The sequence below is a fragment of the Lontra canadensis genome, unplaced genomic scaffold (genome assembly GCF_010015895.1).
Source record: "Lontra canadensis isolate GAN:19392208 unplaced genomic scaffold, GSC_riverotter_1.0 scaffold66, whole genome shotgun sequence".
NCBI lineage: Eukaryota > Metazoa > Chordata > Mammalia > Carnivora > Mustelidae > Lontra > Lontra canadensis.
In genome coordinates this window covers 1,988,024-2,127,774 of record NW_022631060.1, presented here as the reverse complement: position 1 = coordinate 2,127,774, position 139,751 = coordinate 1,988,024, and the positions used below count along the sequence as shown (strand labels likewise).

At 56.5% G+C, this 139,751-nt stretch overlaps 2 protein-coding genes across 8 annotated transcripts; one reads left to right on the top strand and one right to left on the bottom strand.

Annotated features, from left to right (window-relative positions):
* Nucleotides 1-64,447: 64,447 nt before the first annotated feature.
* SYT7 (synaptotagmin 7) lies at nt 64,448-123,200 on the top strand. 7 transcript variants are annotated; one of them, XM_032879183.1, is made up of 13 exons: nt 64,448-64,697; nt 88,620-88,723; nt 93,092-93,171; nt 97,031-97,162; nt 98,054-98,278; nt 101,730-102,098; nt 106,032-106,154; nt 110,935-111,070; nt 115,228-115,498; nt 118,692-118,861; nt 119,350-119,464; nt 120,001-120,200; nt 122,514-123,200. In XM_032879183.1, exons 1-13 carry the CDS (start codon nt 64,667-64,669, stop codon nt 122,616-122,618), a joined length of 2,061 nt encoding a protein of 686 aa, XP_032735074.1. In that variant the 5' UTR covers nt 64,448-64,666; the 3' UTR covers nt 122,619-123,200. The 7 variants fall into 7 exon arrangements, with proteins under 7 accessions (XP_032735074.1, XP_032735075.1, XP_032735076.1 ...); XM_032879184.1 differs by lacking the exon at nt 97,031-97,162; XM_032879185.1 differs by lacking the exon at nt 98,054-98,278.
* Nucleotides 123,201-130,672: 7,472 nt separating this feature from the next.
* LRRC10B (leucine rich repeat containing 10B) lies at nt 130,673-131,801 on the bottom strand. The gene has a single exon (XM_032879182.1). The coding sequence runs from the start codon at nt 131,725-131,727 to the stop codon at nt 130,849-130,851; it is 879 nt and encodes a 292-aa protein (XP_032735073.1). The 5' UTR covers nt 131,728-131,801; the 3' UTR covers nt 130,673-130,848.
* Nucleotides 131,802-139,751: the final 7,950 nt, after the last annotated feature.

Genomic DNA, 139,751 nt, shown 5'->3' with positions numbered 1-139,751 from the left:
AGAAGGAGAAGGAGAAGGAGAAGGAGAAGGAGAAGGAGAAGGAGAAGGAGAAGAAAAAGAAAAAGAAGAAGAAGAAGAAGAAGCAGCAAGTTGTTCCCAAAGAGCGGAGCCTACAAGTCCATACCTTTTACCTGAGCAAGCACAGTTTGCAGTGTCAACAAACCCATACAGTCTGGGGGTAGTCATGGGGTAGAGATGCTGAAGGAGGCGATGGTGAAGGTGGTTTGGGCGAAGGTGATAGGGAGGAAAAGGAGGACTGATGGCTTCCAAGGGGAAGTACTAGGAGGATTTTCTATTCTTGCCTCATCCTCCATTCACGTGGGTATCACCAGCATTTTGACTGTAATTCCCGGAGGATTGGGGGATCCTTGCATCTCATTAAACCAGCCTGTTTGTAAGTGTCTGCTCCCTGATGGGTATTGTAGTAACTAGTTTTTCTCCTTGGGGCACTGGGGAACTACAGGAGTGTAAACAGATATCTCAGGGGAAAGATTGCGCGCTTACTGACTAGGGCAACTCATCTGCACTTTCTGGACACAAATAACAATAGAAGAGAATCTGTCCTCTTGAGGAAGTTCATCCATACACCCATTCACCCGGCGACTCATTCCCCCAACTGCCTCTTCACCCGTCCATCTTGCCGCTCACCTACTTGTCTACTCACCCACTCTTCCACCCAGTCTGTCCGTTACCACCTACCTACCCACCCATCCATCCACCCGTCCATCCATCCATCCAACCACCCGCTCCTCTATCCACCCACACAATCCATCTACTCATCTATCCTTCCACCCGTCCCCCCATCCACACATCTGTCCATCAGCTCTTTCCTACATCCTCCCATCCATTTATCCAACTATGTCCTAAATCAGGTCTTTTTGGTTCCTCCTTCTAACTGTTGGAAACCACCCACTTCTATCCATTTCTACCGGTACCACCCAACCTGGGACATGTTTGTCCCTCTTCAGGGCAGCTGCAACAGGTTCCTCTCTGCTCTGCCTGCTCATCTATTTTCTATCCAATAAATAGAGTGACCTTTTATAAATGGACATCAGACTATGTCAGGTCATTTCTTAAAATCTTGCTGTGGTTTCCGATTGCTCTTAAAACATATTACCCCCCCCCCTTTTTGGAGTTTACAGTAAAATGTATAGCTTGCGGAAGATGCAGAACATTTCCAATTCCTGGTGTGCTCAATACCCACCCACACCGCCCAGAAGTAATCACTATTCGGACCTCTATGTCATAGATTGATTTTGTCTGTTCCTGAATTCTTACAAATGGAATCATTTTTTAAAGGGACTTATTTATGGGGTGCCTGGGTGGCTCGGTCAATCAAGTAAGCAACTGCCTTTGGCTTGGGTCATGATCCCAGGGTCCTGGGATCAAGCCCCGCATCGGGCTCCCTGCTCAGCAGGGAGCTGGCTTCTCCCCCACCTGCCTGTCCCCCTGCTTATGCTTACTCTCTCCCTCTCTCTATCTCTCTCTCTGTCTGTGTCAAGTAAATAAAAAATAATCTTAAAAAAAAAAACCTCTTTATTTATTTGAGAGAGAGTGAAAGATTTCGTGGGGGAGGGCAGAGGGAGAGAGAATTTCAAGCAGACACCAAGCTGAGCCTAGAGCTGGATATGGAGCTTGGTCTCACTAACCTGAGATCCCAAGCCAAAAACAAGAGTCAGGTGCTCAACCAACTGCACCAGTCAGGCGCCCCCCCCTACAAATGGAATCATATACCGATGGTCCTCAGCTTACCATGGTTCAATTTAAGATTATTCAACTTTATGATAGTGCAAAAGCAATACACAGTCAGTAGAAACCATACTTCAAGTCTCCAATTTTGATATTTTCCTAAGCTACCGACACGCAGTGCGACACTCTCTTGTGATGCTGGGAACTATTCGATAAATTACATGAGGAAGGCAACAGTTTACTACAAAATAGGCTTTGCATGAGAGGATTTTGCCCAACTGGGAGCTAATGTAAGTGTTAATGATATTTTCAGTTTATATTGGGTTTATTGGGCATAACCCCGCCGTAAGTCAAGGAAGATTGGTAGTACATACTCCTTTCTGTCTGGCTTCTTCTGCTCAACATTAAGTCTGTGGGATTAATCCATGTTATTGTGAATCAGTAGCTCATTCTTTTTTTATTACTGTGTAATATTTCATTGGGTAACTATCCTATGATTTTTTTGTCTCTTCTTCAATTGATGGATATGTGGTCTCTTCCAGTTTGGGACTCTAAGGAATAAGGCTGCTAAGAATATTCTTGTACATGTTTTTTGGTGGATGTGATGCTTATTTCTCTTGGACAGTGTGATGGGTTGAATTATGGCCCTCCAGTGACATCACATCCTAATTCCCAGAGGCTGTGAATGAGTTAGATTACACGGCAAAGGGGGAATTAAGGCAGAGGATGGAATTAGGTTTGCTAATCAGCTGACCTTGAGATGGGAGATGATCCTGGATTATCTGGGTGGGTCTACTGTTAATTATAAGGGTGTCCTTGTAAGTAGAAAAGGAAAGTCCAATGAGTGAAGCAGAGAGATGGCAGCAAGACAAAGACTTGAAGAGCCATTACTGGCTTTGAAGATGAATCAAGGAATTCAGATGGCCTCTAAGAGCTGGGAAAGGCAAGGAAATGGATCTTCATCCCCCTGGAGCCTCCAGCCCGCTGGCACCTCGATTTTAGCCCAGTGAGGCCCATTTTGGACTTCTGACATTCAGAACTATAAGATAGTAGATTTGTTTTTGCTTTAACCCACCATATTTGTGGCAATGTGCTATCACAGCGATAGAAAATTCTTACAGGCGGTTGCGTAGGTGTGGAATTGCTAGGTTCTAGGATGGGCTAACGACTCAAATTCCTCTCACGGTCCCCACCACCCAGCACGTCTGGTCCTGCCAGCAGGTGCACGCCCGTCTCAAGCCACTCTCTGCTCTGTCCTCCACTCTCCGGGCCACATGAGCTACACCAGCCACGCTGCTCCCCAGAGGTCTCTCTGCAAGTGCCCGTCCCACTGCTGGGTGCACCCCTGGCCCTACTCCTTAGATGCCAGTGCCCAGAATACGTCCTCGAGGAGGGAGATCAGTTTCCTTAATTGATGTGTTCTTTTGCCATGGCACGTTCCTTTAAGAAATCAAGTCCTGCCACCTCCTCCCCCCAACCCAAACCTCGGTGTGGGCAGACTCTGGGTCACCGCGGTGTCCAGAGCACGTACCTGGTGCATAGTAGGCCCACAGCAACCACCTGCTGAGTGTTGGATGAACACTTTCTGTTTGAGAGGCAGGGAGAGTAGGTGCAGGGAGGAAGTCAGAGAGGAGGAGGAGGGGAGAGGCAAGAAGACAGAAGGAAAGAGAGCAGATGAGACAGAGAGAGAGACGCATACACCTCGGAGACCACCGGCCCATGTTCGGCCCTCTGCTATGGTCCGGTTGCCAGTAACCCCAGGGCAAGAAGACTCCTGAAACACTTTTCATGCGGATCAGACCCCCAGGAGGGAAATGATCAAATGATCTCTTTGTGAGAAAGGACCTGTATCCCTTTACAGACAAGACAGCTCGATGATGCCTTCCCAGGGACCTGTGACTCATGCTCACTGCCTTGGAAACAGTCGGCCTGGCCCCAGAGGCAGGAGGGATTTATAAGTAGGTGAGGTGACCAAGACTCAGAGAAGAAGAAGGATGGTGACTTGCCCAAGCCTCCCCTCCCCCACACGTTAGAATCAGAGCTGAGATCCAAAACGGGTTGGTGGTGGGGTGGGGTGGGGTGGCCAGATTTAGCAAATAGAAAAACCAGATACCCAATTACATTTGAATTTCAGGTGAGCAACAAATAATTTTTTTTTTAAGATAAGTATACCACAAATATCGCACGGACATATACAGAATTACTGCCTTTTATCTGAAATGCAAATTAACTAGGCATCCTGTATTTTATCTGGCAATCCTAGGTGGGGGTCAGGGTTAGGGCAGGGCTGAGGGTGAGGTGGGGATTAATCTCTTCTCCAACACCAAGCAGGCCTTTCCGGGCACCTGGGTCCCCATGCTGTTCAGAACACACAGCCTACTTGTCCCCTGGATACCCTCTGACCTCTTTGGCCTCCTTGAATCAGCTTCTGTGGCCTCTGAGTGGACTCCAGCCTTCTGACAGGTCACTGGTCCTTAGCTTGCCGCATCAGCCCAGGCTGCTGCCCAGTTACAGCACAATCTCTGTGGGGTGAGACTTGACATCAGGAGTTTTGAAAGCTCTCTGGTCAATCCCAGCCTGTAGCCGAATTTGAGAACCACAGTGTTAGTAGGACTCCCGTTTGTTCAGCCTGGGGTCTCCTGGAAGAGACCTGGGGACCTCTCAGGTCTCCACTGCTCCCTTTTGCAAGATGCTCTGTACCAGCCACTTCTGCCCTCCCTCCTCTCAGCCCTTCCTGGTCGATTGTGAAGAGTTTCGGTTTCTGAGAAAGAAGGTTTCTGTCTCTCCCCAGGCTCATCAGGAAAGCAGGGGTAGGAGCCCCCCTCCTGCCCCATTTGGGATCCCTGTTCCCCTGATGTGCTGCCCATAGGTGATGGGGTTTGGAGCACTCAGGGGGTGCCATTTGGGGTCCCAGGCTAAAGGTCAGGCAGAAAGCAGGGTGTCCTTTGAGCTGATTTTTTGTTCTTAGAGCCTGATCCTTGAGGTGGGGTTGGATCCATTGGCTCTTGGTCTCTGTACCCCCTACATGTCTCCCCCATGGCACACAGTGTGCTTGTGACTATCAGTGTCTACCCTTCCCACTAGACCCGACCCAAGGAGGGTAGAGGATCTGTCTGTCTTCTGTGTCCTCAGAGTTTGGCTGCTGGCCAGACCAGGGTCTCAATTCATATTGAGGTAGTTGGTAGATGAACCCTTAGCAATCATGAACTCCAACCCCCACCCTTGTATAGACAAAGAAACAAAGGCATGGAGAGGGTAGGGGACCTGCCCTAGTTGGGCTCTAATTTCCATTTCAGGGCCCCATCCACTTGGTACCACTAGGCTCCCCCAACCCCCATCCCTCCTGCCCCACCCCCCTCAGCCTGCTGTGGGAGACACCGGAAGTCCCTCTAGCCAGAAGCCACCTCTGTCAGACAGACTTCTGGACTAAGAAGCCGGGCAGGGTGAGCGGTGAACCGGGACTTCTATTTTGACAGGCCTGCCCGCATGGACTTTGCCCTCTCTCCTGCCTCCTCTGGGAAAGTACTGGTTGGCTAATAAGCTCCCTGCTTCTCCCAGGCCAGTCCTGAAGCCGGAAGGTCAGCAAGCAGGCTTTGGGGCCAAGAAAGCTGGCTCTAAAGTCCAACCCTGCTCCCGCTTTTCTGGCTGTTGAGTCCCTCTTTGAGACTCAAGTTTCCTAGTCAGGAAAATGGGTCTAATCGAACTGCCCTGGGGAGGCAGCTATAAGGATTCCAGGCCCGGTGTGCTCGGCACATAGTAGGTGCTCAACCAAGGGGCTTTCCCTTTGCACCAGGCTTTCTGGGACAAACGTGAACAGAGTTAGCAGAAACTGCGCACTGGCCCCGAGATCAGACAGACTGATGTCACGCATCCCCTCCTGAGGTGTGAGTCAGAAGGTGACCTCTTTGGTAAATTTATGTCTGACAGCGGCTTCCTAATGGGCTCCAAAGTCGCTTTCAGAGACTTCCCTGCCTTTTGAAGTCAGTGTCCAGAGGGTAGTCAAGCTTCTGCTCCGTAGGGCACTGGAGGCAGGTTTGCCATGGGTCTCCCTGGGAGAGAGACAGAACCAGCCAGGCTACAGCCTCTGGGGCCCATTGAGGAAACTGCTGGGTTGGCTTTGGATCGCAGACCCCCTCTCCTTCTTAGTTTTTAAAACTTTTTAAGGGCACCTGGGTGGCTCAGTCGGTTAAAGCATCCCACTCTCAATTTCAGCTCGGGTCATGATCTCAGGGTCGTGAGATTGAGCCCACCCTGGGACTGGGCGTGAAGTCCACTTCTTAAGATTCTCTTTCTCCCTCTTCCCCTGCCCTTCCCCGCCTTTCTTTCGGTTTTTCCCTCTCTCAAAAAACAAAAACAAAAAAACCCCCATTATTTGTGTATAGCCAACACACAACACAATGTTACATTAGTTTCAGGTATGCAACATAGTGATTTCACAAGTTTATACTTTACGCTGTGCTCACCCCAAGTGTAGCTGCCATCTGTCATCTGTCACCATCCAATGCTGTGACAATATCACTATGTTCCCTACGCTGTGCCTTCTAGTGCCATCACTTATTCAGTCCATAACTGCAAGCCTGTGTCTCCCCCTCCCTCTCACCCATTTTGCCCATCCCCTCCAGCCCTTCTGAGCCATTAAAAAAAATTGTGTGCGTGCATGCTAAAATGTACATAACATAAAATTGACGATTTTAACCATTTTAAGTGTACAGTTCCAGGGCATTGAGTGGATTCACACTGCCATGCAATCATTTCAAGAATTTTCTCGTCATCCCATCCTGAAAGGTTATAACCATTAAGCCCCAAGTCACCATTCAACCACCATTCTGCTTTCTGTCTCTATGAATTTAAGTGCTTTAGGGACCTCCTACCAGTAGACTCGTAAAATATTCATCTTTTTTGTGACTGGTTCATTTCACTTAGCATAATGTCTTCAAGGTCATACCTATTTTTTAAAGGTTTTTTTGTTTTGTTTTATTTTTGTTTTTTTTTAGCGAGTGGTGGACAGGGGCAGAGAGAAAGAGAAAAATCTTAACCAGAGTCCACAGCCAGTGAGAAGCCCGACACGGGGCTCGATCTCACAACCCTGAGATCATGACCTGAGCCAAAATCAAGAGCTTCACTGACTGGGCTACCCACGTGCCCCAAGGTCATCCTTATGTAGCAGGCGTCAGAACCACATCTCGGGGCACCTGGCTGGCTCAGTTGGTAGAGCACGCAGCTCTTGATCTAGGGGTCCTGAGTTTGACCCCCACATTGGGTGTAGAGATTGCTTAAATACATAAACTTTGAAAAGAAAAAGAACTGCATCTCTTTTTAAGGCTGAGTAATTTTCCATTGCCTTTATAAGCCACATTTCATCCGTCAGTGGGCATTAGGTTGTTTCTACATTTTGGCAATACTAACGAGAAGTATATAACATGGGTGTACCAATATTTAGTCAAGTCCCTGCTTACAGCTCTTTGGGGTATGTATTTATGGTAAAAGAGAAACCGAGGCATGTTAAAAATTTTAAGAGTTTGAGCAAAAATTGATTTGAATCAGGCAGCATCCAATCTAGCAGATAGAAAGGAGCCTGAGGAGCTGCCCAAAATGAAAGACTTCTGGGGGACCGGGATGACTTAGTGGGTTAAGCCTCTGCCTTCAGCTCAGGTCATGATCTCAGGGTCCTGGGATCGAGCCCCGCATCGGGCTTTCTGCTCAGTAGGGAGCCTGCTTCTCTCTCTGCCTCTGCCTGCCACTTTGCCTGTTTGTGCACTCTCTCTGTGTCAAATAAGTAAATAAGATCTTAAAAAATATATGAAAGATGTTTATAGGCAGAAGGGAGCGAACAAGGAAAAGTGGATTGGTTACTGCTAAGTTCCTTTCCTCTAGGGGATGGCAGGGGGCTATCAGGCAGATGCCTAACGAGGGCTGGCCAGGTGAGTCCTTTTTTTTCCCCTTAATTTAACTTAAGTTAGTGGACATCCAGTGCAGCCCTGGTCTCAGAAGCAGAATCCAGTGATTCATCACCCATCAGGTGATTCCTGATTTCCTGGCCTAAGATTTTATTTCTGGGAGAGCCAAAACCGTCAAGAAGCAAAGCCTCGGTTTGGTGGTTGGGGCTTAGCATAAGCTATTCCATTTGGGGCCTTTTGTCTTGTTTTTAATATTCAGAAGTGGCATTGCTGAATCCTGTGATAATTTTATGTGTAGTTTTTTAAAGGTTTTATTTATTTATTCGACAGAGAGAGAGAAGTAGAGAAAATAAGCAGGGGGAGCTGTGGAGGGAGAGGGAGAAGCAGGCTTTCCTTGGAGCAGAGAACCCAACGCAGGGCTCAATCCCAGGACCCTGGCTGGGCTCATGACCTGAGCCGAAGGTCAAGGAAACCACCATTATGCCCTTCTGTCACCACGGATAATGTAACCTGTTCTAGAACTTCGAAGAAATGAAACCACAGAGTATGTTTATTTTTGTGATTGGTTTCTTTCATTCATTGTTAGATCTGTGAGTTGCAGCCATAGCATTCCAGGAAGCAGTGGCTCACTCTTTTTCATTGCTGTGTAGTATTCCATGGCAGAAATATGCCAAATCTATGAGGCTCAGTCAAATGAAATTGCTAATCTCTAACGTTTCTAGCTAAGAAAAAGGCCATTTCACAAGGCTCAACCTAATATTTGTTCATTCTATGGTTGATGGATATTTGCTGCTGTGAACATTTGGGTATACGTCTTGGTGAGCCTACGCACACACCCATTGCCGTTGAGTGCATTCCTGGGGACAGATAGCTGGTTTATAGGATATGTTTTTTAGGTTTGGTCAGTTCTTCCTGTTTTGCAAATGATTTTGCCAATTTACACCCTCATTCACGGAGTGTGAGAGTTCCGGTTGCTCCACATCCTTGCCAGCATTTGGTATGGTCAACTCCTTTCAGTTTTAACTAATTTTCCAGCCCCTTTTTGAGGAATGGGTCTCTAATTTGTTCCCTTCCCCCAACCACTGCAGTGGCTCCCTTGGTCAGAGCCGATTGCTCTGGCCTGGCCTCCAGTCTGACGGGCAGCTGTGTATGGGCTGAACAGGTCAGCTCACCCCCTGGAGGGAGCTGGTCTAAGCTCCACCCCACTGAGCTGCTCCATAGTGAGTGTGTGGTGTTGGGAGTCCTGAGAAATAGATGTTCAGTCATCCAGATGACCAGAATATGTTTCTCATAGGTTTTTGTTCTTCATCCGCAGTTCCTGGCTCACAGCTCTCAAAACCTTTGGAATTTCCTGAGCAAAAGAGCCTTGGGAGCATCTTTTGTTGTAATATTTGGCCTCTTGTCCTTAGTTCCTGAAATCCCTTCAGAGACATAAAGGTGAAATGGATGTCTTGTTATTCGTAACAAGCCCATTTCAACCATACCTGTGTTTATGTTAATGAGATGACTTTCAGAAAGCACCTAAGGGCAACCATACCCACCCCCTAATTTCCAGGGAGAGGAGAGGGGCTGGAGGTCAAATCCATCACCAGTAACCATCAAGTTCATCAATCACGCCTACGTAAAGAAGCCTCCATAAAAACCCAAAATCAGAGTTTGAAGAGCTTCAAGGTTGGGGAACCAGAATGTTTCCAGGGTGCCATGACACTGGGCCCCAAATTCCACAAGGACAGAACTTGCCCTATGTGTCACTTCATCTGACTTCTGATTTGCATCTTTCATACCCTTTGTAATGAGTGGGTAATCTAGAGAGCATATGGGTTTCCTGAGTTCTGTGAGCCACTCTAGCAAACTCATGGAACCCAAGGAGGGGGGCGTTGTGGGAACCTCTGATACATAGCCCGTTGGTCAGAAGCACTGGTCTTCTGGGACTGAGCCCTTCCTCCATGGAATCTGATGCTCCCTCCAGGTCGACCGTGTTAGAACTGAGTGGAACTCTTGAACACCCCGCTGGTGTAGAATTGCTTGTTGATGTGGGGAATGCCCCTCGCCCTTCCCCCACACATTCAAATTGGGCCCAGGAACTCAAAGTTGTGTGGGGTCAAGATCACCTAGTCAAAGCCCGTCTTCCGGGCACCTACCAGCAGGGAGGAGGTGACATATCACATATGGGGACTGTTGCTGTGACCCAGAGCCTACCCAGGGGTGTGCTCCGGGGTCTGGGGGATTGAGTGGCTGACATAGTTCCCACCTGTGCACTTAGCCACCCTTGTCTGTAGGTTATCCAAGCACGGCAGCTGGAAAGCGTTTGGCTTCCACGTATGTAATGTTTTCCAAATGCATGTGGATGCCATCATGATTAATAACGTTCAAATTCACTAAAAGCTTTTCTGAATTCGCAGTGGTCTTTTGTGTTCTATTTTCTCAGCCAGTGGATACATAAGAATACAGTCATTAGCAAATGGGGCGGGAATAGGTAAAATGGCAGATGGGTTAGTGTGTAGAAAACAGAAATGTTCACATGGGCCCTGGTGTAATCTCATGCTGCCGTGTTTTGGGGCGTCTCAAATTGGGGTGGGGAGGGCATGGTGGAACGCTTGGCTCTTCCGTCTCCCTGGAGTCAGCCCTCCCTGAAAGACCCGTTGAATGGCTTGCGTTCCTCTTCTTTGTACCGGGGGAAATCCAGCATCCTTCTCTGTGTCTCCGAGCATCTCTGAGGGATGCCTGTGATCAGTCTCCTGTTACTGTTTCGTGGGGCTCTCTGCTCCCCTCCCCAGCTCCATCCCTGCTGATGCTGTTTGCCTCCATGGTGTCTCACCAGGACACAGCCCAGGCCCTTGTTGATGGGGCGATGGAGCAGGACCCCAAGAGCCAGACTGCCAGGGTTCAAGGTCCAGCTCTGCCACTGACAGGCTGGCTGACCTTGGGCGAGGTGTTCTCTCTCTCTGGCTTGGGCTTTCTTCCTATAAAACAGGGACAAGTGGGGCCTGTCCTCTCTGGGCTAACTGAAGATCCCAGGAGTTGATGCGGGTAAAGTCCCCAGGGCCTGGCAGTTAGGGTACATGAGCCCTCTTTTTTTTTTTTTTTTTTAAGATTTTATTGAATTACCTATCTATCTAAGAGAAAGAAGAGGAGAGGGAAAGATTCTCCAGCAGACTCTGCACTGAGTGCAAAGCCTGACATGAGGCTCACTCCATCCCACGACCCTGAGGTCACAGCCTGAGCTGAAACCAAGAAATGGATGCTCAACCCACTGAGCTACCCAGGCGCCCCAACCCTCATTTTTACTTATTCCCCCACCAAGCACTACTGTGTGCAACTGACTTTATGGAAGGTTTGGGAATGGAAAGGGTAAGGATTACAGCATCAGAACAACTCACAACTGAACCACAGATCTTGCCCCGTTCAGCATGGCCATCCCCATCACAGAGAAGGTTTCCCAGCCAGCCGTGTCCTCTGGCTTGGGGCTGATGCCATTTCTCGGGCCCTGCTCACCAGCCCCCTCTCTGCACCTTCCTCTGGCTTGGGGCTGATGCCATTTCTCAGGCCCTGCTCACCAGCCCCCTCTCTGGACCTTCCTCCCAGTTCCACAGCCCCCCCCGCCCTGCCTCTCAACCACCAGGAGGCAAAGTTGATTCTGCAGAGTGTTTACATTTTGGCCTCAATTACTGTCAATATTTAAGACAATGATGCTCAAGGAGGCCAAAACAGCCCCTTAGGAGGAGTTTGGGAAATCCTTAAGGGCATTTCCTTTGTCATAGTGTGTGTGTGTGTGTGTGTGTGTGTGTGTGTGTGTGTGTAACCTGCTTATATAAAAACACAAAATAATTTTTGCATGCTTTTAATACACACAGACTTTTCCAGGAATGCAACTATCATGTACATGGAGAGAGAAGATTTTCCTTTGTTTGTTCAGAATTTTGCCAAGACCTGTTGCCCATTTCACATTAGCAGCTACAACACAGCTCAAGGGGTCTGAGTCACCCCTGGAACCACCTGGGTCCGTCTGCCTCTGTGGCTGTGGTGTTCCCGGTGGCCCCACCTCTAGAAGCAAGCCTGGGGCCACGTCATCCCATCTCCCACTGTAGACGGCTTGTGCATTTTCATCCTGAAATTATTTTATTATAAATTACTCTCCTTTTATTTCTCCTTCATATTATGGTTAGAATATTACATTGATTTTTTTTTTAAAGCTTGTGTGATTATTTATGAATTTCATTTCAGCTTGGCGAAGGGCACATTACAAAATATTTTCATCCAAAGGGGGCTTGGAGCTGACTGGGTTGAGAACCATTACCCAAGCCCCCCCAACCCCGGGCCTAATTTAAGAAACCCACTTCGGAGCCCCTGCCAACCAGGAGTGATTTGTTCCTGAGACAAAGTTCTCCATTCCCCTGAATGTGGAGGCTGCTGTCGTTTGTGCTTTTAAATGACTCTTTTTCCTTTTCTCTATAAGTGTTCAGAGGTAACGATCCCGCTGCGGCTCTCCCTGCTCCTGGATCTGTCCCGAGAGAGCGGCCCTAAGAGATCTTCCAAATATACGAAGGTGACAGTGTTACATCTCAACTTAAAACCCTTCTGTGGCCCCGGGTGCCCCGTGGCTCAAGTCTGAGCCCCTCAGCCTGGCCCGCAGAGCCCCCTGCGAGCCATGCACAAGGCACAGTCTTATCCCAGCTCCTCATTCTATCCCATTGGGTCACCAGCCTCTGCCTTTGTCCCCCCAAGTCTCCTCTGCCTAGATGTGCTGTCCCTACTGTCCGTACCTCCACTTCTGGCTGTACCCAGGGACTTCCTATTCTTCTCCTCTTCAGTAGAGATTTAATTCTGAGGTTCCACCTCTAGACAATGTCTCTAAGGGATCGGCTTCCACCAGACCCTAGAGGTGAGCTGGGGGCTTGGGCGCCACAGCGGGAGAGCAACATGGTGGGTTTAAGAGAATCCCGGAAGAGGACAGTCCTCTTCTCCATTCAAGTCTGGAACCACCTGAGAGAGACAGACACACAACAGCCAGACAGATAAAGATCAAAATATTTCTCTATGGCTGTGACTTCAGATTTGTGGCCAAGGGGCTTCCTACCCTCTCAACTTTGAACGTGATATTCCCTCATGGAAACCACCGAGGGAGAGGGGCCTGAGGGTTCCTGTAATTCAGGGAACCCTCCTCCATAAGGACACATGGTGGGAGGGAGGGAAAGAGACTATGGCTCCAGACCACAGCGCTCAGTTCTTGGAATGGTGTCCCAGATGGGGCGGGAGCTGGGAGATGTGACTGAGGCCAGAGGAAACCGGCAGAGTAGGGACAGAGCAGAGCACATCTCTACCTTGAAATAACTTGAAAATCACTAAAGCTGTGTCGTATATTGTAGGAAGTTGGAGCGCACCGATGAGCAAACGTAAGAAAACACATCCCCTCTATTCCTACCATCTGGGCTGTACCAACGACCACCTTAGCCTCTGTCCTCCCAGATCTTTTTATGCATATATAACCTTTTTTTCTTATCAAAACGAGATCATAGTGTCTGTGTTGCATTGCAATCAGCTTTTTGGTTTTTATCTCGACCTCTCCCTGCCAAGACGTTTTTATTTGTCTGTGCACAGCTGTATTCAAATTCACTGTCCCCTGTGCACAGCTGTATTCAAATTCACTGTCCCCTAACTGTCCTTTAGGCTGACTCGTGGGAGCAAGGATGCAGTCAGGACCCTGTGGTCTGGAAGATCCCTTTCTTGCGACAATGACACGGGAAGACTGGACCTCTTGCTTTGCAAAATGGGCCACCTTCAGGATTTGTCTCCTTCTTGCCCCTCTTATCTTTTTTTTTTTTTTTAAGATTTTATTTATTTATTTGACAGAATGAGACACAGCAAGAGAGGGAACACAAGCTGGGGCAGAGAGAGAGGGAGAAGCAGGCTTCCCACTGAGCAGGAAGCCCCCAATCCCACGACACTGGGATCATGACCTGAGCCAAATGGAGATGCTCAACGACTGAGCCACCCAGGTGCCTCTCCGCTCTTGTCTTGTTAAGTGCATTCCTTCTTGTCCTCTATTTCCAGTAGAATTGCTGGACTCAGATGATGGGGCCCAGATCGTGGGTGATACTGGCCCTTCACGGTGCATCACACCGAAACCCCCTGACATGTGTGACGCTGAGTTGGGGTGACGATTTCTTACGGGGCTGGGCTCGAGTGCTTCCCTGCTTGAAGAATGCTTTGAGCTCCTTGTTCTCATTTCAAACGTGGAAACTGAGTCCTGGAGCACTAGCCCTGGCAGTGAGGGCTGAGGTGAGGCTCACTGTGGGGCTCTGTGGGCCAGGCTGAGGGGTTCAGACTTGAGCTACGGGGCACCCGGGGCCACAGAGGGGTTTTAAGTCGAGGTGTGACACTGTCACCTTCGCGTATCTGAAGCAGAGGGCTACTGGCTCCGGGGACCTCCCTTGGAGAGTCCGCATAGCTCTGAGATGTAGGAGTTACGATTCCATTTCAAAGAAACTAGGGTTTGTGGGGCTAAGCGGCCAGAGCGGGGACCTGATCCCTGCCTCTGGGTCCTTTCTCTTTCCCTAGGCTCTGCCTGCCCTTCTCCAACGGGAGAGGCCTGGGCATATCCGGCCCTGGAGCCCTCTGGGCCCAGCCTGTGGGTCAAGCCCAGGTCATGCTGCTGCCCCGAGGAGGCTTGGCCCCTGTCCTTGCCTTTTGGACGGACAGGCCTTCACTCTGGGCTGGGAGGCAGAGGGGACACAGAGATCTGGAGCCCAGAATGTGCCAGCTCAGCCAGGCTCAGATTTCCCTCTGGGAAGGAGGGAGTCTTTCTGCAGGTGGCAGAGGACAGAGGTGAGGCTCTGGGGCTCGGACGGCAGTCCTGGTTTTGCTGTCCTGCTGCTCCCTGGCCCTCCTTCCTGCTGGACCCTGCTTTGACTCGGGAGGAAACTGAGTCTCAGGTGTTTGGAAATTAGCTGGCCCTGGGACACACAGCCAGATGTGGCAGAGTCAAAACTTGAATGCAGGACCCTGCCTCCCAACCCAGCGAGGCTGCCATCACACCCCACTCCCCACAAACCACTCCAGTGTAGGTCCCCACTCACTGGCCAGTCCCCAGCCCAGTTAAAAGCCAGAGGAATTAAAGAGAGAACTGGATAAGGAGTCTTAATCACTGTCCAGCCTGCTTTCCACTGTGCTGTTCATTCATTTGCCGGCATTTATCATGGCCTGATGTGCACCAAGCTCGCACGAAATGCGGGAGATATGCAGACCAAAAAGTGTTTTGGAATCAGATGGAATTGCTTTCATACCTTGGCTCAGTGACTCACGCACTGTGTAATCTTGGACAAGTCAGCTGACGTCTCTTAACCTCAGTCCCTTAGCCACCAAACAACGATAAGGCTCTCTGGCTGCTTGTGCGAGAATGGAAAGCACAGAGAATACTTAATAATTAAAAACTCACCCTTACATTGTGTTTGCTACTATGTGTCAAGCACATGCTAACTTGCTTAATCTGTGTGACAGAGGTAGGTAGTATTGTTCTGACCCTCATTTTACAGATGGGGTACCCCAGACCCAGAGAAGTTTAGGGACTTGTTCAAGGTCACACAGCACATAAGTGGCGGAGCTGGGTTTCAAACCCAGTGGGCACTCTGACTCCAAATGAACCTATGATTGTAATCATTGTGCTTCAACTGAGGCTTGGCCCCAACCCTCATAAACCCTAGATGCTATCACTGGGTCCCAGGAGGGGAACATCCTTCGTTTAGACACTCCTGCCATTGTCCTGGGCCCCTAATGTCCTCTGGGGCCAAAGAGCTTGGGGCTGGTATGTGGGCCCACAGCACAGTCTGCAAAGTGTAGCAGGCAATACAGATGGCAATACTGTTGCACAACAAAACACCCCAGGACTCAGGGGTTTAAAAAGACAATCGCGCATTCTCCTGCTCATGGGTTGCAGCTTGGTTGGGTTTGGCTAAGTGGCGAGCCCAGATGCCTGGCTCATCCTGGGGCCCAGACTAAAGGGGCAGCAAGCATCTGGGACATGTTCTTCCAGTGCCTGTGGCAGACGTGCAAAGGGACAAGCTCAGCCATAAAAGCACGTTTCCAGCCTCTACTCAGCTCATAGCCCGCTGGCCAAAGCAGGTCACATGATCAAGCTCAACATCAAGAGCACTGAGTTCATCCAGCCACCACCAGGCCACGGTAACCGGCTAATGCATAATGCAACTACGGGACGATGAAGAGCTGGGGTCAAAAACACAACTTTCTGCACTGGGAAGGGTCCAGAATTGGGTAAGCTGGCCTGTGGCCAGACATCAGGCTGGGAATCTTGCAGAAGCGGAGAGGGGTCTGGGCCGATTCCGGTTTGGGAAGCTCCCAGCTTGAATAAAAAAACCAAAGACAGGCTAACAAGGCTTACAATAATCGTGGCATATTTTAGATGTTTACATTGAACAAATTAATGCTTTTAGCACACACACAAAGTGCCAAGCAATATAATTATGCTAGTCACAAGAAAATTATAGGACTTATTAAAATTATTAATTGCTGCTATACTGTGGGCAGCGGGCGGGGTCCAGCCACCCTGGTGCAGGTGGGAAATTTTCTGGTTCAGTCTGGCCAGCTCTCTGTCACTGGACAGATGATTTCCTTGGGAGACGATGCCAAAGCCTGACCTTGAGGTCCTTACCAGGCATTAGAAATACCCAAGAAGCTTTTGTAAAATGCTGATCCTTGGGTCCCACCCACAAAGTTTCTGACTTAACAGGACTGGGGTAGTGTCTGGGCACCAGATCATTTTTCTTTTTCGTTTCTTTCTTTTTTTTTTTTTTACTTATTTATTTGACAGTGAGATCCACAGCAAAAGAGGGAAAACAAGCAGGGGGAGTGGGAGAGGGAGAAGCATGCTTCCTGCCAAGCAGGAAGCCCGATGTGGGGTTCAATCCCAGGACTCTGGGATCATGACCTGAGCTGAAGGCAGACGCTTAACGACTGAAACACCCAGGCACCCCAGGTAATTTTTCGAAACCCTTCCCGTGTGATCATGCTGTGCAGCCCCAGTTTTGAGAACTGCCAGATTGTGGGATGGACAGGTGTAAGCCAATTTCTGCTAAGGAGATGGGAGGTAGGCTCGCTTGCTGCTTTTGGGCAAGACTCTTCTTTATTCTTTTTTTTTTTTTTAAGATTTTATTTATTTATTTGACAGAGATCACAAGTAGGCCGGGGCGGGGGTGGGGAGGAAGCAGGCTCCCTGCTGAGCAGAGAGCCCGATGTGGGGCTCGATCCCAGGACCCTGGAATCATGACCTGAGCCAGAGGCAGAGGCTTTAACCCACTGAGCCACCCAGGTGCCCCAGACTCTTCCTTATTCTTGAGACAGAGCCCCAGGAAGCTTAGTCTCTCTTCTGCTGGACACAGACAAGGAAACATACCGGCCCTACTGCTATGTGGCTATATCTCAGCCACGAGGGAACCCAGCATGAGCACAAAGAGGATACAGAGGAAGATGGAGAAATAGCCAGAGCCTAGATCACACCATACCTGAAGCCTTGCCAACCTTCAGTTGGTGCAGGCCAATAAAATCTCCTCTTGCTTCAGTGAGTTTGAGTTAGGTTCGTGTCCCTTGGGCCTACAGGCCTTGAATAATGAAAGCACTTTTCCATGCAAGAGAGATGCTGCATGCCAAAGAGGGCTCATCATAGAGATTTACATGTGTGCCTGCTTCATAAATGTTAGCAATGGCGAATCACCCCTGCAGAGGGGCTGCAGAGAATGGACTCCCCAGGAGAGGAAGTCTAACATGATGCCGCCTTGCTGCTTTGAGGCCTGGGGCCTGCGTATGGCAGGTATGGGATAAATGTCTACCCAGTGGGATGGAAACTTCAGGCTTTCCTTTCCCTTTCTGTAGTGCCCGGGGTCTCGGCCAGATGCAAGGGAAGGGAGTAATCTGATTATCTGATTAAAGTAATATGGCCTCACGAACCAGCAACTGAATGGCTTAAGCCTCTGGGGCAGATCTGGGTGAGTAAGAGGCTTACCACCCCAAGGGTGAGCTAATCAGGCTGGTGAGAGAGCAATTAATTAAGCAAATGCGTACCAAAGCATACCTACTATGTGCCAGCACTGTGCCAAGCCAAGGCAGCTGAGGAAGCCCCAGGCCTTTGGTGCCCAATAGAAAGCTTGAGGGGTCTTTGAGGAGGAGAAGAACACCCTCACCCTTACAATTTGTCCTCTTCTGCATACCTGAGCCAATACAACGAAGGTAATGCCCCCGAGAAGGTCTGAGGCTTTACCCCTGAGCTGAAGCACCAGACAGACAGACTGACAGTGCAGCCCCAAGGGGGTTGTCCCCAACACCTAGAGCTCGCCACAATACCACAAGCCCTCTCCTCCCCAAGCTGTCCCCGTGGCTCCCCCCCCAGAGGGGTGGGGTGGGATTTGGTAGAGGGAGCAGGGACTGGAAGCCACCACCTTGGATGTGGTCTCTTTAAAAACTATCCTTTTTTTTCACCAGGAAATATGATCCTATGGTTGAAAAATGAAAACAATCAAAAAAGGCAGAGGCTGGGAAGCCTCCTTCCCACCCCTGTCCTGTTCACCCTGTTTTCCTATCTCTGCAAGCAGCCCTTCTTCAGTTTCTTGGGTGTCTCAGCTGTAGCCTGTTCTATACTGGACTGGATGGAAGATATTTCGATTCTCGATTCTCGCCCTGCTGTCCAGCACCTCTTGGATAAAGTACAAGCAGATACAAAATACTCTTTCTCCCTTCCCTTCTTTCTGACACGGAAGTAACATTGTGAGAACACGGTTCTGAATCATGCCCTTTTTATTAAAAATATTTCAGTGCTCTTTCCCTAGTAGTCTAGGACGCTTCCTTGGTCTTTTTTTTTTTTAACAGTTGTATATTATTCCTTCCAGAGTTTATTCAACCAAAATCTCTTTAAAATGTGTGCTGAGGTGGTTTCCGCTCTTTTGTTGTCATCAACAATGCTGCAGTGAGTAACCTCATACAGCATCCAAGCACAGCTCGACCTGTAGGATGAAATGTGGACTCAAGATTGCTGAGTCAACAGGCAACGGCATCTGCAGCTTCAAGAAATCCTGCAAAATTGCCCTCAACTGGGGGTACCCCGGGTTGATCCCCGCCAGCAAAATATGCAAGCTGTTTATTTTTTTAAAGGGAGCCAAATAAAATACTCCTCTTCCTGAGAACAAAAACACGCTCCTTTGTAGAAAATTGGGAAAACAATCACAAAGCAGAAAGCAAAAATGATCCCCACTGCAAAGGGGTAGAGAGCTTCCTTCGCTATTTGCCATGGGGCGTATTTCCTTCGAGTCTTGATTCATACTTCACGTACTCTGCCCTAACCTGATTCCTTGGCCGAGCCAATATTCTGTGAATGGTTTCTCCCCTTGATAAACATTTTGCCCACCCTCAGAGAGGGGGTAGAACAGAGACGTTAAGCATGTGGATCGTGGTTCAAACCTCAGCGCCACCACCTTCTAGCTGCTGGACAGCGAACGAGCACCTTCCTTAGCCGTTCCCTGCTTCTGTGTCCTCCTTTAAAATGGAAATCCTAAGAGCATCTGCCTTACGGGATGGCTCTGAGGGTTGGGTGAGTCGGCACGGGTGACATGTGCATACGGTCTTGGCGTCATAAGGGTAATAGAAGTTGGCTGAGAATGCGTCATTTTTGACTCCATGGTATTCCCTTGGATTGCATGACAAATTATATTGTCAGACACTGCAGTGACCTCTGTTTTCCATTGTTCAGCCATGCCTTGACAATGTAGCTTTGCCTAGGTCCCTGATGATTTTCTCTGAAAGATGTGGAGGGACAGGGGTGCTCAGGGTTGCCCACTGTACCCCTGGGAGGTCTTTGGGGTTGATTTTCACAACCCTTCCCCGCTGGATTTTCCTTCATACAGGCTCCAGAGGCAGTGTCCTGACTCTGGAGGCCTCTCTTGGCCTCCCCGCCCACCTGGGTAAATCAAGTCACCTCTCTTGGCCAAGAGAATACGAGAGCCTTAAAATCATCCATTAAGTGACGAATGGATTTCCAAGTGTGGTACATCCAGACAAGAGAATATTATCTGTCCATAAAATGGAATAAAGTAGTGGGACATGGATGAACCTTGAAAATACAGTGTAGGGCGCCTGAGTGGCAGAAGCAGAAGAGCGTGTGACTCTTGATCTCGGGGTCATGAGTTTGAGCCCCATGTTGGGTGCAGAGATGACTTAAAAAAAAAAAAGAAAGGATGGTAAACAAAAGACGCTGGACACAAAAGGCCATATATGATTGTATGATTCCATTTATGTAAACTGTCCAGAATAGGGTCAGTCTGTAGGGTCGTAAAATAGATCAGTGATTGCGAGGGGTTGGATGGAGGGATAACGAGCCCAGCCTAGGGACTTTTTCGGGTGATTTCAATGTAGTAAGGGATGGTTGCACAACCATGTGAACATACTATAGCCCACTGAACCGTACACTTTAAAGTAGAAAATCTTATGTAATAAATAAGGAGTGAAAGGTAATTGAGAAGACCTGGGCCCAGGGGGAGGGCGGAAAGCTCCACAGGCTTCATACCTAGCAGAAGGAAGTGCAGTTGCTATACCTGGGTCTGGAAGGTCCTCCTCCACCCTCGATGACCATGAGAACGACCTGGGAAGTTTAAAAATTCCAGGGCCTGGGATGTACTCGGAGCAAGTGAACCCAGCACCCACGACCAACAAACACTGCAAAACATCTGGCCTGACCCAGGAGAGCTCTGGAGCCCAGAGAGGTGAGTAAATTTGCTTGGCAAGTCACGGGCAGCCTCTAGGCAGATAGACAGCCTTATTGCCCCAGAGCATGGGCTGTGGGACCAGATAGATTAGGTTCACATCCCCACTGTGCCTACTCACCTGAACCTCCCTGAGCATTGGCTTACCGTATCCACGGGCTGGAGATCAGTGAGATGCCGCCTGCAAAGGGCTTCCTCCAGTGCCCGGCACATCGCGAGCATGGTTTCAAGCAAGTATCTAGCAGTTTGCCACATGTTTCGAGGGGAACAAAGAGGTGTGACCCCTGGCTCAATTCATCTGTCCTTTTTTGTGCTTTTAGTATCATAATTATTTTATTTTATTTTATTTGACACAGAGAGAGGGAACACAAGCAGGAGAAGAGAGAGAGAGAGAGGGAGAAGCAGGCTTCCCGCCAAGCAGGGAGCCTGGTGTGGGGATCGATCCCAGGACCCAGGGATCATGACCTGAGCCAAAGGCAGATGCTTACTGACTGAGCCACCCAGGTGCCCCAGTATCATAATCATTTTTAAACTCTTGCTCATTCCAGGGGCTGTGTGGGACACCACTCCCACGAGGCAGATGTGGAGAGCAAGACACGGGAGATGCTGTGTCTTGCCAGAAGGCTCCGCACTGATTCCTGACTTCTTTGTGACTGTACGTGGGGGTAGGAGTGGGGTAGCCCAGCCTCAGGAGCTCTGGAGGAGGTGGGCTCCTCTGGGGTGAGAATTACGTCCTCTTTGCCACCGCAGCACCTAGCATGAGCCCTTAGCAGGGGCTCAAGAAACGTTTGCTGAGAGCGGTTGAGGGAAGACCCAGGTGGGGAGAGGCGCCCCCCTCCCGGTGGCAGGCTTCACACGGAGAGGTGCGATTCCCCCATGAGGCCACTAGGGGTCTCCACGCTCCGCCAAATGGCGGCTCCAGGGTCCTTCGAAGGGCTCCCGCGGGCCGTGGTGAACTTGGAGGAGGGAGAGGACCGAGAGGAAGAGGGCCTGGCTGGATGGTGACGGGCCAGAACGCCCTGGCCTCTCCTGCGGATGCCACCGGCTCCCCGCTGGGGTCAGGCCACACACCACAGTGAGGACCCGCTTCTGAAACTGTCAGGCACTATGTCAGTGTTGGGGGAAGGAGGGGGCGGTTTCGAGCGGCTGAACACCTACTATGCGCTCTTTGTGCAGGTTTCTTTTCTTTAATCCCCACCACTACAGGCTGTGAAGCAAACCTTGTTTCCTCTGGTTTATTACAGAAGAAACCAGCTCCAACAGGGAGACGCAGCAGGGCCATTGGCGGGGCTGGGGTTCCCACCTTGGGATGGCTTCACTCGCACACTCCCGCACAGTCACACCATACACACGCATTGGTGCGCACACGCGCACACACACGCACGCACGCCAGCCCCCAGCCGCAATCTCAGAGCCCCTCAGGGTTCGCCCTGAGGGCTGAGCCGCAGGACTTATCACAACCTTGGTTGTTCTAATCTCACCATCTCTGTATTCTTAATTGTCTTCCCTCTGAATACACTTTGTAGCAAAGCCTTGTCTTCTTGGGTCCTGTGAGAATGCTGCTTTTCCTCAAATGAAGGTTCAGTTATGATTTTTCCCCCCTGTTATTACAAAAGCAATTTGTACAAAAGCAATTGCAGAAAACACAGAGAAGCCAAGCGAATGGAAACTCCCTCATGCCCACCTCCGGGGACAGCGCAGGCTGACCTATGGGCCGATGTCCCCTCTTAGCCCACACTTCTCCCACCACAGAACATGCTGTGTCCCCTGCAGTCCCCTGCTGGGTACCGTGTACTGTGCTTCCTTGGGCAGAGCCTTCTCATCCCGGGGCGGGCGGGATGTGCATGGAAATGATTTCCAAAGACCCAGGCACGCAAGCACTCTGGGGGCTGTTGGGAAGGCTTCCAAGCCCAGGGTAGACTCAAGTGCTTCCGTCATGCAGGACAAGTGAATCTGGGGCTGGGCTACCGAGAGGGGGCTCTCAAGAGCTCACTCGCCTCAAGGAGGGGCTTCTTGGAATAATCTGGAGACCAGGGGAGGCAGGAGTGGAGAAACCACTGCCCAGCTCCAGCACTGAGCAGGTGGCTAGCCTTACCCAGGGCAGATGGCTGTGCAGCTATAAGGACCCCTGTGTCCTGGGCCCCAGTCAGGGCCAGCTCCCCAGTGCAACAGGGCTACATGCTTGGTTCGCTGCTCTGCTGTTGCTGTCTTGCAATTCTTAATAATTGCTTTAAAAGCACCCCCCCCCATTTTTATTTTGCACTGGGCCCTGCAAATTACGCAGCCAGCCCTGCTCCTGGTAATGATACCTATTAGTGACATGGAGCTTGCTGTATGTCAGGCCCTCCATGCTTTTCCTATTTATAATTTGTCTGTCCCCTCAGAGCAGCCAGGTGCAAATTGCCTCAGGCAGCCCCCGTGGTGATATGTACTGGGTCCTGGGCTCCAGATATACGCTCTTAAGGCTTTCTGCCTTCCAGAGATGCTGTTACCGTCCACAGTTCATAAATGAGGAGCTGAGGCCCAGAGAGGTCAAGCAACTCACCCAGCAAGGGGTCCGGCGGCTCTCCAAATCATGCTGTAGCTCCCACACACCCTGCCCTCTTATGGGGAGCCTGCTCAAAGCTGCTGTACCCTTCCTGCCTGGCCAGTCAGGGGGTGGCCCCAGGAGCTCCACAGCCCCGCCCCGGCCTCCATCCCAGCTGTGCTGGGTGCCCAGCGGTGGCTGTCAGTTTCCATCCCCGCCTCCACTGCCTCCTGATCCCCCAACAGTGGCTGTCTGCGGCCACCTCTGGAGCCCAGGTGTGCGATCTTCTCCCCCTCTGGGGTGCCCAGCCGTGGGGCTGGGAAGTGTCACTTTCCCTTCCATTCCTCCCCAAGGTGCTGAGATCCCCACACATTCTGGGCTGCAGCTGTGGCTCAGGGGTGCCCTGACTGTCAGTGTCATGACTGCTAAGATGACAGCCCAGATGGAGGGGCCCTATGCCAGGGATGAACACAGGCAGCAGGAAATGGCGTAGACAGACCAGTGCCCGGGAGAGTCACATGCCTCAGCTTAGGAGTCTCGGCTCCCACGTCTGTACGATGGGGTGAAGAAAGCAGGCTTGGGGCACCTGGGTGGCTCAGTCGCTTAGGCCATCTGCCTTCAGCTTGGGTCATGATCCCAGGGTCCTGGGATCGAGCACCATGTCGGGCCCCCTGCTCAGCGGGGGGTCTGCTCCTCTTTCTTTCTCCCCCTCTGCCACTCTCCCAGCTTGTGCTCTCTGGCTCTCTCTATCTTTCTGTCAAATAAATAAATAATAAATAAAAACAAAGAAAGAAATGGAGGGAGGGAGGGAGGAAGAAAGAGGACTCACCAGTTAAGAATTCAGGGCCTGGCAGACACAGTCTTGAGTTCCAGACTCTGGTCCAGCACTTAGCAGATAAGACCTCAGACAGGTTATAAAACTGAATTTCAGTGTCTCCCTCTGTAAAAGGACATCAAGGACAGAAGACATCTCTGTTAAGCACTCAGACCTGACAGGCTGATTTAAATTCAGATCCTGATGCCGGCACTTAGTAGTTATGGAGCAGTGCACAAATCAGTTCACCTTCCTGAGCCTCCATTACCCCACCTGCCGAATGTGAAACATCCCCGTGGCGTCCTCACCGCGTCCTGGGAGGACCTGGCCTCTCCCCAGTGCCTGCTGCTTCATAGGTACCCAGGGAGCCATCACGTAAGTGCGCCCTCTCTAGGTCATCGTGAGGACCAGATGGGGCATGTCGCAAAAGCGGGTACCCTGCTGGAAGGGTCTGGGTCAGGCCAAGTGCAGGGCCATTCTCCCTGAGCTAGGCTGCAAAGGACACAATGGTTTCCCCAGGCAGACGCCGAAGGCCTAGGAATGTGTGGCCAAGGCTGGGGAGAGCTGACCATGAGGCAGATGATCGAGGGCTGGGGCTAAGCCAGCGGGGGCTGCCCTGGGGCAGATGGCCTTTGACAGGCATGTAGGGACAGACAGCCTCATTCAAAGATCAGTGGCAGGGGATGGCAGGGAAAAAATCAAGCCTCCTTCAGTCTGGGTCACCTCCGTAGCCTGTCAACGACCCCTCTTTGGGTGGGTGGGGTGGGGGAGATTTCTGGGGTCAAGCCTCCTTCCCCCAGCTCCCAGCAGACCTCACTCCATAAACCTGAAACTGGGCTTCCCAAACTCACTGTACACACAGCCAGGAGGGGCCTGGGAGCCCAAATTTCTCACCAGCTCCCAAGGGTGTTGATGCTGCTGGTTTGGTACCAGACTGGAGTAGCCAAGATCCAAAACATTATATAAAATAGGGCATTGGGGCACCTGCGTGGCTCAGTGGGTTAAGCCTCTGCGTTTGGCTCAGGTCCTGATCTCAGGGTCCTGGGATCGAGCCCCGTATCGGGCTCTCTGCTCAGTGAGGAGCCTGCTTCCCCCCTCCCCTCTCTGCCTGCCTCTCTGCCTACTTGTGATCTCTCTCTGTGTCAAATAAATAAGTAAAATCTTTAAAAGAAAATAGGGCATGAAAAGTAATAATCATTTGGGAGTGTTGACTTATTAGCTGGTCTGACATCCATAGACGACAAGGGCCTGTATGGAAGAAAATTCTCCCCTGTGCGGTCACAGGGAACACGTACTCAAGGTCAGAGGTCCTAGGGTCTGGTTTTTGCTGCTAAGAGCAGCGTGAGAGAGTGGGCACCTTCCAGCTTGCATAACATGGACAATGGTTTCCAAACTCCAGACCTCACACCAGCTGTATCTGAACTGCTAGAGGAGCTTAGAAAATACAGATCCTGGAAAAAAAATATAGATTCTGAGTCACAAGAAGACAAATACCAGTTAATTCCACTTATATAATTTCACCCATCTAAAGAGGTGACATTCACAGGACCAGGAAGGAGAACGGAGGTTGCCAGGAGCTGGGGGGCCTGGAAGGGAGCTGCCTAACGGGTGTAAAGCTTCTGGAAAGAGTTCTGGATCTTGGCTTTGCAACGAGGTGAATGTGCTTAACACTACTGAACTGTTCGCTTAAAAATGGTCAAGACTTTTATGTTGTTTTTTACTACTTAAAAAAAATAGATTCTGGGCCTGACCCCTGAGACTCTATTTAGGTGTAACTGGGGTAGAGCTTAGGGATTTTTTTTTTTTTTTAATTTCCCCCAAGGGATCCAGTGCACAGCCAGGCTTGGGAAACACCAGCTGTGGGGAGGTTGTACCCCGAATATCTTGACTCTGCTTGCCTCCCACCTGCCCGCCCCCTCCACTCCCTCTCCCTGCCGCCTGCTCTCCCCCAAAGCCACCCCGGTGACCTTTCTCAATCTCAAATCCGATCCTTGCTCAGCTCGGTTAAAAGTGTTGCGAGGCTTCCTGGTGCCCTTGGTACACACCAGAAAAGACAAGCTTCTCAGCAGGGCCAGGAGTCAGGTGCATTCCCGGAACATTACATCAGGAAGCCTTCTGAGTGAAGGCAGAGGTCTGAGCAAGTGTCCCCCGGAGCACCAGGAGGCAGAGATTGACTTTGTCTCTGGGAGAGTGGGAGGAGCAGCAGGAAAGCTTCTCAGAGGAAGCACAAAGTTGGGCCTTGGGGGATGAGCTGGAGTTTGTCACGGACAGGGGTAAAGGCAAAGGGGGACACAGTGTTAGGGGGCAGGCCAGGGACAAGTGGCCAAAGCAAGGAGGGTATTGGCCCAGAGAGGGGAGGGGAGCAGTGGGGAAGGGTGGGAGATCAGAGCTGGCAGCCAGAGAGGTGGGTGAGGGGTTAGCAGGGAGAAAGTAAAGCCCCATAGAGCTGGGGTACCAGGAGAGGCAGGCGCAAGGGTCTCCTGGATGTGGCTGTCCAGGCTTCGGCTCAGGTTACCAGCTTCAGGACCACTGAGCTGGTTCGTGGTGGGGATTTGGACAAGGCAATCTGGCCATGAGCGGGCAGAGCTGCCTTTGCTTGAAACCCCTATGGCTTCCCCCACTCTCCACGGCTAGCTCTCAGCCCACTCCCCAAGGGCCTGCCTGCCCCTTAGACCCTCCCCTTTCCTTGTGCCTGAGTGTGTTTGTGGCTGCGTGTCTGTGCGAGTGTCTCCCGGGTCGTGTGGTCACGCAGTCCCTGTCTTTGCCTTGGGTCTGTGTATTCGAGGAAGTTTCTTAGAAGCTGGATGTGTCACTGCAGGTGTGGGTTGATGAGTGGGGCCCCGTCAGATTCCGGGGAGCCCTGGGGCCTTCCCAGGGACATAAGAGAGGATTCTGGGGCGGCACGGAATGGGACCCGGCACAAGGGAGCTGGGAGAGCTCCAGCCGCTCGGTCTGCGCACAGCTGCTGGGCCACCGCACCTGGCTGGCCTAATTCCCTGCCAGTCAGTCTCTCCATGCCCCAGATTAGCCCCCAACAACACCCAAAAGGAACTGGGATGCGGGAGTGGTTGTTCCCTAGGGCCCCCCTCCCTCCATGACAGATCAGATAGACCGGCCCTCTGAGGCTGGAGCTCTGGGCTCCCCTTTTACATCCCCCTTCTCCCCTCAGTGCCCCCCACAACACACACAAGTGCGCACGCGCACACGCACACACACAGTTCCCAACCTGGCGCTGCAACAAGATCCCAACACCAGGGCCGTGGGGGCTGGCCGAGCAGGTCGGCCTTGCTTCCTGGCAGAGGACCTGAGGGGCCCCCGCTGGAGGGACATCACATCCACCTCCAGGCTCACGCAAGACTTCTGTCTTTTGGAAAGAGATGGGAACAGAGATATCCCTGCAGGGGCCGGAAAAGACATCACTGTTGGCAGGCAGGTTAATTGGATGCGGTCATAAGCTAGCTAGTTCCTGGGACAGGTGTGTTAATAGCGCTAAAACATCAGAAACCGCCCAGAGCCACCAAGAGGAATTGATAGGCCCGGGGAGTCCAAGGTCACATTGGACAGCACCCAGGAGTGGAAGGATCTCTGGACCAGGAGGCTGAGCCCCTGGCTCCTCACCCTGGCTCAGCCACCAGCTCACTGCAGCGCTTAGAGCAAGAGCAGCCTCTCCAGACCTTGGAAAACATTAGAGGGTGCAAGGCGGCGTTGCCCCGCCACCTGACAGGAGCCTCGCTGTGGTCCTCTGCGGTGGTGGTGTGCTCATCGTCTGTTTTGTGGATGAGGAAACTGAGGTTCCCCGATGGGGGTGGCTTTTGCCACAGCCAGCAGTGATGGGTGGGTGCTGGGCCCCAACTCCAAACGGAGAGCTGTGCTTAAGGGGCTGGACCTGAAACCCTTAATTGCCCTCTGCCAGGGTGGACATTTTCTTGGTGTCCACTAGGAGGCGCCCTAGACTGTTTCTCCTCCTTTGCACCAAACACCTAGATCCCAGGCCAGCCAGGTAGTCACCCCCACCCCACTTGGTGGTTTCTAAGCTCCGTGGAGCTGGAGACCAGATCCTGGGGAAAGGTTGGAAGGCACACTCGTCCTCCCTCCCCCTTCTACCCCAGCCCCATGAAGGAAGGAGTCTCTTGCCCTGATCGTCCGAGGGTGAGGGAGGGAAGAGAGGGGTCTCAGGCCCCCAGGGAGGTGCGATCCCATTGGTCCCTTGGGAGCCCCCTGTGCCAGACCAGAACCAGAGTCTCAGAGAGGGTCAGTGGCTTGCCAGAGTTCAGACAGGACGCCTGTCGGATTCTAAATGCTGGATCCCGGTCCTGGTTCAGGTGAGGCTCAGGACAGGTTTGCTGGACTCAGCCTGCCACGTGGCCCGTCGCAAAGAGGAGGATCCTGACCCGCTGGGCTGTGAGCCTCCATGGTGACCACGAGGCTGAGTCTTCCACAGAGTGATTCTCCAGGCACTCAAGGGTCAAGGGCTCACTCCAGGAGGTCAGGGCCAGGTTTGGGGGCTCATGAAAGGGCAAGGGGGAGGCACTCGGCTGGCAGCTGGGACAGGTCCTTGGCATTGGCGTCACTGTCTTTATCTGAAAGTGGGTGTGTAGGTGGGGGCTGGGGCAGAAGGGGTCACTCTGACTCAGAACTCAGATTCGTCAGTATATTGGGGGTGGGGGGCGGAGCCACTGGGGAACCAGGGTGGGGAGAGGCCTTGAAGGATGAAGGTGGGAAGGAAGCCTGCGATCAGGGGATGGGGAGGGGCGATGGCCTGGACAGGCTGAAGGATCCAGTGTGAGCTGGTGTTGAGCTAAGAGGTACTGTGGAATCCAGGAGGGGCTGAGATGGCTGAGGGCAGGCGACAGGGGACAGTGACATGGAGCGTGGGGCTGCAGGGCCCTTCTCTCCCTGCTTGGCTTCCTGGAGGGTCGATGCCTCTCCACCATCCACGGCAGGTGGTCTGGACCTGCCAGGGAAGCAGGAGGGAAGCTGAACGTCCACGGAGAGCACCCCCTTGACTCCCCGAAGTTACAGCCAGCCCTGCCTCCTCACCCAGGTGGGCCCTTTCTGACTAGGACCCTCCCCAGCACAGAGACATTAACCCCACCGCCAGTTCTCAGGTCAGTACAGGTGATGGTGACAGAGGCGGGGTCGGGCCCAGGCCTGGGTTTAGGAGTCTTGGATGGGCACACCTAGGCCCCAGGGCACAGGACAACTGCCCCCCCAGTCAGCAGTGGTGAGGTTGCTTCATGAATGAAGGGAGAGGAGCTGTCCTGGAAAATCCCAGCCCTTCCCCCAGGCAGGTCACAGAACCTGCTCTCCAAGCCTAGGGCCCCTCCCTCCCTCCCAGCAATGTGTCCAGCGGCACCTGACTTGAACAGACTATAAATAGAGGGATGACTGAAGGCTCCGGAAGCCCAAGGGAGGGTTGGAGAAAGGGATTCTGGTTCCCCTGAGAAGGGCACTGTGAGGCTGCCATGAGAAAGCAACATTTCCGTGGTGACTCTTTGGGGTTGAACAGAAGTCCCCTGGCAGAGGAGGTCCAGAAGGGGGCATTCAGGCAAGAGGGCACGATCTGGGGAAGCGAGAAATTAAGGAGGCAGGTAAGAGTGGTTGGGCAAAGGCTGCATTCGTGGTAGATGAGGAAACCCAAGGGCCAAGGGCCTCGAATGCCAGAATAAGGGCTTGGTGTGTTGCTTTCAGAGTGGTTCTGGTTGTGTGACTGGGAGCTAGAGTAACAGTAACAAGGCAAGGACAGTCCCAGGTTACCTGAGGTGTAGGGACAGAAAGCACATGGCCATTCCTTCCCAGTGAGTTGCACCCTTTATGCCTCGTCTTCCTTTCTGCTGGCTGGAATAGGTATGTGATTGCTGGAGCTGGAGCAGCCATCTTGCATCATAAGGTACCAAGCAGCCAAGAAGTGATCTGGGTTCTGATACCTGTGGAGCTGCCACATCAGTCTTAGACTCGATTCAGCCAAATGTTGTTCACTTGGGAGAAAAAGATAACTTCTATATTATGTGATGGACTATTTCTTTGGACTTTTCTATCTCCTTCAACTGAATATAAGCCTAAACACCATTGCAGGTCAGCAGTGAACCTCAAAAGCGCTAACACCCCATTGTTCCGCCACTGACATCCATAAACGAAAATAAGAAAAGGAAAACCCCAGGGGTATTTACACCTCTTCAGCTGTAAAAACAGGCGTGCTACAATTCCACTGCAGGCATCTCCCCAGCTCACCGGACCCTTTCCAGAGTCTTCCTTCCCCGCAGTTTCAATAGGATGTTTAGAGATGCGCTGGAAGGAAAGAAGGAAAGAAGGAAGGAAGGAAGGAAGGAAGGAAGGAAGGAAGGAAGGAAGGAAGAAAAGGTGCTTTTGTTGCAGATAACACACAACACTGTGAGAGAGCTTGGCTCCCTCTAACAGGACCCCCATCCAGACATGCCCGGCATTCTGGATGCCATGACTCAGGCCCCTGTCTCCCGGCCTGAGACCCACGGGCTCACAAAGGAACAAGAGATATGAGCCCCTCGCTGTTAGAGGCATAGATAGTATTCGTGAGAAAAACTTCAGTTAACCCCCTTGGCGTTCCCAGGTGGGTCGTTCCCCAATACACAAGGTCGTGTGGTCTCATCTCTGCCATATCTCTGGGACATAATAATACTACTTATAGTTGCCATTTAATGAAGACCCTGTTGTGTTCACCTCCACAAGGGGACAGGACAAACGCCCCCTCTCTGCTCCTCGGCTGACACGCAGACAGAGGAGAATCCAGCTGGTGGCTCAGGATTTAATGGAGCCCTTTACGGGAACCGGCCTCTCCTTGCATAAACGAGGGATCCTTCAGGGCCTGGGCACTGCTCTGCGCGCTCATGCCACTTACTGGATCCAGGGCGGGAGCAGTGTCGAGAAAGGGAGGCAGCTAGGAAAACATTTCCGTCCTCCCCACCGGGGGCTCAGCTCAGGCATTTTGTCTCTCAGTCCTGGGTTTGTTTGCTTTCAGTAGAGGCTTGTGGGGCTTCCGGAGCTAGCTGGCCAGGCCACTCCTGCAGAGGGAGGACTGGGGAGCGGGGTGGGGGGCAGCTGGGGGTGTCTGCCAGGACCATCCTGGGCTGTGATAGAGGCCAGGCCCACCCCTCCTCCCCGCACTGAGGGGGCTGCCTCCACCAGTCCTCCTTATCCTGGGAAGGCCGCCCTGGGGGTGGGGGACAAGGGTTCCCAGCTTGGGGGCAGAGGATAAGGGGGACCTGCACCAGGGGTGGCAGAAGGAGGCAGGGGGCCGAGGTTCAGAGGGCGCCGTGTGGAGGAATGCCGGGAGCCTGCTGCCTGGGTTTGATCCCAGCTCAGGGGGTCCCCTGAGACCTGAACCTCTCTGAGCCTGGGTTTCCTCATCCGGACAAGGAAACTTCCAGTACCTTCGTCCCAGGGCTGCTACACACATGAAGTGACTTAGTGCGTGTCAAGTTTTAGGACAGTTGCCTCATGCATAAAAGGGGCTAATAGAATATGAGCTCCTGGTTGTGTAATTACTACTACTACTACTACTACTACTACTACTGGGGGGAGGTATTATTACAAGGGAGAAGACCCAAGTCAACAAAACCCCTCAGTGAGAGGAGCTTCCAGTGAAGAATCAAACCTTTGAGGCGCTACCTCAGAAACGCTGTCTCCGGCGCACGCCCCGAGGGGGCTCCCGCCCTTGTAAGTCTGTCTAATGACTCCAGCCCATCCCAGACAAGGTCTCGTCAGGAGAGGCAGAGGAGGGTAGTGGTTTCCAGCACAGACTCTGGAATCAGACTGCCTGGGTCGGAATTTAAGTTCGGTCCTTCTGGAACATTCCTTAACCTCTGGAACATTCCTTAACCTCTCTGTGCCGGGGTGTCCTCACTTGTGGCTGGGATGATGAGAGGGCCCTATCAATGAGGGAATGAGAGCTAGTGAGCCTGATGACAGCCTGGCACTGAGAGGCCACGGGGAGACCATATCGGTGCAGGAGAGGTAGGACAGTGGCCCTGTGCCACCCCCCATCTGGCGTCCCTGCGGGATTGTGCCTGTGAGATCCAGCGTGGCCAAGAAGTGGGGACAGTGTGTGTGAGTGTGTCTGAGTGTGTGTGTGAGAGAGAGACACAGAGAGAGAGAGAGAGAGAGAGAGGGAGAGAGAGCTGCTCAAGCAGAGAGGCCATACCTGAGTGGCTACCTCAGGCAAAAGGGGAGGTTCAGGCTCTGTCTAGCTGTGACACGGGGCTAAAGGCCATGAGGGACACAGGACTGGGACACAGTCCCATCCCTTCATCCCCTCTTCACTCCTAGGAGGCCCGCATTTACTGCCCCATTCTACAGATGAGAAACTGAGGCCCAGAGACCCAGAAATGAGGGTATGGATCCCAGGCTTGACTGACCCCAACCCCAGCCCTGACCGGGACCACCTGGCCTCCTGGCTCTGGGGTGAAGCCCGTGTCACCCATCTCTGGGGTACTTTCCCACACCTGATACTGCTCCAGCTCCATTTCTCTTCCCACCTGCTGGTTCCCCCTTTGTCTCTTTACCCCAAAGAGCAGAGACTCGTAGTTCACGCCGGCTGTCTTGCAACCTCGAAGACTCAAGGAGGCAACAAGCAAGCCCTGCTCTTCTAGAATTTGTCCTGAAACCTAGGAGTGGGTCATAGTCGGCCCCAGACATGCTCTGCCCCTAGAGAACAAGGAGGGACCTGCATTAGAGCCAGCCAGGAGGACTTCCTGGAAGGAGCGGGCCTTGGGACGAGCTTTGGCAATGTGAGGCCCCCTGCCAAAGCAACGAACGGGAGGGCGTAGCTGCTGAGGGCTCTGGTGCTGGCAGGCCTGGGTTCAAGTCTCAGCCCTGTAGTCAGCAAGCTGAGTTTGCACTAGGGCCTGGCGACTCACTTCTCTCTGCCTCAGTGTCCTCTGAAGCAGAGGCAGGTGGACATGAAGGAGGTGAAGGAACAGGGGAAGGCCAGAGGTGTGGGTGGCCATTCCACATGTCCAGCAACTTCGATGCCAGCAGCGGCTGAGTCTGCTGGGCTCTCACTTGATGCTCTGTGCTTGGCTCCTTTCATCTCATTTCAATTTCCTGACCACCTTACTTGGGAGATCCTAGGACTGTCCCCATGTTCTAGATGAGAAAACACCCAGGGAGGCTGACTGACTTGCCCTGTGCTGGCAGGTGGTAGAGTGAAAACTGAGAACTCAGGCTTGTCTGACTTCGGAGCCTGTGTCCCTAACATTCTGGCCACTTTCTCTGACCCTCCCCCTGCAGGCTGCCCCATCATTACAAAGGGCACGGGGATAGCAACTGTCATTCTTCTGCGTCATGACTTGTAGCTCCAACTGGCAGCTGCAGAAGGAAGGGTCCCTTCCAGAGTCTAGTGTTCCCCTCGCCCCCGGGCCTCTTGGAGATGTCCCTGACCCACCCCCAGGGCGGTAAGGGACAGGTACTAGGGGAGAAGTCCCATCCTGGGACTCATACTCCTGCTTCTGCTGAGGATGGGGGGTTGGTGGGGGAAGAAGCTGGGTCCCCAGTGCCCAGGCTCCGCTGTCTAAATTTAGGCACTGGGATATAGAAGGAACAAAGGTAATTAAGGGGTGTTGTATCACTTTCCAGCTGCCTCTCACGTCCTCTGGGCAGTCACACGCCACTCGGGAAGGAGGGAGGAAGCATGGGTGACACAGAGGGGAGGCGTGAGGAGGAGTGGGTGGACCTTCAGGGCCGGAGGAGGAGGGGGAGCCCACAGCCTTCACCCCAGACTCTAGAGCTCAAGGCACAGTGTCGGGTTGGGCCTGAGTATCATCCCTGCCCTGGGACTCTGGGAGGCGATTTTCAGCCAAACATCCCAGGGGCTTGCTCCAATGAGCAATATCCATAAATGAAAAGTCCTGTCGTAAAAGTAGTGACCCCCACGTCATGGGAAGTACCCTGCTTGGGGCAGGGGTGGTGAGGGGGCAGAGAGTACACCATAGGCTTTGCATGGCTGTTCTCAGCAATCCTTCTAAGAACTCTCTAAGGAAGGCATGATAGCGCCCGTTTTAGAGAGGAGGAAACCCAGCAGTCCACAGCTCAGGTCTGCACAGCTGAGGCATGGCAGAGCCTGGGTGTGAACCCGGCAGCCTGGCTCCCAAGCCCATGTCCCTAGCCAAGAGCTGTCACTGACTCGGAGCACCATGCCCAGTCATCACTCTGCGCCCGAAGAAGGATTACCAGGGAGGCTTTGCTGTAGAGCCAAAAAGAGAAGACATCCTAGGGGATAAGAACAGCCTTTGCAAAGACAGAAGCCTGTCTTGCAGAAGCAAGCCTGAGGCTTCTGTCCTGGGGTCGTCCTGATCGTCGCCCTAGCTCTATCCGTGTCCAAACCAGACCTGAACCACCCAATTAAAAAGTGGGCACGGACATGAATAAGCATTTCTCCCAAGAAGATATGCAAATGGCCCACAAGCCCATGAAAGATACCCAGCACCATTAGTCATCAGGGAAATGCCAATCAAAGCTTCCCTGAGCTACGGCTTCACACCCACGAGGACGGTTATAATCAGACAGACAGACAATAGCAAGTGCTGACAAGGACATGAAGACATCAGACCCCTCGTGCCGCGCTGGTGGGAATGCAAAATGGGGCAGCCGCTTCGCAAAACATTTTGACAGTTCCTCGGAAAGTTAAACAGGGAGTCACCATATGGCCCAGCAATTCCATTCCTAGGTATGTGACCAGGCGAACCGAAAACAGATGGACACACAAAAATTACACACAAACGTTCACAGCGGCACGATTCACAAGAGCCAAAAAGCGCAAGTGAACTAAATCCCCGTCTGCTGATGAAGGGGTAAATGAGGGGGTCTATCCATAGTAGGGAGCACTATTCAGCTTTTGCAAAGGATGCCATCCTGACACCTGCTACGGCGTGGGTGAGCCTTGCAGACAGGACGGCAGATGAAATGAGCCAGACACGAAAGGCTGCACCTTATATGACTCTGTTTATATGAAGTATCCAGAATCGGCAAGTTTATAGAACCAGGAAGTAGACTAGTGATTTCCAGGGGCTGGGAAGGGTGGGGGGAGTGGCAGCTAATGGGAACAGGGTTTCATGGCAGGAGAGGGTGATGTGAATGTTCTAGAATTAGGTGGTGGTAGTAGATGTATAATTTTGTCCACACACTAAAACCCAATGAGTTGCCCACCACTTAAGAAAATATACTTAATTTATTTATTTGACAGAGATCACAGGTAGGCAGAGAGGCAGGCAGAGAGAGAGGAGGAAGCAGGCTCCCCACTGAGCAGAGAGCCAGATGCGGGACTCGATCCCAGGACCCTGAGACTATGACCTGAGCCGAAGGCAGAGGCTCAATCCACTGTGCCAACCAGGTGCCCCACGAGTTGCCCATCTTAAAAGAGTGAGCTTTAAAAAAAAAAAAGATTTTATTTATTTTTGAGAGAGAGTGAGAGAGAGAATGAGTGGGAGGAGGGGCAGTGGGAGACACAGGCTTCCCACTGAGCAGGGAGCCCAGGGCTCGATCCCAGGACCCTGGAATCATGACTTGAACTGAAGGCAGACGCTTAACCGACTGAGCCACCCACGTGGCCCTTAAAGGGTGAGATTTATGGTATAAGAACTATTGATCAATAAAGATTTTATTTTAAAAGACAGATCTGCCTCTAATATTTGCAGGAACACAAATGAAGACCCACATACCATATGCCTAAATATTCAAAAATGAAGCAAACAAGCCGTGGAAATAAATATGTTCCTGTCTCTTACCTTGACAAATATACCTCCGCAGTGGTGAGGCTGAAAGTGTGTATAAAGCTCTGGTTTTTATACGCTCAAAAGCTGGTGTGTTTGGGTGTTCTGTTGATGGACCGGCTGTGTTTGGACAAGCAGCAAAATAAAGATATACATAATTCATAAATTATTATGGTTTTGTTCCATAAAAATGTTCATGCCTTCATTTCACCAAAATTACTAATTCGTGTTCCAGTAACAGGCATAACCTAGAAAGACTAAAGAAATAAAATACAGTTTTCATCCAAAAGATCAATTATGGTGACTGTAAAATTTTAAAAATATTTTTCAAAAAGATGTTTTTCTAAAATAGTCCAAATTAAGGGCGCCTGGGTGGCTCAGTCAGTTAGGAATCTGCCTTCAGCTCAGGTCGTGATCTCAGGGTCCTGAGATCAAGCCCCATGGAGGGCTCCCTGCTCGGGGGTGGGAGGAGCCTGCTTCTCGCTCTCCCTCTGCCTCCCCGCTTGCGTGCTCTCTCTCTCAAATAAATAAAATCTTCAAAAAAATAGTCAAAATTATTGTTCAAAATGAAACAAAATAAAACTACATTTAATACAACATTTTATAATTTCTTTTTGTATTTTAAAAAAGATTTTATTTATTTGTTCGACAGAGAGAGAGAGCGAGCGAGCACAAGTAGGGGGAGTGCCAGGCAGAGGGAGGAGAAGCAGGCTCCCCGCTGGGCAAGGAGCCTGATGTGGGGCTCCATCTCAGGACCCCGGGATCACGACCTGAGCTGAAAGCAGATGGGTAACTGACCGAGTCACCCAGGCACCTCGTGCTTATCAGGTTTAGAGAGGAATTGACTTGCCCAAGGTCACATAGCAAAAAAGGGGTGGACTGGAGACCAGGCCTTCTAAGACCACAGGCAGAACTTTTTCCACTGCCTCTGTAACATGATGGGACTTCTTGATTGACAAGCCCCCTTGAGAGGGACTCAGAGCCGGGGACTCCCAAGGCTCCGGCGTCCCTCCCTGAAGAAGGGAGACATTGACCATAGTGGGATGTGAAAGAGGCCTTCCCTACTGTCACCAACTCCAGGGGCAGAGCTGGTTCCTCAGAGTGGCTAGCTGGCAGGTGGCTAATTACCCTTGTCACCCACTCTCTTCTGAGAAAGACAGCCATGTAATCTGCACATCAGTGGGAGAGAGGAGAGGTCCCTGTTCACTACCCCCGACCCCGGCTGCGGCTGACACTTGGCGAGGGTGGGGTGGTGGTATCAGGACAGCTGGTGAGGAAAGGGTGATGGGGGACAGCTGGTAGGCAAATGGACAAGTGGGAGAAGACAGTGGGGACCAGAGGCAGAGCGAGGATGCCAGGTGCCGCAGCACTTCCAGGATGGGTAAACTGAGGCAAGACAAAGTTAGATTCCTGCTTCAGGGATGACTTCTCTCGGTGATGGGTCTCCAGGATCTCTGAGAGGCCCTGGTGGGGAACAGCTAACTCCAGGGGAGGGGAGGGTAGAGAGCAGAGCAGGGCATGTTTCAAGTTGAAGCCCAGAAGGGAGAGAAAGGCCTCCCAGAGGGGACAGCATGAACAAAGGCATAGGGAGCTGTCAGTTGTCAATGTCAGTTTTGCTGCAATATCCAGTGAGGGGTTGTGGGGGGGCAGTGAGGGGTGGGGGGTGCTAGTGAGGCGGAGCTGAGGGCCCAGTGAGGGGCCGTTGGGGGCTCAGAGTGCGGGGCTGCCTTTTGCTCTATTTCATGAGCCCCTCCAGCAACCATGGGATCGTCTTCCCAGTCCCACTTCACAGGAGAAGGGTCCAAGACTCCGAAGTCCGAGCACTAGTGAGCAGCAGAGCTGGATTCGGATTCCCACTCAGGTCAGCCTCCCTCCCGGGTTGGGGCTCTGAGCCTCCGCGGGTGTCCGCTTTCCGCCGTTGGGAGGATGGGTGAGGAGCCAAGTGCGGAGCCTGGACTTCGAAAACCGGATACACTGAAGGTCCCATGAGAGGAGAGTGACCTGGTCTCCTGTATATTTAAAGGATCCTTAGTTCTCTTTCTAAATGCCCCCCACCCCAATCCTTTATTTTCCTGTTTGCTTCCTTCATCCAAGCACAGAGTGGCGGCTGAGCCTGTGGGATCTGAGGCCAAACCAGCCGGTTCAAACTCCCTCCCTGACAGATTCCTGCTGCGTGACCTCGGGCAGGTTGCTTAACCTTCCTGTCTCCGTTTCCTCATCCGTGAGACAGACATCAGGAGAGCTGCTTCACAGACTCGGTGCAGGGATGAAAAGAGGTATATAAAAAGGCTTGGAACAGTGCCAGGCAGGTAGCAAACACTTAATAAAAGGCCAGCTACTATTTCCGGAGTTGCCATGTCTTGTGACTATATATTCATTTGTTAACTCGCTTCATGGGGCTTGTCTCCCTTTGCTGCTCCAGAAGTCCGGCCGCCCGGGACCATGTCACCTGCTGTACCCGCTTCTGCCGTCACAAAGTACCACCGACCGCCAAAGCTGGGCGGTCTACAGCTCCGGAGGCCCGAAGTCAGAAATCAAGGGCTCAGTGGGGCGTGCTTCCTCCAAAACCTGTAGGGGAAAATACCCCCCTCGTCTCTCCCTAAGTTTCTGGTCGTTGCCAGCCATCCTCGGTGTCTTGAAAATCCCTCCCTCCACTCCCTGCCTCTGTGGTCCCATGGCCCTCTCCAAGCATCTCTGTCTTCACATGGCCAACCTCCTTCTAATAAGGAGACCAGTCATATTGGATTAAACGCCACCCTACTTTCATATGACTGCATCTTCACTCGAAGACATCTGCAATGACCTTATTTCCAAATCAGGTCATACTCCGAGGTCCTGGGGGTTACAGCTTCCACATACCCCCTAGGGGACATGATTCAACCCATAACATTCATCAAAGCATCCCCAGTATCTGGCCCAAGAGATAACCGTGGGATGGACAATAAAAATTCGTAAATGAGGTTTTCTCATTGTGAGTCGCTGGGGGCGTGGCTCAGTCTCCCCATCTTCATGCAACTGGGACCCAGGGCAGACCCTGCTCTCCTGGAGAGTCTGTAGATGGACTGTAGTTTAGATGCACCTTAGGGAATGTGTCCAGCCAGCTGGCTGACCAAGCCACCCGTGACAAGGGTCCTCTGGGACCTGGAAGGGGTAGGGGTGGGCTGGGGAGGGTTTCTGCCCCTCAAGAGGCAGGCCTGACTGCTGAGCCTGGAAAAGCTGACAGTGTGCTCAGCATTGCTGTCACTCAGCAGAGATGGGGCACTCCCTGGGGAGACGTCACAGGCATCTGGGGGTGACTAATAGCTCAATGTCACTGCTAATCCAGGGGCTCGGGCAGCTCAGCTCACGTGTCAGGCAATGACTCGCACTGGGAGGTGGAGGGGATCCTGGCTGGGGGTGAGGGACAGCAGATGCTGAGTCAGGGGACTGTGGGCTCCCCCCGCCTGGTGAAGAGGGGAGGACAAGCTGGTCTCTGCAGGACATACCTCCAGGGCCCCCTCCCCAAAGGCCCCTAGCAGTGGTCCCCATCCCCTCTCCTGCTGTTCTAAAAGGCTCCAGCATCTAATGGCCATCCAGGCTGAGTCTCGTGGACTAGAAGGGGAAGAAGGACCCAGGCAGCAACTGGAAAGGTCAGCGGCCCTTGGGTCCAGGAACACCCATGATCCAAACGTGGAATTTACATTACCAGAGTGCCTGCTGGCCAAGCTGGCTGCCTGTCTGGATGGCAGCCAGCGGAGTCCCGGGCCCTCTCCAGAACGGTAGCTCTGTGACTCCTCACTGCCGTGGGCACCTCCCCAAGGAGGGCCCTGGGGTGTGCCTGGGGGAAGGGGTCTCAGTGGGGACCGGGCAGTGCCACTCTGGCTGGCTGGGTGGGGCCCATCCTGCCGGACCGGGATTATCTGCCTGGGATTTCCATCATCCGCGCTCCTGGCTCTTTGGCTGGAAAATCCCAAGGGCTGGACATGGGAGGAACCACTGGACACCAACCAGTCCCCTTTTCCTTTTATGTGACTTCACCCAGGGCCAGGGCTATTCAGCGGGACTTTATGGATCTTCCCATGCAGCCGGGGTGAGGGAAAGGCAAGGCAGAATCGTGCAGGCCGACTATGGGCCAGGGGCTTTCCACTAAACCTCCTACCAACTGCTGTTCTCATCCTGCTGTCCCAGGAGAAGAAACCGAGGCTCGGAGAAGATAACCCCCTGACAAGACCACCCCCCAAAGCAGGGCTGAGCCGGGACTCAAACCGTCCTCCCCAGCATCTCCTCCATTGCGGGGAACAGCACTCAAACCTTCGCTCAGCCTCACCGTTCCTGGCCACCTTCCCTCGAATTGCTTGGCCCAGCAAACTTGGAAAGATGTCCTCCACACCTTGCACTAGGCACCAAGAATCTGCGTGTGTGTGTGTGTGTGTGTGCGCGCGCATGCAGCCATATGTTCCCTGCACAGTGTACGGCAGTATGGGGGAGCACCAGGCTCAGGACCCGATTTTCACCTGGCCTGCTGAGTGACCTTGAGACCCTCCCCTTGGCCTCTCTGGGCCTCAGACTCCTCAGCGACCAAGGGTGTGGATCTTTCTAAGTCGGAGACCCTCCTGCTTCTCTGTGGGCTGGGACCCCCGGAGGCCAGGCGGTCTCCATTTCTCTTGGCTCTTCTAGCTCCCAGCTGCCCCCCGGCAACCAGTGCGGAGTCTGACACCCCGTGGGTGCCTGATGCAGCTCATCCTTGCTTGAGCGACAAACCTGCCATTTGGAGTCCCCGAGGACACCGTCCACAGCCTCCTCTCAAGCCTTCCCAGGGCGGAAGGCTTCTTGGGGCTCAATCTTCACTTGCAAACTTATTCTCTCTCCCACACGCGCACACACACCCAACCCCCCAAACACACACACACACACACACACACACACGCGCGCGCGCGCGCGCTCATGCTTACAGACAGGTGCACACATGCGCACCTTGGCCCTGGGGAGCCCTTCCCCTCTGTCCATCACCGCACATCGCCCTCAGCTACTGGAGTGTCAGAGCCTTTAATCCTGTTGACATTCAGTTAAGGAGCTTCTGCCGCTGTTCACAGAACCTCCGGCCCCACCCAGACTGCACAGGCTGGGATCAGAGGTCAGAGTTGCCAGCTCTTTGGAGCCTGGGGGAAGGGAGCCGGGGGAAAAGGCCTTAGAAATGAAAGCCTCCAGGTGTCCGGGAGGGTGGTGTCCGGGGGAACAGCTCCTCCGGCTGCTGGAGTCTCCTCTGCCTCCCTTGGAACAGAGGCCAGCCCTGGCAGAGCTCGCAGATCTGGGAGCACTGGACAGTTTGTTGGAGGCCATGGCCCGGTGAGGCCCAGGGGAGGCCGAGGCACCAGCCCAGGGCCACAGAGCACTGAGGCGGACTCCTGAGTCTCGGCTTAGCACCCTCCTTGCCCACCTCTGGGCCTGGCAGCAGAGAACACAGAGACACTCACCAACTGGTTGCTTTTGTGCCGGAGGGACCTGGGGGCAGACTCAGAGAGCAGAGCGGCTGGGCCTGAGCGGCTCAGCACCCAGGATAGGCTGCTGGGTCTGTGGTTGGCCTGGAGAAGGCAGCAGGGAGGGCTCCGGAAAGGGAGAGGCCTGGGGGAGCGGCCTCTGGAAGTGGCTGCCAGGAAGTGAGTCTCCGAGAGTGCCAAGGGGGCTGGTGCATGCTCTGCGCTCTGGGGGGGCTGACCTGCCTGGCGCTTAGGACCCATGGAGCCCACCGGAGCCTCGATCCTGGAGGCAGAGCTGGGGCTCTGAGGGTCCTCCTCGGGGCAGGCCCTACCCCCAGGTAGGGCTGTGGGACCAAGCCTGCTCCATCACACACTCCTGGGAAGCCACAGCCCTGGGGGGTAGGGGGTGCCCAGAGCCCCAGTGGGGTTAAGGGGGATAGCCCCCAGGCCTGGGGAATCTTCATCAGCCCTTCGCTGGAAGGCAGCGTGGAATAAGGAAGGAGCATGGGCTCCAGGCAGACAATCTGGGCTCAAATCTCTGCCTCTTCAAGGCTGTGGGACCTTAGGAAAGTACCTAACCTCTCTGGGCCTCAGTTTTCTCCTGTATAAATTGGGACCCTGCTCCCTGCTTCCAGTGGTTCCTTGTGAGAAGTGAGCATAACGTCCCATGTAACGTGCTTGGCACAGTGCCCTTCCTGCTTATTAAACACCCACCAACATAATTGCCGTTTTAAAATTTCTAACCACACCAGGGGCACCCGGGTGGCTCAGTCATTGGGTGTATGCCTTCGGCTCAGGTCATGATCTCAGGGTCCTGGGATCGAGCCCGGCATCTGGCTCCCTGCTTGGTGGGAAGCTCCCCTTCTCCCTTTCCCACTCCCCCTGCTTGTGTTCACTCTCTCACTGTGTCTCTCTCTGTCAAATAACGAAAACCTTAAAAAATAAAATAAAATTTCTAACCACACCAATATACCATTATTCAAAGCTCAGATTGGCGAACCTCGCCAGGCTTGATAAAACTCCGTGCCGGCAAAGCTACGCGTGAACAGGCAAAGGTTAGACCAGGCTGGGGGGCAGTGCGGCAACCCGGAGAGGACCGTGTGAGCCTCTCCACCCCCTTCCGGCTGCTCGTGCACACGGGGACCTGTCCAACCCGGCCGTTCTACTGTTCCACTCCTGGGACGCTAGCCACAGGTTGCCAGCGCACCGTGCCAGTGGCCTGCGTACAAGGTTATTTATTGCAACATTTAATGTAATTGCCAGAGACTGGAAACCAGGTAAATGTGCTCCAGTCAGAGTCGGTTAAATAACGCGAGGTCCCACCGTGCAATGAAGTAATACGCAGCCATAACGTAAGCATGAGGAACAGTTTTTCAACTGACATAAAACGATAACCAAGACATATTTTGAAGGGAAGACGGTAGGTACAGAACAGGATGCGTACACATTTTCAAAGGCTGACACAGGAGGGGCGCCTGGGTGGCTCGGGCGGCTGAGTTGTTGGACTTTTCATCTTGACTCAGGTCATGATCTCAGAGCCCTGGGATCGAGCCCCGCTTTGGGCTCCCTGATCAGCGGGGAGTCAGCTTCTCCCTCTCCCTCTGCTCCTCCCCTCTCACTCATGGGTGCTCTCTCTCTCTCTCTCCCTCTCTCAATAAAATCTTTAAAAAATATACAAATGTAGATTATTTTTTAAGTTTATATTTGTAAATTATTTTTAAAATATCCATTTTTTCATGAGTCCCTCCTGGTTGAGACTGAGATTCAAATGAGTGTTTTGCTTTGTGTGGTGCAGGGTAGGGGGAATGGTGACTAGGGACCCTCAGAAGCTGGGCCCAGTGGTCTGGGCAGGGAGGCGGGACCCCCAGGAGCTGGGTGGGATGGCAGGCCTGGGACCTCAAGTCCACCCCAAACATGGGAGAAGATTGGGACCGAGGCGTTGCCTCGGTCCCATCAACCTTGGCCCCAGAGCTGGTGTGAAGTCCTAGAGGACAGGTCTGCCCTCATTGCCTTGGCCCCTCTTTGGCTGAGACTGGCAGGGAGCTGGTGCATGGAGGGGGCAGTGGGTGGGTGTGGACAGGGGCAGGAGTCATCTGGGGTTGAGTTTACCACTGCCCCTCTTGGGAGGAAGGACTGAACATCTCTATCCTCCCAACAGGCGCTGTCAAGTGCCCACCCCTCCTGTGAGCATTCTGACTCTGTCAGCACCAAAGTATTCAGCATCTCACCAGGGAAGGTCTTCCCACTCACTGAGCACCTGCTGTGCACCTGTGCCAGGTGCTTTCTTCCACAACGGCACAAGCTGGGCGCAGCCAGGACCGCTGTCTCACCCTCCCCAACTCCCTGGGGGTGGGGGGTGCCATCCTGGCACTGGCCTCTTGGCAAGTACCCGGGCCTGGCTGTCTCCAGCCTCCCTGGCTGGACCCCCTGCCCACTCCCAGGCTTTAATGAGCCCTGAACCCAGAGCGCCTGTGCCCCCGGGCGTGGCGTCATCCCAGACAGCCATGCAGGGCGGGCAGCGGGAAGTCTGCTGCCAGGAGACCGTCTCCCTGGATTCTGACTCTTTGAGGAGGCAGCACTGTGGAGAAAGGAGGGTGCCGCCCACCCCTTCCCGGAGATGGTTGATGCTGGGCTCCCAGAGATGGGGGCTGGCGTTCTGCCAAGACTGGCCACTGGGGGCTGCCTGGTGTCCAGCAAGTTTTTCCTGGCCCTGTTATCAGTGATGGGACCAAAGCAGAGAGACATTGAGGGTGGGTGTCTTCCTAGGGACAAGGGCCCCCGGTGATGGCTTCCCCCGCATTGTCCATACGAGGGTGTCTCTTCGCTGGACTTCACAAATGGAGCAAGGGCTTCCTGACCTGTTGTGACAGGTGGTGATTGACCTGCTCTGCGCTGGGACCGTCCCACACATGATGGCGAACCGTGAGAAGCTAGGAGGGATTTTCCTGCCTAACCAGAGGCTCAGAGAGATAGTGACTCGTTCTGAGGTCACATACCTGCCTCAGGAGCCCCTGCTCTCTTTTCTGTGACCCCCGCACTGCCTCCTCCCGCTGTGCTGCTATAGGTGCCCGCACATCCTGGTCAGCTCGGGCACACAGGCTGGATGGCACCAGGACCTGTAGAACCTATGGGAAGGAGCCCTGCGGGAAGAGAGCACAGACCATGCAAAACACAGAGGTGGGACCGTTCTGAAAGTGGCCGGCAACCGTGAGACATGAGCCGAGTCTGCACAGCGTGGAGGACAAGCCGAGCATGAGGAATGGAGGGCGGCTGGAGGCTGGCCAGGAAGGATGGGGTTCAAATGCCAAGACAGAAGCCTATGTGGTGAGCTCAGCAGCGCCTCCAGAACTTTCTCCCTGGGGGACAGGCGTGATGAGAAGTGTCTTTCCAGAGCTGATTTCCCCAGGAGGAGAGCTGGGTGACAGGCAGAGAGGCTCTGGGCCAGTGACAAGCAGAATGTGGTGGTTGAAAGAGAAGGTTCTGGAGTAAGGAGGCAGGATGGAAGCCCAGCTGTACTGCTCACAAGCTGTGTGAGCTTGAGACAGTTGCTTAATCCCCCTGGGCCTAAATCATCTCATCTAAAAATGGAGCTGATGCTAATACACCTCAGAGGGCTGCCGTGAAGACAAAAGGAACTAAAACACGTCCTGCACTGACAGCAATGCCTGTTCAAACATCGTAAGCCCTAAACCTCGGCACCGTCACCCTGGTACTCCGTCCTAAGCTATGGGACATGTTGGCTGTGTTCCTGCTGCGGAAGGAAGCTGATGGGAAGACCTGAAACCCAGTGGGAAAGGGGGAACCGCCCTTGCTGCGGACCAAGGTGTCCCCGGCCCAGAATTAGGTGTCCCTCCACCTGTTCAGACCCCTGGTAGGTGACCAGACAGGGAAGGACAGGCCCTGGTGGCTGGGTCCCTGCCACAACCTGTCCTGGCCCCGGTCCCAGTTTTTTAAATCAGTTTCCCTGGACAGAGATGACCGGACCATCTTATCAAGGCTCAGAGCCAGGCTCTAGGGTACGCACCACCCCCACCAGGCGCGCCACCCGCCAAGCCCAGGAGAAGGGGGGAGGGGTGATATCTGGGGAGTGGGATGTGGGCATGCCCGGGAGGCTCTAATGAGGCCTGTGAAGGCCAGGGAAGCTGCCGGGAGGTGAGGTCGCCGGGAGGGCAGGAGCAAGGCGGGACCAGCATGACAGCAAGGATGGAGACACACGGGCAGCCCTCGCTGGCGGTTGCTCGGATGAGCAAGCGCGTACCCAGTCATTCGGCCTAATGACTCTAATCCGCTCATTAGCACTACTGGGCTGGAGGGTGACTCAGGCCTGAGCTGCCCAGGGTCCCTGCCTTTCTTACCCCCCAGCCCGCAGACCCCCCCACAAGCTCACATCTGTGCAACAGCTGGGCTCCAGGTCAGACACTTCTCAGCAGGCCCGGCACCATCTGCTGCCCCTGGGGGAGTCAGGCACCACAGAGGGTGTGTCCGGGGGGCTGGGCCCCCTGGAAGGACAGGGTGGAGCGAAGATATACACCCGGCCTGGTATTAGGGATACTTGGAGCCTCACTGCTCTCCACAAATGGGGCAGGGGTCCAGGCTGGGGGCTCAGGAGGCCTGGGGTCTCTCCCTGGCCCTGATGGATGCTGAATGACTTGTTTCCCCGACACTTGAGCCTCAGTGTTTCCATCTGCATGATGGAATGGTTCTCTGGCTCCATTCCCCGCTTCTCCAGACCTCGAGCATGAAGGTTTTGGTCTCCTGAGGCTTGTGTGTGTATTGGGGTGAGAGTGAGGTATCCATCAGAGGACCCTTAGACTGCAGACTTCTTTGGGGGGTGAATGGGGTACAGGGGAGAGGGACGAGAGACCAAGGCTCCACCTGCCAGCACCATTTACCTCCACCCCCCGCCCCAGGCTCCCTGCCAGGTTTGGGGTCTTCCATCTCCTCTCTCCTACCCCTGCCTGGATCGTGGGCCTTTTTCTCTAGGGCTGCCCCTTCCTAGAACTGGGGGGAGCTGTCAGAATCCGTGGATTAATAACAGCAACCTAGTCTTATGCAGCTACCCTCCCAGACCCCCGAAGGCTTCGTGCTAATTGGCCTCACAGGCGGGGCGTCTCTCCTTGTCCCTAGTCCACAGATGAGGGACCTGAGGCACGAAAGCTTACGTAAGACCACAGGGCTAACAAGTGTGAACCACAGTTAGTGTGACTCTGCAGCTCTCCCGCAGAGCCATGGAGTCCCCTGAGGCCCTGGCGTAGGATCTGGAACCTTCTACAGAGGGAACTCACTGAGGCTGGAAAAGCTGGCTGTCTCCCCTGCCTCATACCCACCTGGCGTGGAGTGGCCCTGAGTAACTGGTTGTTTGGCGCGTACAGGAATCACCAGGCCAACTGCTCAAAGTAGAACTGCTCGGACCACAAAGACAGGGGTCCTGCAGGAAAATGGTGAGAAGCCACGAGAGGGAAGAGACTGACCCAGGGTCACTCACCAAGTTGGTGGCAGAGTCGAGACTAAACCCATGTGGCAGGACTTCCCCAGGGGACCAAGGAGCTGGCCCCGGTGTCCTTTTCCTCTCCCAGAGGGGGCAGCCGCTCCCCACCCCTTTCCCTAGACGGAGCCAGAGTCTGGGGAGGAGGCCTGAGCACCTCCATTAATGGGTCTGTGATGTTCCAAGGGCTCTGTCAGCCACTGTCCTGCCTGGCACTCTAGGGGACATGGTCCAGGGAAAGCACCACGCGGTGCCTCTCAGGGCTGCCTCCTTCCCCAGGGCTGGCACGCCCCACTCCCTCATTCCATCAGCCAACAGTGGGTCTGGAGAGACGGTCTGATCGGCTGGCAGTGTCCTACTCTGGGTTCCCCTCCTTGCCTAAACAGACAGCCCTGTTTGTCCTGCCTGCCCAGCCACCGGCACCTCACTGTGGTCCGGAGCCCTGCGCTGTCTTGTAACTCACGCACTCCTGCTCCTACAGAATCACTGTCAGACCTGGATAGGATCGTGGAGAATGTTGAGGAGAATCCCTAACCACGGACCCAAGCACCACCACCTCTGCTTTCTCAGTGAAACCATCGGAGAGGGGTGGGCATGGCCCACGGTCCAGGAGCAAAAGGGCAGGGCCGGCACGCGACCTTTCCTGCTGTCTGAGCCCGGCCTCTGCGTCTTCATGTGTGCTGTTCCTTTCAGCAGGAAAGGCCTTCCTCCAGAAAAGTGCCAGCCCACTGAGTGCATGACAACCTCATCTGCACCCCCACAGAACCCCATGGCTGCCTCCATTAGAACCCCCGATACCCACTACCCTCTGTATCATCCTATAAGCTCCTAAAGGCCAAGACGGAGACTGGTGCATGTCAGGTCCCCCAGTCCCAGCCCAGCGTGCCCGGAAGGAGGCCTGGATCAAGGGTTGGCAACCAAAGAATCAGCAGGCGTGAGCCAGAACAGATCTTCTCAACCCTGGTCCCTGGCACCTCAACTGTCCAGGCCTGCTCCCCTGGGCCAGGACTATTCTGGAAGGTCTCTGGCTCCTCTGCCCTTGTTCCAGGATCCCAGAAGGCCTTTAAGACCCTGGTCTCCCTTGCTTCCCCATGCCTGGGCCCAGCCTGGGCAGAGCCTTCTCCGGGCTGTTGTGCGTGAGTCACGGGCAGACTGTAAACAACCCCACCGAGCACTGGCTGTACCACCCAGGCCCTGGCACGCAGCCTAGCCGCGCTGGGGGGGATCTAAAAGAAGACATGGCTAGCTCCCACGCACCCACTATGGAAAGGAGAAGGTGGAATAGAAACAGGGGTGGCTTCCAGATTTGCATATCAACACGTGCCTATCAGTCTGCAATGCAGCCCCAAGGAGGGGACTAAACAGACCGGGGAGGATGGGGGGGGGGCATGATTAATCAGGAGGGGACCAGCCGTGGGGAAGTCAGGTGCCTGCCGGGAGTTTCACAGCCCCCGATGTTTACTGAGCACCTACTAAGCCGCAGGCACTCCTGCAGCAGCTGGGATATCTCAGTGAACAAAACAAAGACCCCAAGCTGAGGAAAACGGGGAAAGGAGAGTAAGGGAAGCTGCGCGGCACACGCCTCATTCATCATTTGCAAGATATTGTAGAAGGATGGAATCTTGCAGAAGCCAGCCCCTTGACAGATGGGAAAACTGAGGTCCAGGAGAGCTGAGGATGTGCCTGAGATCGAACAGGTGGAGGCAGGCCCCGAGGCCAGCATGGGGGCTCAGAGGTGAGGTTGGCCCCAATGTGGTCCCTGGGCAGCCTCATTTCCCAGGCCCTGTGAGGGGTGGTGCTGGGTAAGGGTAGGACCCCTCTCCTCTGTCCCTGGGGGTGGGGCACCAGGGCACTCAACAGCAGCAGAGGCTCATGGGAAAACCAGGCTCCAAAGTCAGTCAGTGGTGGGTCCCCAGGGCCAACCGCCTGTCATCCCATCTGTAAATGGACAGCTCGGACTCCATGCTCCTGGATGGCCTCTCCAGGCCCAAAAAAGATGTCTTACTTCCCTGGGTGCAGCCAGCTGGGGCCCCCGGATGGGATGGCGGCTGAAAACTCTCTTGCCTATATCACAGAGCCCGGCGCAGAGCTCTAGGAATGCAGAATGACTCCGTTTCCCTCCGCTTCAAAAGCTTTGGGCACTGCAGGGTCAGACCACAAGCGCTGACATTTCAGACGCTCATGCTCTGCTAAGTGAACATTAGACACAGATTATTTAGCCTCTGAAATCTGTGGCTGCCTCCTACATGCTGTTTGATAAGCTTTTATCGCTCCCTCCCTCTGATGTCGTGTCCCTGGGGCCTGGGGCACCTTGTTTGCCCGGAGCCAGGAGCCTGACAGGTGGGGGGTGTGGGGCAGCGGATGGCCCAGAGCCCGGGCAAGGAGCCGCTGTCTTGCTGTGTTACCTTGTTCGCGACACCTCCCCTTTCTGGTCTCACCTGGAAACGGGTCTCCAGAATACTGTGACCTGGCTTCCCTGTCCAGTGACCCCTTCACGGGTCCCCTCTCCTGAGTGTGTCCCAGGCTTGGGACAAAGCAACGTATTTGGGGGTCACTAAGCCAGCACCCCCAAGCTCTCACTGTTGAGCCAAACTTTCTATCATCTAGGCCCCTCGCACCTTTTCCCAGAGCTTCCTAGGATCCTTTGTCCAATGCTACCCCTCCCTCCCTTCTGGAGTTCCCGGCATGCCCTATCCAGGTTCACTCTGGATGATGTCCCAGACTGCTGTGCTTGTGGCTACTCCACAGGGTCGGGGGTTTTTTTTTGTTTTGTTTTGTTTTTTCCACCACTGGACCCCTTCACGGGCCTGGGACATAGCTGATCTCTATAGATGCTCATTCAGTCATTCAGTCATTTAACAAACAGTTCTTGGAGTAAAATGTGAACCCTACTCCATACTGGGTAGTGGGATCCTGATGTTAGAGACTAATAAGGCACAGCCTTGCCCTCAAATAACTGCCAGTCTAAGGGAAAAGAAACACAACTATATGACAGGTGATTAGTGTCCTGGGCAGGAAAGCCTAGGGAGCAGGGGAGCACACATCAGGGCTCCTTGACCCTGGGGAAACCAGGGAGAGCTCCCTGGAGGAGGCAACATCTAATTATGACTTGGAGGGTCCGAAGGAGTTAGTCAGGTGGAGGAAAGAGTTCTAGGAAGATCGAACAGCCCAGGCAGAGGTCTGAAGCTGAGAGGAATCACGGGGAATTCTGGGAACTCTCAACAGCTAGGCTAGAGTCTGCTTGTCCCTATTGCCCAGCTCCTCGGCCCTCTCTCTACCAAAGAGAGGGGAGATGGTTCCCTCCCACTGGGTAAGCTTTCCAATCCCCTATCCCTGCCTGAAGAAGACAGAGGATCCCCAGGAGGCTGGCCATTTGACCCCATGCCCCCTGAGCTGTCAGCCATCTGTCTTCCGGCTCCTCAGTGAAATGGGTGGGACAGGGTACTGAAGGAGAGGACCAAAACCTGGGTCTGCAGGGGCAGAGGGGAGGTCCCCTGGCTGCTAGTGCCCGCCAGTCTGAGTCCAGGCCATAGAGCCCCGTCTCTCATCTCAGGAGTCTCTCCTCCTCGGCCCCCCTCCCTCCCAGCCACTTTGGAGGGGGATAAAAAAAGAAAAGAAATGGTCCTCCCACCACCTGGCAGGCGTCCCCGTGATGAGAACTGCCTCTCTGCGGAGCCTGGTCTCTGTGGGGCCCTTGCCACCGCCCCGCCCTACCTGTCGTGAGCCTCAGGCTGCCCGCCTCCTGTCTTCTCCACCCCGTGACTGGCTGGAGGAGGAGGAGGAGGAGACATCCATCCCTGACTCAGAGCCTAGGTGTGGGCGAGGACAGAGGGGTGATGGGGAAGCCCAACGGCCAGTGTGAGGCAGGTCATCCTTCCCTTCCTGGTTTATGGGGAGAGCATGGGGCAGGAGTAGAGTTCATGGCCAGCAGGCAGGCCGGGACCTGCTTCATTCCCAGGAAGGTCTGGGCCCCCATGAAGGGCTCAACAAGCTTTTAGAATCAGATTGGCAAAGTCGGGGGCATATCAGAAATGGTTTCATCCAGTAAATGTGGAAATGAGGCTTAGAGAGGGGCTGGGCTTCCCAAAGGTAATGTATCAAGTTAGAGGAGGCAGTAAGGGCTGGGAACAGCACTGTGGATGGAAAACAGGGTCCCCTTGAGGACCGTGACCAAGACAGCCCAGGCCAGGCTGCTGTGAGGTCAGGGTCCAAGCAGCCCATGGCTTCTAGTCCTTCCCCATGCTGCAAAGGTTGGCTCATGGCTGAGCTGGGTCTCTGTCCTCCCACCAGGGTACAGTGCTGGAGAGAAAAGGAATTCCTGCCTGGATCTTCTGGCCAGACACACTGCTAGGTCTTTTGACATTTCAGAATTGCAGAAATACTGGAAGGAACTTTCTGGATCGCCTGTGGATGAGGGACTGAGGCTCAGGGAGGGGAAGTCTGTCCCAAAGCCCAGACCCCAGGGAGTGGCCAATACATGCCTTCTGACTCCCAGTTTGGGCTCTTCCCGCTTTAACAGTGGGTAAGAGATCAGGCTGCGGACGGAGTCGGACAGACCTGGGCTCGAATCCTGGCCCTGCCTCTCACTGGCCATAGGACCTCACTTCACTCCCCATCTTTCTGAGCCTCCGTTTTTCCATCTGTAAGTCCTTCTTCTTCTTTTTTTTTTTTTTAAGATTTTATTTATTTATTTGACAGAGAAAGACACAATGAGAGAGGGAACACAAGCAGAGGTAGTGGGAGAGGGAGAAGCAGGCCTCCCGCAGAGCAGGGAGCAGGGCTCCATCCCAGGACTCCGGGATCATGACCTGAGCTGAAGGCAGACGCTTAATGACTGAGCCACCCAGGCACCCCTCCATGTGTAAGTTCTGAGCCCATGGGGTGATAAAAGGGTTGAATGCAGTCATAGGAGCCCATGAGGGTAGATTTGGCCTCACAGACCCCTGTGTTGCTATCCCCCAGAACACTGCCTGACAGATAGCAAGCCCTCCATAAAAGGGAACGGTTGTCATCGCTCTGTGCCATGCTCCTTCTGGCTCGGCATCACTGGTAGGAGAAGAAAGGGGTGATTTCTCTCATCCTAGAGTCCCCTGAGGGGCAGCTGGGGAGTCCAACTGTTGCAGAGGGAGGCAGCTAGTATCCCAGGAAGAACAGTGTGCATCTTTAGGCACACCCCAAGCCCTTTCTGTTTGATTTCTCCAGACAGCACAGGGTGGGCATTGCTAAGTAATGCCCAAAGTCCCACAGCTCCAGGGACACCTCCTGGACCCTGTGACATGGTCCTACCTGGGAACACCGACCTTTCCCCTCCGGGTTACACAGAGGGAGGGGCCAAGGGGCGGGGCCTGACGGGAGGCAGGGCAAGGGCCACAGCCAGTTTCTGGGAGGGTCCCAGAGCCCAGCTCTACAAGAGGCCCCAGCTAGGCATGGCAGAGCAGGTGCTCTTGCCAGCGCTGTGAGCCCCCTCCTAGGGATGCCACCTCCCATTCCATGGTCTTTCCATAGTGTATGGCCAGCCCGTTGCAGGAATGCAAGGCCACGTTGGCCCCCAAGGACCCTCCTGCCTCCTCCATACACACATATACACACACTATATGTCCCCAGCGGAGCCCCTGACATCACAGCCTCGAGGAAGGGACTAGCCAGCAGACAATTATCTAGGGGGTCCCAAAGGCCCAGATCTGGAAGTTTGCAAGTTCAGAAAGCTCTGGGATCTGGAGAGAGAAAGCAACATCCTGTCGTGACTCCTTGGAGGAAATGGCCTCCAGGGGCCAGGGAGGAAAACAGGAAAGGCCAGGCTGAGGAGGAAGTCCCAAGGGCGGGGCTGGGGCAAGCGGGGCCAAGTCCAGCAGTCCAGCCCTTCTCTCCCTCCCTGCACTGGTGGGCCATGGTGAGAGAAGGCCAGTGTGAGGTCCTGGCCTTGGGCTCATTAGGGACTGCCCTGGGCTGCACGGGTGGGTCTGTCCCCAGCGGGAGGCTGACCACCTGAGAGCTATGCAAGGTCCCCGGCTGCGTGGTGGAAGCCGAGCACAGGGCCTGGGGGGACAGAGTCTTCCATCAGCCAGGACACAGATCTGACACTAGCCCTCTTCAGCCCACTCCTCTCCCTCTGTCCATGCCTTCTCGCTTCATTTACTGAGCCCTCATCTCGGCCAGGCAATGGGTACAGAACAGGAGCAGCACAGGGCATACTCCTACCCTTGTCCCTACTTCACAGATGAGGAAACTGAGGCACAGGGACATGAAAATACGTGCCCAAGTTTCCCCAGCAAGTGAGTCACAGCGAATTCAAACGCTGGCTGTCCGACTGGTAATGGAAATGCTGCAGGAAAGAAGAGGTCCTCTCTTGGGGCAACCAGAGCAGGGAACACCTGGAGATTGGCCGAGTGGGGGAGCCCAGGGAGCCAGAGAGGTAGGTGGCCGACCCAGCCATGGGCCCGGGGAAGGCAGGCACACTGCTGCAGACCCCTTCGCACCCGCCGTCCGGTCCGTGGGTGACTACTTCTCACGATCTCACCGCCCCCTCCCCATCCTGCCCCCACCCTCACTCTCAGCTGTTGACCTTGTTTCCCACACTCTCGAATACAACCCAGTCTCTCAGAAGTGCTTCTGGATCAGCGGGCACATCCGCCCCCACCAGCATCTGCACCCACACGCTCTGCCTCCCTTGTCCTATGAGGCACGAGTGCCCACGCGCCCACCTGCACCATGGGCCCCACATGGGCCCCACAGAGCCCAGCCCTCCACTCCGCTCCGCTCAAGGACACCGCTCCAGCAGGTCTCCCCACGCCTTCTCAGCCTCCGCAGCATCCGTCTTATCCTCCACCCGAGCACCCCCATGAGCCAACCAGCTCCCCACTCTTCTTCCACTCAGTTCACTCAAACCTGTCGTGATCCCACCTCCCCTGCTGCTCCCACCCATGCCCTGCTCCCCTCTGCAGGGACAGTCCCCTCCTCCTGTTCCTCTGAAACCACTCCAATCTGGCTTTCAGCCCCTCCTCTCACTCCATCACAGGTGCCCATCCACACCTCCAATGGCCTCCTGTGGGGCTCAGTCTCCCACCGAGGGCCCTTCCCACTGCACTGGATGCAGTTTGGCACCCCACCCCCACCCCAAACAACTCCTCCTGGTTGCCTTCTGGGCTGGTTGTGCTCAGTTGGTTCCCTGTGACCTCTCTGTGCGTTCCTTCTGGGTTTCTGCTGGTTCCTTTTCTTCTCCCAGCCCCCAGCCTGGTCCTGGTCTCTGTCTGTATTCAGTCCCCTGGTCATCTCTGGTCTTGTTGCTTTAAGCACCAGCTGTATGCTGATCATGGCCAAACTCATGCCTCCAGCCTGGACTTCAAACACCCAACTGGGGCTTCGACGCCTCCTCGCTGGAACAGACAGCCCGAATCCAATGACCCGTGTGAACGGGGGCTCCTTGCTTGCTGGAACTGTCCATTCTCCACGGGCAGCCATCTCCCTGGGGAGGAAGGGGTGAAAACTGGCTCTCAGGGAGCAAAAACTCTTAGATACTGCAATGGTTTGTGACTCTCCAAAGGACCAGAGTCTATAACCATATAGGCACTACAATATTATAATATAACTTAAATTCTGGTATTAAAGTTGCATAGCTGACAACGGGAGGAAAAAAGTCTACAAAGGCTATTTCTAGGTGGGGAATAATGAAAAGAAGACAGAAAAGTGCTGCTCAGATACCAGCTGCCCATTCCAATCGATGGCAATCCTAACCTTCCACTGCCCCAGTCGAAAACTTGGAGGTGATGCTGTCTCCTTCCTCTTTCTCATGACTCACAACTGATCCATCAAGAAATCCTATTGGTTCTGCCTTCAAAATAGATCCAGAATCCACTACTCCCCACCACCCCCATGGTCTGAGCTGCCATGGCTTCTCATGTGGGTCATTGCCACAGCCTCCTAACTGGTTTTCCCACCCTGGGTCCCTCAACACACAGCCAGCGTGCTCCTTTGATAGTATAAGTCAGCTCATGTCCCTCCACCTCATAAGATACTCTAGAAACTTCCCATCTCCCACAATTCCTACAGTGACCCACCCTCCCCACTCCCTCTTTCTCTCTGGACCTCCTCCCCCATTCCTTTCTGCCGCACTCACTCTACTCCAGCCCCACAAGCCTCCTGGCTCTTCTTCAAACTCTCCAAGCACAATTTTACCCCAGGGCCTTTGCACTGGTGAATCCCTAGTCTTGGTATACTGCTACCCAGATAGCCACAGGGCTAAACCCCTCACCTCCCTCAAGTCTGCCCAGATGTCACATCTTTAATCCATCTCCAACATTCCAAATAACCCTTGCTTCTCCCGACCCTTTGTTTTCCTACCACACTCATCATCTCCTAACATACTAGGACATTTACTTACCTTTGCCTCTCTCCCCCTGCTAGATGCCAGCTCCCTGTTGGGATCTTTATTTTGGTCACTGCTGGAGACCCAGCACGGGGACAGGGCCTGGCACACAGTACATGTGTCTGATACCCCAAGCCACCGGCCCGGTAAGGTTTCTGACTTTTCCCACACCAGGTTTCATCACCTCTCCCATCTTTGTACTCGCCCTGCCCTCTCTCTGAAAGGTGCCCCCAAAACCATCCTTTCCCCAGCTCTTTCTACTCCCACAACCCTCTTCAAGATCACTTCGCCTCTCTGGGTAGGGCAGGAAGGCCCTGCCTGCCAGACAGGAAGGGAGCTTTTCTTCAAGAGTAGTGGGGACACATGGAAGGGCCTTAAGTTGAAGAGCAACGTGGTCGCACGTGTGCCTAGATGTGCACAGGACAGTGGATGGGAGGGGAGGCAGCTGGATGGGGAGGAGAGGGCCCAGGGCCTGGGGGAGTGGGGGACAGGAGTGTTGAGAAGGACTGGAGAGAGCCCAGAGGGGAAAGGCCAGGCCTTGTTCCCTATTACGCATGCCAGGTAAGAAGAGGGGAGCACAGAGCTGAGGGGGTAAAGGAGGTTTTTGGTAGAAGCTTCTCTTTCCCCCTGCTATAGTCCCCATCCCCTCCACTGGGGACATTTTGTACCTCAACACTTCTGGCCTAAAAGGGAGAAGCTCATGGGGCTTTGGAGAAAAAAATGGGTGCTCCCCAGGGGAACCCAGACCCCAGAGCTGAATGGAGGGGAGGGAGGAGCCCACACAGGGGGGGTCCACACAGGGTGGCCTCTGCCCCGGGGTTTACAGGGGAGCTTCCGGCCAAGAAGTCCACACTTGTCTCCCTTTCTGCGTGGCCTTGTTTGCTCAGAAAGATAAACAAGACAGGGAGTGGCCTCTGTGACATCACCTGGACCGTGCACTCAGCCCAGGGTGAGCTGGGCAGGAGAAGACACCGAGGGCGGCTCCCAGGCGGGCACAGCTGTCCCACAGAGCCACTCCCTGGAAGAGCCAGAGACATTCAGGATGGCTTCACCCCACATCCTCAGGTGGCAGATGGGGAAACTAAGGCCCAGAGAGAGAATCAGGTTGTCATAGGGTACACCTGATTTTCTGGAAAGAACAACTCACTAGTCTGATAGGAATAGACTAATAATATCAGTGATATATACAGACATATCTATATCCTTTCTTCCCAAATGTTCAGAGCACTGCACCCTCATGAGCTCATTCATCCACAAGCCATCCCCCTGGGGTGAGTGGCCGGGCCATCTTGTGCAGACGTGGTGACAATGCTCTGTCATTGCCCTCCCTTCCATAACCTTGCCTTCTCCAGCCTCTTCTATATTCCCTTCTCCCCACCTAATTTAATTCAGCAAAGATTTAAGAGGCTCCCACTTGGTGCAAGCCCCGGGCATTTGAGAAGCTTCTGGATTTCTCCGGGGTCAAAGTCACAACTCCATTTTCTATGGTCTCACAGCACTCTGTTCAGGTCCACATTGCACACAGATCGCATCATTTCCATACATCTGCAGTCCTGGACTTGGTCTTACTCCAGCTTACATTCTCTCTTAGAAGCTAGGACGGGGCCTGGCATTCTGGATCCTGGAGAAATGCTTTCCCAGGGCAAAGTTATCCCTGAATGTGCCCTGAGCATCTCCCCATTAGTGCGCTTGACCCACTGTATGCCGATTACCCAGAGGAAGAGCCCAGAGCAGAGGTCCTGTATTTGCAGTACCAAGCACAGAGCAGCTACTCAGTGTTTGCTAAATGGATCAACTTAAAAAAAAAAAAAAATGAAGATCAGAACCCTAATTGACCATCTTGCCTTTAAACGAGCTCTCAACCCATTGCACAGGTGGGAGGGGTGGGCAGAGAGCAGGACTGAAGAGATACACAAACACTAAGTGGATAGTTCCATCAGCACTGAGTAGTGTTGAGTAGCTGAGACTTCAAACACACCTGGGAGAATCAGGGAAGGCTCCTTGGAAGTAGTGGCATTTGAGATGGAGCTCTGAAGGGTAGAAACACATGGCAAAAATTCAGGAACAATTTTTAACCGAAGGCAGGGCATTGGGCAGGGTTCACGTACCAGGGAGGACTCTGTTTCAGGCAAAATTTCCTGTACCTGAGTAAGTGCTGGGGAGGCCATCAAAGGCCTTGGGTGGGTGGAGGATGCTGGCCAAAGAGCTGGGGAGCCACACGAGGGAACAAGGGAGGGCACTCGGTTGGACCGGAGGAGGGAGGCAACTGGTTTGGAGCTGCTGCTGAGGTGGAGGCGGAGGTGGAGGGTTTTGAGAGTCTGAGTGAGGGAGGCAGCTGCCAAGGTTAGGATGTGGGCGTGAGAGGGTCCACAGAGAACAGGTCTGAAGGATCTGAAACCGATCCAGTGTGGGGAAAGAGCAGTAGGAGGCTTTGGGGACCTGATCTGGAGCTTGGGAGAGGGATGGGGCTTCAACAGACACGCTGTGGTCCCAGGGAGGAGCTGCTGTAAGGCAGATTATGAATTTACTCCACTGGGGGGGAGGGAATGCTTCACTGAGGCAGACGCCAGCCTGAGAGGGAGGTCAGGGCCCCAGAGACAGAGCTGGGAGTAAGAGCGAAGTGGCAGGAGCGTGTGAGCTCACAGGGGAGAGAGCATGGTGTGAGAAAGCAGATGACAGCTGAGGACAAAGCCTTGGGGGACACCCACAGTCGGGGAGCAGGAAGAGAGAGGATCCAGGAGGAAACGGAGCAGCCAGAGAATTGGGAGGGTAGTCCCACTCTTTTCCAGGGTTGCCCCACCTCTGTTCCCCCCTTATCTCCCATAAGCCAGACTGGGCTGAAGGGCAGAGGCCAGGGCCTGCCCAGCCTCCAGAAAGCTCCAAGGTGGAAGAAAGCAAAGCCTCGTGGTTGAAGGTTCAGATTCTAGAACTGGCCAGAGCAGAGTGGGGCTCCCAGCTGCCCCCATCCCTCATCTCTCTTGGCTTTGTGACCTCAGGCAAGTCACGCCCCCTCTGATGGTCAGCTTCCTCACCTTCAGGAGGGTTTCACAACCAGACTTCTCCATGGGGCTGCTGTGACTACCCAGTGGCATAGTATTTGTTACTCACTTGGCACTTGGGCCGTCAAGCCCTCAGAGTTCAATAAATGGTGGCAGCTGCTATCACAATTATTACAAGGCCAGGATGGGATTCTGATGCTTGGTCTGGGCAGCCCAAGGACCCCAGCACCCCAAGGAGCCTTTAAGAGAGAAGGGTCCAGGTGACCTGAACTCGCCCAGCTCCCAGAGCGCTGGGCCCCTCCTATCATCCTCCCAAGCGCAGAGCCAGGCATCCTGGACTGGGGTTAGTCACAGCACTCTCGGTGCTGATAACCCTTTCACCTGCTGAGAAATAGGACCCCACCCCCACTGCAGTCTTCAACTCCAGCTGGGGCGCCAGGTTGGGGCCTCAATCCAGTGCTGGGGTTCCTTCGGGGCATGTCGCTGCCCCCCCCCACCCCGACCCAGTTGCTGGGCTCTCCGGCGCCTCCTCCTCCCGGGCGGGGGCTGATGCGCATCCTCTCCCGCACACCGTAATTCACCAGCTCACACCGGCTCCGGCTCCGCCGCGCCCCCTCCGCGCACGCGCATCTCCGCCCCGGCCCCCGCCCCGCAGGAGACTCTGGCGGTTCTGGATGGGTCCGTCCAAGTTGGCGAGAGGGCGTCGGCGCCGGGGGCCCCGGTTGCGGGACAGTGGCGGCCCAGAGTCCAGTGCCTCGTCCCCTGCCCCCCACGGATTCTGCAGCTGGGGCCCACCCCAGGGCCTTCTGCATGGCCCTGCAGGAGCAGGAGCGCGGGGGCAGAGGGACTCCAGCTGTGATGGGGGCTTGCTGAGCGGGCGGAGGTTTTGAATCGGTGGTGCTGGCTCCTGTCCCTCATACACCAACGCCTGTACCCCGGACTTTCAAAGCCTCAGTTTCCCTTTCTTGGCCTCAGGCTAAGGGATCCCATTTACTGGACCCTGGAAACAGGTTAATCGATCCGATCCCCTATGCCTATCTGGGCAGCCTAAGATGGGCGGGAAGAAGAGACATGTTTCCCCAGGGTCCAACCCCATCCTACCTGGACCAGGGCGGAGGGGCTCCCTGGGAGGAGCTGGGCTTTACCGAAGTGGCCCCTCTACAAGCTGGGGTTAGGTCTGGGGTCTCACCGTTGCTGGCTGGAGCCATCTAGCCCTGGAAGGCCCCTATTAACTAGGACACTTCTGGGGGTGGGCCGTGGCTGGCTCCAGCTGACCAGCTTGGGTCTCTGGGGGAGGTGGCCACAAGGGCCAGGGCTTTGAACAAACCACAGAAGGCTTCTGCAATATCAAAAGAGCTCTTAGTCACTAATATATGGGGGAAGGGGGGCCACCGTTGGTGAAAGAGCCTCTGCTTGGTTCCCATCAGCGGTGGATCAAAAAGCATTTGGTCAAAGAACCTTTAAATACCTTGAAAGGCAGGTGAAGCCTGTTCAGTAGCCTCCAAGAGGTACTGAAATGCTGGTCCTGAGCTGCTGGCAAGCTGGCTGCAAGCCCAGCAAGTGGAAGGGGAGGGGGCTGCTGAGCCAGGTGGGAGAAATGGTGGGAATGGGCCACCAGCCCACCCTTACCTGGACTCAAGAATCACTGTGGGGAGTGAATAGGGCAGAGAACCGGGCACAGATGGTCAGAGTTGGAAGCAACCTTGTAGGCCTCTGAACCAGGGATTTTAATCTGAAACCTACAGGACCCTCTCCCACCCAATTATGGACAAATTGTTGTGTCTGTAGTTGAATAGGCATTTTTTCTAGGGAGGGGGAGGTCCATGAAGTTCATGAGACTCCCAAAGGAGTCCAAGGTGGAATCGAGATTAAAAACCAACATCCTTGGGGCACCTGGGTGGCTCAGTGGGTTAAGCCTCTGCCTTCAGCTCCGGTCATGATCTCAGGGTCCTGGGATTGAGCCCCACATCTGGCTCTCTACTCGGTAGGGAGTCTGCTTCCCCCCCGCCGCTGCCTGCCTCTCTGCCTACTTGTGATCCCCCTTCAAATAAATAAATAAAATCTTTATAAAAATTTTTAAGAAAAGACCAACATCCTTGTACTACAGATCGGTAAACTGAGGCTCAGAAGGTTTGAGTGATTTACCCCAGATCATTCAGCTTGTAGCTGGCAAGCCAAGGTTCTTCTATGGTGCATCCTGATAAGGGAATCTCACAGGTTCCCATGGCTCTCAACCTATGTCAGGGTCCCAGAGTTGCCCAAGACTGAGAAGTAGGGGGTATCTCAAAACAGAGGCCTAAGGCCAAGATTCTGACTGAGCCTGGGGCTATCCCACGCAGCAGCTGGCGAGGAGAAGGGGCACCAGCTTTCATCTTTTGGAGCTTGAGGGGCTGAGCCAAGCACATGGGGGAGGGCTGGGTGGCAGGGTGACAATGGAGAGAGAGAGAGAGAAAGAGGAGGTTTCAGGGAGAAAAGATGTGGGTGGGGTTGGGATTGCAGAAGGGGCTTGTGGTCCTGAATCATGACCTGAGGATACAGAACAGGGACCCAGTGCTCTGGAAGGTCAGCTTGGGGCAGAGACCTTGGTGCCTGGGATATGTCCAGTGCCTTGGTGCAAGGGAGCCATGAAAGACACCAGGTCCTTGCCTTGCTATCTCCCCACTATATTCTCCGTCCCCACGTGATGTCATTACAGCCCTATTTTATGGATGAGAAAACTGAGTCCCAGAGATGCCAAGTCACTGGCCAAAGCCAAACAGCTGGATAGTGGCAGAAGCAAGACCATAGTTTAAGTCCAGGATTCTTCCCCCCCGGAGGCTGGGAATCTCTTCAGTATCAGGTATCCAAAGCAGGGGCCGGCAGAAGTGTGACCAGCGAGCTGGGGCCTTGGGTAAGCCTTTGAGATTCAATGGTCCCTGGGTCTGGGGAGAAGAGGACATTGACCAGCAAGCACTGACTCAGTCTCCACTGGGACAAGGCAGCCAGAGCCGCCTTCTAGGACTTTCTCATTGTGCCCTTCCCGGGGAGGTGTTCATGTTATGCTTCTACCTTCCCCAGACTCTTGCCCTCTGAAGAGGAGGAAGGGGACGGTGAGCTGCAGGGACAGGGTGGCAGAGCTCATCCTTGCTGCTGGCCTGGCAGATCAACGGGCTCTGCTGTTGCCCTTCAAAGCTGCCTTCCGGCTGGTCTCCACCGGTCCCTCCTGGATCCAGCAAATGCTCAGCCTGAGCCTCTCGCCACATGGCTGGTGATAAGGAGAGAGGTGTGTTTGTTCTGTCTTGCGAGCTGCACAAACAGTTTCCTCAGCGTTTTTATTAATAATTCAGCCCATGGCAAGGGGGGGGGTAGGGGGGACCAGGAGCTGTGAGGAGACCAGGCCAGGTAGAGGCGGAAGGGGAACCCAGGAGCCCTGCCTCCAGCCGTGGCCTAGCAACAGAGCCCGGGAGCCTCAGGGGCCCTGTTTAGGAGAGCTTGGGCCTGGTGTCTGCTCCAGAGGGACAGAACGTCCATCCCTCCCTGCTCTGTTCCACCAGAAGCTGACCCAGGACACCTGGGCCCTAATGACCACGCCAGATCGGAAAGAGGCCTGAGGGGCCCACGGTACTCCATGGGGCATCCCTGGGGAACCAGGTGCCGCCAGCATTTCCTGCCACGTCATGGAACCCAGGACAAAGAAGCCAGCAGTGTCACAGAATGAGAAGCTTTCTCTGGGCCCCCCTCTACCAGGGGATAGGAAGGGGAGGGGCAGAACAGCAGAGGCCCAGGCTCTCACCTTAGAGGGCCACGGCCTGAAGTCAGGACTAGGATGATTCACCCTCTCTGATCTCTTCTCAGAAGACCTGCTCACTTCTGCACGCTTCATTTCCAGCCTGTGCCCAGTCCTCCGTGAGTGCTGAGAAGACAGGGACTCATGGTGGGCTTGGCTCTTGCTCATGCTCTAGCAGGAGAGTGCAGCCTTCAAATGGTCTGAGGTCAGACATCTAGAAGGACTTCCTTGAGAGGCAAAACATGGTAATGAGGAGTATGTTTGAGATCCATCAGGAATAAGTTCCCCGTTCCAACTATCACGTGAAGTGCCTTACTGGTACCATCTTGTTTACTCTTTATTATAGTCCAACAGGTGGTATTTTTTTCTCTAAGGTGTAGACAAGAATTGAGGCCCAGGGGTGTCGAGTAAGCGGCCCGCTTGGGGTCACACGGCTATGAATGGCTGGGCCGTGTAAACCTGTATTCTTTTCTCTCCCCAGTGATTCTGCATCCCCTAGACAAAGTGAATGAGGCCCAGAGAAAGGGTGTCTTCAGAGCTTTTCCCGTGTCCATGATGCAAGCAGGAATTAAAACCCAATGAGGTTCCCAATGCCTCAGAGACTCCGTCTCTACAGTGCCATCTCATGGGATTTATCTAGTATGTCTGAGGGACTGTCCATCTCTGACGTTCTGGAAGAGTGGCTGTCTACTGCCTCCTGGGAGTGAGCAAGTTTGGGATTTTATATTTGAAAGGGATAGGCTGTAAGCTCTCAGATGGGGGCGGGCACCGGGTCTGCTCATGAACCTCCTAGTGGTCGGCAAAAGGCTGGAGACAGGACCAAGGGTCTCCCCTCGATTCTCTTACCAGCAATCTGTGTTGCTAGCTGTGGGCCTTGAGCTCCCTGGCCTGTTCTTTCTCCCTATAGACGCCTTGTCTTCACCATCTGTCATCCAAGTGGTGGCCTGTCAGAGGTCGTCTCCCCGCCAACTCTGAAAAGCTCCAAGATTCTAAATGCTTATAAAGATCTGTTGAGTTGCCATGATGAATTCTGCTGTCCCCCTCTGGACCCTCACATTGATAGATGGAGAGATTTCTGAGCAGGGAACCTTTCTGTGTGGAGCCCGTTGATGGCACGAGGTAGGGATGACATAACTATTTGGTCTTTACTAGCTGGGCACTGAGAGGGGGAGCTGGTGGTGGGAGCAGAAACAAGTCAAGATCAGAGACCCCAGAGTCCCAACCTTTTGGCTTGGCATCCTAGGGTTTGCCAAGAAGAGGTTTGTGGATTTATCCTGAGTTCTTGGCTGCATATGGGTGGGGATGGCTGCAGGGTATACGAAACTTAATGGCCCTTGACCAAGGGATGAGGGCTGAGATTTCTGGCCGGGGACTAATTACGGGCTGGAATCTACAGCTGCCTTTTTTTCTTCTTCCATTTTTAATTAGAACATTCAATCCAAGGAAATCTGTTCTCCACCCGAACACTCTTCATGGAGGTTTGCTTGGGGGAATTTCCTTATCTGTTTCTCAACTGAAAAGCTGTGGGTGGAGGTAAGTGTGTGCCTGCGCACGAGTGTGTATATGTAATAGGCTCCGTGCAAGTTCAACGGTATGGGGTGTGTGTATGTATGTGAGTGAGTGAGTATCGGGGGAGACTGGAGACGGAGGCTTGTCCCTTTGGGTGCTGGCTGCCTCCTGTGTTGGGAGAAGGTGGAGGTGTGGTTGGGTGTGAGCTGTGCATACAGTCAGTTAAGTGGATTTCTCCGGGTGGGATAAGGAATCCTTGATTTTATAAACCCTGGCTCACCTACTAACTTCATTCTCAGTGGAGGGGCAGATAGGATGCTGCAGCGGGGCTAGGGGTGTTGCCCTCCTGCCTGCCCCTTTGAGGAGCAGCGTTCCGGTGTGCATATCTCTCCTGTTTGTGTGCTAGTGTCTGTGTGGTGGTGGTGGTGGGGGTTGTGGTGTAGCTGATTAGGTATGTAGGTGTGCTGGGAGGGCTCCGTACCTGAAACCACCAATAATTCGTTTACTTCCAGGCTTTGCAAATTTGGGGGAGAAGGGCCCCTTCTCCCTGCCCCAGAATCAAACACTTCGAATTCTAGGATTCACCTGAGTTGGGCTGTGCGGACCTGACAAAGGAGCTGAGAGAGCCGAGAGAGCCAAAAGAGCCCCAGGGTTGGACGAAGGAGGGATTTCTTTCTTACCCACTGAAGTGCTGGGTCAGGGAAAGGGAAGGGGGTGAAGTGGAGGAGCTGGCTTTGCGGATGGCTTAAGTGGGAAGGGTCTCTAGGCCTCGTCCTCCACTGAGGGTGGCGATCCTGGTCCTTTCTGCTCGGGCTGTTTTCAAATTCGGGGGGACGGCCAGAGTGGCGGACCCAGGCTCAGCCCTGGCAAAAAAATCCATTCCTGGTTTTTGCACACACCAGCCCGACTTCCCGGGACCGGCACTGTGTTGAGTCCCGAGCTGACGCCCTCGAGCCGCCACCAAACGGAAAACCCGGAGTGGTTTTACACGCCTCTTGGAATGGAGTCAAAGGGCACCTGGGAGGAGGTGGGCAGCCGCCCCGCCCCGCGCGGTTCGAAGCCGCTGCCATCAGGAGCGTCCCGGTCGGGCTGGTCAAGCAGTGCGGCGGGACCCGCAAGCTCGCAGGGCCCACCCGAGGGCTCCGTGCCCTCCCCGCGGGGGCTGCGGGAGGAGCGCGCTGGGCGGCTTGGTGCCCTCGGGGCGGCTCCGGGCGGCGGCGGGCGCGGGGCTGCAGTGCGGCGCGCGGCCGGCAGCGGGCAGCAGCGGGCGCGGGAGGCCGCGGTGGCGGTGGCAGCGGCGCTCGGCAGCGGGCGGGCGGCGCCGGCGGTGCCCCGGGCGCGCTCACACACGCGCTCACACACACACACATACACACGGCCTCGTACACACTCACACACGCTCCGGCGCGCACACGCGGCGCGCAGGCCAGAGGGAGGAGGCTCGGCGGCGGCGGCGGCGGCGGCAGCGTGCTCGGCCGGCGGGCGGGAGGGCTGGCGGGCGGCCCCCGCTCCCCGGCTCCGCGGCTCGGTGCAGCCCGCGCGGCCCCCGCCCTCGGACCCGCCCCCGGGGGTCGCCCGGCCCCATGCCCTGCAGCGGCGGCGGAGCAGCGCGCGGCCGCGGGCGGCTCTGAGGAGCCCGGAGGAAGCCGGCGACGAGGGGACCATGTACCGGGACCCGGAGGCGGCCAGCCCAGGTAAGCGCGGCCCCGCGCGGGCTGGGGCGCCCCGCACCGGCAGGCAGGACGGCGGCAGCGCCGGGCGCCGTCTCGGAGCCCCAGCCCGGGGCGGCTGTCGGCCCGAGCCGCACAGACCTCCCCCCCATCCCCCCGGGGTCATCCCAGCCCCAGGGGCGCGGGCTTGAGCGGCAGCTACTCGGACGCCGGGCCCCGCAGTCCCGGCGCTGCCAGGCTTGATGCCCGGCGCCGGCTTCGCAGTGTCCCCACAAGGATCTCCTCCCCCCACCACCCCCCAGCAGCCCAAGGACGTGTGTGGCGGAGCGAGGAGCCACTGCCCCCGCGGGAACCGGGCAGTGCCCTCAGAGGCACCCCCGGGTGCCAGCGCTGGGGGACCCCAGGGCAAGGATCCCAGGCAGCTTTGGGCCAAGGTTGTGGGCACCGGGGAGCAGAGTGACATCGGCGGTGCCAACTGTGAATTGAGAGGGTGCCAAGGGGCAAGTGGGAATCTGGTGCAGTAGCAGGGGAGGGGGGCTTCGGAGAAGGAGGGAGGGGAACCGCAGGAGCGTTGACGAGGAAGACAGGAGTACCTGAAGGGAAAGAGAGCAGAGATTGGGGAGAATGGGGTGCCAGGGGAATGTGATCCTGGGTTTGGGGAGGGGGAAAGCGAAGATCCCCAAACTCACTCCAGTCCTGTCGGGGGAAGGAGGGGGAGGGGCGGGCTCCTTTGCATCTCTCCTGAAGGAGCCGGGGAGTGGCCCAGGAACCCACGTCTGCTTGCCATCCTTCAAGCCCAGCCAAGGAGTCTTTCCTCCTTCCTCGGGAAATTGCTCTGCCATTTCCTCCTTGGCTCCTGACGCCTCCTCACACGGTGCCCACCTGTAGGCAGGTCCCCTGCAGCTCCTGCCCCAGCTGTCTCAGCGCCCACCTGGGGTGCCCCACCCCAGACCCAGCACCCCCCAGTCTGCCAGTTCTGGCAGCGGGGTCTCTGCTTCTGGGTTTCTCTGTGATGCTAGAAGCAAGGCGCCCCAGCCTGAGGACTTGCTGAGCCTCCAGGCTTACCACTGCTGGCCTCCCTGGGCTGGGGTGCTGGGGGAGGGGGCCGCCCTAAGGCTCTCCGTAGAAGGGACCTTGAGCCCCAAGGATTTTGAGGGCAGTCCCATGGACACCAGCTTTGTCCACTCTTGTCCCAGCCCCACATTTATTCTCCCTCTAGGGACAGCCTCAGCCCGTCCCTGCCTCCTGGGGAGTCGGGCCCCCACCCGCATCAAATTGTCGCAGCCTACTAAGTCCACTGAGGAGGACCTACTGGGTGCCAGGCACTCAGCGCTTGGGGTTAAGAGGGAGAGAGACTCCATCTCCCTCTCCGGAACCTCCTGCCCATCCATGAATGTCCTCCTGGTGATGGCTGAAGGAACATTGCCTTTGGACACCCCTCCCTTCATCTCTCTGAACCCAGGTCGCTGACCCTGCCTCTTCCTCCACGAGGCTGCCAGCTCCCAGCACCTGGACCGAGGGCTCAGGCAGTCTCTGGCTGGGATCACCCCCCCAGAAACCAACCGCTTAGTTCAGAGGCCAGCTCTAGGGTATGAGGTAGAAGGGGAGGTGCAGTGAGGACACTCCCTTTCCCCCTGCCCTGCCAGGCTGGCAGCCTCCCCTCTCCTGTTAGCCGGGTGGCCTGAGTGCATGCCCTCATCCCTTCTCCCTCCCCCCTCTTTCCTCCCACGCCTGGGCACCATGACATCACTGATCCTCCGAGCACCTCTGCCCTCTGCATGGAGGCCAACTTGACATGCTTGGCGTCTTCTGGGCAAAGGGCCTGCAACCCAGTGTTGCCCCTGGCTTCGTGGCAGCCCCTGGGGTGTCTCCCTCTCTCCCCGCCCCCCAAACAGGCCTCCCTCTGTGGTGGAGACCTTTCTTGCCCAGTTTCGGTGCAGGGCCCACCAGTGCCAGGGGAAGGGGAAGCACTGATCCACCGGGAACAGGCAGGGCCTGGGGTTCACTTCCCACTGGACTGGATGGTGTCGGAAACAGGCTGGAGAGGGCAGAATCTGCTTTTGATCCTGGGTTCTCTCTGAGGGGCCAGAGTCCTCATCAATCTGACCTCTGTACCCCAGCCTCCCTGCATCCCCGCCCACCTCCTAGAATCCCTACAGCTCCAGGCCAGACTACGCATTCCCTCCGACCCCGGCTCCCCTCAGGCCCCCTAGACTCTGCTCCCCCAGGCGGGCTGTGTGTCCCCCATTTCTGTCCCCTACGTCCCCTTTGCCTGGCACCTGGTAGGGGCAAGATATGCAAATTAATTCCTGTGTGATTCAGGCCCCTCCTTCTGGTCCCCCCCCACCACCACCAGTACCTTATCTGTCCCGATTCCCTCATCCCATTCCCAGGAACACCTGTGGCCCAGTCCTTTTTGCAATTTTCCCTCTCTCGTGTTCTCCTGCTCTTCCGTGTTCCAGGCTGGTTCCAGAGTATCCCCGAGGTACCCTTTCCCTCAGCGCACTCACCCTGGTCTCCACAGGGTTCAGCCTGATGCTAAGACCCTGTCCACTGTTCCCTACCCACTTGGGCCCAGGGCTCTGAGGCACTTCTGGGATCTAGCTCAGCTGAAGCAAGGGACTGTGGGAAAAAGCCAGAGCCCAGTGAAGAACGAAGACCAGCCCCCCTCCCACACACCCCCATTGGCTTCTACTCCATACTCTGTCCAGCCTACCCAGTGGTGCCTGCAACTTCCTCTCTGTCCCCTCCCTGAGGCAGGCGGCCCTCTCTCTGTCCTCAACCCTCCTCCTATGCTCATCCTGGAGCTGGCCTGGCCAGGCCTCCCTGTGTCCCTTGGACCCAGGCCCGGGGCCAGGCAGGGCCTCAGCAGGCCTGCAGGGGTCAGCATTGCAGTGGGCGGGCAAGACAGCTTCAGGGAGGGAGGAAGGGAGGGAGAGGTGACCTTGCAGTGAGTGAGCGAGCGAGGCCAGAGAGGGAAAGTCGGGGCCAGCGCAGCAGTCCTGGGAGAGAGGTCAGGTCCTGAGGCTGCCTGCCTGCCCCCAGCCCTCTGTGAGCTTGTCCCTGGGGTAGTATGGCTGGAAGTCTTGTCTGTCCCACCTGTTAGTGGGCTCTGCCCCCTATAGCAACTCTGCCAGAAAGGTCATTGTCAGGGAGCACAGGGGACACGCTGCATGGGGCAGGGGGCCTTGGCACAGTGGGTCTCCTATCTCAAGGCAGAAGGATCCATGAGATTGTCCAGGCTCACCCTCCACCTGCTGAGCACAAGTTAAGGACAGAGGCCGTTGGGTGATGTGTAGGGCAGGAGTGACGGGGTATGGCTGAAAGGGCCAACAGGATTAGGGACAAGGACTGAGGTGTGAGAAGGTCCATGAGGCCTGACTGGCTGACCGGTTGATCCACTGTCAAACTCTCCCCCTACCCCATCTACCCCTCCACCCACTTCTCTACCCCCTCACCCCATCTGCAAAGGCCCAGACCTCCCTGGCTTGCATCTCGGGCTTTGGTCCCAGTCTAGGGCTAAAGAGCCAGCTATCTTCCAACAGGCCGTGGACAGGACGGGGTTGGGTGGGGGGGCGGTGTCTGAACTCCTGGGCAGGAGGGAGGGCTTCTGTGGGTTTGGCCCCATGCTACGTGCTCCTGTGGAGACACGACCCTCCGAGGCCTTGGGTCATGTTCTTCGGTGGCTTTGTGAGAGCAGTGACCAGCCAGCTGGGTGCTTGAGAACTGGGGGACAATGAGGAGGGAGATAGTCTCGAAGCTCCTCCTGGTGGGGGAAGAGAGGCTAGAGCTGGTGGGATTGGGGTGGGAACATGTAGGCCAGCAGGTGACAGGTAAGGGACAGCTGGAAGGCAAGGGAACAGGTGGGTGTCAGGCCCTGGGCAGCTGGGCCCTTGGCTCGCCTCAAGCTTAGAACCCAAGGGGCATTGAAGGCAACATAGCCTAACAGCGAAGGACTCTCCCCTCTCACCCCCCACCAGCCCAGCTGTCGCAGAAGGCCTTGAGGGAAAGGCAGGGGAGGAGTGGGTGGTTCCTTCCCTCTTGCACCCCTCCTCTCCTCCCACTCCCACTCCCCACCCACCTTCTATCCTCTGAGGGACTTTGAATACTTATTGAATCTGATGGACCATTTTCAATAACTGCTTCCCCCAGGGGAGCAAGGCTGTGAACAGCAGGGAGAGGAGCAGTGAGGGGGGCCATGTGGGGCGGGTGGGAGGCCGAGTCCTGAGCCAGGGACTCATGGCTGGAAGGGGAGTCTCTATGACAGTCTCCTCAGAGGTCCCAGTGCGTCCCGGTGGGGCGGGGGGGGCGGCCGGGGCAGCTCCGTGGACAGTGCCCGGCAGGTGGCCTGTGAGGCTGGTGAGGTCGGCGCTGTCGTGGCGGTCACTGGTCTGGCCAGGTGCCGGAGCTGGCCGGTGCCAGCCTCGGCCTGGGTGCCCGCCTCCCTTGCAAAGGGAACCCCGGCCGGAGGTGCCAGGAGGGTTGTGCCAGTTTGGTGGCCATGAATGTGCGTGACCTTCCAGGCAGTAGGGGCAGCCCAGCTGGGCCCTGTCCAGCTTGTGTCTGGAGGGCAGGGCTTTGGTCTCACCCAGCAGCGTTCCCCAAGGGGTGGAACGGAGTTGGCAGACAACAGCATGGGACCTGTGGGAGGGGCTGGACAGTGCCCAGAGCCTGTGCCTGGAATTCTGGACCCAGTTGGTTTGGGAGGTGGGCCGACACGTTGGTCCTGCTCCAAGGGGGCTTGGTAGCTTCCTCCTGGGAAACCCGTTGGAGGAGGTGTGTCTCCTGGGGGTGGGGGGCGCTGGACTGGGCGGGGAGCTGACTTGAATCAGGAGCCAGGATCTTTGAGGAACTGATGTATCCAGAAACAGCAACCGGTGAGGGCGTGGCCCGGGGCGGGGGGGGGGGGGGGGGGGGGGGCCCCCCCCCCCCCCCCTGCCCTGTACGGCGGTGGGTGTCAGCTGAGCTGCGCTCGCTGGTCTGAGTGCCGGCTGTAAACAGCAGTAATGAGTGTATTTGTAGTTAGGTGCGTTAAGGTGCGCAGAGCAGTGATGGGAAGCAGCGGGGTGGGGGGCGCCTCTCCTGGCCCGATCCCCAGTCAATCCAGGCAGATGCCCTCCAGGGGCCCTGCCTGCCCACCCACCCCCACCCCGCCACACCCTCCCACCTGCCACCTGGCAGCCTCTGAGGCTTCCATCTGCTGGGAGCAGCGAGGGCCTCACCTGGCTGCACGGGCGTATACAGGTGTGGACGGAGGGCCCTGGGAGCTTCGGTGTGTGCAGATCCGGGCATCTCCGAGACGGCATGTGGGTCCGTCAGCGTCTGTGTGTTTGTGTGCACGTACTGTGTCTGATTTCGTGTGCGTGTGTGCACCCCTCCCCTGAAGCCCCGAAAGGAGGCCCACCCCCACCCCCATCTTGGAAGTGGCCCTGCCCCTTTGATGCCCTTCTCAGCGTGCAAGAAGTGGGGGGCTCTTGGCAGCCTGCTGAAGGGGGTGACCCGTTGTGCCTAGCAGAGGAGACAGGAGGGACAGGTCTGAGCCCCAGCCTCAGGGGGCACCTACAGAACCCAGCCAGCTCTAGAGCCCTCAGGAGCCCCTGGAATGAGAGAACAGGACTGCCAGGGTGGGGCGGGGCAGGGTGGGGTGGGGGGGTCAGCCCTAGCAGGTGGGGATCTCACGGTGCTGGTTGGTAAAGGGTGCACCCTGCCCCCCACAGCCAGGCCCGGGCGGCGTGGGGTGTGGGTGGCCACAAGGGGTGCCCGCATGAGGCCCTGCATGAGGGGAGCAGAGAGGAGAGTTCTGTGGCTAATGTGTCCAATTAAATTACTTCAAACCCTGCAGCGGCAGCTGCTCCCGGCGGGGCCCTGGGTACAAATTGGATCCGTCTCATTACCACGGGTGGTGTCAGCGGGGCCGGAGAGCGGTGGCCAGCTCAGCCGGCACACGGCAGGCCTCCTCCCCCTTGTTCAGCCTGGGCCTGCTCCAGCCTCCCGGCACATTGGCTCACTCTGGTACCCCTGGTTTGCCAGGTCCTGCGCGCCTCCTGACCGTCCTGACCCACCCCTAATAGCTCGAGGGCCCCTCCCAGCCCTCACCATCTCTCTCCAGGAATGGGGGTTTCCAGGAAGCCCCTCTCAGGGCCCCCAACACACCCTGTGGCCTCCCTTGATGACACGAGTGCCTTAATCATGGCAGGTGATTGCTTGGGGAGCACTCAGGATGTGCTAAGCGCTTCATATATGTGCCACAGGGGGTGGCTTACTTAAGCTTGGTCTCCGGGGTCAAACAGCCAGCTGTATGTTTGAACCTTGGCAGAGACACTGGCTGCCCTGTCCCTGGAGTAAGTTGCTCCACTCTTCTGGCCTCAGTTTCTTTCTCTGTAAAATGGGTTTGATCATGGTTCTTATTTCACAGGCTTGGAGGATGAGGCGGGGTAAGGCGGGAAACAGCCTTAGCTAAGAGCCCAGCACATAGTAAACACTCAGCCAATGACAGCTGTTATCAACACTGTCCTGCACCAAGTGATTGATGGCTGGTATGAGGATTCCGGAAGCTCCAAGGAGGACGTGCCTGCTTCAGCCGTGGTGGAGGAGGAGTCGGGGAGGACTTCACTGAGGCGGTGTCAGTTGGTTACCTTCGGGATAGCAAACATGTGTTGAGCAACCCCTACGTGCCAGGTGCCATCTGAAGCGCATGGCACACATTAGCTCGTCCATCCTCCGACCAACCTGGGAAGGGGGAGCTTGCAGTTAGAAATCGGCTGGGAGTTCCAGCAAACACCAGCCCACCCAGGAGCGTGAGCTCGGAGCCCAGGGCCTTGGGTTCTGAAGGAAGAAGAAGAGCTTCCCACGGGACGAGCAGGGGTGACGTGTTCGATGTGGAGGGGACAGCACGTGCCACAGCCCAGAAGCAGTTTCTTGTTCCGTGGAAGCAGCCGTGGAGGCCTGAATGGGGCTAGAAGGGAGGGCCAGTAGCAAGAGCTGAGGCTTGGGAAAGGTGGGTTAGGCCAGATTCTGAAGGTCTTGGCATTCTGAAACAGGAAAACTGGATTTTTTTTTTTTTTTAAATTAGGACCATGGATTGCCATGGATGACTTTGAAGCAGATCTCTATAAAGAAGTTTAACTTTGCAGTGGTGTGGAGGGTAGGAAGCCCGGAGGGAGGCAGGTCCATGGAGCTGGAGTCCCAGGTTAACGCATGTGTCCCCACCTTTGCCCAGCCCTTCCTGGGTCTCTCCGCTGCCTCAGGGCTGAGTCTGAGGCACCACACCGTGGAGCCTGCAGAGCTCCGCTGGCCTGGGGCCCTGCCCTCGGCAAGCTTGGGCCAGGTAATGGGCAGTCAGGGAGGCACCAGGTGAAGAAAGGTCGGATGGACACTCCCCAGGGGCTTACCCAGGGACATGGGGTATCAGAGACAGCACCCACCCAGGTAGGCTGATCCAGGGCCCAGTGTACACAATCTCTACTCCTGGGGGTCGACTCTGCACCCACCCCACACCATGGTCATCAAGGCCAGGCCCCGGGGGACCCCCGCCAGACCCAGCCTGTCTGCGAGGCAACTGGCCAGGCCCCTTCCTCTCCAACCCCACAGCCCCTGGCACGGGGGCCCATTCCCTGCAGGCCTTGGGTATATCATCCCACTTCCCTGGGGGCTCGTCCCAGGGCAAATGGCCTGGCCCCCAGGCCACAGCAGCACACAGACGTGTTGGGATCTGGGCCCATGTGCACACGTGATGTGGGTGTGCGCGGGCAGCAGGGAGTCTGTGACGGTCTGCCTGGTCCCCCTACCTTGACTGGGGATTCGTTTCCCTGGGGATTTGGGTCACATGGGCACTGAAGAGCATAATGGTGAGGAGGGAAGGGCAGGTCAGGAAAGGTGGCAGGGGAGGCTCTCCCAGCAGGGCCTGGCGGGTCAACGGATCACTTGTCCTTCACGTCTGGTATTCCATCTCACCTTCACGGCAGCCCGACGAGGGAGACACTGCCCCCACTGTCGTACAGGTGAGGAGCCCAAGGCCCAGAGAGGTGGACTGTCTCACCAGGTCACTCAGCAGAGCCGGGATGAGATTGCAAGGCAGCCTGACTCCAAAGCCTGGGTCCTAACCACCGGGCTTGACAGCCACGGAGCCCAGTGCCTCTCTAATCCCACTGGGACCCCAGCCAGTCTGTCTCTCGGCCCATCACTTGGAAGGAAGTGCTGGGAATTGGTACTGGCTGCAGAGCTGGACTCAGAGGGTGTCCCCACTGCCTCTGTAGTGCTGGAGGCATCCCCTGAAGCCTTTGTTCTCAGGTCCCCGGAGTGGGTGGAGCTTCCTTCCCACCCTGACTCCTCTCCCTCTCCGCAGACTCAGTGGAAGGTTCCTCTCAGTCAAGGGGAGGCTCTGAAAGGAAAGGGAGGCACCCCTCACTCTCTGCTTGGCACCTGCCAGCCCTGGAGGAGCCTCATGAATCGGCTGTGTGTGGCCCCCCCCCAGCCCCGTTCCTCCCTCTCCAGCCCCCGCCTGGTTGGGGAGGTGCGAAGGAAGCGATTTCACAGCCTGTCAGCTGAGGCCTAAAAATACCCAGAACTCTGAGATGCTTGGGCAGGGGGAGGAGAGAGCAGGGACCAGGATGGGGTGCTGGGGGGGGGTGCCCGGCTAACTTGGCCAGGGACACCCTCACAGCTCCACGGTCCTACTCAGACGTGATGGGCAGCGATTCCCTCGTTGCCCCCGTCTGACCCCATTTCTGGGTCTCGAGAGCCACGACCCTCAGACCAAGGGAGGGCTTAGTGTCAGACGGGAACCGTGGAGCCCAGGCCCTTCGGATCCTCTGGGCGGTGGCTCTTTCTCCCTCCCCGCCCCTGAGTTGGCTGGCATCTTCAGGCCGTGGGAGCCAGGCTGGGCGTGTGCCTGCTTCCTTCCTGGAGAAGGGGCCCGCTTCTGTGAGGGGAGAGGCGTGAGGAAAGGCAGCGTGGATGGGGGTGCTGGCAGGTGTGCAATGTGATGTGTGAGCCACCCAGGCACTAGAGGGGGGCCGAGGAGAAGGGGTGTGGTGGCCCACGTCACTGCCACGTGGCCGTGTGCTGACGCTTGGCACAGGGCTCCCCGCGAGTCCACTGGCGCCCAGAAAAGGGGACCCGTGTGTGTGTGCATGTGGTCCCACTGGAGCTGGCCTCTTCCGGGTGCCAGGAAGCTCACAGAGCTGCAGGATGGAGCGAGAGTGGCTGTTGCAGACGGAAGCGCGGGAGTCAGCATAGCAGTATCAGCCGACACACAGTGCATCACGCAGCCCCATGATGGTCACGGTCGCTTCCCGTGTGGAAGCGTGATGGCACGGGTGCCCATGCAGAGGGACACGGGAGGGGCTCCCCGGGGCACCTAAGAGACTCGTGAAGGACGGAATGCAGAGTGGCAGCCAGCGCGTGGGCTCTGGATTGAAAGTCATGGGGTTCCTGGGGCACCTGGCTGGCTCAGCTGCTGGAGCATGCCTCTCTCCAGCTCAGGGTCATGAGTTCAAGCCCACATTGGGTGTAGAGGTGATTTAAAATAAATAAATAAAAATTTAAAAAATAATTTTTTAAGTAATGGGGTTCATATCCCAGTTCTGGCATGTATCGATTAGTCATGTGACCTTGGGCAAGCTGACCTCTCATTGCTTCATTTCCCCATCCATAAAGGGGAGGTGATAATGGCACCCACTTCAGGGCACCGCCGGGGGGATTTGAGGAGCTGATGTATATGAACTGGCCAGACCCGTGACTGTCGCCACGTCAGCAGCATGGGTACGTTAGCTCTTCCTCTCTGGTTCGCCCCTTCAGTGGCACAGGTGGGAGCACTGAGTCCAGAGAGGGCACATGACCTGCCCAAAGTCACACAGTAAGTTAGTGGCAGAGCCAGGACTAGAAACCAGGCTCCACTGTCTGAAGACGGGGCTTGTTCCAATGCAGCACGTCCTGATCGTGCCCCCACTTTGGACCCCACGAAGGCGCTGGGACTGCAACCTCACTGGCATCTGGGGCCTGGATTCTGCCAGGGGTTGGCTGGCGGGGGTCCTGGGAACTTGGGGATCTGAGTGTCTTCAGATAACGCCAGGTGGATGGGTCCTCCAGGGAGCGGTCAGTGCACAGAATTAGTAACATGCCACTGACTGGCCTGTGGACTTGGCCAATGACTCGGCCAATGACTCCTGAGTCTCAGTTTCTTCCCTATAGTGGAATTCCAGTAATACACATATTGTAGGGCCCTCATGAGGACTAAATGAGATCGTACATGCAGTGGCTAGAACAGGGTACCTAGTAAATGCTCAATTATGTTAGCTGCAGTTAAAGCGCATGCAGAGTCCTCCCGCCCAGTGCTCCAGAAGCAGTCTCTTCCTTTGCTTCTCCTTCAGCCTCTGGCTGCCCTTACTCCCCTAGACTGATCAGGGACAGGCTTGCTAACAACGAAGACCTGTCTTTGTCTCCTGTTATTGGCTTCACCCAGGAAGGAACAGGACCCACCAGTGGGACTTAGACCCTGAACCTTCTACGTCTGGCCTCATCACCCACTCGGTGTAGGAACTTGGACAAGCACCATTTCCTCTCAGGTCCTTGGTCCTCCCTCTTTCAGGTAGAGAGGCTGGATCCCATAGTCCCAGAGCTGCCTGGTCATATTGCTGTGTGACCCCAGAGAGTCCCTGGCTCAGGCTACTGGAGGCGGTGGCAGGTAGACAGGAAGGGAGGTCAGCTTGCTGTCCAGGATGAGTGGAGCATCTGGGGCCTGCACTGACTGGTGGCTTGCCATCATGCTGGCCCACACCTATGGCTGCATAGGAGGGCGTGCGGGCCCGACTGGCTGGGCACTGACATTGGGGGAGGTTCAAGGACGATGACTAGAGAGAGCCTTCCTTGGGGCCCTGGGAGCTGCCACTCCAGCCATCCTCCCCCACTCTCCCCTCCTCCCCAGGGCTTTCCTTCAGCAATCCTCCTTCCTCCCTGTCCTTCCTCTCTCCTTCCCCTTCTTGGAGTCTTCCAGTATCTCCCTCTCTCTGCCTCTTCCACTTCAGTAATCTTGACCATTTTCCAGGGCGCCTTCTTCCTTCCTCTCCCTCCACAGATGGGAGGCCTCTTCCCCCTCCTCTGTCTCTCCACTTCCTGAGATTCCTTCTCTTTCCTCCCTACAACATGGAACAAATGTCCCTGTTTCTCTGGATCTTCCTGGTTCCCCCTGCTGCTCTAGAGCTCAGGTCTCTGTCTTCCTCTGCATGGGCATGTCCAGACTCCTTCGTTTCCTGCTCGCTCCCACTTCAGAGTCCCTTCCTCCTCAGTGTCCCCAGCTCCACCTCTATCCTTCCAGGTCCTTGGCGCTCTTTACTCCTCCACCGGTTCCCTTGCCCTCAAGAGTTTCCCTGCCTCCTTCAGATGGGGCTGATGGGGCCGAGCGAGGCAGTTTCTCTGGCTGGTGCTGCTGTTCGTTACCTCAACAATCCCCCACCCATGTGAGTTGAGAAAGGGGGTCAGCCCAGGGCTCAGGGACTGGCAGCCTTGCCTCCTAATTAGTTGGAAGTAATTGCCTGGAAAAAAATTTCATTTAGAATGAGACTCTGAGACTCCAAGGTAGAGCTGAGCCAACTGATGGCCCCTGGGGACCAGGAGGAGGGAAGCAGCCCAGTCAGGGTCTCAGGAAGCCCCTGGACTCCCCTCCCACCTCCCTGGCTTACCTCCAGGACCCCAGCCTCATGGAAGCACAGAGAGAGCACTGGGTTGGGAGTACCACCGTCTTCATCTGAATTTTGGCTCCACTACTCACTGTGTGGCTTGGGGCAAGCGTCTTATTTTTCTGCGCCTTGGCTTTCTCTCTTGTCCCGTTGGAAGAATGCCTCCGTATCACGAGGGTTGACTCGGACAATGGCTATGAAAACACTCTGCAGGCTGTAAGTGCTGTAGGAGTGTGAGGTGTCCCTCTGTTCCTCCAGTGTGCTCTCAGATGAGATATGAGGATATGCGGGAGTGGGGCAACGAGGCTTCCAGAACATGGAAGGATGGCGAGCTGCAAGATTAAGGACAGACAGATGTGGTGTCCAGCGCCAGTCTCAGCACATGCCAGCTACACCACTCTGCGTGGCCCCCTCACCTCTCTGGACCCCGCTTTCCTCATCCGTAGAAGGCTGACCCTCATGCTTTCTCCCGGGGGAGGGGTTGTAGTTTTCAATGTGAAAATGTTTACAGAGCTCTTAGCAGCTCTTGGCCTATAGTAAGTGCTCAATAAATTATATTATCTGTATCTACCATAAAGACTGTTATCTTTACTCCCTACCTGGATCCAGAGGGCTGTGACTCGGGGCATTGTCTCCAGGTGGTTTTATTTGCTTTGATGTTTGTTTTTGGAAAGAGGGGAATTTCCACACCCAGTGAGGCTAATGTGAAGCAGTCCCTAGAAACACCAAGCAGATCTGCTTTTCAAAGACCCCCCACCTGTGGAGTAGTGGACAGGAGTGGGCAGAAACTGTGGCTTTCTCCCCTGACTCCCACTTTTTCCTAGAGAGGGGCTATGGGCAAGTTTCTTACTTAAAAAAAAAAAAAATATTTATTTGACACCGAGGCAGTGAAAGAGGGAACACAAGCAGGGGGAGTGGGAGAGGGAGAAGCAGGCTCCCTGCTCAACAGAGAGCCAGATGTGGGGCTCAATTCCAGGACTCTGGGATCAAGACCTGAGCCAAAGACAGACGCTTAACAACAGAGCCACCCAGGCACCGCTGTGGGCAAGTTTCTTATCTGGATGGATGTGAAGTAGGGAGCCTTTGCCCTCAGGGAGGCTAATTACAAGCCTTTGTGTTCATTGTGGGAGGACTCACCCAGTAGCGGGAAGAAAAGTTGTGTTAGGGGCAGCAAGAAGTTTTTCCGCTTGGCATGGGTTGACTACTGGGTTGAGTCTTCGCAGTGAAGCAGGGAGCATGGTGTTTCAAGACGGCCTCAGGGCAGCCGGACTGCCTGGAACGTGCGAGTTATTGGGCGGCGCTGCAAGCTCGGAGCGCCATATTTTCCTGGGATGGGTGAGGGGGCGGTGACGGCGGACCTTATGCCACTCCTTCCCCACCCGCCCAGCGCCACCGCGGGGGACCTTCTGTGTTTCTGCTCTAAGCGCAGTACCCGCACCAGCCGCCAGGAGGCGGTTCGGCGGGCTCTACTTGAGGGAATGGGAGGCGGCATTTACATTAGAGGGGAGGCTTTTTCTGTCCTGAGTCCGAGTGCTGACTGGGTCCTCAACATCTGAGGACCTCACCGGGGAAAGGGAGCTCTCAAAGTTGCCTGGTCGCCGCCGTGGCTTCAGCTCGTGGCTTATCAGGGAGCAACTGGCAGAGGAAAGTGGGATCACTATGCTTTAGTGCTGCAAACAGCTCCAGTCCTTTGCATCCTGCTCATTAGGGGTGATGCAGAGAGCAGTCTAGAGGAGGGAGCAGTCCCAGGACTGAAACGAATTTCAGCACCAAGGACAGGAGCACTGCTCCTGCACCCTGTTTCAGAACCGTGGACAGATCCCACGACAGCGCTCTAAGCGGCTCCTTCCTACTATTTGTGGCGCAAATGATACCCCCAGAATATGGTAGTATGGCACCTCCCAGACGAAATCTCAGTCACTCATCCCAAGGAGACTTAGGACCAGAGAGTATAGTTAGTTCCCTAAGGCCACACACCCACAATGACACAGTGGGTGGCAGAACTGGATTCAGATCTCCAGTAGTCTCTCTCCAAATATTTCTCCCCACTGGATTTCCAGTAGTTCTCTCCCTCCTTCCTAAATATCCCTGGGAGAAGCTTCGCATTCTATTCTATCCCAGAGAGATCCCTTGAGCTGTCAAAGATTAACTGTACCCTTTCTCCCACCAAAACACCGATCAAAATATCTGAATCTCAGGATGGAAGATTCCTAGCCCCTGAGGCTTTTTCATGGCTCCAAGCATCAGGTGGGAGGGTGTTTGGGCAGGACAGGTGCCCTGGCCTATAAGGAAGCCTGTGACTTGGGGAGCTAGAGTTGAGTCATCAGCATGAGGAACTCTTAAGTGCTCTGAGATCCTCGAATAAAACAGAGCACACCATTCCAACCTCAGCTTCTTTGCAGCCGTGTATTATTAATAACAATAAGATGCTGACTTAGGCCAAGGCACAACGATGCATTATTCATAGTAACTAGTGGTGAAGGCCCGCACTTAATCATCACACGTCCCTGATCCTGCCCCTGCTCCACAATCCTGGTGGAGAAGCCCTCCACCTGAGCTCCTTCCTTCCTGAACTCCTGCTGTTCTGATGGACATGAGCATTTTCAGGGGTATCCAGGTGGCTTATCGGCTTTGGGATCAGCATGGTTGAGGAGGGTGGTTGATTCCCAGCTAACTCAGAGCTGGCACCTGATCCCCTTCATCTTGAATGGCTTTGACCCTCATGACTTCCAGACTCACCAGCTCTCTAGAATTGCAGATGGTCTCAACCCCCCTCCCCCATCTTCGAAGGCTGAAAACTGAAGCCAGATGTACCAGTCTTCCCTAGGTCAGGAACTGTGGGAGGTGGGGGTGGCTGTGGTGAGGGAGAGGTAGAAGATACCCTATCGCCATTAAATATGGCAGGAGATGTGAAACCCTAGGCAAACTCAGGAGAACTTTGTAAACTCCTCGGCACTGAACAAACGTGAGCTGTTATTACCAAGGCCATGCTCTCTGCTGGAAGAGAGAGCCAAGGTAGAAAAGGCACGGAGGACTCGTGGATAAGGCCTTTGTAGCTCAGCAGGCCCTGCTCCCCTGATGAGGAGTTGACGTGCTGGTGGATCCTGACATGTCCCCGTCCAATTTCTTGCTGGAACGGCTCCTGGCCCATCCGAACAATCCTTCATTTGCTGTTTACTCACTTGGCATCTCCTCTGAATTCTAAACCGTCTGCATCCAGCCGGCCTCTGTGGCCCCTGCCAGCGCTCCCTCCCTAGCTCACTCACGCGTTATCTGTTTTTATTACAGTCAAGGTTGAGGAGGCTTGCTCGTGCTAAGCCCCTATTTTCAGTTACTTGTAACTTTCCAAAACAATTCCCCTTGGGCCTCCTCTTTCACCAGCCTTGGGCCCACCCGCCCCAGGTGAAGCCTGAGGGGTTGTGGGTGTCTCCTTGGCTTTCTGAAGGACACTCAGGCAGACTGTCCAGGGGGGCACGGGGCTAAGGTAGAGGCCCAGCTTTCCTGGGAAATGAATACCAGGCTCTCTTTCCCCCTCCTTTTCCTTCTACCTGCCCATCTTATTTTCTATTTCCCAAGGTGGGTAGCTTGGAGGAGGAGTTTTAGACTGGAGAGAGAAGGCAGAAAATTCAGCATGTCGGGAGGCCCAGAGCTTTGCCTGGCTGTGTAAAGTTCCGAGTTTTGCTCATTGGTTTTCTGTTGCTTTCTCCCGGGTTCTGCCTTTCTCTAGCTCTGTGTGTGTGAAGGAAGGTGGGATACGTACTGAAAATGTCCCCCTTTCCCATGCCCAAAGAGTCCTAGGGCTGGTAGGCTCTGCACTTGTAAATACCCTCCCACCTTCCCCCCATTTCCATCTGCTCAGCACACACGTGGAGGGGTGCTTCCTTTGGAAACCTGTGACTCTAGCTTTTGCTGCTTTCCATCTTGAACGTCATCACGCAGCCACCAAAGGATGGAGGGGGGAGGCACTGGGGCCTGATGTGTCGTAAGTAGTGCAGAATCAGGTGGGAGGAGGCAGGATTAGGATGGGAAGACGCTGGCAGACGTAGCCCCAACCACCCCCAACATCATTCTGCTTTATTCCGGAATAGTGGTTGTGCCCTAGACGGTACCAGAGACAGAGCCCTGGGCAAATCCTGGGCTACCCCACTTGTCTCTGCTTCCTGCTCACCCTTATCTAACCCCAGGGGCCCAGCTCCCCAGCCTGTTCAGGGACCTTTAGGTGGACTGAGCCTCTAATGCTGGTGCTTTACTGAGGCTGAGGGCTGGGCCAGTGCAGGGAGGAAGGATCTCTGGGAAGGGTGTGTGTGAAGCTCTTGGGGTAACTCGGGCGTGGCTCTCATTGGTAAAATTTGGGGGGAAATTCCTCCTCCTGACTGCCTTTTCTTTTGTGTTCCCTCTATTTCTTTCTTCTCTTGGCTGTCCTCAGAGTGTCTTGGCTCAAGGCTCAGCTCTCCTTGGATGGAACAAGAGAGAGAGAGAGCTGTAAGGTTTGAGGTTTACAGACTCCAGGTGCAATCCTGGCTTTACCTCTCTTCTGCTCTGTGCCCGTGGGCAAGTATTTAACCCTTCTGAGCCTCAGTTTCTTTCTTTGTGAAACAAGTATGAGCCTGTTTACCTCCAGAGGGGAGCTAAAGATGTGAACATGATTCAGTGTTTAGCGTACATTACTTACTATAATGAGAGGTATTTGGTAGGGAGAACAAGGGCCTGCGATCCAGGGATCCCAAAAGAGGGGAGCAGTCTAGGTTTGGAGGGTGTGGTGGTGGTGGGACAACTTTGGAAGGCCTGGATATGGAGAGTGTGCGTGTCACCAACTGGGAGTACAAGAGCAAGCAAATTCTGGGAGAAAAGTCTGTGTGCACAGATTTCCAGCGTGCCCAGCACCTGTCCAGCATGTCAGTCTTGCATCCTGGGCTGTGGGCTGTGGGCTGTGGGGGCGCCCAAGAGATGGGGAGACCTGATCTTACCCCATTGGCTCTGCTTGGGGGACAGGCCTACCCCCAAGGAAAGGGTGCTGGACAGGTCAGTTAATTCAAACTTGGGGAATGAAGAGGCTGCTGTGAGCACTTGTCATCAGGAAGGGCTTCCTGGAAGAGGCAGGCTTACCTGGGGGCCTTGAATAATGTCAGGCATCTGTTCAGCACTTATTTATCCAGCTCTCCTGGGTACCAGACCTGGGGCTACAGAGATGGGTGATCGAGGGGTTCCCATCGGGGGAAAAGACAGAAAGTACTAATTATTAACCCACAGTGATGAATTGCCATAGTTACGGGGGAGGCAGAAAGGAATGTGGGAGGGAATGAAGACCATCTCGTCTCGGGATAGTAATAGTAGGAGATAGAAGGAAAGTATTCCAGGAAGAGGGAAGAGATTGTGCCGAAGTGGGAAAGAGGTTGGCCTTCTTGAAGGCGGAAGGAAAGTGAGGCGTGGCTGGACCGCGCAGTAGAGCCCACAGTGGAGGGCTGGTACATCCTTCATCTCAGAGGGAAAGGGCAGGCTCGTGTCCTTAATCTGCCGTGCCTGTCTCTTCTCTGTGAAATGGGGATGATCGTGGTATCTGCTAGAACCCCAGTAGGGGACGTTAGGGGTGGTTTCCGTCGCTTGAAGGTGAACCGCTGAGGCCCAGAATGGGCCTACCCAGGGTCGCAGGCCAGGGGCGGAGACGTGACTTGAATCCGGGCCACCTGCCCCCAGGTCTACTTCTTGTCCCACTGCTCTGCCTCAGAAGGACAGACAGAATTTGAGTAGAGGAATAATAGGTCCTGGGAGAGGATTCCACACCAGAGGATGTGCGTGAACAACTAGACCTCGTGGATGATGGAGTGGGCTGGGCATCTACTCGTGGCCGTGGCCGTGTGTGCATTTGTGTGTGTGAGTGTGAGCACGGTGTCCCTGCGCGCCGTGAGCCTCCAAGGCTTGTGTGTGTGCGTGTGTTTGTGTGGACATGGGTATCTGTGCACAGTGTGTTTATCATGTGTGCGAGTGAGCATGAGTGTCTGTGTAAGGGATGGGTCTCTGGGGCTCTGTGTGTGTGTGCGCGTGTGTGTGCGTGCACACCTGCATGCACATGTGTGGAGTGTGGGCCGCTTGGTTGTCTGTGCCAAGAGCGAGTCTCTGTGGCGTAGGCACGCGTGTGTACAAGCCATGGGTGTTCATGTCTGTGACCTGTGTATGTGTGTACCTCCTCCCCCTCCCTGCCTTTCTTCCCCCCATCCCACACCCCCCCGCCAGGCAGCTGGTGAGCGTGCCCTCAGAAGTCCATTCCCTCTCCAGCAGCTCCCCAGGGCATCCCAGCAGCCAGCCGTCCTGTTTGATTCTGTTCATCCATAAATTATGGCTTGCTGAGGAGATGAGAAGGAGTTGGGAGTGGGGGCAGAGCCTGGCAAGGGACGGGCTGAGGTCTGTGGTTCACACCTGAAGCCCAGCCTGGCTTCCAGCTGTGGGCCCCCCCACGCCCCCTCGCCCCAGCCCTCCCCACTCCTCGCCACGGCATTCACTGATGCTCTTGGTCTTGGTCAAGCCCCGGGGCACGGATCCGGGTGCACCGAACTGGGCAAGACAGGACCCCTAGCCTGTGCTGTCTGGTGGGGAAGAGCTAGATGTGTATCTAGTTCAGTATTTTATTCAACGCTCACTGTGCGCTGGCTCCGTGCCCCAGATGTCTCCACTACAGGGCAAACGTGGTAATACCATGATAACAACGAGCATATATTGCCTACTTATTTTGCATCAGGCACTGTGCAGAATACATCATATGTGCTCATTTCTTTAAACCTCACAACTGTCCTAGGAGACCTGTACTATGATTGGCCCCCATTTACAGATGGGGACACAGAGGCACACAAAACTTAAGTCACATGTCTTGGAAGAAGAAGAGCCAGAATTTGAACCCAGAGAGTCTGTTCCAGAGCCCTGACACTTAGTCACTGTACCCTAAAAGGAGGGTGCAGGCTCTGTGTGATAGGAGCTCCTAGGCAGGAGAAATTCATTCCCACTGGGGAGCTTATGGAAGGCTTCTTGGAGGAGGTGTTTTTTATCAGGGTCTAGAAAAATCAGGAATTATCAGACAAAGATGGCATGGGGAGAGATTGAAAGGGGTCCTCGTGTGTGTGTGTAGAAGAGAGGCTCAAACTCTGTCACTGTGGCCTCTCCCATCTCTTCCCTCCCATCTTGTTTGGGTGACAAGTGGGATAACATGCAAGCACTGAAACTTTAACAGTCTTTACTGAGCACCTCCCATATGTCAGCCTGTTGTAGAATATCCAGAAGGAGCAAAACAGTAAAGCCCTGACCTTCATAGACCGTGGAGTCTGGTACACAGCGGGCACTTAATACATCGTGGCCTCTATTAGTATCATCATTCCTAGAGGCCTGGGGTTCCTGCTCACTCATTCTTGCAGCAAGCTTTTGTCAAGCACCTGCTGTAAGCCTGGCCCCTCCTTGGTGCAGGGGAGACAGTGGGGAACAGAGGGCAAGCCCCACCCTCAAGGAGCAGACATTCTAGAGGGGACAACGGTGTGAGCTCGAGCCTGTCGTGCACCCTTGGAGGTGGGCTGCCTCCTCAAACACACAGACTTTACCCCGAGAGCCGCTGCCCTGGGGGCGTGGTCTGGAGCATGGGACCCCACCAGATCATGGTTGACCCTGAGCTCAAGTTGGCTGAGTGCCCACCACAGGCCTGGGCGGGGGCTGGGGGCAGCCATGTGCCCAAGCTTGTGCCTCACTCCCCGGACACCCCTAGGATCAGACCCAGGAGGCCCGGCTTTCCCCACTCCCAGCTGCCCCCACCACCCACGGCTCCCCAGTGTTACCCGTCTGCCCTTGTCCATGTCTCGCCCCCGGGACCCAGGATGTCTCCTCCACTCAAGGAGAGGTTGTGGAACCCGGCCCTGTCAGAGTCTGACGAGGGCTGCAATATTTTCTTTCCCCTGATGTTAATATGCTGACACTAAGGGGACTTGAAACCATGTATGTCATCGGAGGACGGGTTAGAAAGGCCAGGGCGGTTGTGCCTGGAGAAGACTGGAAGGGGACATGAGCGCTGTCAGCAAGGATTTAGAGGTCTGTCATGTGGCAGAAGGAGCCACGTGTTCCCAGTGGCTCTGGAGGGCAAACTTGGGAGCGAGGGGGATGGGGGTGGAGTGGGGGAGTTCTAGGGAGAGAGACTCCACTCAGCACAGGGCCCAGCCACCCTCCCTAACCCCGCCTGGCGGTGGAGTGCCTGCCAGAAGCAGCTTCTTGTCCCTGATAGGGCTGCCCAGAGGGTTCGTGTGTTGCTGGGGCCAGACTCCATGACAGCAGAGGTCCCTTCCAGCCCCAAACTTAGTGATCCGTGCTCTGGGAATGGGGTCACTCCGGCTGGCAGGCAAGAACACACACCTGCACCCCCTTGATGATAACAGCACTTGCTGGCTGAGGACACCGTGTCACTTTCGGTCACCGCATCCGTGCAATTTGCAGTGACAAGCGTGTGTTTCACCCTAGCTTCGAGGGCTGTGGGTGGGCAGTAGGGGGGACAGGGGGAAGGGTCGGACTCCTTGCCTGTGACATGATAGCAGAGGATCCTGGGGGCCCCCATTAGGGGGTGCAACTTGCCTTAGCAGCACACCTCCTTCTTCAAATGGAACTTTCAAGTCCCCATACATGGTTTCAAGTCCCCTTAGATGCCCAAGATGTGAAACAGGGAAATGTTGCTGCTTTTTGGAAGAGGGCTTGAGAGACCTCAGCCTCATCTCGGCATCCACGTCTGTAGCCCCTGACAAAGTCCGGGAACCCTAACAGTTCCAGAGAGCACACAAAGCAAAGAAAGCCGACTTTGAGCCTGATGGCCTAGGTTTGAACCCTGGCTCCACTACCTCCTACCTGAATGACCTTGGACAAGGTTCTCAACCCCCCTTGCGTCTCCGTTTCCCCACTGCAAAATGGGGACAATCATAGTGCCTCTTCCTTCCATTGCTGTTGGGAAGACTGAGTTGTTATGTCGTGGGGAGTGTCTAGAACACCTGGCTTATTGCCAGAGGAAGGGTCAGCTCTCCCACAGGTGAAGGTACGGACATCTGAGAGTCTGGGCACCTTGCTCACGGCCCCATAGCTGTTTAGGGGCTAGAACAGGACCTCCACCCAGTTCTCCTAGACTCCTAGCCCAGTGCTCATGCTGCCTGCCCACAGAAGGCTACTTGTTTTGGGTGGGCACTCCCTGGGTCTCCGGCGGCTCTTCTCAGCATGTCCTCCGGCTTCTGGGGTTCACAGGCTCCATTGTCAGGGGTCCCCTCCCTACAGCAGTTTTGAGAAAGACTTTTTTGGTCAAGAGAGGAGGTAGACCTCCATGGAGAGTCACCTCATGGCCAAGATGTGTGTGGAAGGGGAGGTACGTGGAGAGGGTGTGGGAGGCCAGAGGAACCCAGCCAGAGCACAGCCTCCTACCACGGCCTCACAGCTACCAGATCAAGAGCCTGCTCATACCCACTCTGGTCCTGACCCTTCCCTGCTCAAAAACCTTCCATGGCTCCCACAGCGAGCCCCTCAGCCTGACAGACAAACCCCTTCCCCATCAGGCCCCACTCCCTTCCCAGCCAGTCCTCCTCCACTTCACACCCACTAGCTTAGACCAGCTCCTCAGACAACGCGCCTGACCCTCCCCCCACCCCTACTCCCTCTTCTTGCTCTTGCTCTTCCCTGTCCCTGGATCATCTCGCCCTCACCGCATAGCCATCCGCCAGACCACACCAAATACCACCTCCTCAGGGAAGCCTTCCCAGATAGCCCTCTAGTCCAGCAGGCATTTCTTAATTTGTGCTCCCAGAGCCCTCTGTTTACAGCTGAGAGGAAACGAACACTGCCAACTTTAATCACAATATGTATCTATCAAGTGCCAACAGTAACCCCCTGGGGTAGGTGCCGCCGTTGTCTCTACTGGAAGGCACTGAGTGCTGAAGACACTTGTCCAAGGCCACTCGGCTACAAAGAGGCAGAAACTGCACTCACCCTTTGGGCTTTTCGTGGCTATTTTAGAGTCTGGAGGCCCGAGCTGGGTGTTCTGCCCCTCACTGGCTCTGGGGCACTGACATGCTAAGAGATAATCCCCTGAAATCTTGCCTCTTTCCTGTCCTGCGTGCCTCATGCTAGATTCTTAGCAGATGGTGATTGAAGAAAGCTGAGACCAAAAACGGAATTTATTTTTTTTTTAAGAGTAAGTTCAGGGGCGCCCGGGTGGCTCAGTGGGTTAAGCCTCTGCCTTCGGCTCATGTCATGATCTCAGGGTCCTGGGATCGAGCCCCGCATCGGGCTCTCCGCTCAGCGGGGAGCCTACTTCTCTCTCTCTCTGCCTGCCTCTCTACCTACTTGTGATCTCCATCTCTGGCAAATAAATAAATAAAATATTTTTTTAAAAAAGTGAGTTCAACAGAGGAAGGTGTGAGGTCACCTGCTTTTCTGGCCCACATAGCTCCCTCCTTCCAGACTCTTCCAAGGGGGCAGGGCCAGTTCCTGCAGAGACAGATGGAAAAAGCACAGGTCCCCTTCCTGGGAGGTACGTTCGCCCCTCTCTTTACCACAGACTTGAGTCTGGGGGCACCGGCGGTGTGACCTGCGGTGTTATGGCCATCACTCTCCCCCCTTGTTCTGCTCCCCACCACCCTCGGAAGCCTGGTGGTTAAAGATAGAAGCCTCCCATTTGGCAAATGAGGCCGAGCTGTGTTCCTCCACCCCAGAGAGAAAAGGGCAGGACCAGGACCTTGGCCTCTGCTAGTTGTCCAGGCCAGAGCTCCTGGGTGCCATGGGCTCTGATGTTGACAGTGAGCTGGGGGCAAGGCTGGGTCAGGGCGGGAAGGCTGCAGACTTGGGACAGAAGGAAGCTTGGTTGGCCTGGCAGGTGGACTGGAGGGGACCAGGTAAAGGTGGCCTTTTCCCACAGCTAGGAGGCTCAGGAAGTCGGGAAGGGAGAGGTGGTACCCAAGCAGGACTTGAGGGAAAGCAGGGGGTGAACGGACCACCCAGGGCACTAGAGTGCTGGTAGGAGGGAACCCCAAGGGCCCCGAGAGCTGGGCGAAACACAGGGCCCTTCTCCTCGATGCCCCGTAGCCAAGCAATGGAGACCGGGAGCCCAGAAGCTAAAACCACAGGAACCAGGACCAGACAGATACCGTCAGCTCTTAATTACCACCCTCGCTGGCACCGAAAAGCCCACTCAGGCTCCTCTGTAAATAAACAGCATCTACTTGCCTTCAGGACGTACCCTAGTGCATACGTATTCACAGTGCACGTGTGATCTCTGCTGCTCTCGTTCGACTCACTCCCCCACATGAGAATTTCTGGTGAAATTTTGCCTGCCTTGCATTTGCTTTGGGCTCATACTTGCAACCACCTGTGAGAAGACAGGGAGGAGGTTTAATCCGCATTTGCATGGGCAAAAACTGAGTGGTTCTGTGACTCGTCCAAAGCCACAGCGAGCAAGGGGTGGGATTTGCATGGAACCTGGGGCTTGTGTCCCGGGCCAGGTCTGTCAACATAGCCACTTCTGAAATATAAGACCGCTGAGCTCTTGGAATGGAAGCTTCTGGTGCCCCTCACCCCCTTGTGCCCCCCCTCCACTGGCTAAAGCTAAACCAGGTGGGGGGAGCAAGAGAGGCAAGCTCAGGGGGCTAAGGAGTGGGAGGGCAGGGCCTACAGGGGCCACTTGGGTGGTCTTCCAGTTCAAGGAAAGCTGAACTGCAGGGGGTAAGGGCTGGTCAGAGGATTCCAGAAATTCCCTTTTGGACTACACATGTCGCCATCCAGGTAGGGCCAGACACTTCTGAGGGTCTGTTAGTGCCCGTGCGGCGGCAGATGTCGTCAGACGTTCTGCCCTTTGGGGAAATGGGGCTGGAGTCGTGGCTCGGCGTGTCGGAGGGATGGGAGGGGGCTGAGCAGGAAGGCTGTGCAGAGGCAGTGGCTTTTTTAGGGGGAGTAGAAGTGTGCACTGAGGCCTGGCGGGGCGGAGGGCACCCTCGGCATCTCCCTTTGAGGGAGCCCATGCAGGGAGGGTGTGGGAGGAACTTCAACCTGCACAGTTCCCCCATTTCACAGATGAGGAAACTGAGTCACAGAGACAGAAAGGAACTTCCCAAGGTCAGCCAGCAAGCATAGCTGGGAGTGGAACTTGAGGCTCAGAGCTCCCAGTGTGGGGGCCAGCTGGTAGGGTAGGGTAGTTGCTCTGGAGGTGGGGGGGCTCAGGGCTGAGGGAGGGTGGGCGGCGCTGACCAATGAGGGTCTGACCTGTGTTTGTCCTCCCCAGGGGCGCCCACCCGCGATGTCCTGCTGGTCTCTGCCATCATCACCGTCAGCCTTAGCGTCACTGTCGTCCTCTGCGGCCTCTGCCACTGGTGTCAGCGCAAACTGGTGAGGCTCCTGAACCTCGATGATGGGCCCTACATCCCGCCCCCCACAGTCCCTGGCTCCTGAAGCCTCTCAAGGGCTCCTGACCCATCTGCTCATGTAGTTGGGCCCATTTCCGCAGGAATTGACACGCATGCACGCACTGCATTTGCCTGGGTGCTGGCTCCATGTGTCGTGTGTACACCCAGAACCACACACCCAGGGACACAGTTGAGGACAGACGTGAGTCTCAGGCATTCGCACGCTCGCCACTACAGGCACACACGCCCTGCCCCCTTCCCCCGGAAAGAACCGTAAGCGCGGCCTGAGAACCGGGGCCCCCTCCCACCCCAGTGCCTGGCTCTCCACTGCCCGAAGCCCGCTGTTTCCCCCAACCCAGCGTTGGGCGTGGCCGAGCGGGGTCTCCTGACCAATGAGGAGGCGCCGCCCGCCCCACCCCACCCCCAGCGCCAGTACATCCATCCTGGTTCTTGGGGTTTGTACAAGCACAAACGGCTTCTTTTCATTTTTAACGAGGGCTGGGGAATTAACGAGCAGGATTAGGCCATCAATAAGTAACGAAACCATCAGGAGGGATATTCATCACCGGAAGGCCCTGGAGGAGAAGCCGGGCTGAGCCTCTACCCCGCCCGCATGCAGCCCACAGCTCCCCGAAAGGGGCCCTGGGGCGGGCTACAAGGCTAGACCACCACCCTGCTTCCTCCCCAACCCCCCACCCTCAGTCCTGCTGCCCCAGCCCAGAAGGGCAGTAGGGGACTTTGGGGGCTGCAGTGGGGCACCCCCAAAGGTGGACCCAGAGGTGTCCCAGATGTCGGGCCTTCCCTGGGATTAGGTGCAAAAGCGTTTATGACAGACACCTCTAGTCCCTAGATTGAGAACTGAGGGAGTGGGGCCAGGCGCCCCATCTGAGACCCTCATTCTCTCCCTGCCTGAGACAGAGGGGCCTTAAGGATGAGCAGGGAGGGTTATGGCCCTGGGGACCATGTAGCCAGGTGCTTCAAGCCCCAATCCTACAGAAGATAAGGGTCAGAGAGCTCTGAGAAGGACCCTAGAGGCCCACAACCCAGCATGTCTCCTTCAGGGAAGGCAGACTCAAGAATGGGGAACACGGCTTCCATCCTGGGACGCTCGGTTTCCGGGGCTTCTTCCCCTGGGGAGAAACCATGGAGAAGGCCAGCTCTGCCCCGTGTGTCCCGAGTGTGAGTGTACTGGTAACCAGGCCCTAGCGCACTCTGGGGATGCGGTGCAGGTGCCCCAGGCTGGCCATCCCACATTGTTCCTGGATCCCTGGTGTCTGCATCTGTCTCCGGAATTTCAGGGGCGGTGGAGGAGGGGACTTGGCCACGTGCCCGCGTGTGCGAGCGTCTTCTGAGGCCAGGGGAGGGGCTGAGCGCACACACACACACACACACACACACACACACACGTGCACGCTTGCGCCGCCACCCCGTGTCGGGTCTGTTCCACTGTCTGTGTTCAAGTCCGCATTTGAAGGCTGAGGAAGGTGTGTGAGCAGGCGCTGCCCGTGACCTTGAGTGGGGGTCTGTGTGCTGAGTGGGCCACTCTGAGAGTCCTGGTGCAGTGCGTGTGTGTGCTCATCCCTGCCTGGCGGGGCCGTGCTGCATCTCATCAGGTCTCCTCCTGAGTGAGCTGATAGCCGCTGTCCTGATCTCTCCTGGTGAGTGCTGCAGTGTGTGTGTGTGTGTGTGTGTGTGTGTGTGTGTTGTGGTGAGGGCCTCTCCCCTACCCCACTCACTTGGGGACCAGTGTTCAAAGATGACAGCTTTCATAGCTGGTGGGGGACCCGCCAGTATGGGAGGCACCTCCCCTGACCCAGCCTGTCCTCCCAGCCTCCAGCCAGGGACTTCCCCGGGGGTCCCAGCCGAAGTTGGTCTATGCCACTTTCTTCCCCGAGCTGCCCAGCCCCCCAACCCTACCTCAATTCCTCCCCCACCGCCCTCCATGGGGGAAGCTGGGAGCTTTCTGCCTGGGCTGCCTCTGTGCTTTCCGGGAGGGGATTTCATATGCCCCTTGCACAGTTCCTGGGCCTTCCTTGCCCGCCTGTCCCCTCAGCAGCAGTGATAGTGGTGTGACACCCCGACAGCCCAGATCCCATTTCCAAACATTAATAACTTCCTTAATCTCCAGCTGGCTTTTTCCAGATCAGCCTGGCCAACCCCCTCCCTGAGAAGCCGGCTGATGGGATTGGCTTCCCTTAGAGCCACCCAGGCTCTCCTGGACCCTGCCTGGGTTTCCTGTCATTGCCCCCCCAACACCGACTCAAGTCCTGCCCTGGCTCCTGTCCCCCACAGTCCCGCAGCTCCTGCTGCAGACTGACCATGGCAGCCAGAGGGGAAGTTTCTCTGTGCTGTGGAAGGAAGAGAGGCAGGCCCTGCCTGAACTGGGGACGCCCACCCAGCCATGCCCCCAGCCATACCCCCAGCCATGCCCCCGCTCCAGGAAGGGGCAGCTGACTCCCCCTTAGAAGAAAGTGCTCCCTAGGACAAGTTCTCCTGCCAAGAGAGGAAGAGGAGAGGGAGTAAGTGGTGGGATTGGGGGCCCTCAACCCGGTCGTCCCTGCCGGACACCGCCTGAAGTGAGGGAGATTTGGCGGGGGATGGTGGGGGTGGGGCTTCTTTCTCCCTGTGTCCTGTCTGGAGAAGGGCCCTTGGCCAGCATGGGCAGCTCCAGGCCCTGATTGTCCCAGTCTGGACTAGGCATTACTGGGGATTTGAACTTCTGGGTAATGATGGGAGAGAGCGAAGACAGGTTTTGTGGACTCAGAGGAACCAACAGCTCTGTTTTTTTCACTCTCAAAATTTTGTCTCAGAGGCAACAGGCTGGGGCTGAGACCCCAGGGGACCAGAGCACTCCCAGGGGTCCCATTCTTAGCATCACTGGATATTATCTTCCACACCGAGTCCTAGAGACCAGACAGTCCCTAATGTTTCGGGCTGCGTTCCCCTGGGGGGTGGGGGGTGGGAAGCTCCTGAAGTGAGTCGGGAGAGAACCTGTCCTATCTGTGAGGAGAGCCTGGAAGGATGAGGGACCTGGGGCTCATCCAGTGACAACACCCCTTTTCAGAAGGGAGGGAAGGGAGGTCAGAGAGGACAAGGGACTTGACTAGGGTGACCCGGGGAGGGTGCGGCGTTGCTGGGACCAGGACCCAGGCACCCCGAGACCTGGGGTCGCTGGGGGGAGAGTGAGGAGTCTGCCCCTCTGCCCACAGCATTCTGGGGAGCCCTGCCAGCTCTGCCAGGCTCGCTCCATGGGCCTGGAAGGGGCTGCAGCCAGTGCGACTGTTGGGGACACGGCTGTGTGGCTCTTCGTTTGTTTCAGGGAGGGTAGACTGTCGTGGCCACGGTGTGAGCATAGAACAGGATGGTGGGGAGATGTGTGTGCACATGTAGGGTGTGTGTGTGGGTGTGTGTGGGTGTCTGGGCTGTCACCACCCCACTGCACGCATCAGCCCGGGGCCCAGGCCCATGGCCCGCGGGTGCGCGTGAGGACGCTCGGTGGCAGCCAGGAATGTTAATGGTGCCCGGCTCTGCAGGAGCTAAATTTAGAAACCCAAACCGAGAAGGTGAATGGGGCTCACCTTCCCAGCAGCAGGCCCGGTCCCCACTGCAGCCACGGTCCTTCTTCTCGCCAGAAGACCTAGAGACCCCCCCCACCCCCTGCCTGGCCTGCCCAGCCTTTCCCCCACCCCAAGCTGGTGGGAGGAACTCTGGGGCACGGGCCAAGTTGCCCCGGCCTCAGAGCCAGTGGGCAGCCTCTCTTCCTGAGGCTGCCTTCCTGTAAAGGAGAGTGTTTGGGCCCTGTCCTGCCTCACTGCCCAAGGCAGGAGGACCCCAGGGAGCCCCCAGACAGTGCTGGACCCGGTCCTGGGCCGGACTGGGCACGGGGCCCTCTCCCTGCCCCCACCATTCACGTCACTGGCCACAGCCAACCTTGCCCCTGCAGGATGCCACCCCCACCATCTGGGGGTGGTGACGTGGCCCATATGACGTGGCCAGGCGCCTGAGAGCCGTCTGTCCGTGGCAGAGGGAGGTGTGTTTCTGGGAGTCAGCCCAGAGCCCCAGGAGACAGGCAGAAAGGAGGGGCCCCCTCCCTGGGGGTCAGGGTTGGGGTGCCCTTCGAGGGGCAGAGTCGGTCCTCAGGCCTCATGGGACCAAGTTGCTACCAGAGGGGGAAACAGACAGCAGTGGAGCTGGCCCCCCACGGTGGTGACAGATTCACGCAGGGCCCCTGGTCGTTGTGGCCAAGGCTGAGCCCCAGCCCACTCCCCCTGCCCTCACCCAGGCCCGTGCTGGGGAGGCAGGGAGGGCGCAGTGCTGTCTCCCCGGAGTGACCCTCATGCTGTCTCCACAGGGCAAACGCTACAAGAACTCCTTGGAGACCGTGGGCACGCCAGACTCAGGGCGTGGGCGCAGTGAGAAGAAGGCCATCAAGTAGGTGCCAGGCTTCGAGTTTGGGGAGGGAACATACAGGCAGCCCCACGTGGGAGGAGCCTCCCCGTTCCCCAGAGCTGGCCACACACCCATTCAGTTTCCCCTTCGCACGGGCGCCATTCTCTCTCCCTGCCCCCTGCCCGCACACTCCTACTGCCCCAGGGTGGCTCCGGGCTCCAGCTTTTCTGCCTGTGCCCCACCCCCCACCCCAGACCCTCACAAGGTTCCAAGGACCCCAGCTCCATTTTCCCGCTACTGTCACTTCCCGCTCTGTCTGCCTCCTCCCTCGACCCTGGTTGCCGTTTCCCCCATCTCCCCTCACATCGCAGCCATCTCCAACACGCTCCTAGCCCCTGCTGGGATCCCCTCTCCTGGGGGGCTCAGGCTCTTTCTCTAAGGCCTCACCAGGGTCCTGAGGGTGACCTGGAAGGTGGGCAGACCTCAGTGCTGGGCCACTTGGGAAGCAGAGAGTGGGGACTCTTCCCTTCCCTGTCACTCCCGGTCCCCACGGCCTGTCTTGTTGCCTCAGACTCCCCCAGGCTCCCTGTTTTGCTCTGAGATCCCTCTTCAAGGAGGTGGGTTTGCCTTCCTCAGACCACCTCGGCCAGCCCACGGCAGAGGGTCTCTGGGACACACACAGGGCGGCCCCCACCACCAACCACCCCACCTGGCTGGAGGCTCTGGGAAGGAGGGTTCTCTCTGGAAGGTTCCTCTCTGATGAACCCAGGCCTTCCCTTCCACCTTAGCCTAGCGAGGGCCGAGCCTGCCAGCAAGGGGCTTTGTCTGAAGGGGAGCCGCCCCAACCTTCCCTGACCCCCACTTCCTTCCTGTAACTCAAGGCCTGCACCATCCCCGCCCCACACCTTGCCTTCTGCCCCCTTCCGACATCCTAGTCCCTCCTTCTTGTCTGTGTTCTCCCTTCCCCTTCTCCCCTGCCCCTGAGGGCTTCCTTGCTGTTCCTCCTCTGTTTTCATCTCTTGCTCTGACCCTGTTTGGGGCCTTCACAGAATCTTCCTGGCATGTGCCTTGTGGTGGGGGGGCGGGGGCAAGTGGAGGGGTGGGCCTGCTGAGGTTGGGGCCGGGAGGAGGCCTCGGGGAGCCTTTGAAGTGGTTTGGTTGCAGACTCTCCAGTCGTCAAAGCAGAGAGCTGGCAGGTCTCAGGGGCTGATGCCGAGTGCAGGCCCCGGGCTTTCTAAAGGTGGGGAAGGACCACGTGGGGCCCCCATACCAGGCCCCTAACCCAGTTTGCAGCTGGGCCGGGGCACCTGTCTGCCGAATGACCATAACCTGGGGATGGATATGTTCTAGGTAGTCGTGGAAAGGGCCCGTGAGAGATGGGATGACCAGCAAGGGGGACAGGCTCTGCAGGCTGGGGCAGCACCCTCGAATGTTCTTGAAAACAAAGGGAGGGCAACAGTGGCTGTCCCCTATTTTCTATAGCTGCCGTCTCTACCCACCCTGCTGAGCTACAGAGCCTCTGCCTCAGGGGAGGGAAGCCGCCGTTCAGCATGCCCCTAGGTTCCTAGGCCTTTACCTCTTGCCAGGGCCCGAAGCCAATCAAGTGGCAGGAAGCAGGGCTTACCCATGACACTTAGGACCTCCTCTGAAGGGATCTTTTGTCAAAGATTCTGGGAAGTTGCATTCTTTAGCAGTGGTTCCCAAACTGTGTTCCTCAAAGCACTCCATAAATGATCACTGGTTGTTCCATGAATTCCTGAGGTTTCATGGGTTCCGTGACCAACTAAGTTTGGGAAGCACTGCACACTCTATCCCGCTCTTGGAGATTAGGGTATTCGTTGATACATTAAAGCCTCTGAGAAGTCCTGCAGTAAAGGAACCTGTGTGTCCCAAACTTTTAAAATTAAAGATGGTCTTTTCCAGTACCGCAACGGACTACATGAGGGACCCTGGAGCTCCTTGGAACAGAGGGTGGGAAACCAGCCTGGCAGTGATGACCCTGGTGGCTCTTTCTCTGCAGGACCTAGAATTGGAGGACACTTGATTTTGGAGATCTGGAGGGGCAAGGGGAGGGAGGCTGTCCAACTTGTTCCATCTCTCTGTAACACTGGGGGAGGTGGACCAAAGGATGTCTCTGGCAGGAATAGGGTCTTCTGTCGAGGGACCCTCTCCAGGAAGGGGCCTCCCAGTGCTGAGGGCCTGTCCTGCCTCTCCCACCTCAGCCTGCACTGTGCCTCTCACAGACTGACTCAGGACTTTGGCTTCAAACCCTGTGTACAGAGTCCCTGTGAGACGTTTCTAATGTGCACTCTGGACAGACAGACACTGCCCACACCCCCCTTGGGCCAGGACCACCATCTCCTCTGGGCCTGTGGTGGCCACTCAGCTTCTCTCCTTTGTTCCCAGGTCTGAGACAGAGAACCAAGGTCAAGGTCAAGCTCTGGTGTGGGGTGTGGGGGAGAGAAGCAGGTCCCCCAAGAACACATTTGCTCCATCTTCAGAGGGTGTGCCCCCCCACAACACGGCCCTTGCCTTGGCCTTGAGCAGTGGCACAGCCTCAGCACAGGCCAGGCCCACCCCAACACCTCCTAGGGCCCTTTTCCCTAGATGTGTTTCTGAGGCCTCTGGCATGACTCCCTTCTAGAATGTTCCTTTGGCCTGTTTCTTCTGCCTTTCCTCTCCCTGTGCTCCCAGGCCTGCTCCTCAGGGCCCCAGGAGCCTGACAAGCTGATGGAGCCCCTTGTCTTTGGCTCCTAGGATTTCCAGGCTGTGCCTTCTGCTGGCCGAGGCTTCTGCAGCCAGCCCCCAGCGCAAGTCCCCACATTTTCTCTTCTTCCAGCCTATCTGCCTCATTGGTGTGACTTGTCTCAGAGCAGGAGGGGGTGGGAAGAGTGGGTCAGAGGGTCCCTTCCAGACCTAACAGCTCCATCTTGGAAAGGATCAGGGGCACAGAAAGAGGCTACCCCGGCTGGCAGGTCAGGTACGTGTCAAGGGCCTGGGGCTGAGTCTGCCCATCAACCCCCAGAGAGAAAGGCAGTCTCCCTCCACACAGGCCCCAAAACACTGGACCTGTAGGGCTCCGTATCTGGTCACACCCTCAGCAAGGTCAGAGGCCTGGAGACCCTTCTCTTCTCTGGGAGGTCACCCAACCACCATATCTGCAATGAGGAGCCTATCCTCAGCTCGGCTGAGATCCACCAAGCTCCCGCAGAAGCTGTGTCCTAGGAGGGGAGAGAGCAGAGGAGGCTGGGGGACCTTGGGCCAACGGGAAGAGGAGAAAGATGGGCCAGGAGCACGGCCTGCCCCAGGAGTGGCTCAGTGGAGGTGGATGGAAGAGGAGAGAACTTTGGGTCTCCGCTATGGGAAAACCAACAGCCCAGCGGCTATGGCCAACCTTCTGGTTTCGCAGGTGGGGAACCTGAGGCCAGGAGCAGTGGCCCCCCACACCCCCGCCCCCGAGAAGTTGGCAGCAGGGTCTGATCTACCTTTTAGCTCTTTCCAGCCAGAAACCAGCACCCTCTCCTCCTCCCACTCCCCACGCCATCCTCCCCCAGGCCTATCCCCAGCCCCCTCTCCTCCCCTCCCCTCTCACCATCTTTCTCTCTCCCACCAGCTTCCCGGGGCGCGAGGCTCCAGCCTGCCCACCAGCAGCTCGCCTCCTTTCTGCGTGGCTTCTCCCGGCCCTCGGCCCTCGAGCGTGTGAGCGTGTGCGGGCGCGTGTGTGCACGTCCACATGGGGCGCAGCTGCCCCTCTCTTCCTCCCACAGATGCAGACCCTGGCCCTCTCCGCTCTCTGTGTGCGCGGCCCCGGGGCCCCTGTCCCCTCTGCCCCCGCAGGACTTGCGGTTCTTGTTTCTTCTTGTATCTTCCTGTTTTCTCCCCTCTCTCTCTACCCCTCCAGCGATCTAGACAGAGACTTTTGGAATAACAATGAGAGCACAGTGCAGCAGAAATGGAGCTCCTATCCTCCCAAGGAGTTTATTCTAAACATTTCACCTTACGCCCCTTATGGCGACCCACGACTGTCCCTCAAGTGAGTGACTTTACCTGGTTTGATCCTATGTACCGAGTATCTGCGCACGCCCTCACTTCCCCTCCTGCTCCTGTCCCCGACTTCCCCCAACCGGTGCACCCATGGGCAGGCCGACCATGGAGACGAGCAACCCCTCCTGCCTCCCCTCTCCCTCCCGTTCCCTCCCGCCCCCTCTCCCTTCGACCCCTCCCCATCTCCCAGGGCCAGCGGAGCAGGAGAGCCTCCCTACCCCCCGCAGTGGGTGCCCCGCGGCCCCCACCCCCTTCTCTGTGCAGTCAGGATGGGGTTGCCCGTTTGGTCCCTCCCTCTCGGTGTGGCTCGCTTTCTCCTCCCTGCTGTGTGCCGCTGCCCAGGCTGCTCGGTGGTGGTGGTCGGTGGTCGCGGTGTGGTCGGTGGTTGCGGTGGCGGTGGTCGGTGATGGCGGTGACGGTGGTGGGGGTGATGAATTCTGACTAACACGGCTTTCTCTTTCTCCCTGCCTTGGGGCCTCCTGGCCTGGACAGCCCGCTCTTCCTCCGTCGTTAACCCTTCGTTGTCCTGTGGGATAGAGTTGGAGGTGGCTGCCCTCCCCCCACCCCCGCCGCCCCTGCCCCAGGCGGTGGGGAGGGGCCGCCCCTCCATTGTCGTGGTGCGTTGTTCTCCGACCCCAGCCCGCCCGGCCCCCTCTCTCCTCTCTGCAGGCTCCGCTGTTCACCAACTTCGCAGTGCTGATGTGTCTCTCTCTCTCTCTGTCTGTCTCTTGTCCGTCTGTCTCTCTCCTGCTCTCTCACTGTCTCTTTCTTCCTTTTATCTGTCATTGTTTTCCTCCCTCTCCCACCCCCACCCCCGCGTGTGGCCCGCCCTCTCCCCCCCACCGCCACCCCCGGCGCCCCTCTGGCCCGCGCGCCTCAGTGGCACCCTCCTGTCGGGCGCCAAGGTGGCCGCTGCGGCGGGGCTGGCGGTGGAGCGGGAAGGCCGGCCGGGGGAGAAGCCAGCACCGGTGCCGCCACCCGGAGAGGACGCCTTGAGAAGCGGCGGGGCTGCCCCCAGCGAGCCGGGCAGCGGTGGCAAGGCGGGGAGAGGCCGCTGGCGGACGGTGCAGAGCCACCTGGCCGCAGGGAAGCTCAACTTGTCCAAGTGAGTCATGGCCCTGTGGCCACCGGAGCCGGAGCCGTGAGCTCGGGCCGGCCCCCCGCCAGCGGGGACAGCGGGACCCCCCCGGCACGCCCGCTGCTGCCCCCAGAGGTGCCGTCCTCGGCCTCTGGCTCATTCCATTCCTTCACAAGACACACATCATCCTCGCCATCGGGCGCAACAGCCATACCGTGTCGCATCCCAGCCTCCGGCTGCTGCCCCCATCAGTCTCTTTGCTTGCCAGTGACCAAGCCATTCCATTTTCTGCCCCCGAGGCGGCTTCATTTCAATCCTCAGGTCATCCCATCCTCTTTGACTGGCCGCCCCATCCCAGCTGTCAGGTCATCCCTCTGTGGGCCACCCGTGGTCGTTCAGCCATCGGACCATCCCATCCCTGGGGAGCTGGCCCACTCAGCCTGTGTTTGATGCCACTCACCAGCCTTCCCCCTTACAGCCGGCAGGTGGCTCTAGACCCAGAGGCTGAGCCATTCCATTTCTGACCATTAGGCACCTCCATCGGCTTGTCCCACTCTTGCTCGCACCATTCCCCCGTCTGTCCTGCGGGCCCACCCTGAGCAGCTGGGCTGTCCCCATGGGGCCATCCTCATCTGAGCCATCCCCATTGGCTGTCCCGGTCTTGGGCAGTGAGCTGTCCCACTGTCAGCTGGTGGGTGGTGTGTTCTTGGTGGTTGGGTTGTTGAGCGCCCCAGCTAGCTTCTCTTTTCTGACGAGGGTGGTCTGGATGTCAGACAGAAGAGCCATTTCCTTTTTAAAAGCTCTCTGAGCTTTCCAGACAAGACCGTCCCTCTCTTGGGCTGCGGACATAGGGCTGGCCCCTGTTCACAGCAGAAAGTATGTTCTCTCCTCCCCCACCATGGGGCTGCCTTATTCTCATCTTGGCTTTTAGAAACTTCCATTTCCCCACAGCTGAGCCTTTCCAGGCTCTAAATCCTTTGAACTATGACCATTCTGACCCGTTGGGACGTACGTTCCATTTTCAGCTGTTAGAACTGCCTCACTCCCAGCTAAGGGAGCAGACAGCCTCTCACTTAGAAGACTGGCAGCCCTGACCCCTTCTTAGCTGGGGGCTGTCCTCTTGCCTCCATTCAGCACCGCACACACACCCCGCCCTGGTTCTCTTCAGAAGGCCTATGATTCCTGCTTTGGGACCACAGAGGGCCACTGTGCCGAGACCTTATTGCTTGTTGGCCTGAAGGCACACAGGCTGATTTCTCCCTTGAGCCTCAGGAACGTCTCGGAGGGAAGCCCCACACTCCCCGGAGAGCCAGGCCCAGCACCCCGCCCTCCCCAGCCTGCTCTGGCCACAGACTCCAGGCTGGCTGAAGCCTCCATGCCATCCTCTGGCTCCAGGCCTGGAGGCACCAATTTTAGTTTCCTGTGACTGAGAGGTTGTAAATTGGACTAATTTTGGATGTGATAGGAAACCAAAATGAGGTCAGCAAGGAGGAGGAGGAGGCCGTCCAAGTGTCGTCCTCCCCTGCCTCCACCTCCCCCACCCCACCCCCCAACAGGGAGCTATGGGCCTACCTGGTCTGACCCTGGTGGTAACCCGGGCTGCAGGCCCGAGCTGGGCAAGACTGCTGCTCCCTCCAGGACCCCAGCTCCCAGCCAAAGCCATGTTTTGCCTCTCTCTCTCTCTCTCTCCTCTCTCTCTCGTTCTCTCTCTCTCATTCTCTCTTTTCTATTCTCTGACTTTCTCTCCCTCTTTTGCTCTCCCTCTTTTTCTCTCTTTCTCTCTCTCTAGCCCATAGGGGCAGCCTAACTGTTGTCCTTTGCTTCCCAGGGTAGGCTCGGGGGGAGCAAAGCTGAGGTCTGGTTGCAGTGGTGAAAGCGGTTCCAAGGGCCCTGGAGCCCCTCCCACAGACAGCCCGGCCGGGGAGGCGGGGAGGGGGGACATGGCTGCCCTGTGGCCCTAGACCAACAGTTGGCAAGCTTTCTTTATAAAGGGTCAGAAAGAAAATCTTTAGGCTCCACAAGTCACATAGTCTCTTTCATGCCGACTCAAACCTGTCACAGCCATAGACAGGATGTAAATTAGTGTGTTCCAGTAAAACTTTATTTACAAAGACAAGTGGTGGGCCAGATTTGGCCCACAGGCCACAGTTTGTCAGCCCCTGCCCTTGACCACTAGATTGGGAGACAGAGGGAGGGGACAGAGGAGGAGGCTGGGACCTATGAGGTTCTGGCCCTGCCTGTGGGATGTGCTCATGTCTCTGGCCAGGGGAATGAAGCAGGCAGGTTGCCTGGGGAAGCCAGGGGTCTCTGACTCTTCCTACCTCTGTCTCCTGAGACATTTGCAGGTACCCCTGGCATGGGGAACCATTAACTAATACATGTCCCCGGGCCCAACCTCACTGGGTCCCCATGGCAACCTTGGGACAGAGGCAGCTCAGGGATGATTTCCGCCCAGGCTTTATGAAGACACTCAGATGAAGAAACTGAGGGGTGGGCTCGCTCTTCCACAGTCCCGTGGTTCGGAAACAGCAGAGCTGGAGCTTGAGCCCAGGTTCCTCTGACCTCATCCTGCCTCTGATCAGCCGTGTCCTGCTTCCTGTCTGTCCCTGCCCCCTTACCAGCATTTTTCAGGGATGCCGGTGGGCCTGCTAGGAGGGCGCCCTCTTGCAAATGCATAGTCACCCTGTCCTCCATCAGAATTGGGGCAAAGTGACCAGACAGGTGGTTCCTGGGGCTCCCACCTCATCTGATCCTTTCCCAGGTTCCCTCCTCTGACTGGGAGTCACTCCCAAGAAATCAGGAAGGGACACTGCACCTCAGAAACAAGGAACCCTGGAAGGAGGGCAAAGGTCTGCAGTCCTGAGGCAGCCAGGGCAACCAGGCAGAGGCCCAAGGACAGAGGGTGTCCGGGGACAGTCCCCAGCCTCTGTGGCCCAAGCGTAAGAAAGGCCGGCTCTCCCTGCCTCGTCACACGTTACTAGGCCAGCTCTGCATTGGCCTGGATTTCCTCATGTCTCCAAAGGCCATTCGTACTTAGATCACAGAGGCAGACTTTCCTGGGGTCCCCCAGCAACACGGCGGGAGGGAGCGGCGGCTGCTCCCTCCTCCCCCTGCCGTTCCAGCACACCAGGTCCAGGGCCCTGGGGCCGCCTTCACCACGCAGCCTGCACAGCTCCCACGGTCTGAGAGGCGTTTGTCCGCCAGCCAAGCTAAGGCCAGAGGGTGGGGTGGGCTGGGCAGGGCCAGCCCAGGGGTGGTGGTGGGGGCGGGCTCAGGGCGGGCACGGGGCTCGGTGGCCTCCCGGGTGAGGTGGTAGCAGCTACGGCGCGGCAGCGACAACCGGGATGGAGGCCCCGCGAGGTCCGGCAGAGCGCGCCCTGCACTGGGGCCTCCTAGTCCTGACCCTCGGCTTCTTTCTCCTCCACTGTGATCCCTTCACCTGCTTCTCCTTTCTCTCCTCTCCTCCACCCGCCCCAAGTTTCGAGGACTCCACCCTGTCCACGGCCACTACCCTTGAGTCTATCCCCAGCTCCACGGGAGAGCCGAAATGCCAGCGACCCCGCACCCTGATGCGGCAGCAGAGCCTGCAGCAGCCGCTGAGCCAGCACCAGCGGGGCCGGCAGCCCAGCCAGCCCACCACCAGCCAGAGCCTGGGCCAGCTGCAGGCCCACGCGGCCTCGGCGCCGGGCCCCAACCCCCGGGCCTATGGCCGGGGCCAGGCTCGGCAGGGCACCTCCGCCGGCTCCAAGTACCGGGCGGCCGGCGGCCGCAGCCGCTCCAACCCGGGCAGCTGGGACCACGTGGTGGGGCAGATTCGAAACCGAGGCTTGGACATGAAATCCTTCCTGTAAGTCCCCCCCTTGAGCGGGCCGGCCCCCACCTCCTAACCCAGCCTCTCTCCCCTCATCTCCTTGGGGAACGGCTGGCCCTCTGTGGCCCCTCTGCCTCTGAGGCAGGGTGCCCAGCAGACTCGGCCCACCCCTCCCCAGCCTCCTGTGGCTCAAGGCTTGTGCCTGAAGCCCCCCATGGAAGGATTCTTATCTGGGCCGCCCCTGTGAAGACCCCAACTCCCCCACTTACGTTCCTCCCAGGGCTCGGAGAAGGTCCCCCCCACCCCCCGCTAAAAGTCATCGGGGACACTGGACAATGCCGGTGAGGCCGCCAGGTCTGCCTCCCCTTCCGGCTAGTCCCAAGCTGCTCCCGGCCTCCCTGCCAGCCTCCTCCCCTCCTCCCAAACCTGGGCTCGGGCCCTGCCTCCAAGCCTCCAGATCACCCCTTCCCTGTAACCTGACTCTGCTCACCTTCCTGCGCCCACACTTCCTCCCTCCCTCTCACTTCCCCTGTTCCTGCCATCAGCCCTGTCCTCTGCCTCTCTGACCTTCTACAGCCACCTGTCCTCCGGCTCCCAGAATGACCCATCCCCTGAGGACAAACCTCAGATGTTCCCCCCAAAGCTTTAGGAAACATTCTTTCTAAATCAGAGGCTTCTTTCAAGTGCACAGGCCTGAGAAGTAACCACTCACCTTGGGCATCTAACTGCAGCCATTCCTCATCTTACCCCAACCCAGTCCCGTGCTGGCCCCCTGCCCCCACCCTGTCACAGGTAGGAGCCCTGCCCACCTCGCATTCCCTCTCTCTGGCATCGCTCTGGGCATCTGCACTCACTCTCGGAGCCCAGGCAGACCTGGGCTTTGGTCCCTGATATCACTCGCCTCCTCTGGCCTAACATGACCTTCCTTCCAGGCTCTGGGGATTATTTCCATCGCCCAGGTCTTCCCTGGGAGCACTTTTCATGGAGCAAGAGACCAGCACTAAGCCTGGGAGAGGAGAAAGGGAGGAGGAAGGGGAAGGCCAAGATCAAGGTCCAGCTCATTGGCAAGATGGTGGGGATTCTGAAGGCAAGCAGGTCCCTGCAAGCTTCCTACCTCTCCAGCTGAGACCCCAGCCCAAGCTTCCAGCGCAGACAGGAGTGCTGCCCCTGGCAGAGGCACCCCAACAGAAGAGGCCTTGCCATGCCAGCTTCCCACACCTGTGCAAATGGCCCGTTGCCCTGGCCTGGCTGTCCATGCTGCCCGTGCCCTACTTGGCCCATCCAGGCAGCACATCTGCTGGGGCTTTCCCCCACCCAAGGACCCTTGGGAATCCAGCTGGTGCCTGAATGAGACAGGATGCCCAGCTGAGCCTCCTGGCTTCCAGGCTGCGGTTGGTTTGGGGACGGATATGATGGCACTGGCGCAGATTAGGAGAGTCAGGGGAATTGGTTCTTCTGCGACTTGAACAGAACTGAGAACCGACAAGCCCCTGCACCCCTCCACTCCTCCTGCCCTCCGGTTGCTCTTCACACAGCTCTCACCCTGCTATCTGTTCTAGCAGCCATCAGAACTGGGGTAGGAGCCATCCCCAGGCCCTGGGAAGAAGGGAGCCGGCTGCAGAAAAGCCTCTGTGTACCGACTCTTCCCTGCCCGCTGTGCCCCTGCTCGACTGGGATTTGATGAGTGGCACTGCTGGGCCAGCATCCACTGTCCACACTGCCATGCCCACCATTGCTTCATGGGCCCCTCGCCTGCTGGTCACCACTAGAGATCACCCACCGCCCCCCTCCTCCACTTGTCATTCTTCCCAGCAGGGGTCAGCAATTTTTTTTTTCTGTAAAGGACCAGATTATAAATATTTTAGGCTTTGTGGGGCACGTGGTCTCAATCACATTTTTTAAAGCAATGCTTTAAACACGCATAAGCCATTCTTAGCTTGCAGGCTGTAGAAAGCCAGGCCACCAGCTGTACTTTGCCCACCTCTGACCTCCGCCTTACAGTTTAGCTGGTGTGCTTGTGAGGCCCTTCTCTTGCCCCAGATGCTGCTGGTCTAGGGAGATAGCCAGGGTGGGAGGGCTAGCCAGACCTCCCAGGATCCCACCCCCTCTTGCAGGAAGGATGGTGTTCCTCCTGCTTAATGGGTGTGACCCCCCCCACCAATACCACCAGCTTCTCCCCAGACTCTCCTCCTGCCCCTCGTTCTCACCCTTGCAGCCTGTGTTGCTGGAGAGAATGACAAATTGGGAATTTATGCAGAAGAGCCGTTTTGTTTTCAAGACGAGCAAAAGGAGTATCTGGAAAATGCATTAACCAGGGAAAAACATGTTGTTTTCGTTGGGTTCTCCTTCCCCCAGCTCCACCAGCTCCCAAGCAGCCAAATGGAATTTTACCAACTCTGAAACAGTACTGGTGGGCAGAGAACAAAGAAAACGAGGATTTGTCCTGAGGGAAGGGGGAGTTGTTACCCAAAAGTTATATGCCAGCGGGAGTGTCAACCTGGAGTAATGTGCCCAGGACAAAGATGTATGACCTCGTAGGCAGTGCAACCACTTGGCTTCCTCCCCTCCCCGGGGCCCCACTGCCATCTCCCATTTTCCCTGAGCCCAGCCCCCCGCCCCCCAGGTGCCACGTGTCACCTGCTTGAGTTCCCTTCTGACAACCTCTCTAGGAAATAACCAAAGCTGCCTCTCCCTGAACGGGATAACGGTGGTTGAAGGGCAGATCTCCCCACCCAAGATCCCCCTCTCCAGAATATCTCATCAGGCTTACCATCCTTCCCTTGGCCCTTCCTGAGACATGCTTTCCTCCTCTTCTTTTGGATGAGAGACCCAGAGCTGGATAAGCTCCACAAAATACCCAGAAAATGCCCATGAACTCTGATGATTTTGTGGGGCAGCAGGTCACTTTCCATCCCTGGAAAATGCAGGGTGACTCCGCAGTTGCCACGGAGCTCTCTGAGAATGCCGCCTATGAAAAACGTCACACCTTGACCTCTGGCTCCACGCTGCTACCCACATGCCAGCTCCTGGTCTGCCTGGACTGAGGCAAAGCAGAATGACTCCAGCCTCTTCCAGACCTTCCTCATTGCAGAAACAGGCTCCCTCCAGACCTGGCCAGGTCCCTGCTCTTTCTCTCTCTCCACCTTTGCTTTTTGGTGACTTCTGGACTGTTTCTCCAAGGAAAGGCCCTGAATTGGACTCAAAAGCCTTGGTGGTTTTTCCCTGGATTTCCAGGAAGGGGGACTCAAAAGAAGGCCCATGATGGCCAGCACACCACAAACCAGAAGGGACTTCCATTCTCCTCTGACGGGCTGTGTGTTCAGGGACCCCTCCTGGTGTCAAGGACATCTGGCTGACCATGACCTAGAGATGTCTTAATGAGGGTGCAGCGCCCACTGGATTTCCAGACTTTCTAAGAACCTCCCACCTGGGAGCCCAAACCTGCCCGCCCTTCCCAAAGCAAGATGGCAATGGAGCCCCTCCTTCTTCTCCCAGGGGCCCAGCGTAAAGCCTCTGGCCTTTGTTCAACTGGAGATGAGTTCTCCTTGGAAGTCGGAGTGCCCCAGGGCATATGCTCCCCCCATCCCCTGGCCTCCCCCAACCCACCCCTGCCAGCCTTCCTTAACAGTTTCCTCAGCAGTGTCCTGGGCACATGCCCCTTCATTGGGCTTCTGCCCAGCCCCTTCCCCAAGTCTTTCCAGAGCACCTTGCTCCCTGACCCCGAGGCAGGCAGGGTCTCAGGCCGTGGACACCTCCCCTCATTCCCTCCCTCCCCACGTCCACCCTACTCTGCTCTACAACTGTTGACAGTGCTAAAGTGTGTGGTTTCTCTCCTGCAGGGCCAGTTTCTTACGCTTTTTTCTTCTCTCTCTTTGTCTCTGTCTCTGTCTCTGTCTCTTTCCCCTCCCTGCCCCAACCCGTGGGGCCTCCTCGTTTCCTCCCGGCTGGTGGGCTGCCCACCTCGGGCAGGGAAGGCAGGATGGTGGTGCTATCCTTGGTCTTAGGGCTTTCGGAACAGGATGACTTTGCCAATATCCCTGACCTGCAAAACCCAGGAACCCAGCAGAACCAGAACGCTCAGGGGGACAAGAGGTACGAGCACAGGCAAGGGCCTGCAGCGGCAGCGGCAGAGATGGAGGCGTGGAGAGGCTGCCGGCCTCCACCAGCCCTGGCCCGGCTGTTGGATGAGGCGGCGGTGCCCTCAGCGATCCTGGAGCGGGAGAACGGCCCCCTCCCCAGCTGGCGCCCTCACACACGCCACACCCGGGTGTCCCTTGGGTCCGAGGCCAGTGTGGCCATCCTGGGACCATTCTGGATCAAGCCTGCTCCCCAGGCATGCTTGCCCTCGCCCAGAGCAAGCCCGCCTTTCTGCCCCATCTCCCTGCTTCGCTCCCTCCTCCCTTGCTGCCCCTCATCTTCCATCTCTGCCCCACCCCCGACCTCGAAATCCCAGTTTCTCTGGTGGTTGGTGGGCAGGGGGGATGTAGCGAAGGGGCACCAGCCTCTTCTCCCTCATCCCCACCACCTCAACCTCCCTCTTGCCTGGAGGTCCCGCTGGGGTGAAGGTAGCACCCCGTCACCGCAGGGGTACTGCACAGGTGTGGCTGAGCTGCTTGGCTGATTGAAGAAGAACCCCTGGTGGGAGGGTGTGGGGTGTGGAGAGGCCTGGTGACCAGAAAGAACTGAGAGGCAGCCCTGAACCTGAGGTACCAGGAGGAGGGACTAGGGGGAGGGTCCGAGAGCAGGCCGCGGGTGCCGGCTAGGCTCCCTGTTTACACAGGCCAAGAAGAGGGCTGGGCATTTAGCCATAGTCTTGACCATGAGGAACTCAGGGAAGCACCTACTGGTATCTCCTGTCTCAGAGAGGGCGTGGAGCACTTATGGGAAAGGAAACCGGGCAAGGTCGGAGGCTTGGGCAGCGCCACCAAGGTGGAGGGAGCCTGCCCTTGGGTGGCTGCCGCCTGGCTCCTGGCCTTGGGCTGGGCCAGATGCACAGCTGTAGTCGCAGAGGGAGGGCTCCTCACCTCAGTTGGGTCTGCTTCTCGACAGGACCAAATGCCTCCCAGAGAGCATGTGGGCTGATGGCCAGGATGCCGGCCTTCTAGTTCTGGTTGTGGCAGAGACACGTTCTACAGACGTGGGCCAGTCACTGCCCCTCTCTGAGCCTCTGCTTCCTTGTCTGTCGAATGGAGGACTGGAAAGGGTGACCCCTTCCAGCTTGGGCATGCGAAGCTTCTCATAGACACTCAGGCGGGGGGCACCTGTCAGAGCCTGTGAACTGGGCAGGGATCCTGACATTCCCTGAGCCCCTTAAGGCAGGAGGGGACTGTCCCAGGCCACCACCAGGGGCCTGTGGGTTATGGAAGGATAGGTCAAGAGTTAGCGAACTGCCTGTCCCTCCAGCAGCTTCTCGCATTTTCTTCCTATTCCAAGTTCACTGTTGAATGTCTATGGTGGACACAGTCAGAAGTTCCCAGAGAGTGGGAGGGAAAAGCGGGACGGGTTCTTTCACTCAGTGGCACAGATGGTATCACACCCGAGCCCATGTCCTGGGGGGATGGGGTGGGAGAAACAGAGCCTACCACCTCCAGCCCACCTGGCACCCCAGGAGTCCTGGACTGGGTCCTGGGTAGGCTAGAGTGCTGCGGGGAAGGGGCCAGGGGCCATGGGGGAGAGGAGGCAGGAGGGGGCTGGAGACCTCTGGAAGCCTGCTGAGAACCCGAGCTCCTTGTCGGGGGAAAGCGTGAAGTGTGCAGGAGGCGACGCAGGCTGGAAACGAGATTTCACATCACCCCTGTGTTCATTAGCTGGCTCCATTTCCACGCACAGCCTCTTTTTACCTCTGCCATGAAGGTCTCCCGCCCGTATTCTAACACGCCCATCCCTTCTGACCATTACATCAGCTGTCCCTGCCTTCCTGGGAAGGGTGGGTGTGGAGGTGGAGGCCATGGGCCCTCACCCCCAACCCTGCCTAACTCTCCGGGTGGACACATGCCATTCCCACCCTGTCACACCCACCCCATCCATCTCAGGGCCTCTGGGGTGTTTCCCAGGCGACTGGGCGCTGAGAAGGTGTCTGGCACTGAGGGCTTCCTTCCCAGAACTCTCCCTGGCCCCAGGCTTGGCAGCATCCCACCAGGCTCCCAGCACCTTAGGGCTCCACTCCTCTAGACTCCTGGCTCTTTGGACCTTGGCATGGTGGGCTTGGGTCATCCGTCCCTTTCTCTTCAGCTTCTCCCTCCAGACCCAGAGTCTGCCCTTCTGCCCCGATCCCCCCACCCTTTCCCATCCAGCTGACCCCTTGGCTGTCCTTGGGGAGGACTTTCAGCGCCCAAGGTCTGTCAGCAGCAGGTCCCTGGGCGACAGGAGGGCCCCGGGAAGAGGAGCAGCCATTCCAATTCCCAAACAAGGTAGGGGTGCGTCTAGTGAGCAACATGGAGATGGGAAGGTTGGTCACTACCTCCCTCCCAGGATCCTTGGTGGCCCGGAAGTCCCCCATCCAGGATCTCCCAGTCCCTTAGCCTCAGTTCTGTGGGCCCCAAGAACAGAATGCTGTTGGACCCGGGAGGGAGGAAGGAAGGAGGCCAGGACTACCCCTGGCCCCCGTTCCCCGCTGCCTTCACCCATCCTGCCCTGCATCCATGCCCATGTCATGTTCCCTGCCATCCCTTCCATTGCTCCTTGGGATCCGAATGGTGTCCACCGTGGCCCCACCCCCACCTGAGTGGGGCGCGGGGCAGGGCAGGGACCTGGCCACCCCCATCGCTCTCCTCGCCCCAAAACCACCATGTTTCCTCTGTCCCGGTGTGTGTCCCCCGCCTCCTCTCTGCCTCTCCTCTCGGCCGCCTCGCTCGTCCCCTTGTGCACCCTGCAGCCTTCTTCACTAGTCTTCAACTAACCTTTCTTGGCCTCTCTCTCTCTCTCCCCGTCTCCTTCCTCCCATCTGCTCCTCACAGGGATGTCCCTGGGCCAGTGACGGGGCCCCTCCGCCTCTCCCTCTGCCTCTCTGTGCACTTGTCTCTCTGTCTCTCTCTGTCCCGTGACCTCCGGTAGCTTCAGTGGCGCTGACCATCTTCCCAGGCTGCTTTGCAGCTGTGCTGATGCTGTGGTGTGGCCAAAATAACTCTGACTTTCTCATACCTTCAGCAGTCAATCTGGCGCTCTCCTCCTGTCCCACTCTATTTTTAACCTGACTTTACCTCTCCAGCTATTTCAGTGTCCTCTTTCCTCCCCATGCCTGTCTGCGTGCGCACGTGTCCACGAGTGTGTGTCCCTGTGTGTGCGCGCGCGTGTGTGTGCATCGCTGTGGCCGCACTTCTGGGAGGGACCCTGGGGTGGCCCCAGGCAGGGCGGGGTGTCTCGTGCTATCTAGGCAGGGCTGGGTTCTCGCAGCAGGTGTGTGCGCGTCTGATTCGCAGGGTGTCTGTCCCTGACCCGGCTCCCTGCTCTTGCCCATTTCAGCCGGTCCCAAGTCCCACGCACACCTCAACATGCCTGGGTCTCCCTGGATGTTTCCTCTCGGGATCTAAGTGTGCATCGCTCTGTGTGTGTCATCTCACTGCTGTGGTTGACCTGCCTCGTTGCTGTGCCCTTCTCTCCCGGGTGCCCCCGGGTGTCTGTCGGGCTTGTGTGCACTAGTGTGTGTGCGTGCGCACGTCCGCGTGTGTGCACGCGCATGTGCACACCTTGCTGTTGGGTCCTGGTAACTCCCCTCCAGGGCGTGACAGATTCCGTGCATGTCTGTCTGCCTGTCGTGGCTAACTGTGTGCCAGCGGCTGATCCGTACCGAGGATGTGTGTCTCACCCGCGTGTGTCCCCGAGTCTGAGGCTCTGGGACTCTCAGAGCTGTTCTCTTGCAGCCTGTCCCGAGCCCCACGCTGCCGGACTTCTGTCTTTTCCTTGCTGCCCGCCCCACCTATCCTCCTCATGAGATGTTCCAGCCTGGTCCCTGGGCAGGCTTATAGTGCCCCCTTCCTGAGCCCCAGCTGGACAGAGCCTGGGCTCACCACCCAGCTGCCGGGCCAGAGAGCCCAGCTTCCCAGGAGCAGCATGGAGTCGGGGTGCACACAGGGCCTCGCACGGAATGGTCAGATCCGGGGCTTCTCGGTGGTGCCCCGTCTCTCTCTGACCCTGGGTGAGAGCCGTATCCCACGCGCAGTCCTCAGAGCGGGAGACGGGTGGGGACTGGGGAGCAGGGGGCGTAGACTCGTCCCATCCCACAGGTGGCTGTTTCAATCTAAATTAGTTTGAATCGAACGACACAAAATACTCTGCTCTCAGTCGCACTGGCCACTTCAAATGCTTAGTAGCCACATAGGGACAGTGCAGACATAGAACACGGCTGCCATCGTAGAAAGTTCTACTGGCCAGAGCTGTGTGGGCAGTAGTCCTGACCTCACCTGGTCATTCTTGGGTCTGAAGGGCACCTGCGTTCTCAGGCTGAACAAACACAGGCAGGGCCTCTGGGAGATAACACCCCAGGCGTGTCTGCAGAGGGTAATGACGCAGGGGGTAACCTGGACATGCCGGGGAGCCTCCTCTGCCAGGCTGGAGTGATGAGGGCTGCCAGGGGCGCGCTCAGAGACCACCATGCAGGCAGTGACCGGATGGTGGGGGGCTTCCTGGGGAACAGGAGGAGTGGGAGTACCCACAGGGGCAGTCTACCTGGATCGCGCTTAAGTGAGGGAGATGGGCCCCGGGCACTGTCTGAGGGAAGACCAGCCCTCCCTGCGGACCAGAGCGTAGCTCCTGCTGGCCTACAGGACGTGGTGGCTGCTTGGGTCTCAGAGGACGTGCCGCTGCCACCCCGGCCAAGGTGCCCAGCCCAGCCCACCTCCCAACTTGCGCTCATTTGGATTCCCCCCGCCTCCAGGTTGCCCGCAGGAGGGAAGGCAGTGAACACAGCCCCGGTGCCGGGCCAGACACCCCATGATGAGTCTGACCGCCGGACTGAGCCGCGTTCCTCCGTCTCGGACCTCGTCAACTCCCTCACCAGTGAGATGCTCATGGTGAGAACAGCAGGGCGCTGGGGCTCCAGGCAGGAGCTGAAGTGGGAGGCTGGGGCCGGGGAGGGGATGCGTGTGACAATTGGTGACAGCGTGGGAGTTGTCCACTCGGGTACGGGTACCAGCATGGTGACTGAGTGAGCAAGGCTTGGGTTCTTTGTTCAGCTTTTTCCCCAGAACAGGCTCTCTGTGCCTCAGTTTCCTCATTTGTCCAGTGAGAATAAGAATGCCCATGTTCCTCTCGTCTCTTTCTGGTTGAGTAGGGGTCCAAGGAAACCTACTCATGGGAGGTATTTTTGTGATCCGTAGGAGGAAAGGCTTGGGGCAGACTAGGTCCCCTCTCTTGGAGCAGTGTCCCACTGAAGGGAGGTCTGAGCTGGCGCTCCTGGTGGAGTGGGGCTCATTTTCCCTCTCTCAGGGACCTCCCTTTAGCCCCCATTGCTGGGGACCAGCTGGGGCTCAAAGATAAAAGAAGAATACGACCCCCCCAGGTCCTGATTGCTGGGACTGTGCTGAGGGTCTTCTGTGCACACCCCGCTCCACGGGGCTCCCAGCCCTATGGATCTGGGGCGTTTCCACCAAGGCACCTAGGCCTCACCCCCTGGTGGCAGCAGTGAGTCACGGCCATGTGCCTCACCTGAGGTGGGGGATGAACCCAGGGTGAGGACGCCATGATGGGGCAGCCTGTGGTTTGCAGGTGGCAGTCAATCAGGGCTTTGTCAGCTCACAAGTCCCAAGGAGGCTTAGGGTCTGAGGTTGGGGAAACTGATGCCTGCTGTGTTCCTACTGGCCGTGACTGGAGACAAGTAATTTCTGCTCCCTGGACCGAGGGTCCCTCCCCAGTCCTGTAGAGCGAGGGAAGCCAGTTTGTGGGCTCTCAAGCCCTTGCTGGACATCATTCAGTTCAGAGTTCCTTGGCCCAGGCCCTGGCATGGCAGCTGCCACGCTCCCCTGGGGCCCCAGAGCCCCTCGGCCCCACCCTTCCGCCAGTTAGGATTCCAGCCAGCTCCACCCATCCACCCCCACTGCCCCTTTTTTTGCCCAGAGATTTTCAAATTATAATAAGCACATGAATCATTGGGTGAGCTCGTAAAAATGCAGATTCCCATGGGGCGCCTGGCTGGTTTCCGTTAGAAGAGTCTGCAGCTCCTGATCTCGGGGTCATGAGTTCGAGCCCCATGTTGAGTACAGAGATGACTTGGACACATATAACTATTTTCAAAAATGCAGATTCCCAGTCAGCAGGCCTGCAGTGGTCCCTCAGATCTGCATTTCTCTTGGATGCAGACTCAGGCGTCAGATTTTCCCTGTTCCAGAGCTGATTTCCCCTGGGCCTCTACCTGCCACCCCCCACCATAGGCCCCTGCGTGCCTGGCCCTCCACTGCCCTCTTGTCTGTCTCTCCCACCCACATAGGTGGGCCCAGCCATGCTGTCCTCTGGATGGGCCAGGCCACAGCCCACCCTGCCTCCCTGCCCAGCCTCTTAATTGGTTACAGCTTCCTGACAGTTAGGTTCCTAGAAGGAACAGTCCATTCCCAGCCAGCTTGCCTGCTGCTTGCTGCCCCCAGGGAGGAACTGACAGCCTCAGGCAGAGGAAGGAAGTGTAGGCCCCAGGGCCCACTCACAGGCTTCAGGGCTCAGCTGATGCTCAGAGGGGAGCAAGCAAGGTCTAATGGCCCAGCCCCAGGCGGAAGACAAGCAGGCCCCAGCCCGTCAGAAGCTGGGGGTCAGGAGTCAGTGCCCACAGCTGGCCAGAGGAAGGGACTGAGGGAGAGGGGTCAGACAGGAGGCCAGGCCACACCCCCATCTAAGTCACCCTAGCCCTGACTTGTTTTTTGATACTTGCTTCTACTGGAGCGGGGGCTCCCGCCGCTCCTCTACTGGAACCCTGCTAGGGGTGGCCAGTCTGGTTGCCATGGAAACAGCTCCTCAAAGCTGCCCTGGCTGGTTAATTAGGGCTTGGGACTGTGGTTTGGGAAAGCTGGGAACAGGCATAGAGCCAGGCCCAGCTTGGGCCTCTCACCCCAGACCACCTGGTTTGGGAACCTAAACCACTCAGTTTGGGAACTAAGACCTCAGACAGGGCTGGGGTCCCCTGGGCTCCAGTCACCAGGGACTCCACCCAAACTACAGAAGGAACAGGAGGGCCAAGTGGTCTTTGCTGGCTCTGTCTACTCATGCATGCCCCAGGCTCCCAGGCTCATGGCCAGCTGTGGCAGGGCCTGGGCTAGAGAGGGACCACAGTCCATTTGCATCATCCCAGGAACCACGAAAGACGGATCTTACAGTCCCGTCCTGCAGGTGCGCCATCTAAGATGCACTGGGAATGAGGCTGGTACCAGCAGTGGGCAGGAGCACAGGGGAAACCTTCCCTGCGTGGTGAAGCAACATTCTCAGTGGGTCTAGAGGGGAGCCTGATGCTGGATCTGAGTGTCAGAGTGAGGGAAGCCTGAAGGACACACATGATGGCTGGGCACTGACCTGGCCTCGGGTTTTAACTCCCTGTTCCCTCATGGGTGACTTGGGGCAAGCTAATCACCTCTCTGCGCTCCCACCCCGGCTGGTACATGGTAGTGCCTGCCTCATCCAGATGTCAGAGGGAGTCAGTGAGCGCCAAGCACAGGACACAGGGCAAGGCCAGGCCTGGTCCTTACTGCTCTTAGAGTGATTTGAATCTTCTCCCCTGGGGCAGGTGAGTTCTCGCTGGCTTGGGGGTGGGGGGCAGGGGGATGTCTCAAAATTGCCCTGAGACGTGAGACTGCTTTGGTGGAAAGAGTGGGCTTTCAAGTCAGAGAGGGTCCATGATGCTGTGCAATCTTGGCTGTGTGACTTAACCTCTCTGAGCCAGTCTCCTCATCGAGGGAGTGGTGCTAACCGCCTCACCCAGCTGTTGTCAGGATTCAGTAAGAAGGTGATGTAAGTCTTCCGCCATGGTAGGTGCGCACTATATATATTCTTACTTTCTGTATTACCTGCTAGTTCAGAGCCTGGGGCAGCTGCCTAGGAGGAAGGAGGGGACACAGGGAAGGCTCCTGTAGGGGAAGTGGGAGAGAAATTGGGTTAGCAGTTTTGCCCTAAATGTGGTACCACGAGTCCCAACTCAGGCTCTCATCCAGTCACCTGGGGAGCTTTCAGAGAGAGGGATGCCTGGGCCACTAGGACCCCTGGGTCTGGGGTGGGACCCAGGCAACCCAGAAACTTCCCCAGGTATTCCCATGAGCAGCCACAGCTGAGATTTGGCTGGGAGACACTCCCCCCAATTAATTCCCCCTACTTTTTCAATGTCAGCTTGGAAAGGGGACACCCACACCAGCCTCCACGTGCGTGTCCCATGCTGGGGGGCCCAAGAGCCCTGCCCCTGGGAGATGGGGGCTGAACACAGGCGGGGCCCTTCCTCTCGGTGGCCCTGGTGGCCCTCAGCCCCAGTAGAGCGAGCTGAGGGGCTTTCTAAACAACTCCACGGCCCAGGCCCTCTCCAGCCCCATGCAATCAGGCTCTCTGGGCACTGGGCCTGGGAACCTGCATTTTTAGCATCCCCACGTGAATTTATGCCTTACACAAATCAGATGTTGCTGCTGAAAAGTCATTTTGTAAATCACATCATCCTCAGAACCCCAGAGAGCCACCTTCCAAAGAAATAGCCTGGTAAACTCTTGAGATGCGAACAATCTCCCTCATCTGTTCAGCAGCCCCGGCTTTTGTGCTGGTGCATTTCACAGTGGGCCCCACTGGGCTGTGGAAGGCGGGAGAGCGGGAGGGGGAGCTCAGGGACCTGGGGTGGGTGGCGGGGACATCAATGCAGCTCTGACCCGGGAGGCAAAAGCAGCATGGTGGGGGAGTTTGGGGCAGGGGCCGTGGGCAGACCCAGGGCAGACTGGGGAGTAGGGTGCACACTGCTCTGGGGCTTGGGGGGCAGGGGCTGTCCCAACTCTGCCCCTCCCGGGTGACGGGACCATCCTCGCCCAGATGTGAATGTGAACGAGACGGGCCACCACCAGCCCCACATGGTGACCAAAGGGAGAGCAAGCGCTTCGCCTCGGGAGGCTCGGCTTCAGGCCCAGGGAGGCTTCCTAACTGTGCTGGGCTGTGGTGGGGAGCCCCGGGGGAGGGCGGGGAGCAGAACCCTCGCCAACCCCGCCGGCCTCTCCCCCGCCCCCAGCTCTCCCCAGGCTCCGAAGAGGACGAGGCCCACGAGGGCTGCAGCCGGGAGAACCTGGGCCGGATCCAGTTCAGCGTCGGCTACAACTTCCAGGAGTCCACGCTCACCGTGAAGATCATGAAGGCCCAGGAGCTGCCAGCCAAGGACTTCAGCGGCACCAGCGACCCCTTCGTCAAGATCTACCTGCTGCCAGACAAGAAGCACAAGCTGGAGACCAAGGTGAAGCGGAAGAACCTGAACCCCCACTGGAACGAGACTTTCCTCTTCGAAGGTGAGCCCGGGGCTGCCCCCGCCCCCAGCCAGAGCCCCGCCTTCCCCTCCCGCCCCCACCCTGGGGCGCCTGTACTCACCGGTGCGCAGGCGCGCACACACGCACGCGCACGCACGCACACAGGTAGACTCGCGCGTCCCCGGCCCTCACCCACGCAGACCTCCGTCTCCGCCCAGGTGACCCGAGGCTCTTTGCGTCTAACCTAGCGCAGCTGGTACCTGGGGTCTCAGCGCAGACGCGGGACTCCTCCTGAGGAGGGCGGGCAGGCGGGGAGGCGCGCACAGGACCCAGAGGGGGAGCCCCTGGAGTCCAGGCTACGGCCCAGGCTGTGTGTTGGAAACCCAGCTCCGCGCCTCTTTGGCTGTGTGACCAAGACAAGTTCCTGCACTTCTCTGGGCCGTGGTTTCTTCATCTGTAAAAGAAGGATAGTAATAGCAAGGAGGAACAAATCAGTGACTTGTGAAAGCCCTTATGATACCCAGAAGACCCTTTACACCAGTTTGTTGGAGACGCTCCGTCTGTTCCCCTTCTCTGAACATTTCCCCCCACCCCTCCCCCACATCCAGACGCGTGGTGACAGCAGCTCTGAACCATGCCCCTGGTTCCTAGAAGCCACTGAGGCAGATGCCCTTCCTCTCCCCTGCACACCCCCTCAAGGCCATCTTTATCTCTTACCTCTAAGGCGCCAGGGTCACCAGGAAGCTGGGCTGGGTTCAGGGAGCCATTCTGTCCCAGGCCTTTTTGATGCGTGGACTCCATGTAGAGAAGCCATTATGCTTTCCCGACATGTTCAGCCAGTGAAAATAAATCCCTGTGACTCCAACCACCATCTGCCTCAGGGTTCCAGAATTTTCAGTGTGCACCCCAGGGAATCTTCCCCACCTGGTGTCCCAGCCATTTGACACCCCACCCCTTCTGCAAAGTGACAGCCAGCTCACCTCAGATGAATCGTCGAGGGTGAGCTAGTGGATGCTTGTGGGGTGGGAGGACCCTTCTTCCCGGTTCAGCGGGGAGACCTGTTTAGAGATGGGACAACCAGGGAGAGGCTCAGCTTTCTGGAAGGGTGTGAAGCCAGCTGGTGGGGCGAGATTTATGGGCAAAGCTTCAATCCCCTGATCTCTTCTGCAGACATTTATCCAGCACCAGCGATGGGCTGGGCACTGTCCTGAGTACTGGGGGTGCAGAAAAGACCAAGGCACCATTTGTCCCTCAAGTCATTCCTGAGCTAATGGAAGACATAGGTGTGTAGACAATCAAGCCATACTCTGCATGGCAGATGTTGTGGGAACCCACTGTCCTCTCCACTTGATGGTGCTAGAAAACATTTCCCACGATAGGGGCCATTCAGGATGGGTTCTCATGGAAGAATAGGTGTTTGCCAAATAAGAGACTGACTTCCTCCTCTGCTGTTGAAAAGAATGGACTCCAGTGTGGGGACCTCTTGGAGCCTCCAACATTTCCAGAACCATTTACCTGAACCAATGCCAAAGGTCACTGGACAGGTCCCTGGGGGACTCCAAGATGAGCAAGACAAGACCTAGACCCCTTCGGTGGGAGGAGGGCCTGAAGGAATTCAGGGGGTGGAGGTTTGGGGAACACAGGACTTCCTCTTCCAGCACACCTGCTCCTGTGAGAGGCAGTTCTGCTTCTAGCATCTGGCTGAAAGTGCTAGAATGCTCCAGAGCTCTTCCTCTCCCCCCATCTTCTCCGCCAGCCAGGCTAAAGTGTTGGGGGTCCTGTCTTCTTCCCGCTCACACCGTGGTTCAGGATCTCACCACCTCAGGCCTCCAGGCTGACCTACACCTTCTCTGTGCTTTGTGCCTCCCAGACTAGCCCCTCCTCTGACCAAGCCTCCCCAGGTCCAGTGACTCTGGCTTCAGCCCTTCCTCAGACTCCCTCCCCTGGCACTCCCTGCAGCTTCCTCACCCACTCCCCAAAGCACACTCCTGCTGCTCCATCAGGCCATTAGCTGCCATTTATTCATCCTTTCAAGTATTGATTCACTTAAACAAATATTTATCGAGTGCCTACTACATGCCAGAAACAGTGTTGGATGCTGGGATCTGGTGGTTGAGGACAGAGTTGCCTTCCTGGAAGTCCTACCCTGGTGGGAGTCAGGCCCAAGGAAACAGAGGAGTCTCTGTGAACAGCCCGTGGTGGCATGATGTGAACAGAAAGTGCTAGAATCTAGAACAGGGGACCTGACGCCATCTGGGATGTCAGGGAGGAATGCTGAGACTGTTTCGGCCAGGCCAGGTGGTGGAAGTGCCTTCAGACAGGAGACACCGGGTGCTGGAACTTGGGGAAGGAAGCTGGTGTGGCCGGAGCCCATCACTGAGTGGAAAGCGCTCGAAGGAGGGGCCGGGAAAGGACAGCGGGCCGGGTTGTACAGAAGGACTGGAAGCCAAGGCAGGACGTGGGGCTTTTACTCTAAGTGCACTGGGAGCCCCTGAAAAGCTTTAAGCAGGAGGGTGTCACGATGGGATTTCTATTTTTAAGGGATCACTCTGCTGTGTTGACAATGGATGGTAGGAGAAAGCACACAGGCAGGGAGGGTGGTTTGGAAACTCTGGTGACTGTCTAGAACGTGCCAGCAGCTTGGATGAGGGAGGTGGCCGTGGAGAAGGGGATAGCTTTGGGATCTGTTGAGGAACAGCGAAGGACTGGCTGATCCCTGGAGGGGGAAGCATGGCGTCTGAGGATACGCATCTGCTCCTGTTTCTGTGTCTTTGCCCTTCCCATCTGCCTGAGGCCTCTTGGGGCTGGCTTTCTGGCCCAGGCTCTTTCAGGGATGATCGGCAGGGGCAGGGCTGCCCAGGGAGAGAGGGACCCCTGCCCAGCCCCCGAGACAGACACATGACCCAGGAGTGCCTAAATGGTCCCGCCTGCTCTTTAGCTGGGAGACTGCAGGCAGGTGATATAAGCCCTCTGAGCCTCTGTCTCCGCATCTGTAAAATATATCAGATGCCTTCGACCCTGGAGAGCTGTCATGAGGGAAAAGTGTGGCCATGACAGTTCTTGCTAATGCTTCAGGAAGGTCAGAATTCGGCTGTTGCCTCCCATTACCTCGGTGGGGTGGCAGGTGGCAGGCTTCCTCTCAGGGACTTGGTGCCCTGGGGGGGGGGTCGCCGTGCCCAGGCCCCATGTGGCCCCTCTGTCCTGCGCTTCACCCAAGCCGCCATCTGTCTGCCAGGTTTCCCGTACGAGAAGGTGGTGCAGAGGATCCTCTACCTCCAGGTCCTGGACTATGACCGGTTCAGCCGCAATGACCCCATTGGGGAGGTGTCCATCCCTCTCAACAAGGTGGACCTGACCCAGATGCAGACCTTCTGGAAGGATCTGAAGCCATGCAGCGATGGGAGTGTAAGGCCCCACTTATGGCTCCCTGGCTCAGGGGGCGGGCAGGTCAGGGCCAGCAGAACTGGTCCTAGTCCCCCTGCAACTTTGGGAATGTCAGGAGGGTGGTGGGAAACGGGCACCCAGGGGAGCAGAGTTCCACCTTTGGTCTCAGCACCCATGCTTGGCCCTGGGGCAGGGTGGGTGGGAGCTGCTGAGCTGTGGTAAAGGACCTGGTGCCTGTGTAGGGAGGAGGGGCCCCATGGGGGTTGGTGTACAGAACTTCCAGGTGAGGGGACACCGGGTGTGACAGAGGTGAAAGGTGGGGATGGGTGAGCACCTGGGCCCAGGCAGGGAGGGCCCTGGGGCAGTGGAGCCAGCCAGAGAGTTCTCTAACCCTCCCCTCTCCCCCAGTCCCCACACTGCTCCTGTTCTCCCTCCCAGGGGAGCTGAGGCGAGTGGAGGGGGACACCCCTCCCCACAGCCCAGGCTCACCCGCAACCTTTCCCTCCCAGGGGAGCCGAGGGGAGCTGCTCTTGTCTCTCTGCTACAACCCCTCTGCCAACTCTATCATCGTGAACATCATCAAAGCCCGGAACCTCAAAGCCATGGACATCGGGGGCACCTCAGGTCCTGGGGCTTCTCGACAAGAGTGCGGGAGGGACCGGGAAGGTTCTGGGGACATGACGGTCATGCCAGATGTGGAGAGCAGGGTCTGAGCTGTGCACTCACCCCGACCCTCTCACCCCACCTTTCTTCTCAACTTCGCTACCTTAGAGTCCTGGGTGGCCCCCTTTGGAGCACCCTCAGGGTCTGTATCACTTGGACTCTGTCCTGACCAGAATCAGGGAGAAGGGGAGCACTGTGGTGGGAGATCTGGGCTCCAGCACCAGCTCGAACGCTTGTCATGGGTGACCTCAGGCAAGACCTGGCCTCTGCGGGGCTCAGTTTCCTTGTTTGTTTTCATAATAGGGCACTGAGTGATGGCCAAGGTCCCTTCCAATTCATCCGTCCACTGGTCCCCCAGATCCCTCTCCTTGTTGCTTGGGGCTCTCCTGACCCTCTGGGGAAAGCGTGCAGCCCCTCCTGCCCCAGCTGCCACTCCTGGAGAGGGAAGGGAATCCTGGGGAGCTCCAACACTGACCCTTCTTCTACCCCTTCCCCAGACCCCTATGTGAAGGTGTGGCTGATGTACAAAGACAAGCGGGTGGAGAAGAAGAAGACAGTGACTATGAAGAGGAACCTGAACCCCATCTTCAATGAGTCTTTTGCCTTTGATATCCCCACGGAGAAGCTGAGGGAGACGACCATCATCATCACTGTCATGGACAAGGACAAGCTTAGTCGCAATGATGTTATTGGCAAGGTAGGGGCCTGGTGGGTGGGGTGACACACCTGACTTCCAAGAAGCAGCAGGGGCAGTGGGTGAGCTCAGGGCTGGGCCAGTCCCTTCCCCTCTTTGCGCTTCCATTTCATCTATAAATGAGAGGATGGGACAAAATCTTCCCTGGGTGTCCTACTGTGGGTTGGTCCAGACCACTAGAAGGGCAGAGAAAGGAGGAAGTGGGAGAAAGACATGGCTTCGGTCCCCAAAAGGGAGTTTACTGGACAGGACCCTCTGGCTGGGTAAGGACCTCAGAGCAGTGTCACCCAGGTCCCATCTTCAGAGGGTGAGTTCGGTGGAGCAGTGTAAGAAGCCGCAGTCAGACCCCAAAGACCTGGCTTTTGTTCCACCCCATGTGTTGCTAAATAGCTGTGTGACCTTGGGCAAGCCACTTGTCCCTCTGACCTCCAGTGTCCTCATTTATAAAACGGAGCCAATAGTACCGACCCTATAGCCCTTCACAGGGTGGTATGAGGATTACCTGAAATCTGTGGATGTTCTCCTTGTAGAAAGTGACTTCTCCTCATGATAGACTTACCAAAAAAATCCATACCTGGCCTTGAGTTTTTTCAGGATGAGTCTGTGACATAATCCCTTCAGTTTTTCTACCTTGAAATGTCTATCCCTGTGTTAGTTTATGGTTTAGTGTGGAGAGTTTGGGCTCGGGAATCCCATCGCTGAGCCCCAGCCCTACTCTTGACAGCCATGACCTATCTGAGCCCCATTTCATTTCCACAATGAAAGTAAGACAGTCCTAACCTCCCAGTATGCGGAGATGAAATAAGACAACGTGGGCGAAATGCTTAGCACGCTGCTTCGAGTGTGTGTGTTAGCTGCCATTGTAAGAAAAGTTATTCGTGAAGCATTCCTACTAAGGACATGTCTGTGCATCCAGAGCTTTGACCAGGAGCAGTACAGGAAGCCAGGGAGGAGGGCAGGTGGAGGGGAAGGGCCGATGCCAGGAGCACGGGAGGAAAAAATTTGTGTTCCCTGAGGCACAGCCCCGTATGGGGTAAATGACAAGTGACCTGGGCCCCCATGGGGAAGAGAGCCACGATGGAGGCAACTCTCAGTTGGGGATGGAGAACTTAGCTACCTAAGGGAAGCCCCTGACCTTCAAGTAAGGTCCCAGGAACCTGAGCGCCCAACCTGTAGTCACAAGTGGCACCATTCCTCAGGGCGGCAACCCCCATAGCCTAGCAGGACCATGTGTTCCCATCAGCCTGCGGCCTACTGAGCCCCCTCCTTGACCAGCTCGGGCCAAGTAACCATTATCTACTTCAGAGCTCTTTGGAAGCTTAGCCTTCTGCATTTGGGTGTTCTTGTGATACCAATCATAGCCCCTTCTGAAACCGTCCCACCTTCTGCTGCCTGAGCCCAGGTGAAGGAGGATGGGTTCTCACTCTGGCCAGGGTCGCTTGGTGAGCCCGGGCTTATAACCAGCCTCCAGTCACAAGGCTGGGGTCAGCTGGGGGAACCATGCCCGTGGCTCCACAAGGCTGCAAAACCCCCAAAACAAAAGCCAGCAGGATCGGGCTGGTAGGACAGAGGTTGAAAGGGCTAGATGTAAATTCCGCTGTACCACTTACAACTTCTGGGTGAGTCTCTTTGCTCTCCACACCTTCGTTTCTCCATCTGTAAAATGGAGGTAATATACCTGCCTCATGGGTAAGGATTCGGGGACCTGTGTTTATAAACTCCTGACCTCAATGCCTGGCGGGCAGGAAGTGGCAAGAAGGGGAGCGATCAAAAGTGAGAAGAGCTTGGGACGCCTGGGTGGCTCAGTGGGTTAAGCCTCTGCCTTCGGCTCGGGTCATGATCTCAGGGTCCTGGGATCGAGCCCCACATCGGGCTCTCTGCTCAGCAGGGAGCCTGCTTCCTCCTCTCCTCTCTCCGCCTGCCTCTCTGCCTACTTGTGATATCTTTGTCTAATAAATAAAATCTTAAAAAAAAAAAAAAAGGGTGAGAAGAGCTAGACAGTGGCCAGCAGGGCAGGAGGGGCTGGGCCTAGCTGCCTCCACCCCCACTGTAAAACAGGTCAGGAGTCTAACTGGGAAGGGCCAGGCAGGCCCAAGCTCCCAGAGGGAGGCACAGCAAGGAAAATGGGTCAAGCTGGTGGGGAGGAGGGAGAAGGAGGGAGCCTCTGAGGGTAGGCCGTCGCTGTAGGCAGAGGCCTCTAGGTCCCCATGATCACGACCTCGGGGTACCATTGAGGAGATGGAGATCACCCCCTGCGGGGGCAGGGGACAATGCTTCTGAGTGTCACTGATACCGTGCTCTTCCCTTTCGCCCCAGATCTACCTGTCCTGGAAGAGCGGGCCCGGGGAGGTGAAGCACTGGAAGGACATGATCGCCCGTCCGCGGCAGCCGGTGGCCCAGTGGCACCAGCTGAAGGCCTAAGTGTGGCCACAGGAGGCCCAGGGGGCCAAGGGCCCGGGTCCCCATCATGCCCTCACCACTTTATGCACAATGCCCGGCCTGGCCCCCCGCCATAGGTGAGGGGAGGACCCTGAGGGCTTGGCCAGGGAGGGGTCCCAGGAGTCCGTTGGGCCCCATTTCTAGGAAGTACCAGCCTCATCCTCCACCGGTCCAGCTCTGGGGGAGGGGCTTTGGGAGCCATTTTCCTGCTTTGCCCCTTTCCTTCCTGACTTGCTGATACTAAAGAAGTGGGGGAGAGCGTGAAGGCCAGACAGGCAGATGGGCAGACCCCTCCAGAGACCCGCCAGGTGGGCACGGTCCCCCGTTTTCTTTAAGGCAGTGCCTGGAGTGGAGAGAAGTTGCTCTCTCCCCAGCTCCCGATATGGGCCCTGGGGAAGGAAGGCCGAGGCGTTTGGCCTGGCCTGGCCAGGAGAGGCCCATCCCAGGACAGTTTCAGGTGCCGGCTGGGCCCTGAATGCCAAGGATAGTATATAGCCCGCTCCAGGGTCCTGGAGCTGAAGCCCATGTACTTGGCGTCGCGTCCACTTTGTGTGTGTGCGTGGCGGGGGGCACTCTTACCCTGTCCCCCTGGGGGCCGCCCGTGCAGAGAGGGCAGGCTCTCATAAAGTGAGGTAGGACAGGAGGCCAAGAGAGGTCAATGCACAGAGCCAGGGGTGGGCAAGGAGAGGCAGGTGAGGGGTGAGAGGGGAAGGGGGGGTGGTGGAAGAGGAGCAGACTCTGGAGCCGGACTGAGAACTTGGCTGCCTCCACCTCCTGCCTGTCTCTGCTCCGAGCTCTCCCGGAGCTCCTTGCTGAGCGATTTCGTCTCTTGAACATCATTTCACACCTTTTAGGCCCCTACTGCGTGTACCACATTCCACCAGGACTCCCCTCCCTTCCTTCTTAGGGGTCCCACAGCCCCACCAGCCCTCTTCCCCAACACCCTCACCCAGACACCCTCAGCCACCCCAGATCTCAGATCCCAGCCAAGCTGGCCGTGTTCTCCACGCTTCCCAGGTTCCTTCCCTGTCTGGGCAGACCTCTGCAGCCCTCCATCTCCCAAACTCGCAGACCTTCCCTTCCATTTGGGGTCGGAGTCTGTGGCCCAGCCTTCTTTCCCCATCGCTCCCAGTCCCTTCGAGCAGCTCCTCCCGCCCTCTCAGTTGAGGCAGAAGACGTAGGGAAAATCCAGATTCCGCAAGTTCTGAGGTTGCCTCACCCAAAGAAGCGGGGATTTCTCTGCCTCAGCCGTTGCAGAGACTAGAACTGGCCTCCCCTTGGAGACAGCAGATGCCGGGATGATCTCTGCTTAACCCTGCTCAGCCCCACAAGGGTCCTGGTATTGATAAAATACAGCTGGGGACAGTCAAATCCGGGGCGGGGGTCTGCCTGCCTGGGCCTGACGTTGCCGGCACAGGCCGCCAGGTGGCGCCCGGACACCACGTCTGTGGTGGCAGCCTGGGACCACAGTTCTACCCCCGAGATGGGCCTGACCCCAAGGGGAGACTCTGGATAGGGTCCCCACTTACAGAGCACGGCAAAAGCATGGGAATTTGAGAGCCATTTTCCTTAAGTAGTCTGCCCCTTGAGCTGCCCGTATCAAAATGTATTACACTGAATCTCACACCCGTGTCCTCATCCCCTCCTCCTGTGGTCTGGAGGAGCGCCATACAGTGTCCGTGAATCATTTTGTAGATTCAGGAGTGCTCTTGTAAAGCAAATAGTCACCCATATTTCTTGTAAATCCCAATTTTTCTGTATTGTAGCTTTGCTTAAAATGGGGCCCTGCCCCAAGTGCAGGGTCTTTATCGGGCGGCCTGGGGACCAGCCCCCAGCGGGATAGGAGGGCAGCAACTCCGAAGGCTGTGTGGATGTGATCAGAGTTTTGTGGGAAGCCTTGCAAGGCGAGGGATCTGTCCTCCATGGCTCCCTGAGATCCTGTGCCCCAACACTACGGGGTGCCAGCCCCGCCCCTGTGTCCCCTGGCCCTCTGCGGAGCTTGAACCAACCTGCAATGAGTGGGCGGAGCAACCGCATCTTTTTTTCCTCGAGCCCCGCCCACAGAGCTCTTGGCGAATCATCTGCAGAGAGCATCTTCAGGCGGAGTCTGTTCACAGTCTGACCCACCCAGGCATACTGGTGAACCCTGCCTGGGTTTTCCCAACCCCCAACACGCTGCGGCCGGGAGGCCGGGGAGGGGCTGTAAGTGGTGGGCGGAGGTCCTGTGGGCTGGCAAAGAAGGAGGCGGATGGTATGTGGTGAGGGCGCGGTTGGGCTAGGGCCAGAGGAGAACAGGGAATGGGGAACTTGAGGATGGGGGGAAGGGCACAGAAGCCCTGCCACCGTCCCAGGACCTTGGGCAGATCACCCACACTCCCGGGGCCTCAGTTTCCCCATCTGTAAAATGATGGTCATAATACTTCACCTACCTCATAGGGGAGGTTGTGAGGCCGCCGTCACCTGACCTGGGGCTTGAGGCAGGAGGACTCTGAAGGTGCTACCGGGAGCAAAGTATTATTACTGTAGCCTGAAAGCAAGGCCCACCTGCCCCTCCCCCTGCAGAGTCTCCAGGGATAGCCGAGGCTGGCCTGGGCCCATCTATCTCTTCTCCACTGTGTCCCAGGTCCCTTCATGAGCATCACCTGCCGTCTTTGTGGGCGCCCTAGACTTAGTTGTTATCTCGTTCAGGTATCCTTTCTTGTGACCATCTCCCTTCATAACTGCTGTACAAATTCCACCTGCCACAGGACCCCGCACCTGCCCACTGGCGCCAGACGCCAGGGAAGGGACAAGGAAAACAGCCACAAAAAAAGCCAAGGGGGCCCCCAGAGTCCCCAGCCTGGCTTGGGCCCCAGGGGTGGGGTTGGTGGCCACTGTTTGTACTGTGTTGGAGTCCTTGAGTGCAAGCGTTTTATTTTTTAAAAGACAGACAGAAACTATCACAAGAAAAAAAAAATGCAGCAAAGAGAAATGAAGAAAAACTGAAGGAAAAAAAGGAAAAAAGAACCATACAAAATTTTTCCACCACACCCACCCTCTAAGCCAGCAAAATTTCCTCTTTGCAAAATCATATTTTTGTGGGAATGGGCCCCGCTTTTTGTGGCAGGGCCTGTTCTGATCAATAAAGGATCGTGACGAAGTAGGGCCTCGGCTGTTTCCTCCGTGGGTCCCAGCCCTACCTCACCTCCCAGAGAAGAGGTATTGGGTGAGGGGGTTGGGAAGCTTGGGATCGAGTCTCCCTGTGTCCCCTTTGGGATTTGGCTTCACTGGTGATGAGGCCCTCCCTGACCTTCCAGCCCCTCCTCAGATCTAGAATATGAACCCACCAGCTACCCAGAAAGCAGGAGAGCAGCCATACTTCCCTATCAGACCTGAAGCGAGGCTTGTCGGGAGTGGAGTCTCTTTGAGACCCTCTCACTCACCCAGCCCAGCATCACCTCCTTCAGCTCCCAGGGGACTGTCACCACCCTCCAAGGCAGGTCAGACAATCCAAACCAGGACCCTCCACCTTGCCTACCTCTCCCCCCAAATGCTGACTGGCCTTTCGTGGTTTCGGGGACCAGGAAGGAGCTCCAGGTCTGTTGGCTGGATCTTTGGCTCCTCTCTACCCTTTTCTGATTTAATCCTTTAGGATTAGAAGAGTCTTTCCAAATCGAAAGAGCCCATGGCCAGTTCCAGTCTGAGGAAACTGGGCCCCAGTGTCTTCCTTTTCCAGCCACTGTGGTTCCCGGGCAAGTTACTTCCTTCCCCAGGACCAGTGTCCTTAGTTCACAAAAAAGCAATAACCATCCCAGCCCATTTCTTGCCCTCCCCGCATGTAGCCTGGGGGAAGCCGAGGCCTGGCAGCTCTCAGGGTACTTTAGAAGGAAGGTGCTACATCTGTCGCAGACCCAGAAGGAGCAAGTGCACGTCTGTCCCCATGTGCCAGCGGCTGGCCCTGACCCCTCCAGAGTGAAGGGTACCACCGCACCCCTGCTCCCCAGCACCTGGGGTGGGCAACTGCTTCCCTGCGATGCACCAAGAACCCCCACCTAAAGCCACCTGTCCTGTCCCCTTCCACCCCGTCAATTTCTTCCAACCTGGCTTCAGTGTCCCGTTAAAAGGTGGTTTTCTTCTTTTGGCTTCTGATCTCTATCCCAGAGATTAGAGGGAGCCCTCAGGTCAGGTAAGTAGCCTGAAGAGCACGCCTTGCCAGAACTTCTGTTCAGGATCTCTCTGGAAAGCTGGGCCCGAGGGAAGACCCCCTCAGGGGCTCCCCCTGGACCTTTTGCCTGGTTCTCCTGCCTTCACCTTGTCGGCTCTCCCAGCATCCATGCCTTCACCAAGAGATTTGCCCATCTCTCCCTGTGCCCGGGAACCCTGTCCTCTGGTGTGCTCTTCCCCACGCAAACCCCTCCCGGATGCTGCTGCTTTCCCGAAGGCCATCTTGGGCCACGTCCTGCTCTCCTCTTCCTCCCCAACAAAGACAGCGGAAGGACACGCTTGATCATGCTGTACTCCCCAGCCCGTGGCTCCCCTGACCATCTGTGTCCCTTGAAGATGCCCCACTCCCTGTGTCTGCGTCCTGCGCGTGTGCGTGTGTGTGCCTTGTGTCTTTAGATTGTGAGCCCCCCTGGGCAGCGACCCCTGTCTGATCCATGTTCTGTGTGGCACACCTAGGTGTGCTAATAAATGTCCATCCTCAGAAGAAGAGTGTCCAGGTGTCTTCAGGAAGCTCTGGGACAGGTAGCTGGGCAAGACGGCATGGTGGCATTAGGAGGCAGGAGGGGGTTCTGGGCAGGACCTCCAGGTCCCGAGCAGCGCCTTCTGCTCTCCCAAGCCCCAGAGGGTGTGTGGGAAGCGGGGGATGACTGTCACAAATTAAGAAAGGACATGCGCACACACACACATACCCTAGTCTCAGTCTCCGCCACTCTGCTGGCCAGGTCTGGCTGCAGGGAGGCTCTGGGAGGGCACGATCCCACCCATCACGCACCGAGACCTGACCATCAGCTTAGGACAGAGGGGATCTCCTGTGGTGTGGATTCAGCTCAAGGTTAGGAGACCTGAACCCCATGGATGAGCAAGTCCCTTCCCTCCCGGGCCTGTCCCTCACCCTGCTACTGCCTTTGCTCATTTGTCATCACGGTCGCCACTCCCTGCCCTCTGTCTCTGATCCCTGAACCCTAGGCACACACACAGTTCTTGGAGAGCTTCCAAGGTGCTCCCCCAAGGCCCACCCCCCACTGACTGCCCCGCACCAACAGGAGTGCTGTAGACAGGTCCACTGTTACAAATTCCCCTCCAAAAATCTTTTCCCTTCCCCAACCCCCGTCCCCTCCCCCCAACGCCAAGTGAGAAGTCACAGGCAGTTGGGGCAGGGGTGAGCTAGGACTCCCAATACCGTGCTCTTTCCAGCTGTCCTTGGCAACTGTCCTTGGCAATGGCCCCCTCCCTACCCTGGTCTCTCCATTTCCAGATGGAGACCCAGACCCTTGATAGTGCTCTCAAACCAGGAGTCTGCAACCACTTTAGCCAAACGGTCTCATTTCCCAAGAGGAGCTGGTTCCTGGTGGTGGTGCAAGCAAGTAGCAAAGCTGGGACCTGGGCCCCAACAGGTTTTTCTTCTCCCTGGAAAGAAACTTAGCCTTGGCAGCCCCTGCTTGGCTGGTAAGCAGCCATGGATGAGGATGCCATGTTCGGTAGGGGCCCTCTGTGCCTGCACATGGCCCCGGGGTACGCATGGGGCCTTGGCCTCACCTAGAGTTCTCAGGCAGGTGCAACAGGGGAAGGGGTACAGGGAAACACACCGAGAGGGAGGAAATCTGGGCTATGGGGACCAGTAGGTACTCCAGAGTGACCGTGGTTCCCCCCACCCCCGCACCTCGACTTCCCCTACATCTCAGATTCGCATGGAGGGAGGTAGAGAAATGCCGGGTTGCATGGTGTTCTGAGCTGTAGCATCACATCTACATAAACCCCACACCATGTGTGCAGATGGGGAAACTGAGGCCCAGGGGACCACGACGTGCTCCAAGTCACTTGGCCAATTGCAAAACTAGGACTGGAACCCACGCCTTCTGAATCTGGCCTCAGGGCTATTTCCTGTACGCTGTGGTCTGAGTCACGGAGCAAGAGGACAGTCTCTGGTCAGCTGCGCTTCCTACCTCGAGTGATTCTGAGACCTAAAAGTCCATCCTCCAAGTTCCCAAGCCCCAGAAAGGACCACTGACCCTAACGGAGCTCCAGCCAGGGGAGCAGGGGCACCTGAGGAGCCCCAGGAGGGAAAAGCTCTGCAGCCAAGCCCCAGACCCCTCGTCGTCTGGAGCAGAAGGTAGCCTCCAGTCTTCCCCACCCACCCACTCCTTCTGTCCGTTCAAGGCCTTTTCTCTCACTTGCAAGTCAGCTGCTCCCAGATCCATCCCAAGCCTCCCTGTAACCCAGGCCCAGCCCAGTGACCGATAGAGCTGCTGGGCCGGACCTGACCTTTGGGCCTTGAATGACATCAGCCCTGTTGCCATGGTGACCGTGGCCGGGCAGCATCTTCTCATGGGAGATGGGCCTCTAGACTTGAGGCTTTATGATGTTTTCTTTAAATCTTTTTTTCCTGAATAACGAGGAAAGAAAGTAATACCATAACTGAGTAAAAAAGAGATAAGGAGGGAGAGACGAAGAAAAAGGAAAACAGAGCGAGGGATATGGAAAGAGGGAAGAATAGACACATGGCGAGAGGGTGGGAGGGGCGAGTGCCAGTGAAAGGAGAGAGAAAGGTCAGCCCAGCTTGAGGGAGATTCACTTTATATTAAGAGCCAGGAACCTATGAAGCAAGCTGGAAAGGACAAAAAAGGAGGTGAGAGTGGTTTCTGGCAGGCAGAGTGAGTGAGAGCGAGACAGGAGACCAGCCTCAAGCAGCCAAAGCCATTTGTAACAGACGGCAGGCACTTGGTCCCCAGACGGGACACAACTGTTGGCCACGGCCCGCCTGACGCAGAGCTGGCGCACATGGACAGGACCGCCGTGCCAGAGGGAGCCCAGGTTCCCCACAGCCATGGGACCCAGTGCTCCCGGGACTTATAAATAAACAGGCATGTGGGAAACACACATTCTTTCTCCAAGAAATATAATTTATGTTTACAGCCGGGTTTTTTTTTTTCCTAAAGAAAACACTACCACGTGGGGCCCCTGCCCCTGACGGTGTCCCTGAGTGTCCCCCGCCCTGGCCCCCACCTTCCGTTATTGCTTGGATGGGAAAGATCTGGCCCTGGGAATTGTAGAGCGGCACCCCACTCCTCACCCCCTAAGGCTGTCCCTGGTGACGGAGTGGAGGCACACAGTGCTTGTCCCGTGCCCCACGCGGTGCCAGCCACTCTGACTGTGCCCATTTAAGGGAATGGAGAGTGCAGGCAGTGGGAGAGGCCCCGGAGCAGCCTCCCAGAGCAGAGATCCTCTCTCCTCCTCGCAGGAGGCCCTAGAGGCACAGTGGATTCTTCTCAAACTTGACAGCTGGAAGGCTCAGGCTTTGGGGAAGGGAGAGAGAGCTTCTGCTCCCAGCGAGATTCCAGGCACAAGCTGAGAGAACAGAATCAGAGGCGGGAGTAAAGACCCTGCCTTCTAAGCGCCCCCTACCCCATGCAAGTTTTAGGGGGCCTGGGAAGGGAGGTATGTGCGATGGGCCCCAGTGGAGGGCCAAGAGCAGCTTGGGTGTTAGGGCCCCAATCCCGCTCTCCCACTTCTGTCCTGGGCACTGGCGCGGGGCCCAGGCCCTCCTCCAAGGGCAGCTCGGGCTCACACAGGCCTGTGGTCCACCCCAGAGGTAGCAGCTCCTGCACCAGGAAGGGTGGCTTTAGGAGATCGAAACTCCAGGAGAGGGAGGGCTGGTGTGGCACGCTGGGCACCCAGACTCAGCCAGAGGTGGTGATGCCGTGGACAGCGCTGACCAGCATCTCCGCTGTGCTGTCAGCGACGCTATCAGACTAGACAGAGCCCGAGGCAACTAGACGGAGCCAGGCTTCCCAGTCTGAGGACTGCCCAGAGATCAGCCAGGTGGCAGGCAGCCAGGTGGCAGGCTGCTTACCAACCAGGAGTGTGCGAAGATGGCCCCCAGGCCTGCCTGTCCCTATAGCTCGCCCAAAGTGCCCCTTCACTGCCCCAAGGTAGGGGTCTGCCGTTCCCACAGACCTTCCCAGAGCCCCTCCTCCCAGAATGGCCCAAGTCCATCGCCCAGAGCATAGGCTCAGGTGCCCAGTCCCGGAGCGGCTTCCAGGGCGGGGAGGCTGTCCCGGGGGGCCCCCAGAGCCCGGGAGCCACAGCCCCCAATGAGTAGGTCCTCTTCCTCCTCATCCTCAAAGGCCCGAACTGGGCGCCGGGGCAGCGGCCGAGGTATGGGCTCGTCGCGCTCTGCCATGCGCTCGACGGCGCCCTCGCCCACGAGGAAGACGGTGTCGGCGACGCGCGGGGGCCCCGTGACCGGGTTGTGGTCGTAGGAGAAGACGCGCAGGGCGCGCAGCGGGTGCAGGTCGGGGAAACCGCCCAGGCGGTTGCGGTCCAGGTCGAGGATGTGCAGGCGGCCCATGCGCAGCAGCGCGGGCGGGAACTCCTCGAAGCGGTTACCGTAGAGCCACAGGCCGCGCAGGCCCGTCATGCGCGGCAGCTCGGCGGGCAGCGCGCGCAGCCGGTTGTCGCCCATCTGCAGCGACTGCAGCGCCACCAGGCGCAGCAGCGGCCGCGGGAAGCGCCGCAGGAAGTTGCCCTCGATCCAGAGGCAGCGCAGGCTCTGCAGCTGCGCGAAGTCCGCGGGCAGAGCCAGCAGCCGGTTGCCGCCCAGGTAGAGGCGCGTGAGGCGCGGCAGCCGACACAGGCCGTCGGGCAGGCGCTCGAGCTTGTTGAAGTCGAGCGCCAGAATGCGCAGCTCGCGCAGCTCCTCGATCTCCTCGGGCAGCTCGCGCAGCCCCGTGCCGCTCACGTAGAGCTTCTGCAGGCGGCTCAGCGCGCACACGGCGCTGGGCAGGCGCCGCAGCCGCCTCCCGCTCAGCTCCAGCTGCTGCTCGCCGCTGCGCAGCTGCTCCTCCGCGTCCGACGGCAGCTCGTCCGGCGTGGACTCGGCGATGCCCATGGTCACGGGCCCCGGCCCGGGCCGCCGCCGCGGCCGCCGCCACCGCCGCCTCCGCCTCCCGGCATCGCCCCGCCCTGGCCGCCCCCGGGGCCTCCCCGACGGGGCCGAGGCCGCGCCGGCTCCAGGGCCCCCCGCCCCGGCCTGTCCCTGCGCGGGGAGGGGGGCCGGGCCGGGCCGGGAGGAGGCGCCCGCTCGGGGCCCCGCAGCTGCGCTCCGCCGCCCGCCCTCCGGCCTCCCGCGCTCCCTCCGCCGGAGGCCGACTGCCTCGGCTTAGCGCTGACTTGCGGCTCCGCGACCCGTCGCCCTGGCAACCCCCGACGCGTGTGCGGCTGCCAATGAGGCGGAGGGGGGGCGGGGCGGGGCGGGGCCGAGGTGCCACCAGAGCGGGGTCCTGGTTCCCGGGCCCGCTCCCCCCCCCACGTCGGCCCCGGCGACCCGCCGGGTGAGCGGGCGCAAGCCGAGAGAACCCAAGCTCCGCGTCCCGAAAGCCGGGCGCTGTGCCAACACCGACCCGACGTCCGACGCTGTCTACACCTCCAGCACTACGAGCCGTTTGGTGAGCGGTCGTATGGACCCGGAGCAGCAAGTCAGAAGGCACCGAGGACCTTGGAAACCTAGCGCGCGACACCGGACTCCGGGACTCCGCCCGAGTGGCTCTCGGGGAGGAACGGAGGGGCGCTGTAAATGCCGGCTACTCATCGCCAGTGGCTTGCGCCCATCCTCACTTTAGGATAGTAACTCGGAGCAGTGTTACTTTCTGGCCCTTTTCAGGGTGGGTCACATCGGAGGCTTTGTGGGGACGGGAGCTTGGCTCCGCCCCATCCCCCCGCTCCCACTGCCCAACAGGTTCCTTGTTAGTGCACTCATGCTCCAGTCTCCTGCCTTGTCCCGCCAGCTACGCTGGAGGTCTGTGTGTGGCTGCGGTGGGCAGAGGACTGGGACACGTGAGCCGCTCTGAGCACCACCAAGGATGACCACTGTCATTCTGCAACTCTCTTGGCGCATGCTCCCACCAACAGCTGTGTGCCCCTGCCTTCTTCCCTCCAGTTCAGAGCCCTCCTGCCAGAGCTCTTGGCAGAAACACTCGCTCCCATTTACTCCGAGTCTGCCATGTGCCCAGTGCTGTACTAAGAGCATTGCACTGAGTCTTTGCAACACGTCTGAGGTTGGTACCCTCATTACCCCAAAATGAAAGGCGGAGAAACTGAGGCTCTGAGGGGTTTGACTTGAGCCCGGTGACTTGCCCAAGGTCACCGGGCTGGTGAGCAGCTGGGGTTTGTCCTGCTAATCACATACCACACCAACATAAAGAAACAGTGAATTTTCTCACCAGGGAGCCTCTAACTCTTTTGCCAAAACTACAAGGAAAGCATCATTAGTCCCATGAAGAAGAGGAGGAAAGTGGCCTGAGAGGGATTAGGGAACCTGCTTAAAAGCAGCCTCCGCAGGTTCAACGCATGCTCCATCCTGCCTCCCCTTGAACCTGGCTGGTGTGCACATGTAACTGATCTGACTCTCCCTCTAGCCTCCCTCCAGCTGCACCCCGACCTTTGACTCACCCCTATCCCCACCCCCACTGCAGACAGGGAGGGAGGCCAACCCAGGGGCAGAGAGCAGTGACCAGTGCCAGGAGAGCATGAGAACCGCTTGGAAGCTGGAATGTCAGCTCCTGGGGCAGACAAGTTTATCTCCTGCCCTGCTGCACCGTGTCTGGCACATAGTAGATATTCAGTGAGAACTTTTAACATTTTTTAAATGGAAACAAACTTTGCATACCATGAAATGCTCCGATGGTAAGTGTACATTTTGATGGGTTTTGACAAATGGAAACACCCATGTAATATTTCCATCACTCAGCGTTCCCCTGAGCCTCTCTAAGTCAATCTCTGCCTCCCAGAGGCAGCCATGAGTGTGACCTTTTTCATCACGGATCCGTTTTGCCTGTCCTTGAATTTCATATAAATGAAATTATTCAGTTCCCACGTTTTTCTTTTCTTTTCTTTTTTTCTTTCTTTTTTGTTTTTTGTTTGGTTCCTGGCTTCTTTTGCTCAGATGCACAATATATATTTGTTGGATAAAGGGATGAAAGGCATGGGGTTGACAGGTGATGGGACACCAAGGAAGGTATCACTGTGACCCAGGAACCCAGCCACCCACCCCCTGTCCTGTGAGGGGCACTCACAAAATGAAGGGAGGACTCCCAGCCAAGGCAGGGGACTCAGGCAGAGAATAAGTGGCGCCCAGACCCAGACTGGGTGTAAGAGGGTTCTGAACTCCTTCTGGGCTTGATCTAAGCCCCCATCCAACTCTTTCTTCTACTCCTTCGGGATAACGTTTTCGAAAAGACCAAAAAGCTGAAGAAAACCCAGCCAGGCTGCTGGGGGAGAGGATGAGCACCTCCTCCTCACACCCCCACCGCCCTCCAAGCAGGTTCCCCAAGGGAACATTCGTTGTGGAGGAGGAAGCCCAACCCGCGCCCCCCCCAACCACCACATGCTCCCAGCTGGCATGCCAGCACCAGGCAGCCCTCCTAGGCTCTGCGGGCATGGCAGGAACCCCAGGTGCCCCTGAAACTCCAGCCCCAGCCTGGCAGAGCTTCCTGGGTTCAAGGGCACAGGGGACCAACCCTCTTTTTCCTCCGAGTCTTTTTCTTGCTCTGGGTAGATCATGTACCTTCACCTCCCACCAGGCCCTTCTCAGTGGGTAAAGGTAAAATGTGCTGGCGTTCCGGGCCCACGCAGGCTGGCAGCGGGGCAATCATGGTGATGAATCACGCCGGCACGGCAGGCGCATGGTCCTTGTGGAGCGTCACTAATGAATTAGCTTCTCCCCAGCACGCGGCTTCTCAGACTTTCCCTACTCCCCAGGAAGGCAGGAAACTGAGACCTGGGAAGGGGGAGCAATGGGGACAGAAGAAAGGGCTCCGACAACTCCGGGGATGTGCTCCAACCCGGGCCGTCCCCTCTGCCCACGCACACACACAGAAAAATGCCCAAAGTGTGGGTCCCTCAGACACCCCCAGAAACGGCTTCTCTATGCCTCCTCACGAGCTCTGGTTGCCCTGCCCACCTCCACATCTGTGGGTTTGTTTTTTTTTTTTAATAAATTTTTGAAATACAGAAAAAGCACAAAGCTCTCTGTGATAAACACCCCCATGCCCAGTATCCAGCGTGGACAATTGTTCACATTTTTGTCATACTTCCTTACATCTGTGTTCTTTTACATAAAAAGAAGGTAGCACATGTCGTAATACGAAAGTCTCCTTTGTGCCCTCCAGTGTCTTCCCCACCGCACTGACCCTGCCAAGGCTCCCCTCTGGCTCCCATTCCCCTCTCGGGGGCCAGGACCACTGGGGCTGCTGAGACCAGAATAAGATCATGGAATGTCAGCATCGTAGGTTCTTAGCAAGGATTTGAGCCTGTTAGCTCCAACCAGGAAACATGGGAACAGGGACAATGCTGAGTTCTGTTAAAGGTCGGCGAGAAGTTAGGGACCTTCATCCCAGAACAAGGCATGGAGACAGAAAACTCACCAGGGGTTCCCAGGGGTTCATAATCTCCTGGGGTCTAGTCCAACTCCTTCCTTTGGAGAAAAAGGACATTGACCATGTGTCCTTCATTCCACAACTCACTCTCCTGACCTGCACCACCACCACCCCCAACTTGAGTCCTCCGGTATTCATTCAACAAACATGAAACCCCTACTTGTATGCCTAGGCACTGGGGATTGCCGTGAATGTGAACATTATAGGCAAACCCCCCTGACTTTGTAGGACTTCTATCCTTGGGGGTGGAGATAATCTACAAAACGCATTCACAGTCTGTCAGGGACTAGGCAGGCTTTGCAGGAAATGAAACAAGGGAGAGAGTTCTGGAGGATGGAGGACCCCGTTTAGAACAGAGTGGCCAGGGAGACCTCCCCGACAGGGTGGCCTTGGAGAAAAGATGGGAAGGATGAGAGAGGGCAAACCATGCGGGTTGTTGTCAAGGGGAAATGCGTTCCAGGCAGAGGGCATAGTGGTGCCAAGACCCTGGGGCAGGAGTGGGGATGGGGAGAGGGTTTTGGAGCAGCAAGGAGCCTGGGGAGCCAGGGGGAGTGTGGTTAGAGATGAGTCCAGAGCCAGCTAGTGAGGAGGGGGCAGACCTCAGTTGGGCCGTGACCTTTGTGGAGGCTTTGGCTTTGACTCTGGGTGAGAGGTCAGTGTGGAACTTTGAGTAGACGAGTGGCAGTCTGACACGTATCTGAACAGGCTGCAGCTGCAAGAAAGGGATGCTGGGGGCGGGGGTTCCTGTCTTGATTCTCTTCCACAGGAAAATGCCGGTTCTCACTTACGGAGCCCCTGTAGATTATCTTGTCCACCTTCCAGCACACTTTTTCCAGGCAGATACTAAGCCCCCCTTCTCTGACTGAGGAGAAGACAGATCCAGTGGAGTAGCTTGATCGAGGTTACCCAGCTGGGGCGGGGCAAAGCCAGACCACCCTATTGCAAAATCTGGGCTTCTCCTCCTATGGCTCGTTGTCTCTCTCGGCTGGGGGAAATTAGAGAAACCACCCAGGTTGTCTAAATGCTCGCTCCCATCCTGCAAAGAGTAAAGAGTTTTCTAGAACTGCCCTACTTGGAGATTTTGATCCCAGGGCCCAGGGCTCGGTGTGTTCGACTAAATGGGGGCAGCATTCTAGGGCCCACAGAACAAGCGTCGGAACCTCAAACAGGTTCAAGAAGGCAGACCAAGGAGAGTCCCAAGTTCAGGGGCAGCCCAGGGCTGTGATCTGAGCTCAGGGCTTGCCTATTAGCAAATCCCAGGCCGTCTCTCTAATCAGAGGCAGACCCACGATGAGCCCAGGGTCCTTCACTCACGAGTACCTCCACTCAGGTACCCAAACTCATGAGCCTCGCTCAGCCCCTGCCAACCTGCTCCCCAGACTCCCTCGAAACTAGAGCCTCACCATGTCCTGAAGATCACATTCCCCTGGAACTTGAGCCCTGAGAGTGACCTGCCAGGTCTGTTGAAAGGTGAGTCTTCTCCCTTGTCCCTTCCAGGGACACTAGAGCTGCAGCAAAAGAGGCCAAGAGAGTGAAGGCCACTCCATGCCATGGGTGGGAACCCGACCACTCAATTGGGTTCTGGGCATGACCAGTCCTTCTCCCAGGAAGAACCACAGTGCTCTCAGCTAGCAGCTGCCCTTAGGGTAATGCGTTCCTCGATCGGTGGTCAAGCGCAGGCTGAACACTGTAGACCCAGGTCTCAACCATGACGGCCAAATTCTTGCCTGGCCTGGACCCTGCCCCAGGGAAGGTGCTGAGGGTCCCAACTTCTTCTTCCTGAGCGCCCAGCCCAGCTCCTTCTCCCGGGCCAATGGGATGGGGCCTGGACTGAGCCCCGGGCCAGTGGGGGTGGGCAGAAGTGATACCGCCCATACCCATTCACGATCCTCCACTCTTTGATTTTCTGCAATATTAAAGGTAGAAAAAAACTGGATCTCCGAGTCACCACTTCCAGATGAGTGACCCGACCCACTCTAAACTGTGAGGCAAATGAGAAATACAACTTTTTAAAGATATTTTATTTATTTATTTGTGAGTGAGACAAAGAGCACCAGCCGGGGTTGGGGGGTGGTTACCAGAGGGAGAGGGACAAGCAGGCTCCCCACTGAGCAGGGAGCCCAACTTGGAGCTCAGTCCCAGGACCCTGAGATCATGACCTGAGCTGAAGGCAGACGTTTAACCGACTGAGCCACCCAGGTGTCCTGAGAAATACATTTTTAGTGTGTTTAACTGTAGACGTAAGGGCTGTTTGTTTCAGAATCATCCTGGACTCACCAGCACTCTTGCTCTCGGTTTCTCAAATGTGCCGGCTTCTCTCTGCTCCAGGACCTCCAGACACGTGCTGGGTTCTCTTCTTGCTTCTCTACTTGCTCATATTCCTCATCTTTAAGGTTTTCAGCTCAAACTTCCCTCTCTCAGAGAATCCTTCCAGAATCTTCCAGGGCCCATCAAGCTGCCCTGTTACAGATCCTTGAGCTCCCACATTTCTCCTTTGAAGTACTTATTCCAATTCCAATTAAAGAAATGATTACCTGTGAATTCTTTGATTGGAAACTGTTTCCCCTGTTATAAAATGTAAGCTCTATGAGGATAGGGACCTTGTCTGCTTACTGACCTTACTCCACACACTGAGCCCCGTGCCTGCTGCATTGCGCCGGCTCAAGGCATGTGTGTTGAATGAATGAATGGGTTGGAGACCCTCTCTCCGTCATGCGCCTTGGGGACTTCTGCTCCACCTGAGCTACTCACCATCTCTGAACCTTAATTTTCACATCCAGAGAAGCAGCCCAGGGCCAGCGGGGAGGGGAGCAAGGCATAAGATTCAGGGAGGGCACCAAAAAGCCCTCAGTAATCAAGATAAGTAACAGTTTAATGTTAATATTTTTAAACCCAAAATTAATGCAAGAAGTCTATGATGAACAAAATATTAAAATTTTAAATGAAGATAGGATCAGTTATCAGTGCTATGGTGAACCATATTGAGGCCTTTGGCAAAAGGAAAAATCAGCAGTACTCAACCTGTCTTTACTTAAAATGCTGGTGTTCTGTTCATTGTGAATTTTTTGCATTCGCCTTCAATTTTTTAAGTAATTGCATTCAACTGTTGTTTCTCTTGATTGCTGAATTTTCAGGCACTGCTCTGAATTTTGTGCCTGCGAAAAGGCCTCCCTCCCCTCACCCTATCCTGGCCCTGGAATGGGCCCAATCACCCTCTCTTAAAGAACGATCATGAAGCCTCAGGGAGTAATGTAGGACCTGGGGATTGTCATTCCGAGATATTAACTGATGTTCCGCTGGAGACAATTTTCAACATATCCATTCCCATGAGCTGGCTTCCTATGTTCCCAGCTCTCCCAGGGAAACTCAGAACAAAGGGTCCAATCCCTGGCTTTGAGTTGCAAAAGAGGCTTTGAAACCCAGAGTTCAGACTACAGCCGTGCAAGAGCTGGGTTGAGAGAGAGAAATATTTTTTTGAAGGTCCAAAACCTTGGCTTTGAACCTGGGGAGAAAGGAGCTGATGATGTAAGCCCCAGAGTGGGAAAGCATGTGTCATCACAGAAGCCAAGATCCCACCCAACAGGAGATAAAGCCTCAGCCATCAGGTGGGAGAGAAGGGGCAGAGCAGAGCACCCCTACAGACAGATGGCCTGCAAAGGAGCTCAGGGGCCACCTGGGCCGCGGCAGAGGGGGGCATGAAAAACATCCCAGGTACACATAGGGGACACCAGGGCAGAGGGAATCTGTCCTTTCCTTACCACATGAGGCCTAAGAATACAAGAGGCTTCCCACAAGCACCCCCTAGATGTAGGGAGAAGCTTCAATAGAGTAGAAATTGGGGGGTGCTAGCCCCTCCCCTGAATCCCTCTACACACCCTTGTGTCACGAGGGAGGACATCCAGAAGTTTCTGCCCCTCTGAGATGGTCTTGGTGGGCTGACAGCTGCTGATGGACCTGGAAAGGCTCCGTGGGTGGTCCAGCTGGAGGGGCGTTTGCGTAACCCTGGCAACCACAGGTCAGGAGGTCGCAGCTGCTTCCAGGAGGGCACAGGTGGATTGACCCAAACCCATGGCGATCATACATCTCAGGGGGAGTCCACATAGATAGATGGCTTTCCTTCCCCTAAGAATGAGCTCCTGGGGAGCAGGACACAAGGAGGCGGCGTGGCAGAACTCTTGACTTGATTGGATCTGAGTCTTGAATGAACAATTTGAATTCAAAGGGGATGAGGAAGTTGGACTGGAAAGACATGGGTGGATGTCTTTGCTAAGTTCAAGTACAGACAGACCAGTGTGCATTTCTGAGCTCCTGACCATGTGGCTGGTGGGGAATCGAAACCCGTGTGCCCAGCCAAGCCAGGGGCCCAGGCTCATGGGACGAGTGTGGCCCCCATTTCTGGCTGGGTAGCCTCTAAGCATTGCTCTCAAGTCTACCTGAGGATTCTGTGAGCTCCGAATTCCTTTTAACAAATTTCTCTTCT

Excerpts from the sequence above, each read along its gene's own strand:
- SYT7 (XM_032879183.1), top strand. The coding sequence starts at position 64,667 with ATGTACCGGGACCCGGAGGCGGCCAGCCCAG. Across the intron at positions 97,163-98,053 it reads GACCCACGACTGTCCCTCAA|TGGCACCCTCCTGTCGGGCG; the intron begins GTGAGTGACTTT and ends CGCGCGCCTCAG. Across the intron at positions 98,279-101,729 it reads GGGAAGCTCAACTTGTCCAA|TTTCGAGGACTCCACCCTGT; the intron begins GTGAGTCATGGC and ends ACCCGCCCCAAG.
- LRRC10B (XM_032879182.1), bottom strand. The coding sequence starts at position 131,727 with ATGGGCATCGCCGAGTCCACGCCGGACGAGCTGCCGTCGGACGCGGAG.